Below are 129,927 nucleotides of genomic sequence, written 5' to 3'. Positions count from 1 at the left end.
ATTTTACTCACCCACTTACCTCTCCTGTGTCCTCTTCTTTGTAAAGTTGTTGTTCCATTATTGTCTTTAACTAATTGCGCCATATTTCTTGTTCTATGGTTCAATACTTTATAGTCGGATTTTCCTACTCCTATTGAGTGCTGTTTTTTGTTTACGCTGTTCATTATATCGCGAATTTAATTACTCCTTCTCTAATGGCAAAATCCCCACTCTCCCATGTTTTTTTTAAATGCTTCCATTCCTAGCCTGGCTAGTTCCCGTCCTAGCCACAGCGTTACAAAGAAATTTACCCTTGCTCTTGCTTGACTAGCTTCCCACATTTCTGCTCCGTGTTGTACCCTGCTTCTGTTTACCCAGGATTGATAAATAATTTCTGTGGATATTAACCTAAAAATTTTCCTTTTTCTTTTCTGAACCCGGAGTAGGTGAATTCCTACCCCTTCTTCGTACGTGATGGGTGGTATACGGAAAAATTCCGCACATTTTTTCCGTAAAAATTTTGGCATTTTACATTCGAAAATCGCGTGTTTTATGGTTTCATCCCTTTTGCATATAGTACAGTATGTAACTGAACTTTTACCCCAATGGTAGAATTTTGATCTTACTGGTAGCACTTCATGTGCCACCTTCCATAGTAATGTCTTCCTTTTTCCATTTAAGAAGAAGCTGAGGATCCTTTCCCAGCATTCTGTTGTTACCGTAGAAACGTGGTTCTGTTCTGCTTTTGTTCTGATCAGATATATTTCAATAAGAGAGTTGGTGGATGGATCGGCATCTTTTATTTGCGCTCTGATTTGGATCAAGGGATTTTTTGCTTCTGAGTAAAAGGGTGGTGTTTTTTCAGATTTAGGACCGATTAAGCTTAGTTTATTTTTATTGAAAAGTCTGACATCTAGACCAATCCAAAAGGATGTCAGTTCGCTTCCTATTCCTTCTTTTTCCAGAGATTCATATGTCTCTTTCAAGGCATATGCTTTCCCTAAGGCGTCAAGCTCTGGAATGTCTAGACCACCTTTTCCTTTTTCTTGTATTAGTGTGTCTTGTGCCACCCATTGCGTCCTTTGTCCCCATATGAAGTTAAATATTATCCCTCTCAATGATTTAACAAAATTTCTAGGTGCTCTGTCACACTTGAGTAAGTAAGTTACCTTCGGAGTTACCAAACTTTTAATTACCTGAGCTCTACCAAGTAAGGAAATGTCATCCGCACTTGTTTGTTCTCTTATTTCTTTACATTTCCCGATACAGTCTTCCCAGTTTCTGGGTGAAACTCCCTCTTTGTTAAAATATATTCCGGTAATTTTGGTTTCTTTTTGAACTCTAATTCCTAAATCTTGTTTTGGTGTTAAATTACCGAGGTAGATTGCAGTACTTTTTTCTTTGTTTAAGCTTGATCCACTAATTTTGTCGTATCCCGTCACTGTATTAAGTACTTCAATTGCTGATTTTTCATCTGGCACTATTACCGTTAGATCATCAGCATAAGCGATTATTGGTTTGGCCGGGTTTTTGATTGGTAGGTGCACAGTTTTAATTCCTTGATTGCAGTTTATTCTATTAAGCAAGTGGTCAAACGCCAGGACATAGACCAGAGGAGACAGAGGGCATCCCTGCCTTACCCCCCTCCCTATCCTGAAAGTTTGAGTTAATCCCCCATTAATAATTAACGAGCTGGATGCTCCAGCGTAAATGGCTCTAATACCTTCAATGATGTCTAGTTTTGCTCCTGTATGATTTAATTGATCCATAAGGAATACGTGTTCCAGGCGATCAAACGCCTTCCTTTGGTCGAGGGCCAACATGACTCCCTTCACGTTCATGTCATTGGTCCATTGTACTATGTCTCTTATTATACCTATTTGGTTAGTGCTGTAGTGCTGTTTCTATTTTGAACTCCTCCTGCTTGAAAAATAGAAATGTTGTTTTCAACTGCTGTCCTTAAGTTTTTCTCTACTCTTTTTGTGGCTATTTTATAATCAATATTTAATAGTGTAATCGGACGCCAAGCATCGAGTAACTCCCTTTTTTCCTCATTTTTGCATATTCGTTTAACATGGCCTTTCAGAAAAGCTTCATCAAAAGTTCCTCTCTGGAAGGCTTTGTTTACTATATTTACCAGAGTAGGGCCTATTATGCCCCAGTATTTTTTGTAAAATTCACCCGGGATCCCGTCGGGTCCGGGCGCTTTTTTGTTTTTGAGGTTTCTGACCACGTGCGTCACTTCCCCTAGTTCCAGACGGAGTGGGCCATGGGCTGTTCTGGAAGTTGTAGTTTCTTCAGTTTTTTTTCGCTTTTCTATAGGTTTCTGTAGTATGCTGTGGCGATTTTTGCCATACCAAGCGCTGAGGCTGCCTTTTGGCCGTCTTCCGTGCGTAAGCACGTCATGGGGGATTCACCCCGGGCGGCTGCGTTCGCAAGGAGGCGCCGGGAGCACCATACCTCCCGCTCAAAGGTATCATGTTCATATAGATAATTTGCGGCCACCCACCTCTCATCCCATGTCTTTTGGAGGTGGGATTTGGTCGCCTCCATGCTCAAACCGGCTAGAGACCACCGCCCATTTTCGAGGTTCCTTAGGTGCGTTTGTAGCCTTTGTATTTCGTGACGTTTTTCCTGTGCCATTTTTTTGCCCCAGTCTCTCAGTCTGGTTTTAATTCTATTTTTAAAGACACCCCAGTCCTCCAGAGATTCACAATTAGACGCCGCTTCTCTTAATAGCTGTACGATTTCCTTATTTATTTCTGGGTGATTTAAAAGACTGACATTCATTCTCCAGGGTGTTTCACGCAACGTTGGCATTCCGATTTTTTTAAACTGTACTAAGACACCTTTATGATCAGTTAATCCTATTGTTTCAATTACTTTTGCCAATGTTCCGTTTTTGACTAGCGAGTTGCTCGCATAAATTCTATCTATTCTACTTGCACTAATTCCTTTGATTCAGGTATACCCCCTGTCTCCATTATTATTAAATTCCCAAACGTCTTTTAATTTTGTAGCGCAGGCAAGGCGGTCCAGCGACCACCGCCGATTTTTTCTGAAAAAATATATGTTGTAGCCTAGCGCCCGGCAGGAATGAAATGACAAATATTTTGGCTCTAAGTGTTTGCACTCGCGAGTAAAACATTCGGAAAGAAAATGACCCGGGAAAAGAGTTTTCAGATGAACCGTTTTTGGGACTTTATAACTCGCCAAAGGAAGCGTGCAAAGCATTGAATTTTTTTGTGCATTACGACAGGTGTGCGACCTCTCGGAAGGCGTAGACAAAACAACAAAATTTTTTTGAGATTTTTAGTCAAAAATGACCAAACTTGCTCTTTAAGGCAGAATTTACTCACATTCCTCGCACCACCGTGCCCATCCTATACAAGTTAGAGAGATATGCCGCATACCACTGCGTAGAACAAAGCTTGGGCTACAATTTGGTACCAAATTTGCAGCTCTGAACAAAGTTGCTCTTCCGTACGGGGCCGTCAAATAGGGGTCGCTCTAAAAAAAAAAGCGATATTTGGGCGCTTGCATCTCAAAAACCCCAGTCTCGATTTTCTTCAAACTTAGCACATGTCTAGAAGGATATATATTCTCCTCGTAAACGAGAAATGGAGGGTTTTTTCCTAGCACAACAAAAACTGCAACGCGTCAAACTTGGAGACCCGGACAGATAACGCCACTATCAGTTTACCATGGTATCATGTAATTCTCGGTGTGCCGCAAGCAGACTTAATGCCTGTTTGCGGTGTACGGATGCTGTGAAGGGTGAACGTGTGCTCTGTACGTTAGCGTACCCCTCATGTTTTCTAACACTGAGGCACAACGTATCTAAAAGACGGAAAAAGTACAGGCAAGAAAAAGTCAAGAAATGCATGCATTTGCCTGTTTTCTGCCCTCTTCTGTCAGTAATGTAACGGTGAGCAGTATAAAAACCGTAGAAGGACAAGAAAACGGTTGCTGCACTACCTCTCAGCACTACTCAAATGTGATAAAAGCGAGGATGCTATATGCTCGTGAGCCTTACGTGCGTGCCAGAGAAAACAGTCGCCAAGTCGAGCAATTTACGTGAGTCATTTACTGTATTTATTTACACTGACTGTGGCTTTGCTGATAAGGGCACCGTTGATTCTCCATGTCGCCGAAGGCGAAAAACGAAAAGCAGGCTATGGGAATTTCCCTTGTAGCTCGTACAGCACACAGTAGAGCCTCGTAATGCTTACAGTACAGTACAGGCTTAGTACAGTCTACAGGGTGTCCCACCGAAAAAGGGCCAGGGGCTAAAGAAAAAGCAGAGTGCTCTACACAAATGGAACCAACTGTACGTTCTTGGCAGTTGTGTGGTCTATCCAAAAATGTTTTTCATCGCCCCTTGTCAATTAAGTAGCAGTAATTAATTTTCTAATTTTTTAATGATCGGTTTTAGCTCTCAGATGTCAATGAAGAAGTTGTAGTACATGTCGAAAAAGACACAACTGAAATGGTTCGAGGTCGCTATGGCTCGTTTTTTCCCGAGTTTCTGATGCCGGGCGGACCGCAGATCGCTGCCGACAATGCGGCACCTGTGAGCGACGATTCCAGCGCCCTCTGGCGTACATTGACCTTGAGATTAGCGCTTTGAGACCATCCTTGGGCCACGTCACACAAGAGGAAGATATTTCACCTGTTTCACGGCACACCTATCAGAGTGCACCGCAATCGTCGCGCGCGGGCGCCGAATTATGGGGAGCGCTCTGTGGTGCGCGCGGCTTCTGAAACCAATTTTTTAACCCGGGAAAAACGAAACCACAAGCCATAGCAACCTCGAACCACTTCAGTTGCGTCTTTTTCGACATGTACTACAACTTCCTCATTGACATCTGAGAGCTAAAACCGATAATTAAAAAGTTAAAAAATTAATTACCGCTAATTAATTGACAAGGGGCGATGAAAAAATATTTTTTGGATAGACCACACAACTGCCAAGCACGTACAGTTGGTTCCATTTGCGTAGATCACTGCGTTTTTTCTTTAGCCCCTGGCCCTTTTTCGGTGGGAAACCCTGTATACTATCAAGCAGTTCTTGACATCTTTGAAACGGCTTGACCACTCGCGTTCACCTCCTTTGACCACAGGTGGGAAGATTGGATTCCAGGTACTGGTCGCAGTGTGGCCCACTCCTCCTTCTTCGCGGCAGGGAACACCTCTAGCTTCGAGCTGTCCAAGTGAAGAAGCTTCGTCTTTTCAATTCTAGTACTCAGTTTAGAGACTATTGTGGTCGCGGAATTTATGATGTCCGTTGAAGGCGATCGCAAGTTGTACACAGAGGCGAGGTGTCTCACGAGGCCGCCAATGCCATCGGCAACGCCCTTGCCGCAGCCAGTCCCAGAGACAAATATTGCTTCCGTGAGGACATGCACATTGTCATCAAGCCAGTCCTCGACCGAACCTAGCGCCGCAAGAGCGTGGGAGGAGTCGTGGCTCGTATCATCGCTGATTACAGCAAAGCTGTAGGTGTGCTTGAATGTAGTCACCACGCACGTGAAGACTGAAACTTGCTCATTGCGCCAGTGGTATCCCCGAATAGCACGTGGGATCACAACAAACTGTCGGGATTTCTCCTTCACTAGTGATGGTGGTTTCAGTGGAGAAATGTCTCCAAATGAAGAGCTGAGAGTTGCATTCAAGCCTTCTACAATCTCACCTTCGTCAGTGAAGCTTGTGTCCAGTGAGGAGCATGGAACATCCATGGCGGTGTCTGATGCCTTCTTGATGTGCAGGCAGCAGTTGTGACACAGGTAGTCCGTTCCGTGCACTTCACTAAATTGTTCCGCACTCAGAGCATTTCTGAGCAGCCCATCATCCAGCGACGACACACGGACGAAGTTCTTACGAAAGAGTACCCTCCGCTGGTGTCTTTTCATGTAGTCCGCACAATAAATGCTGTCCTTACTGTACTTCGCGCTCATGGCTCAGACACAGCATGAAGCAAAAACAACGCTGGGGATACGAAATTTGTAAACTCAGTGATTAATGATTGCAGAACCACTGTGACGTGTGTGTAAAGTGGGCAAGGGTGAAAGCAGACAAGTGTGAAACAGCGAAAGTAAACTAAAAGAGAGTCTCTGACGCCCAGGAACAAGACCTTGGGGGCATCCTACACCTAGCCTTGGTAGCAATCAGATGTACCAAGACCCAGCACACACTCACTTTTTCGTCTCAGCCTTTAGTTTGACCGTCCAAAGCCGGAAATGATGACAACGCTAATCTTGTTAGTGGCAGGCAATGGTCGTCGGCTCCGACCATGGGTGGTCGGTTCGCTGGGACAACAAAGTAGTTGCCGACGCATATTAACTTTCGCGTGAGAAAGTTGGAGGAAAGTTCTCAAAATAAGCCTCGCGGAACCAAGAGAATGTTGCAAAAAAATGAAGAGGAAGGAGAATAAAGGAAGAGGGTTTGCTGGGCAACGAAGGTCAGAAGCGCTGCGATAGTCTGCAAGGAAGATAGCTGTTCGGGTCTCCAACTTTGACGCGTTGTAGTTTTCGTTGTGCTAGGAAAAAACCCTTCATTTCTCGTTTACGAGAAGAATATATACCGTTCTAGAGATGTGTTAAGTTTGAAGAAAATCGAGACTGAGGTTTTTGAGATACAAGCGCCCAAATATCGCTTTTCTTGAGAGTGACCCCTATTTGACGGCCCCGTACAGAAGAGCAACTTTGTTCAGAGCTTCAAAATTTGGTACCAAATTGTACCCCAAGCTTTGTTCTACGCAGTGGCATGCGGCATATCTCTCTAACTTGTATAGGATGGGCACGGTGGAGCGAGGAAGGTGAGTAAATTCTGCCTTCAAGAGCAAGTTTGGCTATTTTTGACTAAAAATCTAAAAAATATTTTCTTGTTTTGTTTACGCCTTCCGAGAGGTCGCACACCTGTCGTAATCCACAAAAAAATTCAATGCTTTGCACGCTTCCTTTGGCGAGTTATAAAATCCCAAAAACGCTTCATCTGAAAACTCTTTTCCCGGGTCATTTTATTTCTGAATTTTTTACTCGCGAGTGCAAACACTTAGAGCCAAAATATTTGTCATTTCATTCCTGGCAGGTGCTGGGCTCCAACATATATTTTTTCAGAAAAAATCGGCGGTGGTCGCCGGACCGCCTTGCCTAAGTTGAAATGGAATCACCCAGTGGTTGTCGCTGGAAGCACGCTTGCAAGGCGCACCTTCAAGTGAACGCTTACAGCGAGCAGCCCCACAAATCCGATGCCTTATGCAAGCAGCACGAACAGCTGCTTTACGCTTCAGCATAATTTTTGCATACTTCCCAGGGCTGGTGTTGTACACTGCCTTATGTACAGCACGATGGTACTGCTTAGAGTTGAAAGACACGACAGCCCCTGAAGCCCGCATTCCGAATGATCCCCTCTGGGAAAAGTTTATTCTTTTCCCGCAAGAAAACTTTGCAACGAGAGTACTGAAATGATCTGCAGCATTATTGTTAACGTCAAGGATCAAGCTGCTACCATTGTTTGCCAAACGACTCATCGCTACAAGGCTTTCATTGAAAAGGCCGCATTTCCTGAGCTCTGGGACGTGATGGACTTCCCCTTCTTTTGGACCACTGCAAAAGTAACCCGCACATTTTGCGTGGTCGCCGAACACATGGAGTGGCCCATTAGGGATATCAGCCATCAGGTTCCGAATCTGATCTTGTTTGCTGAACTCAGCCTGCTCTTTGCGATAGTGAATAGCCCTAGCAACTCCAACTCTTAGTCGAACAGCATTATCCAAAAGTAGCTTCTTCAGCGATGGGGGAATTGGGGTTGTTCCCTTTGCCAAAGCAATATCTCGAAGACGACTTACATAGTTTCGAATAAGGTGGTTGCGACATTCTGTCTTCGGAACTACCTGATGCTGGTACGGTGCAGCTTCAAGAATTGACTTGTATGTGCTCGAATCACCGTCAGTGATCAACTGCAAGTACTTTACCCCGTGCAACTCAATGCTGCGCCTGAAGCCTTCAACGACGATATCCTTCTCCATACTGGTAGAGCTGCTGTCCCAGTTCTTGGAGCACAGATGCTTTTTTGGGCTCGACCCTGCCTTGCAACTTGCGCACAGTGTGCAAAATTTGTTCCGGACGCCTAGGAACAGTACTTTCTTTGTGCGGTACCCAACAATTACAGCCTGCAAAAACGAAAAAAAAAATGTCAGGATTGTATTCCACAAAACTCTACCCGCAATGAGAATGTTTCCAGGAATTATGCATCTCTATGCGTATCGTACAAAGTCATGCCACAGGATGTACACCACTCTAGTAAGTGTGTTTACCAAAAGACAGCAGTGCCACTAATAGAACCAGAGGGGTCAACTTTTTCCTCCAAATAAATGCTCATAGTGTTCCTTCCGCAAATGGTGGGCGCAGACTTCCTGTATATCCCGTCTGCCAAGCGGTGTGCAAGATAAATCCTTCTTTTTCGGGAACCTTTATTTAGTGTAGATAACAATATTTACTTACCAAGCCAGAAAGAGCGTCGTACTTGTTCTTGTATGAACGTTTGTACCAAGCACCATCGGCAACGACCGTAATTATAGGAAAACCGTCAGCATCGACGTCCCCAGCCTCCCTAGATAACCAAGCTTCCTCAATGCCTGCTTTTCTTATTTCTTCCCAAGCTGTTTTGTCCATTCCTATAGCAACAATATCCTGATACTTACTGCACGTGTTACTAGCCATGCCTGGTATGTCCAGAGCACCTAGGAGCTCGAGAAGGCATGAGAAACCAGAACCTATAGACACGATACCGTTCACTGCTGAGGAATTGACGTCCATGCGTTGTTGAACAAGTTGATCAACTGGTGCCTCCGTTGTGACTACATGTTTCCTCAGACACATCCTGCACTTCAAACTGAAAGAGCTACACAGACTTCGCCGATGTTCTGATACAATTTCCATGTCAGCCAGGCCGCAACCAAACGGACTATGTACCGACAAACTTTGCAAAGACGAGAAGAAGTGATCAATCTCCACAATACGCCGACCATTCACACTGCTTGTGCGCTGACTCTGTGTCTGGTGAACATTGCCAGTATGGAAAGGTGGAGACCGACTGGGTGTAACAGCGGCAGTGGTTGGAACGGGAGTTGCTCTGGAACCGGCAAGCTCGTCACAACCTGAACTGCAGGGGACTACATTATCTACCCCAGCTGAATCAGCAAATGACGAATTTGAAGGACGAATTTAGCTTGTGCTCGAAGCGAAACAAGCATTCGACCGGCGTCACTTACAGTTTGAGGAACAACACTACTGCCAAAGGTTGAGCCTACAAGGGTATCTGCGCGATGCGGAGTCGTCGAGGTGCAACGATCACTCGGAACAGCACGGCTGGAGCATCCTGCATTACCGAAATCTCTCAAATCCGCAGGTTCCGTCACATGCCAGCCTCTACCACGTAAACTCGCAAAGTCCTTCTTCTTACGTTTCCGTTGTCCGTAGACGTGACTTCAAGCCATAATGGGTAAATACAGTCGGCCCCCGTTTATCCGGACTTCATTTATCCAAAAGGCACGGGAACGGATTTTTCTCCATGTATTTTGTTCTCGTTTATCCGGACTTCAGCTTACGGACTCGGACAAGAACTCCAGGGAACGAAAGTCGAAAATTCTTCTAATCCAGCTTCAGTTATCCGGACTACCGTGTGTAAGAAGGAGACGCTGACCCCCCCCCCCCCCCTTCGTCACCCTTTTCGCTATGTTGGGGTTATTCCCGTCACACGTCTGGGACCTACATTCCTCCGTAGGGGAGACAGCCGTGCACGATGACCCCCTTTTCTATTTGTGTGCGTTGGGTCACGTTGACCAGTCGAGTCATTTGGAAATATCTCGAGCAACTGTCCGGTTCTATGAGGGAAAACTCCAACCCGAGGGCCTGCTGCTTACGGCCCATTGGCCGATTAAGACATTCCCCTAGCTGAGCTGCGATCCCTGATGCAGAGGCTCACTGCGACTGCCGTAGATGATGCTGCGGTTTCTGACTACGTTGACTTTGATAAGGATGATGACGCGTGTGCAGCTATGACTGATGACGGTGTGATTGCTGCTGTTGCCTCCGATGATGTGCAGCAAGACGGTGCCGATGACGCCAGTGAGAAACAAGGCTCCGACATTGACACTTTGCGTCCGCACTGACATTCTTCGAGCAGCGCAACAGCGTGGCTCAACTCTATGTAATTAGCAAAAGTTTGCAGGAATCGAGTGCCGGCACTACTATGTAACAGCTGTCATTGACGAGATTTCTGTGTTTTAGTTAAACCTGGCTCTGTAGGACGTTTCTATTCGGTCGTTTCATTTATCCGGATGCTCCGGTATCCGGACGATTTCGCCGGGAACGGCACCGTCCGGATAAACGGGGGTCGACTGTACTATGAACACGCAGAAAACACACAAGGGCAGAGAGCAAATGAACAGGACAAGAAAGTGAAAAAAAAGGCGTAACTTAGCCACGAATTGGTCCCTTCAGGACGAGCCGAAACCACGGACGCCGATCAGCTGCTGCGCAATACACGGAGGTTTACAAGCGGAGTACGTTCGGGCGCTGCGAGCGGACGGCGCCACTTTCTGGAATCAGTGGTAAACGCGCCTTGGATGCATGCCTGTACTCACTTTTAATCCTTTTTCGGAAAAGCAGAATGCTAAAAATACACAAAAGACGGGCCATTTGAATCCTGAAACATGTCCCTGTTAACCTCAGAAGCGGGTTGTTTTTATTTGCTTTTATTTATTTATTTGGATTCTTTGAAGCTGTAGCGACAAAATTCGTTTCTTTTTCTTTTTTAAAAAAATACAGCGCTAGAGCGATATTTCAGTTCTCAGAGTTAAGAGATCTTGACGTCACCTTTCCAATGAAAGTTTCCGCATTCCGATCTGTCTCATAGTTCGGCGACAAAACCAATGTGAAGTTCACATAGAAAACACAGGGGTTCCCACCTTCAGGGGTCCGTAAAAAAATTACAACGCTAGAGCAATATTTCAGTTCCCAGAGTTAAGAGATCTTGACGTCACCTTTCCAATGAAAGTTTCCGCATTCCGATCTGTCTCATAGTTCGGCGACAAAACCTATGCGAAGTTCACATAGAAAACAGGGGGTGGTATGTCCTCTTAACAAAGCACATCCGGCCATCAAGTTCACCCATTCTTATTCCCCTTTAACTGTTAACTTTCTCGATGTCCAAGTAAAGTTAACCAACGGGGTCTTGTACACAAACCTGTTCCGTAAACCTACGGACTCTCAACAGTATCTAGCATCTAACAGTTGTCACTCGCGTCATACTAAACTTGCCATCCCTTACAGCCAAGCACTTCGATACAGGCGCATCTGTTCCAGTGACGATGTCTCATCGGTCGTTTTCCACCTAGCTTAGTTGACGACGCTCTTAACAAAGCCCGCAAAGCAGATCGCAAAGCCCTGTTCGAAAACCACAAACGCGTGTTAGATAATGGTTCCGTAAACCTCATCTTAACATTTAGCAGCAATATTCCAAGCGTTAACAATATACTAAACCGTAACCATAGTATCCTTCTCCAATCGGAGCGCATGGGTAAAATTTTCCCTCAGCCACCGGGGGTAGCCTACAGGCGCGCGCGCAACCTGCACGATAATCTAGTTAGCTCTAAGGTTAGCAAAGCAGCGCATCCAGGAAACGGCTGTCACCCGTGCGATGGTCGAAGGTGTGAAATATGCAAATTAATACAAAACACCCAAGTACTTAAAAGTACTAATTCCAATTTTCCCGTCAAAATTAATGGTGACTTCGACTGTAATTCATCCAACGTCATTTATGTCATTCAGTGCGGCATGTGCCAAGCACAATACGTAGGTCAGACTAAAACATTATTTCTGATCAGGTTCAACAACCACCGATCTGACGTTACAAAAAAAGCCAAACCTCCCGGTCTCTCACCATTTCAAACAACCAGGTCATTCACTAAAGAATGTGTCACATTTTATTCTCCAGTCAAATTTTAGCTCAGATCGGTGCAGGGAACAACGCGAATCTTATCTCATTTACAAATTCCAATCAACCATTAACGAAGATCTGGGAGCACTTTCAACGGTAAGAAATTTGGCCGCCTAGATGAGCTACACTTTCTTCCTTTTCGTTTCCTTTCTGTTTTTCTTTCTTTCTTTTTTTCAGCAAAGTTTGAAGCAGCGCTCACCCTGTCCGGAATTTTCCCCAAATCGGACAGTGACCTACGGCGAATGACATCACCACCCGGACTTGACCTTCTGGAATATTCCCGAATCTGACTCAATGACAAACGCCTGTGGCGTGCCCGTACCGATTATGACGTCATGTAGCAAACCTATTTAAGAAACGTGTAATCAGCTACGCATCTTTTGTCCTGACGAAGACAGTGCCACTGTCGAAACGTTGACCCCTTGCCCATTTTACTTTTTAACGTATCCCCATGTAATAAACTAGTGTTTGTAACTTCCCTAAAATCTGTTCCGCGTCTTTTTTTCTTTTTTTTGAACTTCTGTAAAACATCGTGGCCGTTTGACAATATATATATATATATATATATATATATACAATAATTTTTGACAATATTTGACAATATATATATATATATATATATATATATCTTGAAAAGTTGGGGTTGGATCGGACGGCTATGTAATTATAGCTGAAATAAATGGGAGACAGAAGACGAAAGTAGAGGAAGTAACAAAAAGGGGTTTATTAAAACTTATCAATTATAAAAGTTAGGGAGGATATCTACGTTACGGCGGAATATATATATATATATATTTATATAGATACTAATGGAACGATGCGGCAGCACCAGAGGACACGTGTTTCGCCGTGTTTGCGGCTTGTCAGCCCTGGGTAGCTGCGCATCGTTCCGAATTGGCAAACCAGCGGTCACTCAGCGAGCGATATACACCTGGGAGGGTGACTGAGCACTCCTCAATGCCACAGTGCAAGCCAGTGAATTATAATGCAGAAAAAAAGCTATTAAAGGAACAAATAAATGATACTAGACGTGTTTGTAATTCAAACTTGCAGATTAACATGGCTTCTATGGCTGCACACAGAGAAACAGATACTAATGGAACGATGCGGCAGCACCAGAGGACACGTGTTTCGCCGTGTTTGCGGCTCGTCAGCCCTGGGTAGCTGCGCATCGTTCCGAATTGGCAAACCAGGGGTCACTCAGCGAGCGATATACACCTGGGAGTGTATATCTGTAAGTTTGAATTACAAACGCGTCTAGTATCATTTATTTGTTCCTTTAATGGCTTTTTTCCAGCATTATAATTCACTGGCTTGCACTGTGGCATTGAGGAGTGCTCAGTCACCCTCCCAGGTGTATATCGCTCGCTGAGTGACCCCTGGTTTGCCAATTCCGAACGATGCGCAGCTACCCAGGGCTGACGACCCGCAATTTGTAACCTATATATATATATATGTGTATATATGTTTACAATTTGATCGTGCACTCCCAGCCAAGGACAGCTGTTTCGCTCTACTTGGAGCTCGTCAGCGTGTTGTAGGGAAGTGACACGATCTTGGGTCGGCACAACAGTGCGTCTCGGCGAGACGTCAATGTTCCACGGTGACGACGCCACCTGTGGAGGCCGCAGTGCCAGCCAGCAAGTACATATAAAAAATATCAAAAAAATATAAAAAAATAGCCGAAGCTCTGCAGCTGCTCAACGTGCAGCTACAGAGCTTCGTCCATTCTTTATATTATATATATATATATATATATATATATATATATATATGTTCACAATTCAAGCGTGCCACAATGCACTGCGGCCTCCAGAGGTGTTGCTAACACCCTGGAACATTGATGTCTTGCAGAGACACAGTGTTTGTGCCGACCCAAGAGCGTGTCACATCCCTACGCTGTGCCGATGAGAACCAAGAAGCTCGAAACGGCCGTCCACAGCTGGAATTGTAACCATATGCCTCACGTGCAGCCATGGAGCATTTGCTCAATTCTATATTTGTATCTGTACTTACTGGCTTTGCAATGCGGCCTCCAGAGGTGTTGCTAACACCCTGGAACATTGATGTCTTGCAGAGACACAGTGTTTGTGCCGACCCAAGAGCGTGTCACATCCCTACGCTGTGCCGATGAGAACCAAGAAGCTCGAAACGGCCGTCCACAGCTGGGATTGTGGCACGCTTGAATTGTAAACATATGCCTCACGTGCAGCCATGAAGCATTTGCTCAATTCTATATTTGTATCTGTACTTACTGGCTTTGCAATGCGGCCTCCAGAGGTGTTGCTAACACCCTGGAACATTGATGTCTTGCAGAGACACAGTGTTTGTGCCGACCCAAGAGCGTGTCACATCCCTACGCTGTGCCGATGAGAGCCAAGAAGCTCGCAACGGCCGTCCACAGCTGGGATTGTGGCACGCTTGAATTGTAACCATATGCCTCACGTGCAGCCATGGAGCATTTGCTCAATTTTATATTTGTATATATATATATATGTGTGTGTGTGTGTGTGTGTGTAAAGAGAAAACAGCCGAAGCTCTATGACTGCACGTTGAGCACATGTTTATAAGTGAACTGTGCACTCCCAGCAGAAGAGACCTGTTTCGTTCTACATGGAACTCGTCAGCCCGGCGTAGGAAAGTCTCTGTACGATCAATCAACTTATCAACATATACATATCATTTTATTTTCTACACATTGTACCGCAACCAGGGACAAAAGGCTCAAGCAAGCTTGACGAAGGCCCCTAGTACCTGCAGTACGGACCAGCGTAACCCACATCTCCACTTTCCATCTTCATAATCAAAGACATAACAGCATTTTAACTCACCATTTAAACTTGTTTCAATTCATTCTCTGGTTCTCTCACAACATATCTCTCATATCATACCTGCACTCTAGACATCAACCAAGCAACATTTTAAAATTATTGTTTGAGGAGGCACACATATCTTAAAAAAGGCCAAATTCGTTTAGTGGTGACATCTAATAATTTATAGTTTGTGTGCTAATTGAATCTGGTTCTTTGTACAATAAGGCTTCGTCTCTAATGTGAGGTTAGCATTAGATAAACTTTGTATGTTTGTTTTTGATTGCATTAGTTTATACGTGCAGCCATTTGTATCTGTAGAAATCAACTACTTTAACGATTCGATAGTTCTGGAAATATGCTTGAGTTGACTGGCACCGTTTCAAGTTTTCAATAGTGCGTAGTGCACAGACATGTCATTACACACCGAGATGCCCCACACCGAATTGTATTGCACCGAAATATCCGTCGCCTGTTTTAATTGCAGAACATATTCTAAACCAATACAAAAGAATAAAATTACAGCTTTTATTATATCAAGTCTGAGATTCTTATGCGTAACTACCATCATAGCACTGACAATCTTCCACAGCCAACACTATCATACAGTGGGGGCGCAACTATTAATTTAAAAAGAGTTTCTTATTAAGTTACATTACCAGTGCTAGTAGATCTAAGGGATTCATCGAAATTCGAGTACAATATAAAAGACACGTCTAGATGCACATGCTTTGTTCAGACTCCCCAGGAAACAACTTTTAATTAAGTAATTTCAATATATGAGCTTCCTGTCTGTGACCCGCCCAGACGTAAGGAAATAATTGTTTCTATGCTAGCATTATTCAATTCTGATGAATAGAACAAGAAGCAATCTATCAAAACGAACGAAAGCCAGCACACCAGACAAGCAAACACCAGATACATGTAGGGAAATAATCAATCAACTGAAGCACCATAACATTAATTAAAATCACTCTAAAAAACAAACACTACAAAGCTTACTGTGTTTTATGAATCCATTGGAGCCGTCCACTGTAGCACATAGAAAATATACACGATATTAGGGAAAACCAAGGCGAGCTATTTCTCAAAACAATACAAACAATACTCAACCATTTTATTTCGTTTCAACAGGTTTCAACAGGTTTCAGGTTTCAGGTTTTATTTACTCTTTCTGAGTTTCAATGAATTACAAATGGGACTGTGAGGGCGTGCCCTGTGTAACAGTCCCAGCAGTAGATACACAGACGTACATGAATATATAACAAGCCTTGTGAGAAAGAAATAAGAAAAAAAAAAGACATTGACAAACAATTGACAAAAATGCATTGACAAGGAAAGTGAAACATTATGGTGCAACCTATAGTAAGCAAAGAGCATTACCGCATTTTCATTTTTGCTCCAGCAACAAATATAAATAAAGAAGCAGGGTACAGGATACGGGGAAAAAAGCTACGTTACGTAGCTTGACCTGTCCCAGTCCTGTACATCAGACAGCGCTGCAGTGAAGAAAAAATAAACAAGAAACACAAAAACAAAAATAAACGCATGAGAAGAAAAAAAAGAATAGAAAAAGACATAATATACAGGGCGTCCCAGAAAACATGTCATTGAATTATAATAAAAAACAGCACCACCTAGAGGCATGCGGTGAACGGCATTTGTTCTGAATGGGCTTTTGCCACCTCCTGATGTGAATGTCGTGTAACGCAAGTTTGGTTATGTAAATTGTTGCGAGCTTAAGCCGGAAATTTGCAAATTAAAGGTCACTTTTCGCTCCATGAATGTGAAGAGCGTGCCTAATTTACTCAAATTATACGAAAAAAATAGCCGAAATGGTCTACGGAGCTCCCACTGGATAGCGCACGATGATGTTTTCAGCGCAATCTTTGTCAGTCCCACGAAAAGAGAATGGAAACCCAGTCCACCCCGGCATCGCAGAAAGAGATAACACAGGCATGGCCTATAGCGTCCGTCTTTCGCTGGGATAATACTTTCCGTCTCCCAATTTTGGGAGCTGCTACTTTTTCTACTACCACTCTGTGGGCTGGCTTTCGATCCTTCTTTCGTCGGATTGAAAGCGACTGCGCTCAAAAAGTAACCGAGCGTCATGGTCCGGTGCTCCGAAAAGTATGATGTTCGGCTATTTTTTCCGATTGGAGAGCTCATGAATATCGCTGTCAGTTATCATGAATTCGGGTGAATTCGGGCACGCTCTTCATATTGGCGGGGTAAAAAAGTAACTTTCGCTTGCAAATTTCCGAGTTCAGTTCGCGAATATTAAGATAATAACTTACGATACATGACATTCACATCAGGATGTGGCAGAAACCTAATAAGAAGAAATGCCGTTAACCGCATGATTCTAGGTGGCGTAGTTTTCTTATTATAATCCAATGACATGTTTTCTGGGACACCATGTATAGTGTACACTTCACATCCCAAACCAAAATTGCATGTATACAGACGCATACCAGCACAACCTGAGTTGAATTTCCATGCTGGTCTCATTCATACGTATTCGTGGAGAGATTAGAATCATCTATCAGGCGCAAAGAATAAGGTCCTGACATTTCCCCCTCGTGTGGCTTGTCAACGTTAACTCCTTTCTTCCCAGCTTTGCGCTCAGTCTACGAGCCGTCAAAAAAGAGGCGGAGCTATGGGTCCATTTCCACGGATTTTTGGCGAATTTATTTCGGCACTTGCCCTTGCATTACAAGTGGGGCTATGTGCTATACTGAGTAAAATGACCTCGGGGAACGCATTTCCGCAAAGAAAACGTCAGGTTGCCTTGGGAAATTAACTTCCCGTCAATTGATGTGAAATACAAATGTTACCAATATGTGGCGAAAGTTAGTGGCAGAAAGAAATCCCTTGACCGCATGTCTCTCCGGGGCCTACGTTTTTTTACTATGAATTTCTATCATGGGTGGTGGACCACCCTGTATATATACTTCTACTGTTCTTGGGCACAGTAATAACGACATTGTTATTATTATCATCGTTTTTATATTCAACGAGAATTTCAGAAGAGTAAAGTGGCATAAGGAAGGGAGTAAAGCACACGATCACTGTAATAATATGGTTTATTTGTATGTTTATTTTAATGAGATACAATTTTTAAATAGATTCAATCTACTGCTTGCGACACACACTTGCCTGAAATCTTCTAGAGGTGCAGCAGCTTGTATGGGCTCAGCCGACCCTGAAGCAGATGTATATGCCATTCTTGTGTTTGAGGGCGGGCAATATTCCGTACGAATATGCCGTAGGATGAAACGATCTTCCAACACCTGGAACAATTTCAGACAGGGTAAACCGCGACCTATAGGTTTTAAACAAGTATGTCGCAAGCGGTACTTTTTCCTGCCCGTTCTTTTTTTATGTGTGGAATTGTGTTTATTTGGCGTTGTTAAGGTGTGTGGGTTCATCACATCCTATGTGTCTGTGCGTCTGTGTGTGACACTCCTGTTTGCCTTGGGCAGCTCAGCCACCACCCTCTCCCTCATGTTCGTGCATAAACTGCCCTGCAACCATCAGGATACCGATGAGTGATTGTGAAAGCGCTTACCCCTTCTGGTACGTACTTTCATTACCCAGTAAATAAGTCTTCCGTGGAATTTGATTAATGTGCGCAGCGAGCCCTTTCACTGTATACCCTCTCAAAATCCAAGTTCTAATGAGGAAGCCTTTCCGACCTAACAGGCTTTCAATTGATCTACACTTCACTCCGCCTTCATTATCTAAGTATGTGTTTCGCTTCATCTTTCTGTTGTAATTTTTTCTAGGAATATCAAGTCGACCCGTGGTCAGGCTGACCTTTCAGCAATAAACGTATCCGCCCCTTTCCGGTCACATGATGGATTGATGGATATCGATGAACCACTACCGCTACATCAAGCATACACTATACGGCACCCAAGATGGACTGCAAGTTTGCTGTTGTCGTTTTCTGCCCTTTCATTGTCGGCGATGCTGGCGAGCCCGATGTGCGTGAGTGCTTCGAAAATGTATGGAATGTAAGTATCATCGAAACTGCCACACTTTCACTTCTCACAGTGCGACTCTCCCTGAACCATCGTAGACGTTTGCGCTTTATCAAATATCACGATAATGTGCCTCCAAATTCCAGTGTGACGCTTTTGTACTGAAGTTTCAGGAAACTATTCCCTAGGGCTGTACTGCAAGTGCTGCGCACGCTCGTGGTCTTCTAATATGTGGCAAAGCAACCGCAGGGGATATACGTATTGACATCTTGTCGCACGCCTCAATTCGGCCAACAGCTTAAGCGAGCTTTGGTCCGGTGCTAAACTGAGGTACTCCTACCTGTGATAACTTATGCGTATGTGTGCCGCATCGAGTGTTCGTCACGAACTGCGTACCAAACCTAGCTTCTTTAAGTTTACATTCGTTTGTCCATGCTGGATGTTCATTAACCTAGAGGCATGTCCTTGGAATGATAGGCAATCAGAGATGAGTTGGGTTCTATCCCTACCACAACCACTGGTAATTTAGGCGTGTGGGTGCCACATCGAGTATTCGTCACGAACAGCGTACAAAACTTTGTTCCTTTAAGAGGACATATCACATAGGTCTCAACTAAAAAATGAACTTTTTCTGCGATAGATAGCGCCACACGCGCGGCCTTCTCACTCCTCAGGCTTTGTGAGAAGTCCATCGCGTCTCTGATTGGAGGACACGACAAGCCCACGTGACAGGCGGAGACCTATGAGCTGGGTTGTGTTTCCTTTATTTTTAGATTTCCTCCTTTCCCCGATTTGCTTTTGCGCGGTGGATTTGGTTGTCTCGCGTTTGCTGTTTGGTGTGTACGTTCTACTGGCATTTCTCGAACATGCCGTGTGACTGTCGCGTACCGCCGTTACCACCTCGCTTTCTCGTGGATGAAGATTGCTCTGATCGGTGTATTGTCATCAAGCAGGAGAGCTGATCGGTAGCAGCGGGCTAAAGCTTTTCACCCGATCAGCAGAGACTGTATGTGGAGGTGTCTATTCGTGATATGGTGATCGTTGTTCAGTTTTCGTGGTGTCACAGGATCACGTGACCCTGAGAGTATCGGGGGACTCCAGTTGAGCTGAATAGCGATTTTTGTCAGAGGCAACGGTATCCAGAAAGGACGCGGGGTCGTCGACGGTCACATGACAGTGCAACATCCCGTTGCAAAACATCCCTGCTTTTCTTGCCAGTGACGTTTACGCTGTTGAACCATGACGTTCGTTGCTGTCGATTGGTGTCGTGAAAGCGCTCCCTCAATCGGCTCGCATTATTTCATAGTAGAACTCAAGGTCGCACAGGACTGCTAGCAAATTTCGATAGGGTTTCGCACTCCCCTTTAGAGCATTGAACGGGCCTTGTCCGGCCGGGCTTTACGTTTTTCGCACGTGCCCGTGCCAGGTTTGGACTCGACAACACATACCATGGTGCGACATGTACGTCAACGGACTTCATGAGACTCGACAGCTGAATTTTTGTGTCCATTTTCATGCCTATTTCGTGCAACGGGTCTCGGTTCTTCTTCTTCGTAGGGGTTAGGAGATGTCAGCCAGATGGCTACGGCTTGCTACTCCGAATTCCACACACATGCACTCACACACGTTGGGGCCCACAGGCGTGGTGGGCGCGTTTGGACAGCAGAAGGAGCGTCCTTCAACAAAGCCTGAGAGGAGCAACCGCGTACACACGACACCGCTCTCTCCGTGAAGCAGAGTGAGACGCTGATCAAGAGGAAAGCCGAAGTGCGGAGTTTTCAGGCGTAGGGCAGGGTTCTGTACGACCTGCTCTATCCTGGGGTGCAGATCCGGTTTGGAATTTCCCGCGGGTAGCGGGTCGGTTGCGGGTGATATTATTGACACCCGCGCGGGTTGCGAGACTGTTGCGGGCAGCGTTTTTGGCACAAGCACTGCTGGCGGGTCGGCCACGAACAAGCAACGGCTACAGCAACAACAACGAAGAGAAAAGATCATACCAAATAATAAGTAAACAAAGGCGCCGCAGCCTGCTGGTCGGGTCCGGTTGGGTGCAGATTTCCTTTTCTGGTAGAGCGCGGGTCTTGTCAGAGGAGGTAGGGGTCGGGTATGGATTTCACCCTCAAATAATAGGTTGCACGTCATACGGTCCAAGTGCCCATTTTGTCCAACTACCAAGTGTCCGGCTGGCTTACGCGAACATTTGGGAAAACAAAATGCGTGATAGCGCTTTTCTATAGAAACCGCTGTCTTGTCCCCCGTCCCGAGTTTCTTCAGCTATCAAACAAACCAAAGAGTGCACGTATACACAGGTCATGCGTATTTTGGCACTGTAGTCGCCTCTTGAGAAGGGGTAGAGCACTGCATGGGCCGGATTTTCAGGCCCGTGCCCTGCCCATACACCAATATTTCCATACTGAGGCCCTATCCAAATCCACCTCTGCTCTAAGTGTTCCCCAGGCTCGCAGCGGGCCCGATGGCCAGTCCCATTTGTTCATTCCAATTTTCCTTCTGTGTTCTCGGGAAGGATAGCTCCATAACATACCCGAAAATCGTGCCAAAATTTTGGCGGCGATTTTGAGTAAGTGGCCGCCGGATTTGGCCAATTTCGTGATACAGTGTGCGTGCAGACGGCAGGTGTCAATTTGTTACTTCCTTCACTGTATTATTGTTACTTTTTTATGGAGTTTAATGCTAGCCGGGCCTTCCTCAACCACGATAAAAATTTCATAATTCCAAGATAAAGCAACCTGTCTTCCAGTCTGTTCAGGCTGACGTGTTGAATTGTTTGTCTGAATATTCGATATTTCGGACGCGACTGTTTATCATAGTGTAGTTTGCATCAATTCCGGACTATCCGATTCAAAAATAAAAGAAAGTGTTTATTTCCGCGGCAATCGAACTACGATTTCATTTTCACCGTCAGAGATTGCAGGCGAATTTCCATCCTTTCCACGGTGCATATACAGTTCATAAAAGGAGGCTTTTGACCACTCGATAAATAATTTGTCGTTTTTAGTGTTTAAACATATGATCGTCCCACTACAGCGAAGGATTCTTAGGAATACATGCAGAATGCTCATGACAAATAAATCCGGGTTTGGGTAGTGTGCCGCAAAATCTTGTGGCAAACGTCCCCACCCTCACGGTCATCGCAATATGTTTGGTTTGGCTGGTCCATAAGGCCCTAAACCAATGTGCAAAACACCACAAACGCATTTGATTTTATTTATATTTTTGCATGCGGTGGGTTTGTTGTGTGGGCCCCGTCACAGAACATCCGCGTCTGCACGAGCGGGCTGCCAAAGGCTTGGTCGTCGCGTCGACCTCGGCGAGCAGACTACTAGATAGCCGTGGAGAAGAGGACTGCGCAACGGCGCCAACTGCGTCTCGCACACGGCACAGACGCACGCATGGTTCTCCCTTGCAGCTTCTTCGGAGATTTACTTGTTTAGCGTTCGGCTGATTTTGCAGTTCGCCGCATCACGCATTGTGATCCCAGAGAAACGTAAACGATGAAAGGCGCGTTGGTTGGCAGTAGCCAGCTGAAGTTTATGACGCCCGACAGGTTGTTCGTGGATGCTGACGTGGAAATCGTCACTTTTAGCTATCCCGGAGCTACAGCGGCCCGTCTGAGAGAAAAAATCCGTTGACTGCACCCAGGCAGTAGACTGGATCGTCATGTATATGGGTGGCAACGATATCCAGGATGGGAAGAGTGCCGCAGCTGTTTTGCGGGAAGTCTCAGTAAGAACAGATTGCAACGATTTCAATCTCTGTGCTGCTAAAACCTATTTCCTCTGACACGCCAGGGAAGATTCATTTCCATGAATTGTCTTCTTTCACAGGATACCGTTCAGGTGGCGAAAGGCTACGCGGAGCATATATTCCTGTATAAGCTGATGCCACAGACAAGGCGTCCTGAACTTTCTGGCACAATTCAGATATATAACGCGATGCTGCGCACGATTTCAGCTGTCCGTGCCGGTGACGCTACGGTGTTGAGCATTGACGTGAGTAGTCGCTTCTCGAACGCTAACTCTGGAACTTCCCAGTGGTCATGGCAGGTATTTTATACAGTATGCTCGTCAGTTTTGGAAAAAACAGTGCGACAAAAAGTAACTGGGGCTACCTTTGTGGTGCTTGAATTACAAACAGGTGCTGGTCTTGATGCGGTACCTGTTTGTAATCCAAGTAGCACAAAGCTAGTTCCCAGTTGCTTTTTATCGCGCAATTTTTCCGAAAATAAAATGCGTACGAAGTACTGGCACATGCCTACCAGGAATTTCCGTTTATTTGTATTGCTGTCTTTGTGAAGTGCTGTTTGCAAAAACATTCCGTATATACGTATGTTCAAATATCTTTTCCAGCACGAGGTCTTTACCAAGAACAAGGAGGTGAAAGAGGGGATGCTTTCACGGGATGGCTTTCACATTTCGAGGGGACGGGGGTTATCGTGCCTAGCAGGCATCCTCCGCACAGCCCTCGTGAAACGCTATGGACCATGACTGAAAGCACCGGGTCCACGTCGTGGCATCGTACTCATGCCAATGGAGTCATGTGAAAAATGTCGTGCTTAGGGGACACCCCACGAGTACATGCAGGCCTGTGCGCTCACCTTGGTGAACGCTCACCATTTTAGCCGCCATGTTATGACGACACAGAACGATGTTACCACCATTACCTGCTGTATTATAACAACCATGTCATCTGATCCCCAATCCTATGCTCACTTCTGTCAGCAGCAGCAACGTAGCCAAAGCTTTTTGTAACCTGTTACTTCTGCCATCGCATACTTTGCCCCATGATTAGTGTACAAATGGCCCACATCTTACGCAGGACCTGCCCGATAAAATTTTGTGAACAACTATCATCATTCCAATGGCGATTTTGTAATGGCTCCATGCCGTCTGCCAGCTTCCGGCTGGGTTGTCTGCTCGTTACCCTAGGCACCCTGAGACCAGTAGTTTCCTTAGAAGTTGGTCCAGGGCACATATGCCCCCCTCCCCGTGATATTTCCTGGAGCAGAAACTCTAAACACAGCGAGGTGGTGCATGATAATGCGTGTGAAATTTGAAATTGAAAGACTACTGCGTTGCTTGCCACTATGAGTGCGAGTCACTGATGCACACTGTAGCCTGAATGAGATGGCTGGGTATTTTCCTACGGGTGCAACTCGTGCGATGTGTTTTGGTTAATAAAATATATTATGCTTCATAGCAAGGTTTTCAAGGGAAAAAATTTATTTCTCCTCAAATTCGTATTGTGGTCCGTACAGATATGTTTGCAGTGTTCCCCCGGACTCAAGTTTTTCTTCAGATGAAATCTGGTCAAGGTGACCAATAGCCATTGTTAGTAACCATTGGTTCACAGATTCCTGCAAGCAGAAAATCCTAGACAGCCAGCACCCGAAAGTTAAAAAGAAATCAGTAGCATGTGTTCACTATTGGTAGAGTAGAGATATTTTATTGAAGAACGCAGCATGGTATACATCGTCACGTTTTCTGCATTACTTATGCGTATCAGCTCATGCTTGTAGCCTCAGAATGTTCATTCGTGGATACAGTATCCAACAGAGCACATTTCATCATTGACGATGTGGCATAAACACATAATGAAGTGCCATACAGTCCGCTGCATGTAGGCGCACTTGTACATGAAGGTCTCGCACATACGGCATCAACATATAGCATCTTGGTGGACAGAGCCAGATTCATAATATGGGAATAGTAAAAACTTAGAACGTGTTACTCAGCAACGGGTTTCCTTTTTGAGCAATGAAGTAGCAACTGGTAGTTACTTTTGCCATGCTTGTCAGTTGGCAACTAAGGCCTCAGAGTGTGTGTTTATGAAAAAAAAAGCCCAACAGGGCACCATTCATCATTGGCCACATAATGCTGAACCAGGTACAACACTGGCAAGGGCAGGTGCTTCATAATCAGGGAGAGAGTGGGAAATTTTCAAATGACAGATAAAGACAGTAACACTTACGAAGTTTGACCTTTGGGCGTCTGGCCATCATATCTGCAGTAGTACTGGAAACCTGAATCTGGCAATTTTCATATGTTGAAATGACACCCAAGTAAAGGCAAGATGGCAAGAGGACGTAACGCAGAGCGACATGTTGGGATGTTGCTCGTGCTCAACAATGCGGGGAACTGGCGACAGTTGGGAGACAGCTCTGCACAATTATGATACTTACCGGCCTTGTCAAAATATCAAAATGGATTCATACTCAGGATGTCGACATCTGAACAGGCTGGTGGAGCTTCAAAAGTGCTAGGAACACCATTCATGTTTCTTTCCACAATTTTCATACACTCAAGCCAAGGTAGAATACCATGATGGCCTCACACATATAGCATCAACGTGTGGACATGTTTGAACAATGCCTGGGAAGAACGACGGTTTGGGGACAGCTTTGCTATATTTTCATACACTCAAGCCAAGGTAGAATACCATGATGGCCTCACACATATAGCATCAACGTGTGGACGTGTTTCAACAATGCCTGGGAAGAACGACGGTTTGGGGACAGCTTTGCAATATTTTCATACACTCAAGCCAAAGTAGAATACCATGATGGCCTCACACATATAGCATCAACGTGTGGACGTGTTTCAACAATGCCTGGGAAGAACGACGGTTTGGGGACAGCTTTGCAATATTTTCATACACTCAAGCCAAAGTAGAATACCATGATGGCCTCACACATATAGCATCAACGTGTGGACGTGTTTCAACGATGCCTGGGAAGAACGACGGTTTGGGGACAGCTTTGCTATATTTTCATACACTGAAGCCAAGGTAGAATACCATGATGGCCTCACACATATAGCACCAACGTGTGGATGTGTTTCAACAATGCCGGGGAAGACGGTTCTACGGTTGGGAGATTGTGCACCATTCTCATACTTAGATCCTCACGTACTGATGGCTGGATTCAGATTTCACACTCTTACGCCATGTTTAAAATATGACAAGCATCCCACGACTAGTCTGTGAATTTATACATAGAAATATATTAATATATGAATATAAATATTTAGGAAAATTGAAAAATATGCACAGATATGTACAGTAAAAATGGAAAAAGGATATGCAGCCTGAGCAAAAGTCGAAGATATGTATATGGAAAAACATTCAGTAAATTATGAAGCAAAATGGATGAATATACATTAAAACACTTGACAAAGGTGGAGCCGCACAAACTAAATGACACGTAAATCCACAGTCTAGCCATAATTACATAACAGCGGCAGGTTAGTTACCTTTACGAGTCTTCCGTCTCTTTCTGGATGAATCGCCCTGATTGGAAGTTGTTTTGGCGGCATCACAGAGCGAGGCAACCTGATGGTCACTCTTCTTGTTATCTCTGAGCTGCAGCCCACGGGACTGACGAGGGTCAACCAATTCCGGTAGAAGGCTATGCGTGTAGAACAGTTGAAGGTGGCCAATCATTTTGCTCCAGAACCCATCATTTCTCTCGATCTTCTGGACAAAAATTTCCTCACCTGAATATATCACAAAAAGACAAAACTGACGTCGAGTGATGTGGAGCTGTCCCTGCACCTGATAGTGGTAGTCATGGTTTTCCTTCAACGAAATATTACCAGAGTTATCAATAGTGCAAAAGGTGATTTTTTTTTGCCCGCACTCCCTCCACAGGGGTAAGGGACCGAGCCGAATAAGAGCACTTCACTTCCACGACAGTGTCGTCACCGACAACCCCATCAGGTGTTGCAGCAAGGTATGCAAACTCCCGATCAACAACAAGGCCGCATGGTGAAACAGTCACCCCTAACTCATCCTGCAGCTTAGCAATTGCAATGGGCTCAGTATCGCGACCATATCGGAGAGCCTCAGTGTCAAAACGACCATACAGCAAGTAACGAACAGTACTTGCACTGCTCGTTGCATCTCGCATCTTGCATACCTTGCCAAAATTAGAAGCGGTGAGTCGCTTTCGCCTCTCCTGCATCTACAAAGTTCTCCCTTCTTGACCTCGAGTATCAGCCTCGAGCTGCCATGCATCTGGTTGGGAGAGCACAAGGGAATCCGCCGCAGCAGCTTCAACATAGTCATCGTGGTTCATGTCTGGAGCATCCACTGTGGAACCATAGTGGTTGTCGCTTGAAGCACGCTTGCAAGGCGCACCTTCAAGTGAACGCTTACAGCGAGCAGCCCCAGAACGCCGATGCCTCATGCAAGCAGCATGAACAGCTGCTTTACGCTTCAGCATAATTTTTGCATACTTCCCAGGGCTGGTGTTGTACACTGCCTTATGTACAGCACGATGGTACTGCTTAGAGTTGAAAGACACGACAGCCCCTGAAGCCCGCATTCCGAATGATCCCCTCTGGGAAAAGTTTATTCTTTTTCCGCCAGAAAATTTTGCAACGAGAGAATTGAAGTGTTCTGCAGCATTATTGTTAACGTCAAGGATCAAGCTGCTACCATTGTTTGCCAAACGACTCATCGCTACAAGGCTTTCATTGAAAAGGCCGCATTTCCTGAGCTCTGGGACGTGATGGACTTCCCCTTCTTTTGGACCACTGCAAAAGTAACCCGCACATTTTGCGTGGTCGCCGAACACATGGAGTGGCCCATTAGGGATATCAGCCACCAGGTTCCGAATCTGATCTTGTTTGCTGAACTCAGCCTGCTCTTTGCGATAGTGAATAGCCCTAGCAACTCCAACTCTTAGTCGAACAGCATTATCCAGAAGTAGCTTCTTCAGCGATGGGGGAATGGGGGTTGTTCTCTTTGCCAAAGCGATATCTCGAAGACGACTTACACAGTTCCGAAGAAGGTGGTTGCGACATTCTATCTTCTGAACTATCTGATGCTGGTACGGTGCAGCTTCAAGAATTGACTTGTATGTGCTCGAATCACCGTCAGCGATCAACTGCAAGTGCTTTACGCCGTGCAACTCAATGCTGCACCTGAAGCCTTCAACGACGATATCCTTCTCCATACTGGTAGAGCTGCTGTCCCAGTTCTTGCAGCACAGATGCTTTTCTGGGCTCGACCCTGCCTTGCAACTTGCGCACAGTGTACAAAATTTGTTCCGGACGCCTAGGAACAGTACTTTCTTTGTGCGGTACCCAACAATTACAGCCTGCAAAAACGAAAAAATATCAGGATTGTATTCCACAAAACTCTACCTGCAATGACAATGTTTCCAGGAATTATGCATCTGTATGCGTATCGTAAAAACTCATGCCACAGGATGTATACCACTCTAGTAAGTGTGGTGGTGGTGGTGGTTGTGATAGGGCTTGCCGTTGTCGGCCTCACGTATGTGGGCAACGTCACGACTGACGCTCTGGGGGAATGTGCGTCCTGGGCCGACTTCTAAGGGAACTGTGCCGACATATGTCTGAAAGCGTCTGAGGTAAGTGTGTTTACCAAAAGACAGCAGTGCCACTAATAGCACCAGAGGGGTCAACTTTTTCCTCCAAATAAATGCTCATAGTGTTCTTTCCGCAAATGGTGGGCACAGAGTTCCTGTATATCCCGTCCGCCGAGCGGTGTGCAAGATAAATCCTTCTTTTTCGGGCACCTTTATTTAGTGTAGAGAACAATATTTACTTACCAAGCCAGAAAGAGCGTCGTACTTGTTCTTGTATGAACGTTTGCACCAAGCACCATCGGCAACGACCGTAATTATAGGAAAACCGTCAGCATCGACGTCCCCAGCCTCCCTAGCTAGCCAAGCTTCCTCAATGCCTGCTTTTCTTATTTCTTCCAACGCTGTTTTGTCGATTCCTTTAGCAACAATATCCTGATACTTACTGTACGTGTTACTAGCCATGCCGGGTATGTCCAGAGCACCTAGGAGCTCGAGAAGGCCTGAGAAACCAGAACCTATAGACACGATACCGTTCACTGCTGAGGAATTGACGTCCATGCGTTGTTGAACAAGTTGATCAACTGGTGCCTCCGTTGTGACTACATCTTTCCTCAGACGCATCCTGCATTTCAAACTGAAAGAGCTACACAGACCTCGCCGATGTTCTGATACAATTTCCATGTCAGCCAGGCCGCAACCAAACGGACTATGTACCGACAAACTTTGCAAAGACGAGAAGAAGTGATCAATCTCCACAATACGCCGACCATTCACACTGCTTGTGCGCTGACTCTGTGTCTGGTGAACATCGCCAGTATCGAAAGATGGAGATCGACTCATGGGTGTAACAGCGGCAGTGGTTGGAACGGGAGTTGCTCTGGAACCGGCAAGCTCGTCACAACCTGAACTGCAGGGGACTACATTATCTACCCCAGCTGAATCAGCAAATGACGAATTTGAAGGACGAATTTCGCTTGTGCTCGAAGCGAAACACGCATTCCGGCCGGCATCACTTACAGTTTGAGGAACAACACTACTACCAAAGGTTGTGCCTACAAGGGTATCTGCGCGATGTGGAGTCGTCGAAGTGCAACGATCACTCGGAACAGCACGGCTGGAGCATCCTGCATTACCAAAATCTCTCAAATCCGCAGGTTCCGTCACATGCCTGCCTCTACCACATAAATTCGCATAGTCCTTCTTCTTACGTTTCCGTTGTCCGTAGACGTGACTTCGAGCCGTAATGGGTAGATACTATGAACACGCAGAAAACACACAAGGACAGAGAGCAAATGAACAGGACAAGAAAACCCATACACGGCTAAAACAACGGCTGTGATTCTACAGAACGATCTCTTTCTGCCATGCGAGTATATCTTTTCTTGGACCGTTCTCTATGGAACAATTTTTGTCCAGAACGCAGCTCGGGATATTACATACATGGTTGTTGTTAACCTCACATCGTTTCTTGTTGAAATATTGGCTGGGAAACGTGCTGTAGTACAATCCCCAGCGCTGCACTGCAGTGACTGTCTAGTTTCGGAATGCAAAACATAACGTAAATAACAATCGAACTGCAGGACACCTGTGAAACACTGTTAGGGTACATCAGTATACTGGCACCTTATGAAATTGTGTGATGACAAACAACGATCAAAGCCTGCAGCGCAATAAATACCCGCAATCTCCGTTGCCTCCCATTGTTTTTTATGGGCGCACGCTGCGCTTTAGGGCCTCCCAACATGGCGGCCCGAATGCACACCTCTCCCCCTCCACAGTCCCTCTCCCATGGGAGATCCAGCCTTTCTAGATAGAGATCAGTGATTGGAAAGCAGCCCAAATCTCGCCAAGTCCGCTATTCAGTCGGCTACCGCCTAGTGCGCGTCGATGCAGTGTAGTTATATGCCTGACAACAACACTAGTGGAAACACTAGTACCTGCTGCGCTTGCGCCGTACGCATTTCTTGCGTGAGCAACGAGATGGCGCCACAGGCGCCTTGGCTAGGCAATCCTGTTCGAATAGTGACAAGCAAAGGGTTCTACTCAGCTGCCTAGTCAGACGGCTTCGCTGGCGCGAGGTGTTGGAACGCAGCCTAAATTGGACTGGGTACACCCCAGCACACCTACGTAGAGCAAAAAGTAAAACAAAAAGAAAATGGGAATGGTAAAAAAAACAGTCAAGCAAAAAGCCACAATCAAAAGCCACAGTCAAGCCGAGAGTCAAGCACCGTGTAAGTCACAACATAGTGTCACGGATGTCGATCACATTCCCGCAAAAGACCGTCGAGAGATCATGCTGCTAGACATGGCTACGTTCTTGGGGATTAAATACCGACTGCGTGTTGATATAATTGAAGATGGATTCGTGATCTGTCTTGATTACGTTGTTGTTCGATCGTTGTGTTGAATAAAAACTCGGCTGATATTGAGGATACTCTGGAGGGCGTTTATTGTGCTCCCTAATATGAACTTGAAAGAACGTAGCAGCTCGTTATGTAGTTGCTGTCTCCGTTCGCATCACATTTTTCTTTAAATCGACCTGTACAGTCGGGCCCATGCACAACGCTTGCCCCCTCTGGCGGCGCCCACACTTCGCATTCTGAAAACGCAAAATACATGTTACTTTATATCTTCCATCCATGTCAACTGAGAACAAGGAGCGTTAGAAGTACCTGAGGCAGTAATGCCTGTACCTTCATCTTCAGTCACACTCCCAGTAAACCACAGACATCCCATTAACATCCTTGTGATATCCTGACTCGGAGGTTTGAACGTCTCAGGGAGCATGCCACAAATCCCATAGACATCACCTGTACGTCCAGGGGACAAAAAAATTTCCCCGTGTTGCACATTCCATGAACATCCCACAAACGTACAGTAGACGTCCGGATGCTGACAGGTTTGAGATCGAGACGCCGCATGGATGTTTATTGGGAGCTTGAAGTTGCTTTTATCATCTTCAAAGCTATAGCTAGGTTCAGAGCCTTACGCAAAAGTAAACTTAAGCAGTTTTATTTCCCACTGCGACTGGTTTCGGCTCCATTAACGGACCCGTAACTACAGAGAGTGGCCACCACATAACTATTTCGTTCCCTGTTTCCCCTCTGTACCCGTTTTTGGTATTTCCCATAACGGACACAGAGCGCTGCGGTTTAAATAAAGCAAACAGAGATGCGAAAAAGCTCACAGTCCAAAAAGCTTCGAAAGGCACTAGCATTTTCTTTCCAAGCGAAAACAAATACTATATATTGCTTGTCGCGCGAACTTCCGCGGTTACTGCTCGCGTGCGAAACAAAATAGAGGGTGAGCTGTCTAAGTATAATTCGATTATGCACAAAAACAACAGTCAAATGAGGGGTTCCGTGATGCATTAACTCTGAAACAAGGTAACGCCCGTGTTTCTTACTGCTCTTGGTCTGAGACACTCAGTAGGTTCATCGAAAGTCAAATTTGAGAATGCCACAGAATTCCGCATCTCTGCCACTGACAATAAGTGCTCAATGTAACACAGACGGTCAGTTTTGGAAGGAGCAAAATCTTGCGCAGGACCGCCCTTTGTTTCTGAGAAACGTCATTGAGCCCCTGTTTGCACGTACTTTTTGGTTCGTGATGCGATCACCTCAGAATATCCAAATCTCGATGTACCCAAGATATTACAATATCCCCTACAAGGGATATCCAGAATTGGATATTCCCAACAACAAAAATATTTTGAGGAGACAGACTGGACGTCCATGTGACGTCCATGGAACATAGCTACAGTTGTGACATCTGCGACATAGTTTGGATCCAATCACAAATATCCATGGGACATAGATAGGATGTCTCGCCGTCTTGGACGTCTGCGACACATTTTGGACGTCTCCAGGATATTCGTGGTTTACTGGGCTGTTTCTACTATCAAACTTTGCTTCGTGTTTTACTCCAGAGCAGTACACGCAGAACCAAATCCACGTTCCATTATACAGGGTGTCCCAGAAAACGTGTCATTGAATTATAATAAAAAAACTACACCACCTAGAGTCATGCGGCCAATGGCATTTGTTCTTACTGGATTTTTGCCACCTCCTCATGTGAATGTCGTGTAACGTAAGTTTATTTATGTAAATTCTTGCGAGCTTAAGTCGGAAATTTGCCTAGTAAAGGTCACTTTTTTACCCCACCAATGTGAAAAGCGTGTCTAATTTTGTCAAATCAATGATAATTGACAGGGATATTCAGTAGCTGTCCTATCGAAAAAAATAGCCGAACATCAGGCTCTACGGAGGTCGCACAAAGTAGCGCACAATGAATTTTTCAGCGCAATCTTTGTCAGTCCAACGAAAGGAGGTTGGAAACCCAGCCCTCCCCGACATCGCAGAAAGAGATAAAACAGGCACGGCTTATCACGTCCGACTTTCGCTGGAATAATGCTTTCCCTCTCCCAATTTTAGGAACTGTTTCTTTTTCTACAACGCTCTGTGGGCTGGCTTCGGAACCTCCTTTCGTCGCACTGAGAGCGATTTCGCTCAAAAAGTTATCGCCCGAAAAACACGATATTCGGCTATTTTTTCCCATGGGATAGCTCGTGAATATCACTGTGAATTATCGTGAATTTGAGTGAATTCGGCACGCTCTCCACATTGGTGGGGTAAAAAAGTGACCTTTACTTGGCATATTTCCGAGTATTCAGTTCGCAAATATTTACATAATTAAATTTGGAGTACATGACATTCATATTAGGAGGTGGCAAAAAGCTAATAAGAACAAATGCTGTTGACCGCATGATTTTAGGTGGCGTAGTTTTTTTATTATAATTCAATGACACGTTTTGTGGGACACCCTGTATAAGCACGCAACCATTGACTGCCGCGCATCCTGGCACTATATCTAAAAATGGGTCACAAGGCAGAAATTCTCAAACTAGATGCTGAAGTATGGGCACAAAATGATGAACTACTACTAGTAGTTGTACTACTCAAGGCGCTAAAACAACACAGACGACGACATACACAAATAGTCCTATCTGAAACCTGCGTGTTCTTTTAACACTTTTCGTGGCATGCAGTACCAACAACCCCAGCCAAACACTTTAAGCCGTCCTGCCCTCCACAAAAAGTAGGTAAGAACATTTATCGTATTTCAACAGTGACAGAACTCATATTTCAAATGATTCTAGAGATGTAACGTTCGGCGATTGTCGAGGGAACTCGATGCGTCGACAAGAGTAAGGGGAAAGCGTTTATTGGTCTCCACTGACAATAGACCCTATTTAGCATCGTTCATCACATCATCATCAGGACACATCTCATCCTGCCCCATTGTGCCTTGGGGTAGTGGGCCGCACCTTACGTGGCGAATTTTCTCATTCATTATAATTAATTTATTCGTTGTTGTTGTTGGTCTGCAGGGAGCACCGGAGTCCGCGCTGTCAAATAGTCGAATCCCGGTGCTGGCTTTGCTGTCTGGGGTTTTTCCTCGTTTTTCCTCAGACAGTATCAGACACATGTCGGTACAGTTCCCTTAGAAGTCGGCCCAGGACGCACATTCCTCAGGGCGCCAGTCGTGACGTTGCCCAACTCGGAGTGGCAGACAACGGCGAGCCCTTTCGCCATCACCACCACCACCACCACCGCCAACACTCGCGCGTCACTTGCTTTTAATGACACATCAAGTGATCTCGACAATCAGCGAGCATAGCCGACTTCCCTGCCAGGGCAGAAAGGAATGAGGAAAACTCGATATGAGATGCACGTTGAGGGAATCACAAGCTACGCGGCTAAGCGAAAGCAAGACAGTGGCCGTGTTAGAAGCAACAGCCTATCGTACAACTTGTTCCGCAGTAAAACTTCATTCAATGCTGGGCCATCTGTTATTTGTCCGGACAGCAAGATCTATTCATCATCTGCTGATTACGTTAAAAAGGAGTGCTTGCTATTTCACAAAAAATAATAGAAATAAACATTGAGAAAGAAATGAAAGCAAAGATAATAATTAAAAAAAAAGGGAAATGAAAGTTAAGTGAAAATGAACAGTTAGTGCAGCACAGGCACGACATGGCTAAAAAGGAGTCCACGCTTCTGCTACCTACTAAAGCTCGTTGTGATGTTCCGCGCGAGGGGCACTGTCGAAACTGATGCTTTTCTGCAAAGCCAGTCCCGTGAAGGCTTTCTCTAAGTTAATAACGATAATAGCACTAGTAATGATAGTCCTTATTTACGTGCACAAGAACAGCACCCATGTTGCCCACTCCAAAACACACAATGGCTTATCAATCAATATATTTTAATACCAAATTGAACCTCAGTTTTCAGCCCTTGGAACGGTTTGCTTTCGTAATGACCTGCCTCCAGACGGAACACGCCAATTTTTCGAACACAAGATTGTTCCGACTTATCTGAGCGCCAACTGTCATCTGATAGCTTGGCCTTCCCCCTCTATGGGTTATATATTTTGGTGTATTCTTCAGAAAAGAGTATGAGCTTCCCGATGTTGTCAATGTTTATAATCAAACCTTAAGATCACCAACCGAAATTAGTGGCAGAAGGTTTACCCACACCTCGGCACCAAAGCAGACTGGTGGCACTCAGCTTTTGGCCATCAAAATCAGGCCATGTGTCTTATAAAAGCCTCAAGAGAACGATTGTTCACTAGTATAAGTACTCACTGCCGTCATCACGGTTTTGGAAAATGTTGCACGCATAACCGTCTGAGAACACCAGCGTGTACGTCCGTACTGTCTCTGTAAAGAACACAATTTGCACGTGCGTGTATACACATTGTGGCGCAAAACAAAAATAGAAAGCAGTTCACACAATAACACGTCATTCGGTTAAGGCTTCGTCGAGACCTGCTCAGTTTGCTGGACGCTTTTTCGGTTCTGAATAGGAGGCAATTTTTCAGAATGCTGACACGTTTAAAAGACAACCTAGCTCTGCAAGGGTCATTGTTGGAGCGTATGTATTAGGAAATCATATGTTACACAAGCACTTCAAATTTCAAGCTACTTGGTCTGCACAAGGAAAGCCATTACAAAAGAGCAGTTTGCCTCTGTATCCTTCTATTAATTAGTATCCATGGATCTACAGTTTCTACGAGCAATATACTTGTCACACGTATCAATTCTTGTGAATCTTGTAGAAGAGTGTTCAGTTGCTGTTGGCACGATCGTGCAACACGACATGCGATCTTCGCGATATTCCGCATTACTTAAAAGGCAGTGCACTCTTTTTATTACTGACTACGGGATCTGACTAATCTGGATGCAAGTGTACTTACCGCCATCCTTTTTAATGGTCATCTCCGTGTCATTTACTGTTACATTGTAATCGGTTGGTAGTCCGCTGTGGATATGATATTGTTGAGTTACATTATTGCACAATCATCAATTAATCAATCCTAAGTTCACTTACTCTGTTCTACCCACGTTAAGATGTGTCATTGCCATTTTCAATTCTAACCTGGCACGGTCCTTAGACTTTCGCATCATGTAGTCACACCTTTCATAGACACCGAACCATCTCTTGAACAAGACAAACATACCCCCAGTTTCCGACGCGAGTATCTGAAACAATAAAAACAAAACAGCACAGAAATTGTCTTTACATTTCATTTTTGCAGTACTCTACGTTTTCTGTTAAAGGTAGGCTTCGGTATCATCGTACCTATTGACAGGACACGAAAATGCAGTACTGGTAAATCACGTGGCGTTGACAGGACAAGTGAGTGTTAGAGGTCACATTTTCCTATTGAGCACGCACATTTGAAGCGAGGTCAAACTACGTCTTGGAGTTCGCGACATCCCCTCAACACAACGTTAACATTACTGCCATCGGTCTGTGTGATCCGCAGGGCTGAAAAAAAAGAAAGAACGTGGCGTTGACAGGACAAGTGAGTGTTAGAGGTCACATTTTCCTATTGAGCACGCACATTTGAAGCGAGGTCAAACTACGTCTTGGAGTTCGCGACATCCCCTCAACACAACGTTAACATTACTGCCATCGGTCTGTGTGATCCGCAGGGCTGAAAAAAAAGAAAGAAAAGGACATCGAGATGTTTATTTTTTTTTTAAATCAAATCAATCGAATTTATTTCGTTTAAATCTGATTGATTTGATTTAATCAACTCCTTTAGGTCTCCATCATAACTGACTATTTTCTTCATAATAGTGAAGTACGAGGGCGTCGTAAGCATTCGTGGGTACATATGATTAAATGTACACCGCGTGACACGTAAGGTTTCCTTGGATTAGGTATACTATCAACTCAAAATATCAAAACAAACAAAGACCAAGCTTCGCGAATATGAAATAATCCTCAGTGTTTTTTACACAACACGAAAATTGTTCGCATCTTGTGCGCTAACAAACTTAATGTACGGCGCAAAATATTAGGACTTCATTATTAAGGTTTTAAGGTAACTCGTTGGAAAATAATGAGTTAATAAATGCATCAATGGATGCATGGGAAATAATGCATCGGAACTTGGCCGATGCAACGATGACCTATTGGCCTGAGTGTTGTTGTCTGACATATCTTGGCAGAAAAAATAGGCGATGTCAAGTTGCCGGTGGTGAGTAAATCAAAGAGTGATATTAAACGGTAGGAACAACTTATTTATTTACACATGGTAAACAAGACTTTCGTGCACGTGTCTGCACTTCTTCAGGTTACAAAAATATAAACATGGTACAGGCACATATATACAGTTGAAGGGGGAGTTCTGGCATGAGAGGGTAACAGGTTGATGGAAAGGATGCAAACACAGATAAAGATCAAAAGAACAAATAATTTATAATTAATAATAATTAATAATTAATTAATTAATATAATAATAATTTAATAATTAATTAATTAATATAATAATAATTTAATAATTAATATTTAATAATTAATATAATTAATTAATTAATTAATAATAATAAACAAATAAACAAAGAAATAAAATAAAATAATTTTTCCTGCTCCCCCCAATATCACATTCCGTCGATCACGTAACATTCGTAACTTACTAGTTTCATCCCGTCTATCCCGACCAAATCCTGGGTGTTCCCCTTGTGGTAACAAACGCTGCCAAACATGTCATTTCATTAGCCCATGTACATTTATCTCGAGCACCTCAAACTCTTTTATTTTCGAAATCCGACAGGGATTGCACTGCAACTCTTTTAACGTATGTTACCTCATTATGTGCACTAAATGTTGTATTCAATATATTGGAGAAACCTCGAACACCATGAGGGAAAGGTTTTACGGCCATAAATCAGATATTGTTAATAACCATACTACACCCGTTTCTACACATTTTAACCTTCCTGGACACGCTTTAGGTACAGACCTCAAAATCGTTATCCTTGAATCGGGTTATAACAGTGACATGAAGCGCAAAAATCGCGAATCCTTTTTAATTGCAAAATTCCAGTCTCTGAAGCCTCATGGTTTGAACATCCACGCAGGCCCACTACAATTATTGAACCCGTAAATATAATTTTTCAAATAAAAAAAGATAATGATAAACACACACACACACAACTCTCCAATTTCCACATTTTCTTCGTTTGTCTCTCTCCTGAGACCACCTCCGTCTTCACTTTCTCACGGTTCACTGGTCACCTTTGTACTCCGCACCTGTGTCCTCATTCCGTCGCCATAACGCCCCCTTTTTATCCTTAATTCCTCGAACGTCACCAACAAGTGTTCTCGTTTCCTGTGTATAAGCCCTTGGGCTCGCGTTATGTTTCGCTTCTGATACCCCTGCTTTTGTATTTATGTTCTTTTGATTTTTATCTGTGTTTGCATCCTTTCCATCAACCTGTTACCCTCTCATGCCAGAACTCCCCCTTCAACTGTATATATGTGCCTGTACCATGTTTATATTTTTGTAACCTGAAGAAGTGCAGACTCGTGCACGAAAGTCTTGTTTACCATGTGTAAATAAATAAGTTGTTCCTACCGTTTAATATCACTCTTTGACATATCTTGCGTGAAAATCTACTCCAATTACTGTTTTGGAATGACGGTGAGGAATAAAACCTGATATTTTACGCTCTATATTGTGGAGCCCTATTAAGCCTGACGGAGTAATTTCCTTTACAGGAAAAAATATGTGGCAAAAAATCGCAATTAACGGCTATCGACGAATAACCAGCGAGTGGTTGTGGCAGGGATACACATCTCTGATTGCCTATCATTCCAAGGACATGCCTCTAGGTTAATGAACATCCAGCATGGACAAACGAATGTAATCTTAAAGAAGCTATGTTTGGTACGCAGTTCGTAACGAACACTCGATGCGACACACATACGCATAAGTTATCACAGGTAGGAGTACCTCAGTTTTGCACCGGACCAAACTCGCTTAAACTGTTGACGTGCGACAAGATGTCAATACGAATATCCGCCGCGGTTAGTTCAGGACATATTAGAAGATGAAGAGCGTGCGTGGTATTTCCAATACAGCCCCAGGGAGCAGTTTCCTGTAGCGTCAGTACAAAGGCGTGATACGGGCATTTAGAGGCATATTACCGTGACATCCGATAAAGCGCCCACGTCTAGGATGGTTCAGGGAGAGTCACACTATGAGGAGTGAAAGTGTGGCACTTTCGATTATACTTACATCCCATACATTGTAGGAGCGAGGTTCAGGTTCGCAATAGGCGACAACGAAAAAATAAAAAACCACAACAGCAAACTTGCGGTTCATCTTGAGTGCTATATAGCGAATGCTGGTGTAGCGTTGACGGTTCACCGATATGCTGGGCATTTATACCCAGTACAAGTCATCATGTGACCGGAAAGGGGGGATATGTTTATTGCTGAAAGGTCAGCCTGACCACAGGTCGGCTTGTTATTTCTTCGAAAAATATAACAGAAAGAGAAAGCAAAACAAATATTTAGATAATGAGGGTTGCGCGAAGTGTAGATGAATTGAAAGGCTGTTGGATCGGAAAGGCTTCGTCATAAACACATGGGTTTTGACAGGGTACAGTGAAAGAGCTCGCTCCGAAGATTCCTCAAATTCCACGGAACACTTTTTTACTGGGTAATGATCCTACGTACCAGAAAGTGTAAACGCATTCACAATCACTTGTCGGCATCCTGTTGGCTGCAGTGCAGGTTATGCGCGCACAGAGCTCACATGAGGGAGGTGGTGGGCCAAGCAGCACAATGTACTGAAAGTCGAGTGCAAGAGAGGTGGGCGGGTAGATGGAAGGCCTTGAACAGACTTGTGAAACTAAAGAACATTGATAAGACACATACCGTGCACCCCTATGTCACTCGACTTTCAGTACATTGTGCTGCTTGGGGTTTGAGCTACACGAGGCGAACAGGAGAGCTACACACACAAACACACAGGAAGGCATCGTCGTGATTAACCATGTGCCAGAAACCTTAACAACGCCAAATAAAGACCATTCCACACATCAAAAAGAACGGGGGGTGGGAGGAAGGTACCGCTTGCAACATACTTGTTTAAAACCGACAGCAAGCGGTTTATAATGTCTGAAGTCGTTCCAGGTGTTAGAAGATCGTTTCTTCCGACTAATAGACTTGAACAGCATTTGGTCCACCCTCAAACACAAGAATGGTATATAATATACATCTGCTTAAGGGGCGGCCAAGCCTGTACGAGCCGCTGCACCTTTGGTAGATTTCAGGTAAATGTGTCGCAACTCGCAAGCGGTACATTGAAAGTGAACGCGAACGATTGCTTTCTTTCGAGGTTTTCTCGTTACCTATAACTTATAGTGATCGTGTGGTTCGCTCCCCTTTAATTGTCATTTTACTCTTCGAAAATTCTCGTTGCATAACAAGAAGTGATACGATGAGGGCAGCCTTACGTAGTGTCTATGGGGGGGGGGGGACATTCCATTTTCGCTTTCCTTTGCTTTTCAGAAAAAATTGCTTAATTTGCCAAACGCTGCACGCGTATAACACACCTGCGATTACGCATCTATGTTGTTCGCGTAGTTTTCTTAAATAGAAACTGTATATGAAATAAAAATAGACATTTTGTACGCCAGTATTAACGTAATATAATGGGGTAGGCGTTGCGAGAAGCACAATAAACACCCAATATATCTCTTCTACAGCATATCCTTTACTCTCCATCATTCTGTGTTGACAGTTACACAACAATTACACAACTGCCACATTAATTAGGTTCACTCTAACTTCAGGGCATGTTCCCAGGCAGCACACCGATGTTGGGCTGACAGCGGCCCAGTGTTCGTTTGCCGACACCAATCATGTCGGCCCAACATCCGTTTTGAAACATCCCCCGAGGTCGGGCTGACATCACAGCTGTACACAGGGCCGATGTCAGTTGTGGATGAGCGACCGATGGCGGGCCGATACCTCTGTGATCCTGGCTCTCGGAGGATCCGCTGCCTTTTGCCGCAGTTTGGGACGACACGCGACTAACCAGTGGATAATCATATATGTGGACTCTGCGCTACGTATGATTTGTGAGATGTACCAGATGTGTGTGAGCTACCTGTGCTCATATTGTTTATCCCAAGCAGTACCCCGATGTGCTCCTGCCGACACCCCCGATATCAGCCCAGCATACACTTTGCAACACCGCCCAGAGTTGGGCAGATATCGGGTCAGGATATTGGTCCGATATCATTTGGACATGCTGCCGATGTCATTTCGACATGCTACCGATTTGTGACCGATGTTGTGCCAACATAATTTTGTACTTGTATTCGTGTGTTGGCGATCGTAACTAAACGTTAGACTGGTTATTTGCGACGAAACTATGTTTTATTTCTGCCATTCTTTCTTACTCGTTTCATTTTCCGATGGTTTCCTTTGTTCCTCGTATTTCCCGTGGTGGACAATGAGCGCGGCGTTACAGAAAGCAAGACGAAAAAAAGTTTAAAAGCTCCTAGGACCGTACGTAGTGCAAGAAGCTTTCAAAAGAAACCGGCATTCCTTTCGAAGCGAAAACAGATACTACATATTTCATGTCGTACGAGCTTCCGCAAATTTGAGATCCCTGCTCGTCTCGGAATCAAAATGCTGGAGGTGATGTGTCTCAGTTTAATTCGCTCAAGCACACAAACGAGGCTGAAGTGAGGAATTGCTTCGAATAGTAACTCGACATCAACGCAACGAATGTGTTTCCTGCTTGCTTTTGGCGCGGGACACCAAGTAAGTCGATGGAAAGCCAGTGTCAGCGTCATGACGTTGGCTTTGGTCAACATCGAGCCGACATTGCCAACTTCAGTTGGATGTTGGTCGCAAGTTGGCAATGTCGGCGTCTTGTCTCTGGTTTCTATAATCATCAAGCCGACATTGTCAATCTCCGTGGGATGTCAATCCCAAGTTGACATTGTCAGCGTCATCTCGCTGGTGTCGGTCAACACCAAGCCGACATTGCCAACTTCAAAGTGATATCTGTCGCAAGTTGGCATTGTCGGCTATATGTACGTCGCTTATTTGGGTCAGCACTGTGCCGACATTGCCAACTTCAGTGTGATATCGGCCGCAAGTTGGCAGTGTCGGCTAGATGTCGCGTTTTCCATCAACATCTAGCCGACATTGCCAACTTCAAAGTGATATCAGTCGCAAGTTGGCATTGTCGGCTACATGTTGCTTGTTTCGGTCAACACCGAGCCGACATTGCCAACTTCAGCGTGATATCGGTCACAAGTTGGCAGTGTCGGCTAGATGTCGCGTTTTTCCATCAACATTGAGCCGACATTGCCAACTTCTGTCGTACATCGGTCACAAGTTGGCACTGTCGGGGATATGTTGGGCCGACATGCCCAACTCGCTGCTGATATCGGCCCGATGTCGTGTGCTGCCTAGGTTAGCGCTACAGAAGGGAGTGGAAATAAAAGGATCAGTACTAGCATTGTGACAAGTGATGGTCACGCACTGCATTTTTTAAATTATTAGCATGAAGAGATGATCCAGTAGAACTGGCAAGACAATTTCATTCGATAAACATAGGTGGTATATGTAGGTATAGGTATAGATAGGTATAGGTATATGAACGCACTTTATCTTGACGATCGAGGCGCGACGATATATAGGATCCTGTGCGTGTGTGTGCCTTTCTATGTCGATGCCTCTCGGTCTTCTCTCTCTACCAGCTTGCTTACATCTTCTCTTCCCATTGGCTAGTGGTACATTTCGTCTGACACCGTGACACTGTCATTGTGGATTATGCTTCATTGGGGGGGGGGGGGATTTATTGGCAGAAAGAAAGGAGAAAAAGGGGAAGGTCAGCCACAGCATGCCGGCTTGCTATTTCAAAAAAAAAAAAAAAACTCGAGGCATGGCAGTAGTTCAAGATGCCCACTTGCATATGCCAACAGCGGCGATATTGGCATCCCCTTTTTACAAAAATGACATTTAGGAGTTTTCTAATTCTGGGCAATTCCGAGTCATATTTACTTCTCGAAGCTGCTCTCAAGCTGTTACAGTTAAGAGTTGAGTTGAGAGTTGAGAGTTGCAGTTGAGAGCTGTTGCAGTTTCAGAGAGGCGACTTTGCTGACCTGGATGACAGTAGTAGAGAGACGTATAGAGCCGTCGTCAGGTCCATTTGACGGCACCCCCCTACCCTGAGCCCTGCGCGTATTTTTCCCCGCGCGGCGCATGTGCGGAGGGTTGTCCACGCGCTTATCGGCGGGGGGGAGGGCTGCGCGTGCGCTCATCGTAGCGTATTTTTCAGCCTGGGCAGACTTCTTTGGCCGACTTCACATATTTTTCCGACTTCACATATTTTTTCCGATACAGCAGGTGAGCGGTTTACATGCAGAGACATGCAAAGAAGGGCCATACACAAAAAGTACAAGTCAAAATATATTTATTAATGTCATTCAAGTTGAGATATATTTATTAAAGCCAATAGTGCTGGGAATTGTGGTGCCAATCAGGTGAAGGAGAAAAACCCAGCCGAAAAAAACCTTCAACACCTGTAACAGGGCGGTGCTCAGGTGGAGGGCTGCTGTGGTGGGCGGAGCGTGACCGGAGGGCTGACTTCTTTCACCATTTTCCTACTTGGGCCGACTTCCTTCCCGCGACAGGTGGGCGGTGCTCGTGTGGCTGATGTGGTGGGCGGAGCGTGACCGGAGGGCTGCGCGCTTACCATTCACCCTGGGCTGACTTCTTTCACCATTTTCCCACTTGGGCCGACTTCCTTCCCGTGACAGGTGGGCGGAGCGTGACCGGAGGGCTGCGTGCGTGCTTACCATTGACCCTGGGCTGACTTCTTTCACAATTTTCCTACTTGGCGTCGAGTGGTCGGAGAGCTGCGTGTGCGTTTACCATTCAGCCTGGGCCGCCGACTTTCGTCATTTTTCAGCCTGAGTCGACTTGAATCGTAATTTTTCCAGCTACAACAGGTGTGCATAGCCATACACAAAGTATATGTGAAAATATATTTATTAAAGTCATTAGGAATTATGTTATGACTCTGCGTGAATGGGAAAAACTTAACCAAAAATCTGAAATAGAAGGAACACAATACATGTAACAATACTTATTACAGGTATGATACAATAGCATTGAATAGGTATCACAAATCAAACACAATATTTTTTATTAGGGGAAGTTTCAAATGAATCAGAAGTGATAGCGCATTTAAGATATTCTTAATCAATACGATTACAATCAAAATTTCAAGTGCTATTATAAAAAGTCTGAGATGTGAGAAGCTGATAGGTGTAAGTAATTTCGAGCACAATAGCTAAGTTTAATATTCCAATGTGACACAAATTTAATTTCTATTGAAGTGAATAGCACAGACATAAGACAATAATTCGAATCAATACATAGCATTAATATAGAACCTAACCGACATGTAGGGAAATAATAGCTACATCATATCAAAACGATCATCACATTCAATCAAAGAAGATATTCTTAATCAATATGATTATAAACAAAATTATAGCTTGTATTATAAAAAGTATAATATTCCTACACGTGAGAACCATCTTTGCAATAGCGGGAAGTTCTGATAGTTGTATGTAATTAACTGTGAACAGCAGAGACACTGGAAGACTATGGGACACGAACACAAGACGAAATAAAATCTATACCACTACAAAGAAGATATTCCACTTCACCACATAGCACGCTCCTAGCCAACAAACAGAACAAAGAACGACACGAACACAAGAGGAAAATCAGAAGAAAAAATCAAACTCATCAGAAAATAGACATGTTAAAAATGAACTTCACCACATAGCACACTCCTAGCCAACAAACAGAACAAAGAACGACACGAACACAAGAGGAAATAAGATCTATAGCAATACAAAGAAGATATTCCACTTCACCACATAGCACACTCCTAGCCAACAAACAGAATAAAGAACGACACGAACACAAGAGGAAATAAAATCTATACCAATACAAAGAAGATATTCCTAATCAAAACAACATAGTAATCTATCATTCAGTAAATCAGAAGAAAAATCAAACACATCAGAAAATAGACATTTTAAAAATGAACTTCACCACATAGCGCGCTCCTAGCCAACAACCAGATCTAATGATATCTGACCTGCATGATTTGTTGAAGACGGATGCCGATAGATGTATGGAAGACCACGGAACACGAGCGACAACAGGAAATAAAATCTATACCACTACAAAGAAGATATACTTAATCAATACGATTACAATCAAATTACAAATTGTATTATAAAAGTCTGAGACGTGAGAACCATCTTTGCAATAGCGTGAATATTTGTCATAACATTTCGAGCGCAATAGGGAATCTCAGTTTCATATTCCAACATTACTCAACTTTTAATTTCTTATTAAGTGAACAGCATAGACGTAAGGAAATAACGAGAAACAACACAATCATCAGCTACAATTAATAGAGAGCCAAACCTGCGCACCATCCAACACATAGAGAAATAATAGCTAATCAATCTATCAATGGCGAAATAGCACAGACTTAACGCTGAAGAACAGAGGAACACGCGGCGACACGTAAACATCAACAGAGGAAAATAATCTATCATTGAACCATCATAAAATCGATCAATATACAATTTTCATTCTAACAAACACTACGAACCTTGATGGAGGTAACCAAGACATAGGAAATATGCACGGTTTTCACTCTTTTCCTCCAAGCCGAGAGACTTTATGTCTATATCTATGTGACCATAGCACAGCGCATGCTTTATCACTCAAAGGGTTAGGGGCTATATTACTTTGTCCAGCAAACGGGGCGCTCTAGAGGTCAGATAAGAGAGTTCAAAGACGATATAGTTTATTGTGCAACGCAAGTAGATGTCGATATCACTCGCAGGGGTCACTATCTTTTCGCATCCTTTCGCTGAAACGGAAATCTTTCGCCAAAGTGGTTGACAAGTCGGCTAAGTTTATAGAGATGCGATATTGTTATTGAAGATATAGAGAAAGTCCAAATTATTAATTGGTAGCAATGATACTCAATCAAAAAGAGAAACAAAACTAATTACATCAATTTTTGTAATATCTTGCAACAAAAATTTCTAATGGACCACACAGAAATATCAAATGTGAAATGCAACTCAGAGTTATGAGGCATTCCAATCTTAGAGGTACATACATATGTCATGCGAGTGAACAATTGAAGCAAATGCAAGACAATAATTATTTCAGGCAGTAAGTTCACAACTCATAGAGTATCAGACGACTGAATACTTGAAACAAGATCAAAACAATAATCCTCATGACAGGTGGAGATTATAGCATTCTAAACCAGATAATAAAATTTTAATCAATAAAATAAACATAGATATGCTTTTAATTAAGTGTAGATGTGCACTTAAAAACAGAAGAGACAATTGCTCTACATTGAAAAGATGGACAGATTTTGTACTCGATACCATAAGTCATGGGAAGATGTGATAAAAAACTGCTTCGAAAAGGAGGAGCCACGAAACGATTTCATTATCGCTGCATTTCAATACGTCCTAGACATGGTCGTATTTGGAGATATGGTACAAACTACAGAACTGAAGGTGCAAGAATTTATATGTCGAATCTACAATACTTATAAAAATATCTGCACATCAACGTCGGAAGGGCCATTGGGATTGATGGCGGAGTTTTTGAGGTTTGCCAACGAAGAATTGAAATACACTAGACCAGATGTAATTGTAATCATTGCAATGGGCATTGCGTACATCAAGAAAGCAGTCGGATCAAATTATCATATACAATCGGTCTATATCGCAAGATTCATTACGGATTTGTTGAAATTACACATATCTGAGATGGAAAGTACATAAAATCTTATCACGTGATATATTCCACTACCACGGCAACGCAATTATTTTCTTCTACCAGTCTCTGCAACGATGTCGAATGAACAGAAGTTCAATATTGTCGTGCAAGGTCTGATGTATTATCACCTATTGAAACTCAACAAACATATCAATTGCGGTGGACCACCGGATGAATTTCATCTAATACTCTCTTGTACGCCATTCAAGAACCTTCATACAAAGACAGGAGACATCAATAAGAGACTGTGCAATTTCATCGCGACAAAGTGCAAGTTGTTGAAGCAATACAAACACGGCGACAAGATAGCGCCTGCGTTAATCAACGCTGGATTCAAGCGCCCAATAATCAGAATAAACTATTTAATGTCTTCGGAATTCATCAATGAAGACAACAAACGAAAACTTCAGAGTTTGAAATAGAACTGTAATTTATCGAAATAAACAAGTGTATAAGTGAAACAATCATTTTAATCTTTGTCATCATTATAATGAATTCTTCGCATCACAATGAAAAACACTTTACATTTAGCATGGCTAGACTGAGAACAATGATCGCTAAGGAAACAAATATTCCACAATTTGTGTAAGAATTCTCATATGGAATGAGACCTGACCACCAAATAGGTTTTACTCGACTACACTCTGTACAAGTTCAACACCCGAAGGATAGAATTGCCGGAGAAGGATCGGTCATTGAAATTTAGAGACATGATACATCAGTCTATGATTACAAAAAGGATCACTAATCTCATGTGAAAACTTATCATATTTTATTAATTAAATTCCACAGTGCATGTATATTTCTCAATCAGTTGCACTATCCCAGACTTAGTAAAAGAAGAAAAGGCCTCTTTGACAAGCAACCCGATTGGAGTGCGGAAGAAATAAATAAATATTTTTGTCAACACAGTTGTCCATTGTTTGAGTAGGAAAAAGGAGCCGTCTAAGGCTTGCAGTGGGGGCCAAGATATTGCAAAACGGGAAATAAGGCAAGATAACTGATTGCGGCGAGTCGTTCTCGACAACTTTTACAATCGCATTGGGGTTCACTGCCTAGGAGATAATACGAAGCCTTCGTGAAAAGCGAATCTATTATCAGATGCCACAATGCAAACGAAAGATTTTACGAGCACGACGTACAGGCCAAGTCTGCGTTTCTAATCACGTAGTCTTCGTAACACACGGCACACAAACGTATATGAAATAATTTTCAAGTGGCAATCAGATTTTGGGAGAAGCGGATCACACAACAGCCATCAGAAGTGTTTAACCAATGTACAATGAAGATGAGCGTTATGCATAAACACAATGGAAGATATGTTATATTAATTATAATAACCAGATCAGCGCAGGTCACACATAAACGTAGATCCAATTCACAAAATATACTCGAGATTTCCCGTAACCATACAGAAAACCTATCACATTATTTTAGTGTCATGACATCTGGGCACTACAAATTGAAAGGCCATACTTTAATTTTATAAGTCTTTAGCTCATAACGTTGTAGCACGCAAATTCCACACTAAAGATAATTTTCTTCTTTAAATTTTCAAAATCAAAACTGCACGCTATTTCTTGCGTTTTTCTAAAGATATAGATTAAAAAGTTGTGCATATACTCACACATACCATACAAGATATTTGATTGTGGATTAATTGCTGAAATTTATTGATCCACATTAATGAGAAGTGTTGACTACCACACAGCGGTAAGAGTTTAATCACAATTTGAACAAGTGTTGCGATTTATGATCAGTGTTGTAGAATGTGTAATCTCACAATACGCAAGCTTTAGGTCGCTCACTTTGACCAGCACTCTTTCATGATGTCAGGGAATTTAATCGAATGGATTGATATTTTCTGTATACACTATAACATAATGCGAATTCTTTATGTCGCGGATATTAAAAGTTGCGAATATTTCTCGAACGAAAATTTACTTAAGACTCGAAGAAAGGGTCACCCGGGTCGACGGTTCGGAGTTCTGTTTAGAGCTCTTCGAGGAGTCCAGTGGACTGCATGAAAGCAAAAAGGGAGCGAAGAGCCCGGCACTGATGCGCAGGGGAGCTCCATGGGCCAAGTACTTTGGACAAGCTGAATGGTCTATGGTCGAGGAGGAGTGTAAGTTGGCGTCGAAGTACCCGGCGTTCGCACGTGTACCGCTCACAGTCCTCGATGATATGGGGGATCGTAGCTGGGGTGCGGCAAGCTAGGCACAGCGCCGTGTTACTGTAACCCAGCTTAGCACGGAACACAGGGGTGAAGGCGACGTTGAGTCGTAGACGCCGCAGGAGTGTCGTAAAGCTGCGAGGGAAGCCACCTGGCATCCTAAATGATAATGACGGGTCCACTGCATGGAGGAGCGACCATTAAGTGATGTCATGCAGTCATTGCTGGCGGGCCAAGGGTGACACCAACGCAGACAAGTAGGAGCGCCTATCCCCGTTGGAGAGGATAATGGGCAGGGCTGTGGAGATACGGTGCGCCTCAGCAGCCGCCAAATCTGCCTCTTCGTTGCCCTGAATGCCGGTGTGGCCGGGGACCCACTGTAGGGTCACCCGGTGCCCCTGCTCGCCGAGAAACTTGAGCGCCGTCAGGATACTAACAACCACCGGGGCCAACGAGCCGCGGATGCCCATGGTTCCTACACATTGCAGGGCTGATTTTGAGTCAGTGTATATCACCCAGGAACCCAGGAGGGTATTTTGAGACAGACTTTAGAGATAACAAGATGACATACAGCTCCGCAGAGGTCGACGAAGTGCGATGTGACAGGCGGAACCCACATGATAGTGACTCCTCCGGTATGACAAAGGCAGCGGAGGAGAAATCCGACGTAGACGAACCATCTGTGAACACAGCCCTGCGGATCAGAGAATACTAGTAGACGGCAAAACCACTTTTTTTTATGTGTAGGGATCTGGAAAGCTACTGTAAGTTTATCGAACTTGATGACTGAAATCGTTTCCTAGACAGTTACTCTAGGGAGTTACTAACAATAATAATTGGGTGTTTACGTCGCGAGACAACTGAGATCATGAGCGACGCCACAGCGGTCGGTCTGTGGATTGCTTTTGCCCACCTGAGGGTTCTTTAACGTGCGATGAAAGCTCACCACACGGCACCCCGTATTTAACGTCCCTCGCGGAAGACGGCGTGTCTAAGCAACTTGTACCCTACCACCAAGTTGCTGGCGTCCTCGGCCGGGTTCGAACCCGCGACCTCGGGATCAAAAGTCGAACACGCTACCGACTGAACCACCGAGGCCACACCTAGGGAGTTACAAATTTTGGCCCAGGTATTCTACAAAATGTGTCCTTGACAAGGGTAAAGCAAGGAGAACACGCCAGTACTTCTGTTTTGAAGATACTTTACGCCGTTTCTGAGCGGTGTGGGAACAAACTTTCTCTATTGTCTTGCACAGAAGTGATTCGGCCTTCAGAATACGGCTATTTCTTTTGTTGTTCACGTCGTTGGTGATAGGGTGTCGTGCCGCTATCTACCTTCGTTCTCTTCTAGGTTGTGCCGCTTAAATGGAGCTGTAGGTACTGCTAATAAATAGATAGAATAAATGTATAGGTGACACCTTTATCCCGGCACAGTACGCAGCGGAACAAAAACGAAAAAAAGAGAGAAAAGAAAAACCGCGCGAAGACCTGTGACGGTAGAGTTCGTGTTGCGCGATAGAGAGATTATGCTGCTCGACGCGGCTACGCCCTTGCGGATTAAATGCCGCGGTCTGTTGATTGATTCTTGATGGATTCGAGATGGATTCGTGATTCGCCTTGATTTCTTTGTTCTTCTACCGTTGTGTTGAATCACAACTCGGCTGCCAGTGGGGATGCTCAGGAGGACGTTTATTGTGCCGCGTACTTGCAGTCTAAGGAATATTGCAGCTGTCGTTGTAGGGTGTGTCTACGTCGCTACCACATGCAGTTTGAATGGAACTGTACAGTCCTTTCCCAGTGCATGTTTTAATAGACTTTTTGGCGCCCACAGTTCGCACCCTGAAAACGCAAAATATGTGTTAGTTTACATGTTTCATTCATGTCAACTGAGAACAAGCAGCGTTAAAAGTACCCGAGGCAGTAATGTCTGTACCTTCCTCTCCAGTCACACTGTTGCTACTATGAAAATTTACTTCGTGTTTTACGTCAGAGCATTAAACGCAGAACCAAAACCACTTTCTATTATACACAAGCACAACGCAACCATTGGCGGCCGCGCATCCTGACACTATCTAAAAAGGGGTCCCAAAGCAGAGATTCTGAAACTGGACGATGAAGGTATGCAATAATGTAGTAATGAAACAAGAGAAGGAGTGCAGGCTTGCTGGTATAGATCCACGAAGAAGACCGAGAGACACGGACACAGAGGATGACACACGCAAACCTGAAAGTATGGGTACAAAATGATCAACTTAAACTTATACCACTAAAAGCGCTAAAAGAACAGACACGGCGACACACACAAACAGCACGATCTGCCACCTGTGTATTTTCCTAACGCTTTTCGTGTAACGCAGTACCAACAACCTCAGTCGAACATTTTAAGTAACAAAAGCTACACTTTTACTGTACAACTCTCCACGTTCTGCCCTCCACTAAAAGTAGTTTCAAAAAACGTTGAACCGATTTCAACAGTGAAAGAAGTCATGTTTCACATGATTCCGGGGATGTTATGTTCGGCGATTGTCGTTATAACTCGAAGCGTCGAGAAAAGTAAGCGAAAGGCGCTTATTGAACTCAATGTCAGCCGGAACTGTCGCCGCCACCTTCTTGGCTATGTGGCTATCGTGTTTTGGCGTACCCTCCCAGATCACAACTGACCGGGGGCGGCAGTTCGAAAGCCAGCCCTTCACTGCTTTCGCTACCCTCCTCGGCACCACCAGGCTGCGCACAACGTCCTATCATCCTGCTTCTAATGGCATGGTGGAACGTTCACATCGCCACCTCAAACCGCGCTCATCGCCCACGAAGACAGAGATCACTGGGACTGCCATCTCCCTCTCGTGCTCTTGGGTATTCGTGCCGCCCTTAAGCCAGACCTCGGATGCAGTTGTGCCGACCTCGTCTACGGCTGTTCACTCCGCCACCCCGCAGAGTTCTTTTGCCCGTCGAAATCCGACATGTCACCTTCGGCCCTGCTTCAGTGCCTTCATCGCTCTTTCAGCCTACGGCAACCCACGTATTCCTGCGGACAGACTCGGTGCGGAAGTCCCTCTCTCCGCCCTACTCCGAACCGCGTCCTGTCCTCGCCAGGAACGACAAAACATACTGCATTTTGGTAAACGGGAAAGAGGATACCGTCTCAGTCGACCGGCTGAAACCGGCGTATCTCGAAAACCCCGGCATTGTCGCCTCCTTTGCGCCCGGTTCCTACCGACTCCGAAACCCATAATGAGTTGTCGATCAATGTATTCTAATACCAAATTGGGCCTTAGTTTTCAGCTCTTAGAAGGTTTCCTTTCGTAAGGGCATGCCCCCAGTCCGAACCCGTCGATTCTCTTTCGAACAGCATTGATCCAACTTTGAACTTCGGATTTATCCTTGTGCCAAGTGTCGCCTGATAGCTGGTCATCCCTCTGTAGGTTATATAATATCGTGTATTGTTAAGGAAACAGTATGAGCTTCCCCACGTTAGTAGAAAAGGGGCTATAGAACAGAGCCGGGGGCGAATCCAGGACCCCCCCTACCCTGAGCCCTGCGCGTATTTTTCCCTGCGCGGCGCGTGTGGGGAGGGTTGTCCGCGCGCTTATCGGCGGGGGAGGGCTGCGCGTGCGCTCATCGTAGCGTATTTGTCAGCCTGGGCAGACTTATTTGGCCGACTTCACATATTTTCCCGATACAGCAGGTGAGCAGTTTACATGCAGAGACATGCAAAGAAGGGTCATACACAAAAAAGGACAAGTGAAAATATATTTATTAATGTCATTCAAGTTGAGATACATTTATTAAAGCCAATAGTGCTGGGAATTGTGATGTCAATCAGGTGAAGGAGAAAAACCCAGCCGAAAAAACCTTCACCACCTGTAACAGGGCGGTGCTCGAGTGGAGGGTTGCTGTGGTGGGCGGAGCGTGACCGGGGGGCTGCGTGCATGCTTACCATTCACACTGGGCTGACTTCTTTCACCATTTTCCTACTTGGGCCGATTTCCTTCCCGTGACAGGTGGGCGGAGCGTGACCGGAGGGCTGCGTGCATGCTTACCATTCACCCTGGGCTGACTTCTTTCACAATTTTCCTACTTGGGCGTCGCGTGGCCGAAGGGCTGCGTGTGCGTTTACCATTCAACCTGGGTCGCCGACTTTCGTCATTTTTCAGCTGGGGCCGCCGACTTTCGCCATTTTTCAGCCTGAGTCGACTTTATTCGTAATTTTTCTAGCTACAACAGCTGTGCAGTTTACATGCAAAGGATAGCCATACACAAATGTACAAGTGAAAATATATTTATTAAAGTCATTAGGAATTATGTTATGACTCTGCGTGAATGGGAAAAACTTAGCCAAAAATCTGAAATAGAAGGAACACAATACACGTAACAAAGAATATTACAGGTATGATACATTAGCATTGAATAGGTATCACAAATCAAACACAATATTTTTATTAGTGGAAGTTTTCAATGAATCAGAATTGATAGCGCATTTAAAATATTCTTAATCAATACTATTACAATCAAAATTACAAATTGTATTATAAAATGTCTAATATTCCTATACGTGAGAACCATCAGTGCAATAGCGGGAAGTTCTGATAGTTGTATGTAATTAACTGTGAACAGCAGAGACACTGGAAGACTATGGGACACGAACACAAGATGAAATAAAATCTATACTAATGCAAAGAAGATATTCCACTTCACCACATAGCACGCTTCTAGCCAACAATCAGAACAAAGAACGACACGAACACAAGAGGAAAATCAGAAGAAAAAATCAAACTCATCAGAAAATAGATATGTTAAAAATGAACTTCACCACATAGCACACTCCTAGCCAACAAACAGAACGACACGAACACAAGAGGAAATAAAATCTATACCACTACAAAGAAGATATTCCACTTCACCACATAGCACACTCCTAGCCAACAAAGAACGACACGAACACAAAAGAAAATAAAATCTATACCACTACAAAGAAGATATTCCACTTCACCACATAGCACACTCCTAGCCAACAAAGAACGACACGAACACAAGAGGAAAATCAGAAGAAAAAATCAAACTCATCAGAAAATAGACATGTTAAAAATGAACTTCACCACATAGCACGCTCCTAACCAACAACCAGATCTGATGATATCTGCCCCGATTTGTTGAAGACGGGTGCCGATAGATGTATGGAAGACCGCTGAACACGAACGACAAGAGGAAATAAAATCTATACCACTACAAAGAAGATATTCTTAATCAGTACGATTACAATCAAATTAAAAATTGTATTATAAAAGTCTGAGACATGAGAACCATCTTTGCAATAGCGTGAATATTTGTCATAACGTTTCGAGCGCAATAGGGAATCTCAATTTCATATTCCAACATTACTCAACTTTTAATTTCCTATTAAGTGAACAGCATAGACGTAAGGAAATAACGAGAAACAACACAATCATCAGCTACAATTAATAGAGAGCCAAACCTGCGCACCGTCCAACACATAGAGAAATAATAGCTAATCAATCTATCAATGGCGAAATAGCACAGACTTAACGCTGAAGAACAGAGGAATACGTGGCGACACGTAAACATCAACAGAGGAAAATAATCTATCATTGAACCATCATAAAATCGATCAATATACAATTTTCATTCTAACAAACACTACGAACCTTGATGGAGGTATCCAAGACATAGGAAATATGCATGGTTTTCACTCTTTCCTCAAAGCCAGGAGACTTTATGTCTATATCTATGTGACCATAGCACAGTGCATGCTTTATCACTCAAAGGGTTAGGGGCTATATTACTTTGTCCAGCAAACGGGGCGCTCTAGAGGTCAGATAAGAGAGTTCAAAGGCGATATAGTTTATTGTGCAGCGCAAATAGATGTGGATATCACTCGCTCGGGTCACTATCTTTTCGCATCCTTTCCCTGAAATGGAAATTTTTCGTCAAAGTGGTTGTCAAGTCGGTTAAGTTTGTAGAGATGCGATATTGTTATTGAAAATGTAGAGAAAGTCCAAATTATTAATTGGTAGCAACGATACTCAATCAAAAACGAGAAACAAATTTAATTACGTCAATTTTTGTAATATTTTGCAACAAAAATTTCTAATGGACCACACAGAAATATCAAATGTGAAATGCAACTCAGAGTTATGAGGCATTCCAATCTTAGAGGTACATACATATGTCATGCGAGTGAACAATTGAAGCAAATGCAAGACAATAATTATTTCAGGCAGTAAGTTCACAACTCATAGAGTATCAGACGAGTGAATACTTGAAACAAAATCAAAACAATCATCCTCATGACAGGTGGAGATTATAGCATTCTAAACCAGATAATAAAATTTTAATCAATAAAATAAACATAGATATGCTTTTAATTAAGTGTAGATGTGCACTTAAAAACAGAAGAGACAATTGCTCTACTTTGAAAAGATGGGCAGATTTTGTACTCGATACCATAAGTCATGGGAAGATGTGATAAAAAACTGCTTCGAAAAGGAGGAGCCGCGAAACGATTTCATTATCGCTGCATTTCAATACGTCCTAGACATGGTCGTATTCGGAGATATGGTACAAACTACAGAACTGAAGGTGCAAGAATTTATATGCCGAATCTACAATACTTATAAAAATATCTGCACATCAACGTCTGAAGGGCCATTGGGATTGATGGCGGAGTTTTTGAGGTTTGCCAACGAAGAATTGAAATACACTAGACCAGATGTAATTGTAATCATTGCAATGGGCATTGTGTACATCAAGAAAGCAGTCGGATCAAATTATCATATACAAGCGGTCTATATCGCACGATTCATTACGGATTTGTTGAAATTACACATATCTGAGATGGAAAGTACATAAAATCTTATCACGTGATATATTCCACTACCACGGCAACGCAATTATTTTCTTCTTCCAGTCTCTGCAACGATGTCGAATCAAGAGAAGTTCAATATTGTCGTGCAAGGTCTGATGTATTATCACCTGTTGAAACTCAACAAACATGTCAATTGCGGTGGACCACCGGACGATTTTCATCTAATACTGTCTTGTACGCCATTCAAGAACCTTCATACAAAGAAAGGAAGCATCAATAAGAGACTCTGCAAATTCATCGCGACAAAGTGTAAGCTGTTGAAGCAATACAAACACGGCGACAACATAGCGTCTGCATTAATCAACGCTGGATTCAAGCGCCCAATAATCAGAATAAACTATTTAATGTCTTCGGAATTCATCCATGAAGACAACAAACGAAAACTTCAGAGTTTGAAATAGAATTGTAATTTAGCGAAATAAACAAGTGTATAAATGAAACAATAATTGTAATCTTTGTCATCATTAAAATGAATTCTTCGCATCACAATGAAAAACACTTTACATTTAGCATGGCTAGACTGAGAACAATGATCGCTAAGGAAACGAAATAGTCCACAATTTGTGTAAGAATTCTCGTATGGAATGAGACCTGACCACCAAATAGGTTTTACTCGACTACACTCTGTACAAGTTCAACACCCGAAGGATAGAATTGCCGGAGAAGGATCGGTCATTGAAATTTAGAGACATAATACATCAGTCTATGATTACAAAAAGGATCACTAATCTCATGTGAAAACTTATCATATTTTATTAATTAAATTCCACAGTGCATGTATATTTCTCAATCAGTTGCACTAGCCCAGACATAGTAAAAGAAGAAGAAAAGGCGTCTTTGACAAGCAACCGATTGGAGCGCGGAACAAATAAATAAATATTTTTGTCAACACAGTTGTCCATTTGTATGAGTAGGAAAAAGGAGCCGTCCAAGGCTTGCAGTGGGGGCCAAGATATGGCAAAACGGGAAGTAAGGCAAGATAACTGATTGCAGCGCGCCGTTCGCGACAACTTTTACAATCGCATTGGGGTTCACTGCCTGGGAGATAATACGAAGCCCTCGCGAAAAGTGAATCTATTATCAGATGCCACAATGCAAACGAAAGATTTTACGAGCACGACGTGCAGGCCAAGTCTACATTTCTAATCATGTAGTCTTCGTAACACACGGCACACAAACGTATATGAAATAATTTCCAAGAGGCAATCAGATTTTGGGAGAAGCGGATCACACAACTGCCATCAGAAGTGCTTAACCAATATACAATGAAGATGAGCGTTATGCATAAACACAATGGAAGATATGTTATATTAATTATAATAACCAGATCAGCGCAGGTCACACATAAACGTAGATCCAATTCACAAAATATACTAGAGATTTCCCGTAACCATACAGAAAAAACTACCACATTATTTTAGTGTCATAGCATCTAGGCACTACAAATGGAAAGGCCATACTGTAATTTTATAAGTCTTTAGCTCATAACGTTGTAGCACGCAAATTCCACACTAAAGATAATTTTCTTCTTTAGATTTTCAAAATCAAAACTGCACGCTATTTCTTGCATTTTTCTAAAGATATAGATTAAAAAGTTGTGCATATACTCACACATACTTTACAAGATATTTGTTTGTGGATTAATTGCTAAAATTTATCGGTTCACATTCAGGAGAAGTGGTGACTACCACACATCAGTAAGAGTTTAATCACAATTTGAACAAGTGTTGCGATTTATGATCAGTGTTGTAGAACGTGTAATTTCACAATACACAAGCTTTAGGTCGCTCACTTTGACGAGCACTCTTTCACGATGTCAGAGAAGTTATCCGAATGGACTGATATTTTCTGTATACACTATAACATAATGCGAATTCTTTATGTCGTGGATATTAAAAGTTACGAATATTTTTCGAACGACAATTTACTTAAGACTCGAAGAAAGGGTCACCCGCGTCGTCGAAGACGTTTCCGGAAAAAGCAACACGCTCGCGTGCGGTACCGCGTTAACGCGTCGGGCGCAGAATCGCGTTCGGTTTCGGGTACGGCATTGGGGAAACGCGGCCCGGCGTGTTGCCGAAACGTCTTCGACGACGCGGGTGACCCTTTCTTCGAGTCTTAAGTAAATTTTCGTTCGAAAAATATTCGTAACTTTTAATATCCACGACATAAAGAATTCGCATTATGTTATAGTGTATACAGAAAATATCAGTCCATTCGGATAACTTCTCTGACATCGTGAAAGAGTGCTCGTCAAAGTGAGCGACCTAAAGCTTGTGTATTGTGAAATTACACGTTCTACAACACTGATCATAAATCGCAACACTTGTTCAAATTGTGATTAAACTCTTACTGATGTGTGGTAGTCACCACTTCTCCTGAATGTGAACCGATAAATTTTAGCAATTAATCCACAAACAAATATCTTGTAAAGTATGTGTGAGTATATGCACAACTTTTTAATCTATATCTTTAGAAAAATGCAAGAAATAGCGTGCAGTTTTGATTTTGAAAGTTTAAAGAAGAAAATGATCTTTAGTGAGGAATTTGCGTTTTACAATGTTATGAGCTAAAGAAAATTTCATTAAATTACAGTATGGCCTTTCCATTTGTAGTGCCTAGATGCTATGACACTAAAATAATGTGATAGTTTTTTCTGTATGGTTACGGGAAATCTCTAGTATATTTTGTGAATTGGATCTACGTTTATGTGTGACCTGCGCTGATCTGGTTATTATAATTAATATAACATATCTTCCATTGTGTTTATGCATAACGCTCATCTTCATTGTATATTGGTTAAGCACTTCTGATGGCAGTTGTGTGATCCGCTTCTCCCAAAATCTGATTGCCACTTGGAAATTATTTCATATACGTTTGTGTGCCGTGTGTTACGAAGACTACATGATTAGAAATGTAGACTTGGCCTGCACGTCGTGCTCGTAAAATCTTTCGTTTGCATTGTGGCATCTGATAATAGATTCGCTTTTCGCGAAGGCTTCGTATTATCTCCCTGGCAGTGAACCCCAATGCGATTGTAAAAGTTGTCGCGAACGGCCAGCCGCAATCAGTTATCTTGCCTTACTTCCCGTTTTGCCATATCTTGGCCCCCACTGCAAGCCTTGGACGGCTCCTTTTTCCTACTCAAACAATGGACAACTGTGTTGACAAAAATATTTATTTATTTGTTCCGCGCTCCAATCGGTTGCTTGTCAAAGACGCCTTTTCTTCTTCTTTTACTATGTCTGGGCTAGTGCAACTGATTGAGAAATATACATGCACTGTGGAATTTAATTCGTGAAATATGATAAGTTTTCACATGAGATTAGTGATCCTTTTTTGTAATCATAGACCGATGTATCATATCTCTAAATTTCAATGACCGATCCTTCTCCGGCAATTCTGTCCTTCGGGTGATGAATTTGTACAGAGTGTAGTCGAGTAAAACCTATTTGGTGGTCAGGTCTCATTCCATACGAGAATTCTTACACAAATTGTGGAATATTTCGTTTCCTTAGCGATCATTGTTCTCAGTCTAGCCATGCTAAATGTAAAGTGTTTTTCATTGTGATGCGAAGAATTCATTTTAATGATGACAAAGATTACAATTATTGTTTCACTTATACACTTGTTTATTTCGATAAATTACAATTCTATTTCAAACTCTGAAGTTTTCGTTTGTTGTCTTCATTGATGAATTCCGAAGACATTAAATAGTTTATTCTGATTATTGGGCGCTTGAATCCAGCGTTGATTAATGCAGGCGCTATGTTGTCGCCGTGTTTGTATTGCTTCAACAGCTTGCACTTTGTCGCGATGAATTTGCAGAGTCTCTTATTGATGCTTCCTTTCTTTGTATGAAGGTTCTTGAATGGCGTACAAGATAGTATTAGACGAAAATCGTCCGGTGGTCCACCGCAATTGATATGTTTGTTGAGTTTCAACAGGTGATAATACATCAGACCTTGCACGACAATATTGAACTTCTCTTGATTCGACATCGTTGCAGAGACTGGTAGAAGAAAATAATTGCGTTGCCATGGTAGTGGAATATATCACGTGATAAGATTTTATGTACTTTTCATCTCAGATATGTGTAATTTCAACAAATCCGTAATGAATCGTGCGATATAGACCGCTTGTATATGATAATTTGATCCGACTGCTTTCTTGGTGTACGCAATGCCCATTGCAATGATTACAATTACATCTGGTCTAGTGTATTTCAATTCTTCGTTGGCAAACCTCAAAAACTCCGCCATCAATCCCAATGGCCCTTCAGACGTTGATGTGCAGATATTTTTATAAGTATTGTAGATTCGGCATATAAATTCTTGCACCTTCAGTTCTGTAGTTTGTACCATATCTCCGAATACGACCATGTCTAGGACGTATTGAAATGCAGCGGTAATGAAATCGTTTCGCGGCTCCTCCTTTTCGAAGCAGTTTTTTATCACATCTTCCCATGACTTATGGTATCGAGTACAAAATCTGTCCATCTTTTCAAAGTAGAGCAATTGTCTCTTCTGTTTTCAAGTGCACGTCTACACTTAATTAAAAGCATATCTATGTTTATTTTATTCATTAAAATTTTATTATCTGATTTAGAATGCTATAATCTCCACCTGTCGTGAGAATTATTGTTTTGATTTTGTTTCAAGTATTCACTCGACTGATATTCTATGAGTTGTGAACTTACCGCTCGAGATAATTATTGTCTTGTATTTGTTTCAATTGTTCACTCGATTGACATAAGTAAGTACCTCTAAGATGGGAACGCCTCATAACTCTGAGTTGCATTTCACATTTGATATTTCTGTGTGGTTCATTAGAAATTTCTGTTGCAAAATATTACAAAAATTGACGTAATTAAATTTGTTTCTCGTTTTTGATTGAGTATCGTTGCTACCAATTAATAATTTGGACTTTCTCTACATTTTCAATAACAATATCACATCTCTACAAACTGAACCGACTTGACAACCACTTTGACGAAAGATTTCCATTTCAGGGAAAGGATGCGAAAAGATAGTGACCCCAGCGAGTGATATCCACATCTATTTGCGCTGCACACTAAACTATATCGACTTTGAACTCTCTTATCTGACCTCTAGAGCGCCCCGTTTGCTGGACAAAGTAATATAGCCCCTAACCCTTTGAGTGATAAAGCATGCACTGTGCTATGGTCACATAGATATAGACATAAAGTCTCCTGGCTTTGAGGAAAAGAGTGAAAACCGTGCACATTTCCTACGTCTTGGATACCTCCATCAAGGTTCGTAGTGTTTGTTAGAATGAAAATTGTATATTGATCGATTTTATGATGGTTCAATGATAGATTATTTTCCTCTGTTGATGTTTACGTGTCGCCGCGTATTCCTCTGTTCTTCAGCGTTAAGTCTGTGCTATTTCGCCATTGATAGATTGATTAGCTATTATTTCTCTATGTGTTGGACGGTACGCAGGTTTGGCTCTCTATTAATTGTAGCTGATGATTGTGTTGTTTCTCGTTATTTCCTTACGTCTATGCTGTTCACTTAATAGGAAATTAAAAGTTGAGTAATGTTGGAATATGAAATTGAGATTCCCTATTGCGCTCGAAACGTTATGACAAATATTCACGCTATTGCAAAGATGGTTCTCATGTCTCAGACTTTTATAATACAATTTTTAATTTGATTGTAATCGTACTGATTAAGAATATCTTCTTTGTAGTGGTATAGATTTTATTTCCTCTTGTCGTTCGTGTTCAGCGGTCTTCCATACATCTATCGGCACCCGTCTTCAACAAATCGGGGCAGATATCATCAGATCTGGTTGTTGGTTAGGAGCGTGCTATGTGGTGAAGTTCATTTTTAACATGTCTATTTTCTGATGAGTTTGATTTTTTCTTCTGATTTTCCTCTTGTGTTCGTGTCGTTCTTTGTTGGCTAGTAGTGTGCTATGTGGTGAAGTGGAATATCTTCTTTGTAGTGGTATAGATTTTATTTTCTCTTGTGTTCGTGTCGTTCTTTGTTGGCTAGGAGTGTGCTATGTGGTGAAGTGGAATATCTTCTTTGTAGTGGTATAGATTTTATTTCCTCTTGTGTTCGGTGTCGTTCTGTTTGTTGGCTAGGGGTGTGCTATGTGGTGAAGTTCATTTTTAACATGTCTATTTTCTGATGAGTTTGATTTTTTCTTCTGATTTTCCTCTTGTGTTCGTGTCGTTCTTTGTTGGCTAGGAGTGTGCTATGTGGTGAAGTTCATTTTTAACATGTCTATTTTCTGATGAGTTTGAGTTTTTCTTATGATTTTCCTCTTGTGTTCGTGTCGTTCTTTGTTGGCTAGGAGTGTGCTATGTGGTGAAGTGGAATATCTTCTTTGTAGTGGTATAGATTTTATTTCGTCTTGTGTTCGTGTCGTTCTGTTTGTTGGCTAGGAGTGTGCTATGTGGTGAAGTTAATTTTTAACATATCTATTTTCTGATGAGTTTGATTTTTTCTTCTGATTTTCCTCTTGTGTTCGTGTCGTTCTTTGTTCTGATTGTTGGCTAGAAGCGTGCTATGTGGTGAAGTGGAATATCTTCTTTGTATTAGTATAGATTTTATTTCATCTTGTGTTCGTGTCCTATAGTCTTCCAGTGTCTCTGCTGTTCACAGTTAATTACATACAACTATCAGAACTTCCCGCTATTGCACTGATGGTTCTCACGTATAGGAATATTAGACATTTTATAATACAATTTGTAATTTTGATTGTAATAGTATTGATTAAGAATATTTTAAATGCGCTATCAATTCTGATTCATTGAAAACTTACTAAAAACCACTAATAAAAATATTGTGTTTGATTTGTGATACCTATTCAATGCTAATGTATCATACCTGTAATATTCTTTGTTACGTGTATTGTGTTCCTTCTATTTCAGATTTTTGGCTAAGTTTTTCCCATTCACGCAGAGTCATAACATAATTCCTAATGACTTTAATAAATATATTTTCACTTGTACATTTGTGTATGGCTATCGTTTGCATGTAAACTGCACAACTGTTGTAGCTGGAAAAATTACGAATAAAGTCGACTCAGGCTGAAAAATGGCGAAAGTCGGCGACCCAGGTTGAATGGTAAACGCACACGCAGCCCTTCGGCCACGCGACGCCCAAGTAGGAAAATTGTGAAAGAAGTCAGCCCAGGGTGAATGGTAAGCATGCACGCAGCCCTCCGGTCACGCTCCGCCCACCTGTCACGGGAAGGAAATCGGCCCAAGTAGGAAAATGGTGAAAGAAGTCAGCCCAGTGTGAATGGTAAGCATGCACGCAGCCCCCCGGTCACGCTCCGCCCACCACAGCAACCCTCCACTCGAGCACCGCCCTGTTACAGGTGGTGAAGCTTTTTCGGCTGGGTTTTTCTCCTTCACCTGATTGACATCACAATTCCCAGCACTATTGGCTTTAATAAATATATCTCAACTTGAATGACATTAATAAATATATTTTCACTTGTCCTTTTTTGTGTATGACCCTTCTTTGCATGTCTCTGCATGTAAACTGCTCACCTGCTGTATCGGGAAAATATGTGAAGTCGGCCAAAGAAGTCTGCCCAGGCTGACAAATACGCTACGATGAGCGCACGCGCAGCCCTCCCCCGCCGATAAGCGCGCGGACAACCCTCCCCACACGCGCCGCGCAGGGAAAAATACGCGTAGGGACGCGCCGCGCAGGGCTCAGGGTAGGGGGGTCCTGGATTCGCCCCCGGCTCTGTTCTATACGCCCCTTTACTACTCACGTTGCCCGTGCCTAGAATCAAACCTTAATATCAGCAATCAAAATTAGTCGCGGAAGGTTAACCCACACCTCGGCCTCAAAGCGGACTGCCGGCACTCAGTTTTTGGGAAAAAAAATCATGCCATGTGTCATATAGAAGCTTCATGAGGGAGATTGCTCACTAATATAAGTACTCACTCGGATTCCCTATTCCTTCGAAAACGTTGCAGCCAATATCATCTGCGAACACCAGCGTGAAATTCAGGCTTTCCGCTGTAAAGAAGACAATTCGCACGTGTGTGTATGTACACTGTTGGCCATCATCACTTTCCCATCCCTTCCACAAGCACGATGGGGCAGTGTACCGCCATAACGGCGGTGAATGGCCCATCACATCATTATCCCATATGTTTATTTATTTATTTATGATCATACCTTAAGGGCCCAATGGGCGCTACATGAGGGAGGGAACACTATGTATATACAAGTGAAAGATAAATGAAAGATAAATGTCGGCGAATTGAAACAGTGTGAAGTAACAGTAACAGAGCAACACATGCGCGATAATAATAATAAGATCAACAAAGGAAAAGGTAAAAAAGAAAAACAATGTTATAAACACAAGTAATTGGCGAGTGCGTTCTTGGACTGTTCATAGTTAGTAATAGTGACGATCGCATGGGGAAGCGAGTTCAATTCGACAATGGTGCATGGAAAGAACGATTGTAAGTATCGCTGTGATGAACATGGGAGACGATTAACTTTCAAAGTATGGTCAAGTACTGGCGAGATGTATGTGGCTGGGCATAAGAAATGGGATCGTATCTGTTCTAAAATGAATGTGTGTGTGTGCTGTTGCGCAAAACAACAATAGAAAGCAGTTCACGCAATAACACATCGTTTGGTTAGGGGGTAACGCTGAAAGAGCAAAAAAGAGGAGAAAAGCTAGGCACGATGTAGGCTTGCTATTCCCTAAACAAACACAAACAAGACTTTCTCGAGAATTGACCAGTTTGTTGGAAGCTTTTTCGGTACTGAATAGGAAGCAATTTTGGAGAATGATGACACATTTAAAACACAACCTAGCTCTGCAAAGCTCATTGCTTGACAGTATATATTAGCAAATCATATGTTTTGACAACAACTTCCAATTTCGAGGTACTAGGTCTTCACAGGGAAATTTATTACAAAAGAGCAGTTTGCCTCTATATCTTCCTATTAATGAGTATCGATGGATCTATACTTTCAATCCTCCTGAGATATCTGGTACAAAATTTTGTACCAGCAGGTTTAGGTGAGGTACGCGTGTGATACGCGTTTTCGATGGAAGTCCCCTCTGTGCAATAAAAAGTACACTCCAGTGGCTTCATCTACGCCACCCTTTTCAAACTTCCGCTAAGGAATGCCTATGCCTTGCACATGCCAGTTGAAATATGGCGACCATCCCGATGTCGTGTTTGTACCAGACACGTCAGAGTAAGTTGCTTTACTATTCATAGCTGTTGAATACATGGCCATTTTGTGCGTTGTTGCAGTACATTAAAGGATTGTTGAATAGCCAACATATCACACATTTAAAAAGAGTTTCTTATTAAGTGACATTTCGTAGACGTAAGGGATTAATCGAATTTCGAACACAATAGAAAACACACATCTAAACTGCACATGCTTTGTTCAGATACCCCAGGAAACAACTTTTAATTGAGTAGTTTCAGTCTATGAGCTTCCTGTATGTGACCAGCCTAGACGTAAGGAAATAATTATTTCTATGCTAGCATTATTCAATTCTGATGAATAGAACAAGAAGCAATCTCTCAAAACGAGCAATAGCCAGCACACCAGACAAGCAAACAACAGATGCATGTGGGGAAATAATCTATCAACTGAAGCACCACATCATTAATTAAAAGCGTTCCAAAAAACATACACTACAAGGCTTGTTTTATAAATCAATTGCAGGCATTCACTGTAGCACATAGAAGACATACACGATAGAAGGGAAAACCAAGTCGAGCTATTTCCCGCTTTTCCTTGTTTCATGGCATGGAGGGCATATAGATAGATATAGAACGCACGGAGAATCAACAATTATGCTAACATCAAGAAGGTTCAATGTCAGCGAAACAATTCTCACCCATTTCATTTCATTTTACTCCAGAAAAAAAATACAAATAAAACAACACGCTACAGGATACTGGGAAAAGTGCTACGTTACGTAGCTTGATCTGTCCCGGTCCGCGGCAGTGGAGAAGCGCGGCAGTGAAGAAAAACATAAACAGAAACACGAAAACAAAAATAAAACACAGCAAAAGAGAAAAAGAATAGGAAAGGACATAATATGTAGTTACACTTCATATCAGAAACAAAAATTTACAGACGCATACAAGCACAAGCGGAGTTGAATTTCATGCTGGCATCATTCATACGTATTGGTGGAGAGATTAGAATCCTCTGTCAGAGGCAAAGAAAAATAACGATAACTATATTTACGATAAATAAATAAACGGGGGAAAGTAACGTTGTCACCATTCGAGCGACAGGAAAAGGCGCAAACGCGTCGTCATGCATGCAAGAAACAGGACACAAAGCAAGATTCAGGGTTATTTCTACTCGCAGTGCGCTAGCCCGCCGTGACAAACATGTGGTGGTCCTGAAAATGACCGTTTTGTGTTCTTCCTCGCGGTGTCCGGTAGTTTTAGGCCTTCTTCTCCGTCTTCTTGGGCAGGAGGACGGCCTGGATGTTGGGCAACACGCCACCCTGCGCGATGGTGACGCCCCACAGCAGCTTGTTCAACTCCTCGTCGTTGCGGATGGCCAGCTGGAGGTGACGGGGGATGATCCTCGTCTTCTTGTTCTCGCGAGCGGCGTTGCCCGCCAACTCGAGCACTTCAGCAGCGAGGTATTCGAGCACGGCGGCCAGGTAAACGGGGGCGCCTGCTCCCACACGCTCGGCGTAGTTGCCCTTGCGCAGGAGACGATGAATACGACCGACGGGAAACTGGAGCCCTGCCCTGCTGGACCGGGTCTTGCTCTTTCCTTTGGCTTTGCCACCTTTTCCACGACCTGACCTCATATCAGGTAATAGGGCGACTAAGCCACTAGGAGCTCATAGTGCCCGTTCGCATCATTTGTGGGTCTCCCGGAGGAAAGGGCGTCCGGATTTTTTTTACTTTTCTTGTACTTTTGTTGTACTTTCTTGTTATGACAACCTTCCTTCAAGCAAGGGGAAATTAAAATCACATTTACACTTGTCATTGGTGACTTGTGGGCAGCTACGCCACGACGGGGGTCCCCAAATCATCCATTCATTCATTTTGGGAACAGCGTTACGGTAGCCGCGTGGTCCAAATTAAGAAGAAATAAAGAAAAAGCTAATGTATTTGCAGAGGATAAGCTCGCGCCAGTGATACTGACTCAATTGCTGCCTTGAGGGCATTACTGCCACATCAGAGGGCCAAATCCTAAAGAAAAGGTCATTTGCCGGTGTAGGGGTCTCCAGACCACGCCAGAGGCCCAACATACATACAAGGACCCTTGGCTGCCAATTGTTGCTATGCCGTTATTTACCATTTTATTTGCAGCTTTTCTGAGACGTCCTCTCGACTGCACCTTGAGTAACTCACTTACGGGCGCAGGACCACGCCAGTGGTTTCACATTCATCCCACTTAAACACATCGCTCATGTCCCCAAAGGAAAGAATTTGGTCATTATTCTTTTTTTTCTTCTCATTTTGTAGTATATGGATGATTATGCAATGGATGGGTGATAAGGTAGAGGTGAAATACAGTTATATGAAGGGACAAACACAGTATAACGAAGTATATAGCAAGAAGAACATAAAGAAAGTTAGAAACCCATCTGTAGTTTATCCTCAGCGTCAACTTTAAAGATAATCGGTGGGGAGGCCCACTTTCTAGTGAAATCATTTCCCGATAGCCTTTTCTTTTCTTTCCTCAGAAGCCATAAACCCAAGCAGCACAATGTACTGAAAGTCGAGTGCAATAGGGGTGGACGGTATGTGTATTATCAATGTTCTTTAGTTTCAGGAGTCTGTTCAAGGCCTTCCGCCTACCCGTCCACCCCTATTACACTCGACTTTCAGTACATTTTGCTGCTTGGGAAACTTCATTACTACAACGAGCGATAAAGGAACGGGAAGTTTGTGGTTTTTAACCGTGCGCGATATCGCACCTAATACCTCTGTCAGACGGGCACATATACGGCCCTTAAAGTTACGGCATTAAGGAATGGCCGTAAGTTACATACGGCCCTAAGCTCTGGGAAGCTGCCAGACGGTATCCGCGAAGGCATTTTGTCGATGATGTCCAAGTCGATAAACAAGTCTGTGAATGTTGAATGTAATGTAGCGAAATCACGCTTTTTCTTACTGAAAGTACACGAAAACAACGTTTTGTTGGTATTTTCAAAATACAACAGCAAACTATATTTGCTTTTAAGTGCTTTGGATATTTTTTTGAGTGGCGTCGGACTTTTTGGATGCACACGACACGGTGCGATGCCGTGTGCAGTGGTTCGAGGGTGTAAGTACAAACGTAGCACTTGTACAGGTGGGATAAAAAGTGAAGCATATTGCAAAAACGCCAGAAAAAGACGAAAAAAAAAAGATGACAACATTACGTCGGGTAAAAAGCATTTTATTTCGAATTGAATTAAATGTGCTAAATCCTGTTTATGGTATGCTTGGTGACGAGGCTTGGGCAGTTTCGATGGAACGCCGTGAACGGTCTTGCGGGAACGCCGTTGCCCTTCTACCTCAGTTTTGTCGCAAAGACCTTATTGCTGACCGTCTGGCAGGAAGTTAATGACAGTATGCATTTACGGCCGTGACCGTTAAGGCCGTATATGTGCCCGTCTGACAGAGGTATAAGTCTCCAGAGTTGATAACTGACTTCGCTGATAACAGCGATAAACTGTCGCCGACGTGGCTTTCCCTGTGGAGCGGGGTTGAAAAATCGAACAGAGGAGTAGTGTAGCTGGTCTAATTGAAAACGTTCTCTAATATTTTCCTGCATTGGGGTTAAAAAGAGACAGTCTGAAAAAAAAAATGTTGAAGGGATTCGTTGCCACCGCATAAATCATACGTGTTGCGGATGTGGCCTATATTTCTATGGTGTTTCAGTATGGGCAGTAGCCCATGCGCGAACCGCCACATAAAACTTTTCCTCGCAACATGTAAAAAGTTTGCATTGATACTTCGCCAGTCAGGTTCGACACCATTAATCGGTTTCCGTACTACGTATTCCCTGTTTGTTCGAAGCAGTTCAACAATGTCACTTCCTTTCATTGTTATGATCTCAACCTCTTTATTTTTGGATTTCAATAATCTGTAATCGTTTATTACACTCTGATAGAATTTTCTTACGTTTGTAGGGCAAGGTTTACTGTTGTCTACTTTACCGTCTATAAATCGTATGCCAAGGCCAATCGAATATCTAACCATTGTTGAAACTATATTGATGTCTGAAGATAATGCCCTGAGTGTCCAGATAACGTGGTTCGCTCTCGATACCAAAACCAAATCGATGATGTTATGTCCACCCCTGTACGGTGGTTCCTTCATCCAGTTACGTTGGATAGCTTCGACACCGCTACCCCAAAATAAACGGAAACACTATTGTACCAATTTTTCTTATCATTTTCTTATCGATATCCATTGTATGAGTTATGTACTGTACCTTTGAATATATGTGTGACTTCGCTATTTGAATCCTTGAAAACATGTTTGATTTTACGTTTTTTAGCGTCTCTACATTACTATTAATTTGTTTCAACCTCCGTGTCCAAGTAGCCTTAGAAGGACCAGCTCTATCAAAGAGGATGCCTAAGATTTTGATCTCAGATCTCACTGGTATGCCGTACAGGGTGCCAATATTGGAGTACGTATTTCCCAAGCACAGAATTTCACTTTTCCCAGTATTTACTTTCGCATGGCTAATGGTCTCATATTTTTTACAAGCTTCGAGGGCATATTTCATGTGTCCACCTTTTTGCACCATTACATTCACATCATCAACAAAAGCGAAGACTGGTACTGTTTTGCCTATTATTGGTAAAAAGAGAGGTGGTATACTATTTTTTAGAGTTTGTAAGAACGGTTCCAAGGTATGATGAAAAGGGCCGCTGTCAGGGGGCAACCCTGTCTCACGCCCCTCTCGACCCTAAATTCACTTGTTAGGTGACCGTTTACTATCACTCGTGATACACTGTGTCTATAAAGGAGCATGATCATATCAACTAGTTGTTCGTTTAACTTGATTTTCCTCAGACAGTGCTCTAGGTAGGCATGGTTAACGCGATCAAAGGCTTTTTCAAAATCAATAGCCAATAACATGCCAGCCAACATGCACACGCCTCTCCAGCGACTTTCAGGGTGCGTCATCTCTCTCGGGTTCTCTTTTGTTCAACAGGTGCCGCTTGCGTCGAATTCCGTCGTAAGAATGTGTGTATGAGTGAGCAAAAAATGTAAGAGTGAAAGGAGGGTGAGTGAGAGTGAGTGGCTGGTTTGTCGTCCCTTTAGATGACGCACCCAGAAAGTCGCTGGAGAGGCGTGTTAGCTAGCTCAATTGGTAGAGCCCTGGACCGGTAATCCAGAAGATGTGGGTTCGATCCCTACAGCTGGCTAACCTTTTCAGTGACTTTCATCTTTCATCACCTAATATGTCATGAATTCGATTTGCTATCATCTTGCTTACCAGTTTATAGTCTAAGTTAAGTAGTGTTATTGGCCGCCAGGCTTTAATATTATAAATTTTATTTACATCTTTACAAATCAGCACGATCCTACCGTCGTAGAAGGAAACTGGCAGAGATATATCTTGGAAAGCTTCATTTATCATTTTCAGCAGTGGTGTAGCAAGGAGTGACCAAAAATGCTTATAGAAAGCCGGTCTCAGGCCGTCAGTCCCCGGAGCCTTCCTTCCATTCAGCTGTTTCAAGGCTGTTTGCAATTCATTCATCGAGAACTCACTGCCTATTGTACTTGGGCGGAATTAGGGAAGAGGAGGTCACACTCTGTGAAGGTCACATCCTCCCTCCTGTACAGTTCCGTATAGGATTCAGATACATATTTACTGATTTCTGTTTGGTTTTGCATTTCCTCGCTGGTGTATTCATCAATTAGACTTTTGATTTCATGTTTACAACCTCCCAAAGCGTTATTAAGCAAATGCTTCGACGCCCAGTTTTCTGCCTCTCATTCTTCAGTTTTAAATTTTAATTTTACTACCTCCCATTTTTTTGCAAGAAATTTATTATATATTTTCTTTAATCGCTCTCGTGCTTCTTCTAACCCAGGACCGAAATTATCTGGTTTCTTTAACAAAGCAAGGGCGGCTCCTACTTTTGATAGCTCGGCCCGATCTTCATTGGCGATCTTTTTACCCCATGTTATCAATAGTTCTTTAACTTCATTCCTCAACTCGTCCCACTGATTTGGTGTTAAGTCTTTATCTACTCTTTTCTGCAGAAGTTCTTTTATGTCCCGATATACGCGTTGATCACCCAATAGATAGGGATTCATTTTCCACAGCCCTTTCCCTCTAATGTGGATGTTTGCTTTCACTCGACATGTTAGCAGGCTGTGATCAGATATGGAGGTTTCTTTCACTGATGCGTCTTGTAGATCAGATAACATGTTATCTGTTATATGCACTCTATCTACTCTCGCTCTGGCTGTTGCGCCTTTCCATGTCATGCCCAGTTGATTGAGACAAACGTGTAACCAATCATCTTTTAAATTACACCGTTTTCTTAGTTCTATCCATGACTTTGCACCATACGTAAGCGGTCTATCGCGTGGGGGCATTCTATCTCTAATCTCATTTTCAACACAATTAAAGTCGCCTAATAGTACAATCTTCGTTGCGCCGTGTAGATAACAATCAACGCTGTTATAAAATTCCGTTTGGCCGCTACTTCTTACGGGAGCGTAAATGTTCACTATTTTAAGACCTCCTTTGAGATCAATGGTTAACACCCTGCTCTCAAAGTCCCTTTCCTTTTTGAACATCATGTCTTTGCATCTCCCAAACAGAATAAAGGCGACGCCTCCACTACGCCAATTGGCGAAGCTCCATAAACTCTTTACAGTAAAAATTCTATCAAAATTATTTATATATCTAATATTATTAATATGAGTTTCTTATATGGCCAAAATATCTAACTTTTCTGCACGGGCTGCTTCAATGATACTATTCTGTTTTATTCTGTTACGCATGCCGTTCACATTCCATGACCCTATAATTAGGGAAGTAGACATTAAGTATAAAAAGGTGTAACTAACCATAGTCATTCTTTTTCGGTAAGTTCTTTGTTTAGTGATCTTTGTTCGCTTGTGTGGGTGTTTTATCTAATGAGTAAAATGATGAGCAGCTTTGGAATTTAGATACACTACTATCTGAATCGTTAAGAAAGTCATGTGGATTTTCCACATGAAGTCGTTTTTCATCAGGATCCAGTTTTTCCATAGAGTCATTAAAATTATCAGAACTGTACGAGCTTGCGTTAGACAGTTCAAAGGTGGCATATCTATTGCTAAGTGGGATGGGGCCATCATCGGATGTTGCTGAGGTTGCACGTTTCTGTTGCTTTTTCCTTGATTTTTTTTCTCTTCCTTTTGTATTGCCACTTTCGACGTTACTGTGCATAACGGTGCTACTGCTCTTAAGTGAGCTATCCGATGGGGCGTCGTCAATTTCGTGAACCTGTTTTTTTCTTTTTTTGTCACTTCTTTCGTTGAACTAGCTGACGCCTACAGTCGGATCCATATTTTCATATTTGACAGTTTTCAATTAAAGAGTCACCTTCTCAGTTTGTTTAGCCACTCTGGGTTCCTTTAGGGTGTTCACACTACATGGTTCATGTGGAATTATAGCAGTATTCTTCTTGTTTACTCGCTATTTCGGTCTCCGAGATTTTTCATCTATCAGCTCGTTATAGGGGTAATGGTTCCTGTTACCCCGCTCTTGTTAATCTGATTACCTGCCTGAGATTTTTCCGAGTTTATTTCATCGTTTGTCAGTACACTGTAACTATTTTCTTTGGGGGCCGACGCAGCCCAGTCATCTATTTGTGTGGCACTATCTGTATCTTTCTCAATCTGTTTATCATTTTCAGCATCGCTCCGACTTTCCCTCTGTGGCACTTGTACCACGTCTTCACTTGCGGGTATCGCTGAGTTATCGATCAGAGCCTGGTTTTCACTAACGTGTATATCTGATACGTCCGGAACTACGTCTAACGCTGGTACCAGCCCACGCGAGTAACCAAGCGCGGCCGCAAACGTTTTTGTTCTGCACTCGGCGACTGGGTGATCTCCCATGCACCTTGGACAGGGGTCATTGCATTCTTGGTGGCCAAATCTGCCACACCTGTCGCACTTTGGAGTGATACAAGACGAATTTAAGTGACCTTCGCACCCGCATTTCCTGCACACTCGTGTTACGCCCTGGGGGGGGGGGGATATAGGTTTATTGCAAAACAAAACAAAAAACACGAAAGAGGGGAAAGGTTAGCCTGGCTCCAGCAGCCGACTTGCTATTCCCGCTTACAAAAAGGAAAAGGGAGAAAAGGAAAAATAAAGAGAAAGAAGAAAACAGAAAGACAAATCGGAAACAGCGAAAGAAGAGGCGCAGTCACAGGCTCAGCGCGAGCCCTGTGTCGGTAAGGAAGCGTACGAGTTCCCTTCCGACGCGCCACTGAATGGGGCGTTGCAGAGGGCCCAGTAGCGCTGCCAGCGTGACCTCCCTGAGCCCTAGGGCAGCTAGCCGCTCCATCAGAGTGGCACACCCTGGTACTCACACTGTACAATCCAGGAGCGATTTCGTCCATTAACTTTTAGAAAGTTGGGGATGGTTTTCCTGATTTCCATATTTACCTGCCAGACTCCACTACCCCAAGTGTTCCACTTCTTATATTTAGATTCTTCAATGTTTTCAATTTCACCAAACTGCTGCAAGGTGTCATAAAAATAGCTTATTTCTTCATCAACTGGATAGAAGAAGACCGGCACTCTTGTCTTGTTACTTCCCAAGTACCACAAACGATACTCCTGTTCTTTAATCTTGATAACTGGGTTCTGCGCTAGTTCATTAGCTATTTTTTCAGTCGTTGTCTTTATTTCATATCGCCTAAATCTATAGTGTGCTACTCGTTCAAAATCAGTGTTAGGCCTTTTTTCGACCAAGGCTTCTGCAAGGTCGTCAAAGGTCGTACAGGTTGGGACAAAACTTTACGGAACACGCGAGCGGCGTACTTTTTCTTCGGTGCGACACCCTAGCGGCTGCAGGAAGCGGGTGAGTTCACTGTTTCGGAGGGGTGGAAGGGTACGCTGCTAGCGACACACAGCGGTAGCTTCCACTTCCCAAACACAACCAGGCGATACCGGAACTACCGCTGTGTCTCTGGCATCGCACGCTTGCACCCCCCCCCCCCCGAAGCAGGGAACTCACCCGCTTCCGCCAGCCGCTAGGGTGTCGTACCGACGAAAAAATACGCCGCTCGCGTGTTCCGTAAACTTTTGTCCCAACCTGTATCTCTAGGCAGAGATACAGTGAACACTTTAGGTCGCACTGCTTTTATTTGGTTCATTATTTTGTTAGCCTAACAACAACTACGAACAACTTTCACCATCACCACCACCACCTAGGATTACTGTTCGAACAAAGGAAACGTGGCACGGGCACTTACCCACGCGAAGCGATGTGCGGTTACTTGGTAATTGTAGTTAATCCAAAGGCACAACACACACAAGGGTCTTTTCCCTTAGAATTGGTGAACACAAAGACGGCGAAAGCACAGGGAAAACAACGAGGCAGACAGACGATAAGGACACTGGCGGCTGTCGCTTAACGCGAACAGCCGCCGGAATCACCAAGGCTGCGCTTTATCTTATCCAGCAGCCGCCTCCACCGCGATGTTGACGCTACAGTGGGTAACGACAGACTGGCCGAAGCGACGAGGAGGAGGAGGGAGGAGTAGCGTAGAGAGAAAACGGGGAGGTCTGTTTCACCCGCTGGGAAAGGGGTGGGAGAGGAGGGAGGGACAGAGAAAGAGAGAGAAGAGAAGGAATCAGTCAGGGGTGGTCGGGGTGGCTAAGTCCAAGGTTGCTGGGGTTGTCTTGGAGGACTGGGTGAGTCAGGCAGGCTCTCGGGTTCGTGGCAGGTCCAGCTGGCTCGTCGCATCCGCGGCGAACGTGCTTAGACGGCCCGCTTCGATACAGCAGCAACAACAACAAACAAACAAACGCCCCTCTTCAGTGAGACCCAATTGCTTACTGCAAAGGCTTTGCACTGCGTTGAAACCCAAACGCGAGCTGTTGGGTGCGCATAAGAGCAAGTAAGTTTTGCTGGGGGCACATTTCTTGGGCTGGCGTGAGCACGGGGCCTTTATTGTCGTGCGTGGCGCGCGCTCTTCGTAGTGCTCTCGTTGTCCCAAACGCCCAAAGGGTTTGCCCCCAGCGAAACGGGAAGCGAACGTTTCCCATGATACTCATAAGCGACAGCGCTAATAAACAAAAGGAAAGGAGCCTTTTCTTTTTTTTTAACGCGCGCCAAAGCGGTATGTTTTGTTCCATCTCTTTTTTTTAATTTAAAGCGGCCCTCTGAGCTGCATAGGTGATTCAATAACTAACTAACTAAATAAATGCATAAAACGAGTGAACGGGAAGCGCGGCATTCGACCGACCCCTCCGGAATTCTGAGAGCCGCCAGCCATGGCGCAGTTCTGTCTGTATGTTGACGCGCTTTTGCAAAAAGAGGACGGCAAGAAAATCATGTTACCCTTAACAAGACAGTCGACGACTAATATTAACGATAAATAAATAAACGGGGGAAGTAACGTGGTCACCATTCGAGTGACAGGAAAAGGCGCAAACGCGCCGTCATGCATGCAAGAAACAGGACTCAAAGCAGATTCAGGGTTTTTTGTACTCGCAGTGCGCTAGCCCGCCGTGACAAACATGTGGTGGCCCTGAAAAGGACCGTTTTATGTTCTTCGCGGTGTCCGGTAGGCTTAGGCCTTCTTCTCCGTCTTCCTGGGCAGGAGGACGGCCTGGATGTTGGGCAACACGCCACCCTGCGCGATGGTGACGCCCGACAGCAGCTTGTTCAACTCCTCGTCGTTGCGGATGGCCAGCTGGAGGTGACGGGGCATGATCCTCGTCTTCTTGTTGTCACGAGCGGCGTTGCCCGCCAACTCGAGCACTTCAGCAGCGAGGTATTCGAGCACGGCGACCAGCTAAACGGGAGCGCCTGCTCCCACACGCTCGGCGTAGTTGCCCTTGCGCAGGAGACGATGAATACGACCGACGGGAAACTGGAGCTCTGCCCTGCTGGACCGGGTCTTGTTCTTTACCCTGGCTTTGCCACCTTTTCCACGACCTGACATGATGTTGACGCTAGAAAGGTTAACAACAGACTGGCCGAAGCGACGAGGAGGAGGAGGAGGAGGAGGTGTGGCGTAGAGAGAAAACGGGGAGGTCTGCCTATGGTGAGCTAGCCATAGCTCACCATAGTCTGCCTGTCAAAACAGACGACAAGTTTCACCCGCTGGGAAAGGGGTGGGAGAGGAGGTAGGGAAAGAGACAGAAGCAAGGAATCAGTCAGGGATGGTCGGGATGGCAAAGCTCCAAGTTGCCGGGGTGGTCTTGGGGGTCTGGGTGAGTTAGGCAGGCTCTCGGGGCTCGGGCAGGTCCTTGGGGGTGGTGCGATGCCGTGGATGACGTAAGGCGGTGGAGGGTGGCGGCGGCAGCTGGAGAAGTGGTCCTGGGGTCATGTCAGGGGTGGCTTTTGGTGTCCTGGCAGGTTCATGGGGGTCGTGCGATGCCGTGGATGACGTAAGGGGATGGAGGGTGGCTGCGGCAGCTGGAGAAGTGGTCCTGGGGTCATGCCAGGGGTGGCTGTGGTATCCTGGCAAGTCCATGCGGGTCGTGCGATGCCGTGGGTGACGTAAGGCGGGTCAGGAAGGCGGCGGCAGCTGGAGAAGTGGTCCTGGGGTCAGGTCAGGGGTGGCTTTTGGTGTCCTGGCAGGTCCTGCGGTCCTACGCTGCCCTAGGCAGCGTCAGGCGGTGGAAGTCCGGAGGGTGGCAGCTACAGGCGGGTGTCCAGGCTGGTAGTCCTCAGGAACTGCAGCAGCTCCCTCTGGATACGTCGGCGATGGTGTCGTGGGCCTATGGGGTATACTAGGTTAACCAGGCTGTGGTCGGTGATGCCGGCGCTGGACAGGTTCTGAAAAAGAAGATCTCTCGTAGCGTAAAAGCAACACTCTCGTGGACAGCGCAGGTTCCGCAGCGTGGGTCGTCGACCAGGCCGATCGTAAAGCCGTACGCCCGGGTGAAGGCGCATGACGCACGGAGCCTGAGCAGCAGCGATGCCTCGTCCCTGGTTAGGCCGGCTGTGATGCAGGGTCGGGGTGCTGTTCCATCGGCCGTGGGCTTGTCCGGGTGGAAGCTGCGCACGTGGAGGGCGATGCTCTTCTTAGCCTGGCTGGTAGTAGATGGTGCCTGGCAGACCAGGGTCTTGGTGGTGGCCTGCGTGCTCAGGGAGTCTGCCATCTCGTTGCCGGGGATGCCTATGTGGGATGGGATCCACTGCAGCGCGATGCGATGACCGGATGCCAGGAGGAGCTGCAGCTTCTGATGTGCTCTGAAAGAGAGAGGGCAGTGTTCAAATACGGTTGTTTAGCCTCGACAGAGCCCCGCGGGAGTCCGTGAGGATAACGGCTTTGGTGGCGCTCGTCTTGGCGATGATGTCCAGGGCTTCCGTGATCGCCAGGAGTTCAGCATCCGTGGAAGAGAGGGATCCGGACAATCCTTCGGCCCAGGAGAACTGTGTTGCTGGGATGTGGCAGGCCAGGGCGCAGGCGCGTCGTCCAGGGTCGACTGAGGCGTCCGTGTACACGTGCAGGTAGTCCTCGTAGCTCTCATGAAGGCGCTCGGCGGCCAGGAACTGTGCCACCGCATCCGGAACGTCCCTTTTCCGCGGCAGGCCTGGCAGTGTTGTATGGACGGCGGTCCCGAGGTGCCACCATGGAGCATCTGGGCTGGGGACTGGTGGAATGGGCTGGAACAGCTGGTCCTGCGTGAAAAGTGTACACGAAAAGCGGCTTCGTTGCCGGTCCCTTAGACGCTGCAGTAGCGCCCTTCCGGTTGTAGTCCTGTTCAGTCTGGTGAGCTGGTTCAGCAGGTGTTGGGTGGCTCGAAGTTGGAGAGGGAGGGCGGCAGCCTCGGCGTACACGGTGACGTTCCGCGCCCCAGGTGAGAGTCCGAGAGCCAGCTTCAGTCCGCGACGGTAGACAAGTTACAGCGATTCCAGCGCTGTTCTGCTGGGCTTGGCGTAGTGGAGTCCGAACAACATCCGTGCGGCTGTGGTGGCGTTGTGGATGGTCAGGAGGGTCATCTGGGGGCAGCCGGAGTGCCGTCCGCTGAGTCGCTTGGTCACGTTCAGGGTTGTCTTGCATCTGGTCTGGAGGTCCTTGACGAGTGGCGCCCAGGAAGACCTGGAATCCAAGGTTACTCCGAGAAAACGGTGGACACGTACCTGTTCCAGTGGTGTGTTTTCCATCAGGATCGGCTCGGGCAGCGTACACCAGTTTGCCGTGGAACCAAGCAGCATGACCCTGGTCTTTTCGGCTGACGGGGTGAGTCCGAGGCCACGGATGTACTCGGTCGTAGCGTCCACGCTCTTCTGGATGGTCTTCATCACTTTCCAGGGGTCCTTGCCGTTGGTTCACAGGCAGATGTCGTCCGCGTAGATGGAGAGTTGCAGGGGAGGTGTTGTTGCTGGTAGGGCCTTGGGGAGTCCAGCCATGACGAGGTTGAAGAGGAAGAGCGTCGATCCCAGTCGGACCCTGAAGAGCGGTCCGAAAGAAGAGCGTGAATGAAAGCGGCTGCCTTGCCTCCGATTCCAGGGTCGACGAGGGAGTCAATGACGGAGTTGATGGGGACGCTGTCGAAGGCGGCCCTGATGACGAAGAACACCGCTGCCGTTCGGCACTTGCGTTGGGCGGCGGCGTCCACGTCCGAGACCAGGTCCAGCACAGAGTCCTGGCAGCAAAGGTTGCGTCGAAAACCTGTCGTGTAGGGGGGAAAAGGACTTGGAATTAAGTAGCCACGTAATGCGGCGGTGTAGCAACCGCTCTGTCAACTTAGCCAAGCATGATGTGAGCGATATCGGCCGATAGGAGCTCAGTTCGCCCAGGGGCTTCCCTTCCTTCAATATCGGCACGATGACGCTCTCTTTCCAGGATGGTGGTGGCATGCTGTGGTCCCAGCACTGGTTGATGGAATCCAGGAGCCGTGTAGTTGTCTTGTCCGGTAGGTTCCGCAGGCACTGGTAGGTGAGTCCGTCCATCCCAGGGGCTGACTTGGCTTTCAGGTGGTCCACGGCGAAACGCAGTTCTCCGGCCGTGAAGGGGTGGTCCAGGTCCGTGGGGGATGCTGGAGGCGCCGCCGTGGAGGGGACGTCCCTCCCTGCGCCGAACAGGTCGGCGAAGTCCTCAGCGAGCTCCTCCAGGGAGATCCCTTTGGCTAGAGCCATGGAGCTGAAGGGGTTCGCTGAAGGGCGTTGACGACAGATCAGAGTTTCCCGGCCGATATGCTGCTGGTCTGGGAGGCTGAGAACTGCTTCCATTGGGAGCGCTGCAGCGTGACGGCATATCTGCGCAGGGCGGTGGAAACTCGTCGGTAAGCCGTCAGACGCCTGGGGGAGTGGTTCCGACGCAGGGACCTCTGTGCGCGGCGCCTCGCAGCACACAGACGGAAGTACTTCAGGTCAGGTTTCAGGCCGGTTGCTGGCGCTGTCCCGGACTTGGTTGCGGCGGCCAGGGCTGTCCTGATGTCCTCGCAGATGTCCTGGGAGGCTGGGGTTCCGTCCAGGCAGGCTCGGAAGGAGTCCCACACGACGATGGTGGTCCGACGCTTCGCGGCCCGGTGTTTGTAGGCCACGGTCACGTCGATCGGGAAGTGGTCGCTGCCCTAGCTGTCCATTGCAACTTCCCAGTGTGCAGGAACGTCCGGGGTGACGTCGATAGCACTGGATACTGGTGGCCTGTAAAAGGTTATCTCACCTGTGTTAGCGACGAGCAGGCTGCAGTCCTCCAGGGACTGCACTAGGCGTCGGCCACGGCGGTCGGCGTCGCAGACACCCCAGAGTGGATGGTGCGCGTTGAGGTCTCCACAGAGAAGCAGAGGGCCTAGCAGGGAGGACTGCACTTGCTGCAGGAAGTCGTCAGGTATCTGGTCCACCGTGACCGTTGAGCTGGGACGGATGTAAACAGAGGCGACAGTGGGTTCGTTCTTTCCAAAACTTACCTTCGCAGCTCTAACCTCGACCACGGGCGACGACAGCTGGTCTGTGGGCAGCTGAGTTTGTGCCAGGTGCCTTGCGACGAAGACTGCCGTGCAGCCGTGGCTGAAGTGTGGTATGCTGGGAGAGGTGTACATAATGAAGCCTGGTAGCCCCATCGTGTCCGAGATGTTGCATTCCTGGAGGCAGATGACGCTATAGCTGGTCTTGTTGAGGCGTTGCTTGAGCTCGGCCAGCCTGGGTCGTAGTCCGGCGCAGTTCCATTGCAGTATGCGTGGGAAGGCGGGTGCGGTGGGTTGTTGACTTCCGTGGGGCTTACTGTCTATAACTGAAAGCAGAAAGAAGACTGGCAAGCATTGGTTCCATTACCTTGAAGGCCTGGACTTCTGGGATGTTGCTGGCAGCAGGGATTGCAGCCATCATGGCACGGAAGGCTGTGATGAGCAGGGGGACCAACATCAGCACCAGCTGGGCGCCCTGGGAAGGTGCGGGTTCTGGCTTGGCAGCAGCTTCCTGTACAGCAGGCTTGGGAGGGGCCGGCGTCCTCCTCGGGGCTCTGTCGGCGGCGGCTGTCTCTGCGTCGGGGCAGGGTCCCTGGGCAGATCCCAAACTCTGGAGGTAGCATTAGTATCAGAGTTCTTACCTGAGGCCGGTTTGGCTGCTGCGAGCTTCTTGGCAGGGGTCGTTGGCTTCTGCAGTGCTGGGAAGGCGTCGGCGCTGCGGACGGGTGCTGGGCGCGTTGGCTTCACGACGGCGGGGTTGATGCGGCCGCTCCTGGACGGGCGGACCTCGCAGGCTTCCGTCTTCACTGCAGCGATGGCGGCCTTCCTCTTGGGGCAGCCTCCGAAGCTGGGTGGGTGGGGACCCCAAGAACACAATGACATCCTGTGTACGTCCGAGGAAAGTCATCAGCGGACAGGGATAACATCCCCTGGACTTCCCTACCAGGTCCTCAATTTGTTAGAAATGTGACAAAGTGAGACTCCCTGTCATATCCTCAGGACCTCCTATGGGAGCTTCCAAATGACGCGGCTAGTACAATTCTGGGAGCAAGCAGATACCTTAGTGAATTATTTACTTTGGGAAGTGAGGCCACATTTGCAGCACCCAGTCAGCGTGTGTGTTTTATATATTTTCAGCCTGGGTCACCAGCTACCATTCGTGGTTTCTCATCTGTATTTGTTCAGCGTATTTCTCATCACAAACAATGAGTGTCACAGTTTAAAAAGCAAAAAAGAAATATGTATAAAAGGCCCGTAGGCCACTAAGACCAGCGAAACCACTTAGAAAGGCATATATATGTATTGGCATCATCGTGGCATGTGATGCAGCAGCATTTCCTTTCCAAGATACAACAGATACAACTTATTTCTTGTCTTCCGAACTTCAGCAGATTCGGGAGACCTCTTCGTATCTCAGTCAAAACAAAGGGTGAGGCATCTAAGTGTAACTTGATTTCGCACATAACCAACAATGAAGTGAGAAATTCCTTGGAGTATTAAATCGCTATCAAGGCAGTGTCCGTGTTTCTTACTGATTCGGTTTGAGGCATGCATCGTAAGTGAAGCTTGGGCAGTGAAACGCTATTATTTTTTCTCTCTTCGGAAATAAAATGCAACCTGTGCAACCTCCTGCCAGGGATCCCTAGCGGACACTCATGCAATAAGACCGCTGTGAAAGGTCTAGGAAACTATTTTTTTCTGCGCGTCAAACGCAGCACATGGACAGATTCCTTTCAAACCCGACGATCAGTATTTGCACCCCTATATCAGTTTTTATTTTGTATTTTCGTTCGTATTTTTTATTTATGCATGAGCACTCCTTCTTTGATTGTATTGGGTATTGAGAAATAAATCGGGAACTTGATTACTGCTAGCAGGTATTAAAATGCAGAACACAGTATTAAAATAATTTGCTTCTCCTGTGCTTGTCATCCGGTTGACGATCGCAGGATGTACGCAAATGACAACCACAGGAAGCTCCTATAATGACAGCCTGTGGACCTCCTCCGTTCATTTCATCACGGACGAGGACATGATGACACTTTGAGGACATCCTGAGGACCCTGCGTGTTCTTGGGGGACCCTCGCAGTTGGCGCACCGTTGCTCCTTCCGCGTCGTGCAGTCCTTGAAGGCATGGCTCCCGGCGCAGGCGTGGCAGCGCTCCGACCGACGTCAGTACTTGGCGACGTGTCCGAAGCCCTGGCAACGATAACACTGGGTGGGTGAGAAGTACTCACTTACCGTGTACTTGTTGAACCCCAGCGGCACTTCCTCGGGCATGGCGACGTCGCTCTAGAAGGTGACGACGACGCTGCTCGTTGTCTGGGTCCTGGTTGTGCCGTCCGGGTTCGGGCGGTAGCGTACTTGGCGGCGGGCGTCGATGGCTCCGAAGGGTTGCATGTATTCCAGCAGCTGGGCGTCCGTGTACCTGGAGTTCACGCCGACGATCTTTCCCACATTCCTGGCGTAGGACTCCGGGATCCGGGTGGTGACGGCGGTGTTGCCGAGGCACGTGACGCCGAGCAGGGCCTTGGCTGTTTGGAGCGAGGCGACCGTCACAGTCAGGCTTCCGTTCCGCGAGAAACGGTGATTCCTCACTCGTTCCTGGGTGGATTTGAGTACCTGGGCAGCAATAAGATTTGGGTCAGTGTTGAGGAGACTTACCTGGGGGTCAACGGGCGTGAACACCACTGGAATGCCGGCCTTTCTTGTTTTCTTGTACACGACTGTGACGAAGCCGTCGTCGTCGTCTTGCAGGTGGCTGGTAGCGCTGGTGCTGCGGGATCTGGAACGAAATGAAACGTCGTCAGGAGAGACTCGCCTTGGACGTTTTGCTGGCGTGGACGGGGGGCCCTTCGTGAACGGGGCCCTTCGTGGCGTGGACGGGGGGCCACGTGGTCCCGCGACGGGGTCGCCGGCGGTTGCAGCATGACGGGATCCGGTTCCAGGTTCATTCCTGTAAAAGCAAAAGAAAAACACAAAAGGGTGAACGAGGCACTTAGCCCTCAAAAGGGCTGTTAAGGCAGGGAGGCGCTAACTCGAGGTTAGGAGATTCACGTCCTCACTCACTCAAAACACGTCCTCACTCGACAAGAGCCGAGAGCGAACTGGCAGACAGACAGACAGAACAGTAAAGCGAGTACACGCCGCAGACGACACGGGCATTCCGTCGACGCCCGCTGGCGCAGCATTTTGCGGGACGCGCGAGCTGCCTCCCCATTGGCCAGAGAGGCGCCTGCGTCGTGCGAGCGCCGTATGCACCCACAGGGGTGACACAAACCCGCCATTGTTGTAACTACCCTCAAGCGGGTGCTTTTGGCAAAACTGCCATCTTGACCTGGTCGCACGTCATAGAAAACGTCATGTTGAGATCATGTGACTTTGTTTACATGTCGGTTTGCCGCTTACCGACATATTTTCACCGTCATAACACCAAGAGATTACCGTATTTTGCCAGCGTAAACTATGCGGTGCTTTTTCCGCAACATGGTAGCCCATTTCACCTTAGTTTAGGTACATCACGTCGGCTCGGTAAGTCTTAACGAGCGGTCGTCATCACATCTTTGGAAGTTGTCAACAATACGAGGCTTTATGTGTAAAACTGCGCGTTTTACTGCGAGATTAGTGGATAAAAATAATTACCGTGATCGAAAAACATCCAAAACGTCGTCCAGAAACAACAACCGCATTGTTTACAAACGGTTTGGCCCCCAATCACGGGCACCGCCACCTTTAAGGTCACGTGCGCCTTGACGTTTGCTGTGACGTGCGACCAGGACCTGTCCAGGATGCATTGCGTTCCCCCAGCACGCTTTCGTCTACGGAGCAATGCGTTGGATGCCACCCCTGTGTATGCACCAGCCGCAGGCTCTAAAGCGAAACGCACCGCCTCGAAAATATTGTCGCCACCGGCGCGCGAGCTCGGAAGATCTCTGATTGGCTGCGTATTATATGTATAAATATTTGCATGCTCATTGGTCTACAAGAACTGGCGTCAGTTGCCCTCGCGCTGATTGGGCGAGAGTTATTTGATTGAGGCGCGCGTATCCAAACGGTCGGTCGAACGGAGGAGAAAGGAAAACGACAGAGGAGACATCCCGTCTGTCCGGCCACGCGTGTTCTCTCGGACTGCAACCGTTGTGCACGCAGACGCTAGGTGTAGTTTGAGGGTTTTGAATGCTTTAGATTTAGATTTTGGCGAACTGCTAATGTGAGAACGGAGAAATCGCCAGAGAGGAAATCTACACTCTTTCCGACGTACTGCAGGTGAACGGTAAGACCTCTTTGATTACTTTTTTGTGACCGAAGGAAGTAATGCAGGCTTATCACGTTTAGTGTATTACGTACAACATTTACGAGTCACTCGGTACGTTAGCGGCGTTTCATTGTGCAGTGCATTGCCGTAACTTGTACGTTTCTGATATGCCGCTAATCAAATTATGTGTGGTTATGCTAGTTGCCCCTCATGCACGTCGCAGCCGTTCATTCACTGTGATCTATGAGCATTTGTGACAACTGCGCTTTGGTGTTCAAAGACGAAATCAAGATCGACTGCCTATCATAGCAGTGATTTTCGTGCAGTGTTACGGATCATCAATAGATTTTTTTTGTTTCAGTTATCCCGCAGCCATGGGCAACAACGACGCGTCGGCTTCTGAACTGCCCTTCGTTGTCGAAGCACCTAAAGCTCCAGTGAATCCTGTTACAAGACGTAAAAATATATGTACTGTAGCTTTTTCGAGGCAGTTCCCGAGGACAAATAAACTTGATTTGTCATACACCATCGCTTTTTGATTGTCTGCTTTGGGACAGCATGATCGTTGCTCTACAGCTAGCGCCGAAGACAAACCAAACGAACGAGGCTGGGGGTAGGGGGGACAGAGGAGAGACGAAAAACCCGAGGAGAGAAGGGGCAGGAGGTTGAGAAAGGAGATTGGTCTGCGCACTGGGCGCGAGCTATTTTCCCGCGCTGCACCTCGGAGACGCTGTGAGTGGCTCCTGGGGATCACGTGGTTTGGGCGCCCGCCATTTTCCCTGGACCATTGCGTAAACGGCAGCTTCCGGCGGATGTATGCCCATTCCTTCGCTGTCCTCCGAAGCGAGCGTACGTCTCTTTGCTCTCTCCGTAGCGGCGGCGCTTCATTCGCTCTCCAGATGCCGTCGAGAGGCGGACGCATTGTCTCCTTGCTCCTGCGGCCCGCGCTTCTCCGAAACGTCGCACCAGCTCTTCTCAAGGCTTCTCTCCCCTCACTCTGTCCGAGATCATCGAATTGGTTTCTACCAGGATGGCAGACATTCAAGCGCTTCTGGCTCAAGCTGGCTCAACTCTCTCAAGCAAGGATAATCCTCGATACACACAACGCGGATCTCCCTCCTGAAACGGTCCAGTCGGAAGACATGGACCAATCGGATATGGACGCTATCTCAGACGCCTCTTCGGCGGCATCCGAAGACAGCCTAACTACAGACTACACGGACAGGTCCTGGGCGGACGACGAGGACGGCTTTGCGCTCTCCTCACGGGAAAGAAAGTGTCGCCGTCAGGCTCAACGGCGTTCTAGTGCATCCAGCGGTAACACCGTGATGTCGGTGCCTCCCCGCCCTCGCAATATGGGCCTAACCGTTCTTTTCCGCCCCACGGGTAAACAACGCAGTGTGTCAAGTCTCCAACTCCTCAAGCTTGAGGATTTCATCGCCTCAGAGGCTCCCAACGAGCTCTCGGAAATCCGTATCAACAAGGCAAAAAAACATCGTTGCCGTCGATGTGAAAAGTGCGGGTGGTGTCCACAAGCTCATGGGGCTTCCCCGTCTGTGCTCCACTCCAGTCAGTGCTTTTCTTCTTGCCTCTAAACAGGCAGCTGTTGGTGTTATCAGTGTCTCTGACAAGACTGTCACCGATTCTGTGCTAGCTCGGTGTCTTCGCTTGGGTGTCTCCGTCACAAGTGTGAAACGCCTTGGTGTCACTGATTCTGTGAAGTTGGTCTTTGCTGTCGGCCCTGCGCTGAAGTTTGTGCATATCGGTTCAACGAAATTCCCTGTTCACCCCTTCCGGCCCCGGCCGCTCCAGTGTAACAAGTGTGGGAGATTCGGCCACGTTGGTGCTACATGTGCGCGTCTTAGGAAGTGCCTCACCTGTGCGGGCGATCATGATGTAGGTGACTGTTATACTAAACCGCAGCTTAAGTCTGCTAACTGCGGGAACCCTCACTCAGTCCTAGATAAAGAGTGCCCTGTGAAGCTGCTCGAAACGGCTGCTCATCGTCTAAGCCTCAAGACGGAAATTCCCACTAGCCAGGCTAGGAAGCTCCTTCAAAAACGGAAAAAGAACACCTCCGCGACCTCCTCCCCCGGCGCTCAGCACTCCAACCCACCAGCAAAGAACACTGGCACCCAAAGCAAACCGGAAGACAGAAGCAACAAAAGGCTCTCTCCTCCCCACGCGCCACGCATAAAGAAGCCTTCTCCTCCTACAGAGGCATCGTCCAGGGTCGTAAACAGGTGACTCACCAGCCCCCTCACACCGCCACAACGACCGCCACAAAGACCGCCACAACGCCTGCTTCAACCAAGCACCAAAAAGAACCCTATCAGTCTGCTCCACACTCCCAACAGGTCCCCACTGAGCCCACCACCACCTCGTCAACGCAACCAACGCTCGTGAACCACATTGGACTCGCCTTCACACTAATCAAGACCCTTACTGAGTGTCCCAGGCTCCCAGCGGCGCTCAGGACAATCCTCTCCCTCGTCATCCCCAACCAAGATGCTATCACCAGCTACTTCTCGGCCTAGGCTCTCCATAGCCTGGCTACAGAACCCCGCGCTCTCCCGGCGCATTGAGCCCTCAGACACCATCATGAATAGTTCACACCAAGGGAAGCAGCCCTCCCCTCCTGCAGTTATCCAATGGAACTGCAGAGGCCTAAGAACAAAGTTACAGAAAATCCACCTCTTCACAAAAAAGTGCCCTGCACCTGTCCTCGCCTTCAGTGAATGCGGACTCAAAGATGGCAGCACCATCCAGGGTTACAGGAAATATGTCAACCCCACCATCCCCTTCTTCCCCACTGGTTGTGCCGCCCTCTTCGTCAGGAACAATATCCCAGAAACACGCATCGATCTTTCCTCCATTTGCTGTGACGCCGCTGAGTTCGTCGCGCAAAAGTCTCCCTCAACAACACATTTCTTTCAGTTGTCTCAGTATATGTCCACCGTCGCCTCCCTCAGGGGCTGCTTGCAGAATGCATCCAGTTTATCTGTGCCACCTGCCCAGACAACCTCATCATCTGTGGTGATGTAAACGCACAGGGGCAGTTCAACGTGCTCTCTCAGAGGAGTCGAGATTGTGCAGGCGATGGACGACTCTGATTTGGCCCTGACTAACTCAGGAGCACCCACTTCCTTCAGGCCTCCCAGCACATACACCGCAATCGACATCACCCTACACTCACCAGGACTACCAGTCATCTGGGAAACTGGAAAAAACACTACGGGCAGCGATCACTTCCCCGCCTTCATCTCCCTCCCTGGCATCTCCCAGAAGACATCTGGGCCAAACAAATCAAGCCATATGCTAGTCCACTGGGATCACTTCTGTACCCTCCTCGTCAAAGGAGCCACCCCAGACCTCACTCCCGACATCAATTCTGCGCTCAAGGGAGCCTTCAAGTCAATAGCCACCCGGGCCTCCGACCCGGTGCCAGACCTGAAGTACCTCAACCTCTCTGCCGCCAGAAGACGGGCACAAAGGAGATTGCGGAGGCACCCTACCGCAGAGAACCGCATCCAATACAACCGCATCACAGCGGTACTCAGACGATACACGGTGGCACTCAGGCGCTTCCAGTGGAGAACTTTCTCCTCAGCTCTCTCCCCTCACACCCCTGGCTCCAAGTTCTGGAGTGTAGTCAACAAACTCTCAGGCAGAGCAAAGGGAAAGCACCCATTCCAGGGCTACGCCTTGGCATACTCCATTTCCCTCAGCGACGCAGCTGAGCTCTTCGCTGATTCCTTCACCACCTGCGCACCACAGCAACATTTCGATCTTCCATAGGACAACACAGCCCACCCCATGGACGCTCCTTTTACTCAACATAGCTCCTCACCGCCCTCCACAGCTGCACCCGCCGCTCAAGACCAGACAAAGACGGCATCTCCTACCAGGCTCTAAAGAACCTTCCCCCATTGGCCCAAGAACGCCTCCCTGTACAACGCACTCACTGTCTCCAGGCTCCTTTATGGACTCCCATACACCTTACCGAGCAACTCCAGAATGGAGCAACTCGAGCGTATTCATCGAGCGGGAATCAAAACCGCCCTTGGAGTTCCACAGGCCACACCCAACAACCAGTCCTACGTTGAAGCAAGAACCCTCAATCTCAGATTGGCCTCCACTCAGAAGCTACTCTGTCAGTTTGACCGACTCCGAAAGTCTCCCGCCGGCTCCAGCATCCTCAAGCGACTTCAGCACCATTCTGGCTCCCGCTTTGTCAGACTCCTCCACATTCAATCGACCCACCTTCGGGTCTTCACAGACGGCTCAGTCAGCCACCAGTATGGTACCTCTTCGGCCGCATACTGTATTCGTTCTCTGGGAATTGAATGGAGCTGCAAAATTGCAAGCAAGGTCTCTTCTACCACTGCGGAGCAAATAGCACTCCTTCAGGCAACCAAGGGACTAGCCGGCCTCCACCCACAGCCGACAGTCATTCTCTCGAATTCTCGCGCCGCATTAACGCGTCTCCTCCACCCCAGGCAAGACGACTCCCTTACCTGGGACATCAGAAACGCCATAGAGCAGCTCGAAGGCATCGGCTTCTCAATCAGCCTGCAATGGCTACCTTCCCACGTTGGCATCTTGGGAAACGAACACGCTGACCACCTGGCGGTGGAGGCACAGCGGAAAGACACAGGCATACTGGCACCACCACATCCCAAGGATACCTGAAACGACATCGCCGTCTACCTGAACGAAGTGTTTCATCGGGCCTTAAGAATCCCTGAACTCGGCAAACCTCCTTGCCTAACCCAGAGACTCGAAAGGAAAAAAGCCACACTCATTCATCGTATCCGCACGGGCAGCGCACGCACCCCTTCCTTCATGCACAAGATCGAATCAGTGACTCCCCACTTTGCCCAAGCTGTCGGGTTCCAGCCCACGTCGACCACCTTCTCCTGTGCTTCCCCACCTACGACAAAGAGCGCACATCTCTTCTCCAAAGCCTACCGGCCCAATCGGCTCCTTCTGCCCGCTTGAGCATCACCTACCCCGACGGAAACGCGGCCACCAGAAGGCGAATTCGTGACGCCCTCCTGCAGTTCCTCGAGGTCACTGCCATGCAGGACATCCTTCAACCCCACACCCTACCCCTCCTTCACTTTTCTGCCCTGTCCCTTCCCCCAAGAAGCGAACCTTGCCGCCATCCTTGAGCAGGCAAACCTCGTTTCTTTTCCCCTCAACGTCACCACCACCACCAGCGCCGTATGCAAGCATCAGTCAGTCGCTCCCTCGCATTCCAGCAGAGGTAGCAGCTATGTCAGGCGGAGGAAAAGGTGGCAAGGGTCTCGGCAAATAAGTCGAGCGCTGTCCTCTCCTAGTATCTGACTGTTCCACTGGTTTGGTCATCAGTCAAGAGTCCTTCTCAGGGATAACCCCTTCTACCAGCTCTTTTCAGAGCTACTGAGTGTGTGTGCGCGCGCTCATGCAACACATGCAGTGCTGTGTGCGTGGTGAAGCGTGTGCAGTGAAAGTGCTTTCCTTGTGAGCCATTGGATTACACCCTTGGATATCCAGCTATGCAAGGAAGCACAGAACAGATGGAGAACGACCGTCCGGGAACGCCGACGAACAACGGGAAACCCCCCGGTACGCCACTTGCCACCCCTCGTAAGCGGCCTAGGCGCAATAGCGGTAACACTTCCAATAACGCGAAGTCAACGCAAGGTGATAACGATGAACAGGAGTTTCTTATTCATGATGAGGACCCCACCCCTTTCACTACTGTGATATATAAAAAGACGAGGATGGCGGGCATTCCCGTAATTCTCACGCCAGTTGACCCACGAGAGTCATTCCTCCTTGTAAACCCTAACCTGATTGCACAAGAGGTACTTCAGGCAACCCAGGAGAGAAACCGCAATCACCGTATGTCCAACGAAGGGACTCTCACGATTACTGTTGGATCTCTTCCTGCCGCAAAAGCCCTCCTTGCTCTCACGTGCCTCGCAAACACTGCGGTCACCACGCGCATCCCGGAGTCGTATGCCCGCAATGTAGGCAAAATCACTGGCCTCAGGACACCCTACAGTGATGAGCAGCTGTTGGAGTTCCTTCGTCCTCTTGGCGCCACAGAAGCCCGGCGTCAACGTTCCTACTACACTGACGAGAACGGAGACAGCGTGTCCCGTCCTACTAGCAGCGTCATCATCACGTTTAAATCTGACATGCTAATACCCACTGAAGTCCCCCTGGGTTTTCGCAAATATCCAGCTCAGGAGTTCTTTTCGCCAACGCAGTGCTTTCGGTGCCAGAGGTTCGGCCACTTCGCTAAGAATTGCCGCGGTCCGCTTCGCTGCAAAGCTTGCTCAGGTCCACACAATTACAAGGACTGCACCACCAAAAGGCAAAGGAAGTGTGCCAACTGTAGAGGCCCACACTCATCCAATTATGGTGGATGCCCCCGTCGCCAGGCTGCCGTAGATGCAGTAACGAAAGTAACATGTGACGTTAAGCGATCACACGTGGGTCCCATGAAGCCTGAGATAGTCCAACCACTACCTCCCAAAACTCCACCCCCTGTGCCAGAACGACCGAAAAAGGCGTTCCCTCCTCTCAATGCACCTCTGCTTCCCACGCCAAAGCCACAGAGGCAGCCAAAAGAACACACAAGGGATAAAAATCCTAAACCCCAACCCAGTGAAAACCAATGGCACAAAGGACCACCACAAACTCAGGCCCCAAAGCTGCCACCAAGGAAGCCCGCTCATCCTGTCCCACCCACCCCTGGTCCACTTGATGGTGCACACCTTGTGCTACAAATCATTCCGTTCCTCATAACGGCCCTCAAGGCCTTAATTGCAGCCATTCCGAACTCCCAGAATGTTCCAGAGGTTAAACAAGTACTAGCCTTGGAGCCTCAGCTTCTCAGCCTTCTATCCCAACACCGCTATGGACGGTAATCTACAAAGAAAGACGCAATCACCCAAAGTATCATACAGGGACACCACTATTTTTCAGTGGAATTGTCATTGGATGAAAGGAAAAGTCGGGGATTTCATGCAGTTTCGTTCCATCAGAAGGCAGATTTCCCCAGCACACTCAGGATTCTACAGTATAACATATGTGAGTTAGACAGACAGGGTATGCCCAGCAGGGCTGCACTGCTCGTGAGAACTGATATTCCACACGTTCCACTCCAAATATCAGGAACCATCTTATCTTAACTCTGCGCCAGCCGTGTTCGCCTCGGAAATTCGGATATCACTATAGTCAGTGTATATCTACAACCGTCTTGCAACATTGATATTGGTGAACTCATCCGAGCAGTGTAGTCTCTGCCCCCACTATACATAATGTGTGGTGACTTTAACGCACACAACACAGCATGGGGCTCACACAAGACTGACAAAAGGGGCTCAGATCTCATCGATTTCATTGAATCCACAGATCTTGCTATAACAAATGACGGGCAGCCAACGTTCCCTCGCAGTGACGCGATATTGGACCTCGCATTTGTATCACACACACTCCGAAATAACATCCAATGTGTCACTGACATAGAATCTCACGGTAGCGATCACATTCCACTGCACATCAGCTACACAGGTCACAAAAAATACAGCGTCAAACACTCAGTCCCCAAGGTCAACTGCCGAAGGTTCCGTACTGAAAGAGACAAACACATTGAAAGCGCTCAGCACATACAGGAGCTCACGATACACATTCAACATCAGTTAAAATCAAACACAAGCAACTTCGTTGTATCAGTCCATGTAGACGTTGTGAATGGTGACTATGAACGCCTTCGTGCCATCAGAAGACGTGCCGAACGGCGGGCTAAAAGAACCAAACTCCCAGCAGACATACAAACAGCAAAAAAGATCAAAGCCAAAGTCCGACTGCAACTACAGAAACTCACCCAAGACACATGGCGTCGACTGTGCGACAGTGTAAAAAGTAACGGCAGGCTACGCGATATGTACAAATACATCGATCACCAAGCGGAACACAGCAAAAACACCCCTTGACTGCCCTAGCTGTTGCAAAGAATGTACCAATCATTGACATAGCAGACGAATACTGTCAAACCATCATTGCAGCTCCTCCCACAAACACAGTGCAAACTTGTGATCCAGTCCCCAGTATTCCTTGTCCACTAGACAGCGACTTCACACTACAGGAACTCAGACAGGCAAATGAAAGTTGCCCCACTCATTCCGCACCTGGCCCTGCAAATTAACTTATCAGACAATAAAAAACATTGGGGACAAAGCCCTCAGACACATTCTAACCATCTACAATGATGTATGGCGGACCGGGAGTGTCCCATCCGAATGGAAAATCTCGCAAATCAGGCCGCTCCTAAAGCCTGGGAAAGAACAAACCAGCTTCCAATCCTTTCGACCTATCGCTCTCTCAAGTTGCCTTGGAAAAGTACTGGAAAAGATGGTACATTCCCGCCTCGAATGTTACTTAGAAATGAACAACTTGTATCCTGAGTGCATGACAGGGTTTAGAAAAAACATAGGTACAATAGACTCTGTTATGGATCTGGTCACCACAATACAACATGAAAAAACAATAGGCAACATAACAGCAGCCGTCTTTCTTGATATAAAGAAGGCATTCGATACAGTCACACATAATGCAATATTAAATGCAGCAACAGCGATAAATATCACGGGAAAAATGTACAACTACCTCAAAAGTTATCTTTCTGGAAGGAAAATCTTCATAGCTACCCCAGACGAAAACAGCAGCACCCACGACGTACATCGAGGGGTACCACAAGGTGGCATCCTGAGCCCCACCCTGTTCAATTTAGTCATGATACGCATACCATCACTCTTGGCAAAACACGTACGTATATCCATGTTCGCCGACGACATATGCATATGGAGTACGCATAAGACCCCAGCTGTCATAGGGGGCCGTCTACAAACGGCTGTGCGCACGACTGATCAATATCTGAGGCAACAGGGCATGGATGTTTGCACAGAAAAAACTGTCATGATCCCTTTTACAAAGAAACCATTTGACAAACACACGATACACATAGGAAATCACCCTATCAACCTTGTCACAAGTCATAAGTTCCTTGGGGTGACCCTCGACAGCCTCCTGACATGGTCAAAAGAAATTGAAAATATTCAAAAGAAAACTATGGGCTACACAAACATCCTGCGCACCATAGCAGGACCCAAGTGGGGACCGCGCACGAGAATACTGGAGCTGCTATACGAGTCGCTCGTTGTCTCCAACATCCGGTACAGTCTCCCACTTCTCAAGGGAACTGGAAAGAAGAATCAAATCAAATTAAACCGCATATACACTGTCGGATTGCACACAATTCTGGGAGTACCACAGAGCACATCACAAACAGGGGTAATTGAGGAATCAGGCTATGCAACTATCTCAGCCCTCCAAACAGAAGAGATAATGAAACTTCACCTCCGACACAAAGCAAGGAGCAACAACCACGCACTCTCTCGTATAAACACAAACCGCCCCGGCTCTCACATAGGACGGGCAGTGCACCTGCTCAGAGAATCAATCCCAAAAGATTTTGAGAAGGCTCAAACAGAAGCCACACCACCTTGGCTACTTCGAATCCCGCGAACTGGCACCACTATCCCAGGTATAGCATGCAAGGCAAATACACCAGGCTGTGTCATTAAACAGCACACACTCGAACTCCTTCACACTCTCGGGAAAACCTCCACACTCGTATACACGGATGGCTCTACAACAAGAACGAGCTCATCATCTGCAGCATACTTCTTTGAGGATCGGCTAACCGTTCAACATAAACTCAGCCACAAAACGTCATCTACTGTAGCCGAACTCCATGCCATACTCACTGCAATAGAAGTAATCCAGGACAGCCCTCCAGCTAGCTGGACCATCTAAATAGATTCCAAAGCAGCAATACAATCAATATAGAATCCCTCGAAACACAACACACTTGTCCACAAAATACTGTGTGTCTACACAACGTTACACAACACTGGGCACACTATCCAGTGGATACCTGGCCAGTGCAACATAGGCGGCAACGAAAAAGCGGACAGAGCAGCATCAGCGGCCCATTCACGGCCCCTTAGAACACCAATTCCGTTAACAAAACAGGACGCATCAGCAATTGCAAGAAGCGCACGCATTGCAGAAATGCAAAAAAAACATTCCAACACACAAACTGGAGAAACAAAAGACTCGAAGCACTGGACCACGCCATACAAGTACACGGGACACAGACACATGACTAGGAAAGACGCCACGCTTCTCCACAGACTCCGCCTTGGCGTTCCGTCTACAAAGGCAAGAAAACATAAGATGAAAATCATAAAGAGCCCCCTCTGCACAGTCTGCAACCAAGTAGAAGACATCGCACACATCTTTCTCCATTGCAAACTTCACAGACAACAAAGGCACACATTGGAAACACAGCTAAAACCGCTTGATAAAGGGCGCCTTACACTAAGAAAAATCCTCGGATCCTGGCCTACGCAACAGCAATCTGCAACAGCCGCAAGGGCAGCAGTGAAATTTCTCACTGAGTGCAAACATGATAATCTATAATCATTAAACAAACATAAAACTCTCATCATCCAAAGCACACAAGAAGGCCTAGGAATAACACATTGCTAATCAAAAGCACAATTCGCCTGAGCGAAACCTGGAGTCCCAAAGCACCCTAACATGACACAATCACTCACTCCCCTAAATCCTATCCCTCTCCATTCCCTCCCCGCCCTATAATTTCCTCCCCACACATCCCCTCCTCGTTTTTTTAGAGTAGCAAGCCAGGGTCTCCTAGGCTGACCACTCTCATCCCATACCAAACAAACAAACAACAAAGGAGGAGCCAAGCGTCATCGCAAGGTTCTTCGGGACAACATCCAGGGCATCACCAAGCCTGCTATCCGCCGTCTAGCTCGCCGCGGTGGCGAGAAGCGCATCTCTGGACTCATCTACGAGGAGACCCGCGAAGTGCTCAAGGTATTCCTGGAGAACGTCATCCACGACGCTGTGACTTACACCGAGCACGCCAAGCGCAAGACGGTGACTGCGATGGACGTCGTGTACGCCCTCAAGCGCCAGGGCCGCACCCTCTACGGCTTCAGTGGCTAAGCGACTCGCTCCGCGCATATCCAGACCAGCGTCCACGAAAACAGCAGACACAAAAAACGGCCCTCTTCAGGGCCACCCAAAAGCCTGAGCGTGAGGCTCGCCTATGCGTTAGCATGGAAAAAAACCAACAAGAGGTTAGTGTTGCAGTGTTAGTGTTGCGTTCGCTCGCTACATTTTGCTTCCCTGTGCCGACGCGCACAGTGCAAAATAAAGCGCCTGGCCGGCTGCAGCAAAGGTACGAGCACAGCAGCACCATTAGGGGGCCGTTTTGGGCAGCGGACGCCACCAGCTCTCCACAACTCCCGATAGAGCCCATAGTATAGCTAAATTCACACAACACTGGGCACATGACCAATGAGAGTGCAGCGATTGCTTCCTCAATCCTTCAATCAGAAGTTTTTCCGTCCGGCTCGCAGCCCGACCGGTTCTGGCTGTTGCTGACTTCTGCTTTCCATACTGTCCTGTACCGGCTACCCCTCACCTCTAAGTCTACTAGCTTTCATGCACGTCGTAAAGTTATTATGTGATTCCCAAACAACTGTGAAAAGTGTCGTAATGAACAAATTTATTTATGCTGACACAATCGGCAGGTTGACACATATACATGCACTGAGCGTACTGAGTCCATTGCGTAGCGCTTCCTAGCACACTGGAACAAAGTTCAAACTTGTAAAATACGCATATCGACACAGCTTATTCCCAGCAACGAACAACTGTCACATACTTGCGCACAATCGCTTGATCATCATGCCCTTGCCTGCTACACGTCAAACATAAAATGCTGCTTCATGAATCGTATTTTCTTGTCACCACTATGCAGATCTGACGGCGCTCGAACATGTTCATCGAGCCAAAATTCGCGACAACACTTCAGTTTGAAATCCGATTGGCTCTTCGTAGACCGATGCTTGTGGCGAGAAACAGTACAACACGATCAAAGGCACCATAATACACGGATAAAACGGCGATCGGCGAACCCACTTGCCTCCCAACGAAAGACACCGCCAACGCGGCGCCCACCGTTCAGATTTCAAATGAAACCGCCGAAGGAGAATGCAGCACGCAGGCGAGGAAGCGCGAAGTGCCGTTTTCAAATTCTGGCAACCAATCCGGACACGCTTGTGGCGTCCGACCAATAGAGAGGCACGGATTGCTTCGTGCGCAGTAACACGCATTTTGATACAGATTTTGCGAGAGCTGTGGGGGGCTGACGCCACGAGCAGTCTCGACGCGTCAGAAATGCATGCTTGCTTTCTTTCTTTCGTTCGTTCGCTCATTCACTCACGTTCGTTAGCGTCGGCACTGTTGTGGCCGTTGCTCACAAGGGACCAGAGTGCTGCATTCGAAAAAAGAAAGAAAAAACAAAAAAATTCGCCTGAAAGCGTGGCAAAAAGAAGGGCTATGCATCAATAGATAAATGAAGGAAGGACAGGCAGACGCACACGGTGACAGATTACGCAAATTGAAACCATGAGAGAGAAGTAATTTAAAAGGGGCAGCGATCGTCGCGGGAGCAGCCGGCATTCTGGCGACCTGGAGCTGCTCCCCGATTGGTCGGCGCGGCGAGCAATCGCGCCGTGGACGTGGGAGCCCGTCAGTTGAAGTCGTCCCAGCCAGGCCTCTACAGCTCCCCGCATTTGCGGCAGTAGAAAAATAAAATCACGTCACAGTCACGTGGTATTACATCGTCAGGCATCATGACGGATGCCCATTGGCCAAATGATCATGACGGATGCGCGCTCCGGGATTGGTTGATAAAGTTTCGAAATATCTGACAGCTCACTTTTCGCGGGCAGTCTGGGCAGTCGGCCAGGCGGGCAGCTCCAAGCAAAGTCGCTGCGTCTCCGCGGCTCGCCGATGTCGGTTGACCACAACGACCAAAGAGGAAGTGTACGCGCGGGTTTGTTCGTGAGCTATAGTGACTCTGGCCATGTACCGATCTCCGATAAAGTGTCAACCTACGGACATTCTTGCTGGGTCGGAACTGGAATGCTTGGTGAGCTGACGCCTGAGGAACACTTTCGAGCGCTGTCGCATTTTCAAATACAGTGACTAAGAAGTGAGTGTTCGTAACGACAAAAGTATTTCCCGTGACTGCGTGACCTACGGTGCATCGCCAGATTGAGAAGAAGATGCTCATCTGTGAAACACACGCACTCGTGGACTTCGCTCGCCTCCAGAACTGGACTGTATGTGTGCTTTGCAAGTTCGAACTTTGTTTGGTTGCTGTCTATTCAAGGAACGAAACGTCCTGTACGCACGGTGAATATATGAGTCAAGCATTTGAGTTTATACGTTGCATCAATAAATATGTATTTCGCCTATCAAAAATGTCTTAGTTATTTTGGAATAGCGGGCGCCATGTATGAAAACCAGTAGAAGTCAATGGCAGCCAGGGCCGGCCGAAAGCCGAGCCAAACTGAGAGGTTGCTGATTGGTTGGCTGCTAGGCATCACGACGCATTTTCATTGGTCGTATGTCCAGTGTTGCCTGAATTATCTCAAACTATGGGCTCTATGAGGAGCTGTGGGCGCCTGGTCCCAGCGTCGCGGCACACCGTTTCGTTGAGTCCCGGCTACAGCACAGGCTAGAATGGCACGTACCAAGCAGACTGCTCGTAAGAGTACGGATTAATTCCAGTGTGGAAATTCTGTGCGGCTTTGGTCCTTGTGCGTGTGGCTCTTGTGAATCGGTGTTTCTCCTCATCGAGGGAGTGCCGGTAAGGGCTAGAATAGATAGAGGCATAATAAACATTGATTAGCATTAGGATTGATTGCTTTCCTAAGGATAAATAATCAGTGGCAATTTGCCGAGGCGGACGATCGAGAGAGTTTTTCTCATCGGTACGCCCGGTGAGAGAGCGGAAGTCAGCCATCCAGTTTACATTTACCCTTAGTTAAGTTCCCGCTAATATACATTCTTCTTCTTTTTTCTTGCGAGAAAGCCCGCTCATTATATGTAATCATCAGTGTATTCAGTTATCTCCCACCAGTCTAAAAATGTAGCTTTTCTTTTGTTTACCTCGCTCACGGTTGGTACATCGCGGAGTGACCGTTGGGCATTTCGGCGACCGTGTGTTTGTGATTGGCTGCGTAGACTTTGGCTCTCACACAAGGCTGGGAGGGTCTGTTTGTGTACAGAATAAGAACTGTGAATTTCCCAAAACAGTAGAGTGTAATCAAAGGAATGGCAGAGGTCTTTGACAGCCCTCTTGCCTTTATGGTTCGGGCGCCCATCGGGTGCTTTCTGAAAGACGTACACACTGCGGCTAAAGCAGTAGCGCCAGGTCTCGTACGCGGAGGCCAAAGCAGAGGAAAGGGGTTGTATGAGGTAATAGCCCAAAACCTAGAATTAGCGCGTCTGCTCCGTGAGAGCGGGAAACTTACCATCGGCGGTAAGGAATGTGATCTCTTGGCCCTAGATAATAGGGTCAAGAGAATCACGGTGTACAGGTACCCCATTGACTTTCCAGACACAGAGCTGGAAAAGGTTCTTGGGGGTTACGGAAAGGTGGTAAAAACCACAAGAGAAATGTTCGGCGGCATCCACGCCGATTGCGAAACCGGAACACGCATTGTTCTAATGGAACTCACAGGCGTGCTTCCGAATTTCGTCACGGTGAAAGGCATGCGAGTTGAATGCTACTACATGGGAGTCGAAAAGAGATGTGCGAGGTGCGAGGCCGCCTGTCACTTGCTGAGAGACTGCCAAGCGGAAAAGTGCAAGGCATGTGGCAAAATGGTGAATGGAGATTGTGAGCAATGTGGGATTGAAGTAGAAAGTAGGAGATGGGTTGCGAGAAAAGGACAGGTAGCGTGGGGCAGAGATGTCACACAGAAGGAAAATGACCGAGATGTGATGAAAGATCACTGGCTGGATGCAAACGGATTTCCAAAGCTTAGAAACCCCCGTCAGCTGACAAAGGCATCCGAAGAGGTAGAGGCTAGGGACAAGGAGGATGGAAACGAGACGGAAAACGGGAATGAAAAACAAATGGAAAATGAGAAAGAAGTTATCAGTGGAAAGGAGTTTAAGAACGGTGATGGGGGCTGCGGGGCTGGAGTCCCAGACAGGGAACCAGCGAATGTGACTGCGGGTGCGGAACCTGTGCAGTCAGGGGTTAGTGTAGTGCCAGAAACCGTTGAGTCGCTTGAGGTGGAGGCGGAGGAGTCATCTGAAGCGGATGAGGACTCATCCTCCACCACAGTAGAGACAACTCCGGAGTCTGCCATCAGTTGGTCCGAATCGGATGCGGACTCAACTCTGGTGAATGCTGAGGAGACGGAGGGTGAATCAGATACGGAACACACGCACAAAGAAAAAGGTGACGACTTTCTAGTGACTCCCAGGAGAAGCGCTAGGAAGAGTGCTAAAGCACAAAAAGGGAAATCCAATAAGAAGTAAATTTCTGCCATTCCAGTAACAAATAACGGGGAGGGGAACATTCATAAACATACAAATTTTAAATAACTGGCACGTAATAGACTTCTAGATTAATTTTTAACTTACTAAATTATGGACATCAATTTCCTCTCACTTAATGCACGCGGATTTAGAGAATTAGTGAAGCAAAACGAAATTTTAGATTTAGCAAGATATCTACATGTTACAATTTTACTTTTACAAGAAACGCACATTTTTAAAAGGAGGAGGTTATAGCTATTGAAAGAAATCACAATGTACAATCTTTCTTGAGCTTTGGAACTCATAACTCTAGAGGTGTAGGAATTATAATTTTAAATCGTGCAAACATCAAAGTAATAAAATGGCAAAGGGATACCGAAGGAAGAATAATTGAATTAACGTTAAAAATAAACGGGGACGAAATTGCGCTTTTGAGTGTCTATGGGCCAAATAATTCAGCAGAAGCCTATGTTTTTTATAAAGATGAGCTTCGAAAATTCGTGATAGGAAATATGAACACAGTAATAGCGGGTGGTTTTAATTGCATAATAGAAAAGTATAAAGACTCATCGATTGGTAAATATAGAGATTCTAAAGCGGCCAAAGAATTAGAATACCTCATCAATTGTAAAAATATGATCGATTTATGGGAGCATACACCAAACGCAGACAGAGGATACACCCTTTGGAAGGCAAAATCAGCAGTCAGGCTAGATAGGTTCTATTGTACCAAGAATTTCAGTAAAAAGAAGCTCAAGACTGCAGTCATAGATACGATTGAACTAACGGATCATAAAGGGGTAATAGCCGCATTTGGCGGGGTGGGGCGCCCGGGTTTTCGGGTGTCCCCTTGGAAAACCAACGTGTCACTATTGGAACACCCAAATAGATGCAGAAGTTCGTGACATTCTCCAGCGTCTGCCTCAGAAAGGGCAAGGGTGGATCCCCTGTTGGGAACACACTAAGAGAGCCGTCAAAGAATGCCTCCAGAAATGGGGCAGACTAAAAGCGAGCCAGCGACGACAAGAGATAGAAAGCCTCCAAAAGCATCTGAGAGCACTTGAAAGAGGCGGCTCCACCCTTATGGGTGTCACCAAAGAGCATGCAGGAGGCCACCTGAACATCCTCTGGGAGGACCGGTGGGAGGCCGTACGTTACCGCCTAGCGCGGGAAGCATTTGAGAGGGAGGCGTGGTGCTCGCGGGCGTTGCTCCCTAACGAATCGGAAAATGGCCGTGAGCCAATGGATGCGTTGATATCCGCAGAGGGTGTCAGGCTTGAAACAGCCGACGAAATGGCCAGAGAGGCCAAACGTCATTTTCAACGTCGGTACAGTAACACTGCTGGCTCGAAAGACGCCAAAGAAAGACGCCAATTGCTCGTCCCTACCTTCAGACTAACCTGAAGGAAATAGTCGTCGTCATAAAGGGACTCAGGGGGAACAAAGCCCCTGGGACTGATGGGCTGAGCTACGCTTTCTACAAGAAGTACGCCAAAAGTTTGGGGCCGGTTCTGCAGAATGTCTTCAATGAGGGCCTTAAAAAAGGGGACTTCGGATCGAATTTTTTAAAGGGGCACATCTTTTTGATCTGCAAAGATGAAAGTAAAAAAGAGCACCTGGAGGCCTATTACTCTGTTAAATGGGGACCTAAAAATTCTCGCTAAAGTTTTAGCCAATAGTTTAGAAATAGAAATGCATAATATTATTTCATAATTTCAAGGAGCTGGGGTAGTTGGCAGAAATATTAATAGAAAACTATCAGAAATTAGAGACGTTATTACTTGGACAGCGGACCGTAAAATTAAAGGAGTACTACTTACAGTGGACCAGGAGAAGGCTTTTGATAAGATAAGTCAGGATTTTATCTTTGAGGAACTGGAAAAAAAGAACATTGAAAGTGACCTTGTGGGGGCAATAAAAACTATCTATAGAGCTCCCACAAGCGCCGTCATTATTAACGGCGTCACAAGCGCATTTTTCGGCATACAGTCGGAGGTCAGACAGGGATGCCCACTGTCCCCTTTGCTGTATGTAATAGCTTTTGACTCTCTGCTGAACAGAATTAATCAAGACGGGAGAGTTCAGTCTATCCCTTTGCCTGTCAAAAGTAAAAACAAAGCGATCATCGCTTATGCAGATGACCTGACCGGCGTTGTAAAAGATGAAAATTCGGCCCCGGAAACATTTAATGTAATAGAAGAGTGGGGCAAGCTCAGCGGTGCAGCCATCAATAGGAAAAAAATGTGCTTGCCTATATTTGGGTGGTTTGCACCCCAATAGAGATCTGGGTGTCAAAGTCACTGATGAGGTAAAGGTACTGGGCATCAAATTCAAAAAACAGGCTTTGCAGATAGTAAATGGTGCGTCAAATTAAGTGAGAGCAGTGACATTATGATTAAGTTCGGAAGAACAGATAATGCTTTGCATACCCGCGCTAGAATAGCAAATACTTTAATTGTACCTAAATGGATTTATCTATTTGGCATAGAGGGCTGCAAAGGCGAGGTTATTAAAAAAATTAGAAAGCAAATTTTTCAATTTATCTGGAATGGCAGAACTCAATGGTTGAAACAAGAAAATATGATGCTCAGCAAAGAAAACGGGGGTATTGGCATACCAGATTTAGACAAATTGGCTAAAGCAGAAGCGCTCTGGGGGGTATATAACGCACTAGCGGGAGACGGTTTAAGTGCAGAACTTGCCAAATTTTGGCTCGGATGCAGTATTAGGATCTTCAAACCAGGCAGAGTAGATCTCACAGGCTATATAAAGACCCAACTTCAAAAGGCATAGGAAACAGGAGGAAGCCGATCATAGCATATGCGGACGACCTTACAATAATAGTACCAGATGAGATCTCTGCCAAAGAGACACTACACAGTGTTATGGAATATGGTACGATTAGTGGTGCCGAATTGAACAGGGAAAAGAGCGTGGCTATCTACCTGGGCCACTGCTCCCCAAAAGGAAATCTGGGTATTAACGTAAAGAGTGAAACAAAAATCTTAGGTGTGTATTTCAACAAAAATGGTATGACAGAAAGAAACTGGCTAAATTGCCTACAAAACTCCAGAGAGATCATGAAAGAAAACGAAGATATCTCGCTCCTTGGAAGAGCTAAACTAGTTAAAACAATAATCATTCCTAAGATCACCTACTTATTAGCATGCGGAAAAGCACCAAAATACTTCCAAATACAGCTCAGAAAGATAATCTTCAACTACATATGGGCAGGGCAGAGAACACAATGGATTGCACAGGAGAAGCATATGCTAAAACAGGAACAAGGTGGACTGAGAATACCAGATCTAGATACACTGGGTAAAGCCTACGCTTTAAACATGGTGTACGATAGATTGGAAAATGAAGGAATGGGAAAAGACCTGACGGCTTTCTGGCTAGGAGTACAGGTTAGACTCTTCACTCATGAAAGAATCTCCCTAACAACCCCAAAATCAGAAAAAATCCCAGAATTTTATGAGGAAGCAAAAAAAGCGCGTTTAAAAATTAAAGCAGTATCACCAAACCTAGAACCTGCATCATTTAACGTTATGGAAATTTACGACGCACTTAGATTAGAAATAGACATGAAAACAACCTCAGCATTAACGCCACAGGCCTGGGAAAGGGTTTTCAGTCATTTTTTAGAAGGAAAAAGACGAACACTCCTCTGGAAAATAGCGCACGATGTGCTACCTGTTAAAGCAAAATTCTATCACTGGGGAAAAAAATCGGCATCCCATTGCGCCATATGTAAGAAAGAGGAAACAATTAGACATGCAGTATATGACTGCAAAATGCCGAGGCTCCTCTGGAAGAGATGCACCGAATTTTTCAAAAGTACAGGCATCGCTTACGAAGAAGCAACAGGAGCCCACTTGCCACGTGTAGATAAGAGAAAGAAAAAGCTCTTCACTCTAATCAGTGCAGAGATTATCTATCAATCCTGGGTCAATCGATGTAGAGTGCAACATGGGGCAAAATTATGGGAACCGGCGCACGCGAGGCAAAGAGTTAATTTCTTCGTTAAATTATGGCTAGGAAGAGAACTGATTCGTTTGGGAGAACAAAAATTTAGGGGAACATGGGATAACGGAGACTTCTCAATAAAAAACGGGCTTATAAAATTCGGATTATAAGAGACACAAAACATCCCTTCAATTTAAAGGGACAGTAAAAGAGAAGCATCCTCACTGGGGGGCCTCTAATTTAGGACTCAGGCGAACCAAACGGAAACGAAGAGGATACAGCACGGGTGAGTTGGCAAGTATGAAAAATAGCATACATAGAATAAGTATAAGCAGACAAGCACAAGAGGCATGGCAGGACGTATTGAGAAAAGGCGTACTGTCGGACTCCAGCGCAAAAGCAATGAGCCGTCCTCTAGTGGGACCGATCAGTTGTGGACTGTTAGAAAAATGAGAGAGGGATTTAAATTAGTATAAAACTAGGATAGACTAGGAAGATGGGCACCTCCCATAGGTGTTCCATCCTAACAGTTTGCAATACAAGAGTACGGAATAAAACACGGGTAGAAGCCCTTTTGCAGTGTGCACGCGATTGTGTATCGCGGTCTTTTGTGGTGCGTATGTGATCGGCTACCACGGTACCGTCTCTCCTCTACGAGGGAGTACCAGTAGGCGGTAGAGCAGTCTATCTACAAAGAGCTAGATCAGTGATAACTAGTGAGAGGAAGTAAAGTATATAAACATAGTGCATTGTTTGTTTTTCGCTGTAATAAAGCATAGTGTCCATAAGAAAGGTACTCCCGGTGTGCGGCATTTAGAGAGCCTCTCTTTGGCAATGTGCCATAGAGTGCTTCTCATCGGCACGGCGAGTGTGAACGCACTGATTGGTCAATTGTTTTTCTTGTTAATATCCCACTGAATACCGTCTCTCCTCTACGAGGGAGTACCGGTAAGCGGTAGAGTACTCTATCTACAAGAGATAGATCTTTAATAACTAGTTAGAGGAAGTAAAGTATATATAAACATAGTAGATAGTTTGTTTCTCGCTGTAATAAAGCATAGTAACCCAAAGAAAGGGACTCTCCAGTGTGCGGCATTTAGAGAGCCTCTCTCTGACAAGTTGCCATAGAGTGCTTCTCATCGGCACGCCGGCTGTGAACGCGCTCATTGGTCTGTAGATATCCAACTGTATGCTGTGGAAAATGTAAACACCATTTATGTGTGCGAATTGAGTTAATTCATAATAGAATTTTTGCTGGGATTGCCAGTACTTGACATAAAGAAAGAAAGAAAGAGAGAGAGAAAGACGAAGTAATGGACGAGGAGGCCGTAGATCGGCCCCTCGCCTTCAAAGTGCGAGCCCCGATCGGCTCATTCCTAAAGGATGTTCTGTCCGCGGCCAAAGTGGTGGCTCCAGGGCTCATTCGCGGCGGACAGGTGCTAGGAAAGGGTTATTACCAGGTTGTAACCCAGAACTTAGAGGGTGCGCGTCTCCTCAAAGAAAGAGGAAAGCTCATTATAGGAGACAAAGAAGTAGAACTTTGGGCTGTGGACAGGAGAGTTAAGAGGGTAACGGTTTACCGTTACCCAATTGATTTTCCAGACACTGACCTTGAAGCTGCCGTCGGGCAGTATGGAAAAGTACTAAAGACTAACAGGGAGATGTGCACGGGTGATCACTCTGACTGTGAGAGTGGCACTCGCATCATACTCATGGAAATGGGGTAATTGAAGAAAAATAGCATAGGCTCTTTGGCTGCACGTTGAACATATGTTTATAAGTCCCAAACGTCGCCACACCAGCATTGGACAGCTGTTTCGGCCTTATTGGGCCTTCATCAGCAATGCGTAGGTGGGCGACGTTTGAGCGAGTGGCGTCGGAAGGTCACGTGGAACGTGATGTCCTCCCGTCAGGGTGAGTGACTCACCTCTGAAAGCCCAGTGCGAAGCCAGTAAAGTATTAATTGAAGAAAAATAGCATAGGCTCTTTGGCTGCACGTTGAACATATGTTTATAAGTCCCAAACGTCGCCACACCAGCATTGGAGAGCTGTTTCGGCCTTATTGGGCCTTCATCAGCAATGCGTAGGTGGGCGACGTTTGAGCGAGTGGCGTCGGAAGGTCACGTGGAACGTGATGTCCTCCCGTCAGGGTGAGTGACTCACCTCTGAAAGCCCAGTGCGAAGCCAGTAAAGTATTAATTGAAGAAAAATAGCATAGGCTCTTTGGCTGCACGTTGAACATATGTTTATAAGTCCCAAACGTCGCCACACCAGCATTGGACAGCTGTTTCGGCCTAATTGGGCCTTCATCAGCAATGCGTAGGTGGGCGACGTTTGAGCGAGTGGCGTCGGAAGGCCACGTGGAACGTGATGTCCTCCCGTCAGGGTGAGTGACTCACCTCTGAAAGCCCAGTGCGAAGCCAGTAAAGTATTAATTGAAGAAAAATAGCATAGGCTCTTTGGCTGCACGTTGAACATATGTTTATAAGTCCCAAACGTCGCCACACCAGCATTGGACAGCTGTTTCGGCCTTATTGGGCCTTCATCAGCAATGCGTAGGTGGGCGACGTTTGAGCGAGTGGCGTCGGAAGGTCACGTGGAACGAGATGTCCTCCCGTCAGGGTGAGTGACTCACCTCTGAAAGCCCAGTGCGAAGCCAGTAAAGTATTAATTGAAGAAAAATAGCATAGGCTCTTTGGCTGCACGTTGAACATATGTTTATAAGTCCCAAACGTCGCCACACCAGCATTGGACAGCTGTTTCGGCCTTATTGGGCCTTCATCAGCAATGCGTAGGTGGGCGACGTTTGAGCGAGTGGCGTCGGAAGGTCACGTGGAACGTGATGTCCTCCCGTCAGGGTGAGTGACTCACCTCTGAAAGCCCAGTGCGAAGCCAGTAAAGTATTAATTGAAGAAAAATAGCATAGGCTCTTTGGCTGCACGTTGAACATATGTTTATAAGTCCCAAACGTCGCCACACCAGCATTGGACAGCTGTTTCGGCCTTATTGGGCCTTCATCAGCAATGCGTAGGTGGGCGACGTTTGAGCGAGTGGCGTCGGAAGGTCACGTGGAACGTGATGTCCTCCCGTCAGGGTGAGTGACTCACCTCTGAAAGCCCAGTGCGAAGCCAGTAAAGCATTAATTGAAGAAAAATAGCATAGGCTCTTTGGCTGCACGTTGACCATATGTTTGAGTTTTGCCAAACTTCCTCGTAGTTAAAGGAGTGAGAATAGAGTGCTTCTACGCTGGAGTCGTGAGACGATGTGTCAAGTGTGAGTCAACTGGCCATGTAGCTAAAGACTGTCAAGCGGTGAAATGTAGGGCATGTGGGAAAATGGTGGAAGGAACTTGTCACTGCGGGAAGCAGCAAGAACGTGAAATTGTTCCAAAAAGAAAGGGACAATCAGCCTGGGGTGCACAACAGGTTAAAGAAGGAGAAGAAGACCGCATGAACAGCTTTTGGCTAGACAAAAACGGTTTTCCCAAACTAGCACACGGAATGGGAAGCGCTGAGACGGTTGGAAAAAGAGCGAGAGCTGTGACAACGCAGAACAAGGGAAAGAAATAGGGAGCGCTCATAGCAGCGTAAATGCAGAGACAAACGAACAAGATGTAGTGGAAAAAGGGGTTGAAGAAGGAATTGAGAAGGAACATGTGCAAAACATAATACTGCGACTCACCTGCAAAGACGAGCGAACGAAACGCGGAAGCGAATCCTGTCCCGGAAGCGGTACAGACGGTAGAAGATGGCGAGGAAGACATAGAAAGTGAGGGCGCTAGCAGCTCTTTTACTGTGCTTACCACGCCTGACTCTGCCATCAGCTGGTCGGACACGGACTCGCAAGGTGAAAAAACAATTGTGAACGATGGAGAGAGAGAAGGGGAATCTAGAGAGGAGGAAGAACCTCTTGAAACCCCGAGGAGATCAAAGAGAAAGAAGGCGGTGAAAAGCCGCAAGTAGGAATAAATTATCCATAACTCATAACTGCTCTAGCACTAGTAATTGGCACATCTAAAAAACTTACATTAGGCAAAAATAAATTTAAAACAAACAACCATTATGAACTTAAAAATTCTATAATTAAATATAAGAGGCTTCCGCGAAAAAAGTAAACAATTTGAAACAATATCCCTTGCAAAATTTCCGGGTGCAAACATAATTTTTCTACAAGAAACACATATCTTTCGCAGAGCTGAGGTGCTAGATTTTGAGAGGCAGTTTGGAGTCACCTCATTGTGGAGCTTCGGCTCACACAATTCAAGAGGAACAGGCATCATCCTTTTAAAACAGGGAAACGTCAGAGTAAGGAAATATGAAAGAGATATAGAGGGGAGAGTAATATCAGTCGACATCATCGCAAATGGCATGCCAATTAGACTAATCAATGTATATGGCCCCAACACAGCACGAGATTCAGAGATTTGTTTTAGAGAAGAAGTCCCAAAATGTTTCTTAGGTGCTACTAATTTTATTGTAACAGGTGATTTTAATTGTGTCATCAATGCAGAACAGGACACCACTTCAAAGAGACATCAAAACGCTTTTGGTGCCAACGCCCTCAACGCCATTTTAAATGCTACAGGATTAAAAGTCGTTTGGGAATTTACTAATAATGGAGACAGGGGGTATACCTGTATCAAAGGAATTAGTGCAAGTAGACTAGATAGAATTTATGCGAGCAACTCGCTAGTGAAAAACGGAACATTGGCAAAAGTAATTGAAACAATAGGATTAACTTATCATAAAGGTGTCTTAGTACACTTTAAAAAAATCGGAATGCCAACATTGCGAGAAACACCCTGGAGAATGAATGTCAGTCTTTTAAATCACCCTGATATAAATCAGGAAATCGTACAGCTATTAAGAGAGGCGGCGTCTAATTGTGAATCTCTGGAGGACTGGGGTATCTTTAAACATAGAATTAAAACCAGACTGAGAGACTGGGGCAAAAAAATGGCACAAGAAACACGTCACGAAATACAAAGGCTACAAACGCGCCTAAGGGACCTCGAAAATGGGCGGTGGTCTCTAGCCGGTTTGAGCATGCAGGCGACCAAATCCCACCTCCAAAAGACATGGGATGAGAGGTGGGAGGCCGCAAATTATCTATATGAACATGAGGCCTTTCAGCGGGAGGTATGGTACTCCCGGCGCCTCCTTGCGAATGCAGCCGCCCGGGGTGAATCCCCCATGACGTGCTTACGCACGGAAGACGGCCAAAAGGCAGTCTCAGCACTTGGTATGGCAAAAATTGCCACAGCATACTACAGAAACCTATATAAAAGCGAAAGAACTGAAGAAACTACAACTACCAGAACAGCCCATGGGCCACTCAGTCTGGAACTAGGGGAAGTGACGCAAGTAGTCAGAAACCTCAAAAACAAAAAGGCGCCTGGACCCGACGGGATCCCGGGTGAATTTTACAAAAAATACTTGGGCATAATAGGCCCTACTCTGGTAAATCTAGTAAACAAAGCCTTCCAGAGAGGAACTTTTGATGAAGCTTTTCTAAGAGGCCATGTTAAATTAATATGCGAAAAGGATAAAAAAGGGAGTTATTCGATGCTTGGCGCTTATTACACTATTAAATATTGATTATAAAATAGTCACAAAAACTTAAGGACAGCAGTTGAAAACAACATTTCTATTTTTCAAGCAGGAGGAGTTAAAAACAGAAACAGCACTCACCAAATAGGTATAATAAGAGACATAGTACAATGGACCAATGACAGGAACGTGAAGGGAGTTATGTTGGCCCTCGACCAAGGTAGGCGTTCGATCGCCTGGAGCACGTTTTCCTTATGGATCAATTAAATCACAAAGGAGCAAAACCAGACATCATTGAAGGTATTAGAGCCCTTTACACTGGAGCATCCAGCTCGTCAATTATTAATGGGGGATTAACTCAGACTTCCAGGATAGGGAGGGGGTAAGGCAGGGATGCACTGTGTCTCCTCTGCTCTATGTCCTGGCGTTTGGCCACTTGCTTAACAGAATAAACTGCAATCAAGGAATTAAAACTATTAAAACACCTACCAATCAAAAACGCCGCCCAACCAATAATCGCTTATGCTGATGATCTAATGGTAATAGTGCCAGATGAAAAATCAGCAATTGAAGTATTGAATACAGTAAAGGAATACGACAAAATTAGTGGATCAAGCTTAAACAAAGAAAAAAGTACGGCAATCTACCTCGGTAGCTTAACGCCAAAACAAGATTTAGGAATTAGAGTTCAAAAAGAAACCAAAATTCTCGGAATATATTTGAACAAAGAGGGAGTTTCACCCAGAAACTGGGAAGACTGTATCGGGAAATGTAAAAAATGTAAATAATAGAACAAACAAGTGCGGATGACCTCAGGTAATAAAAGTTTGGTAACTCCGAAGGTAACTTACTTACCCAAGTGCGACAGAGCACCTAGCAATTTTGTCAAATCATTGAGAGGGATAATATGTAAGTTTATATGGGGACAAAGGACGCAATGGGTGGCACAAGACACACTAATACAACAAAAAGGAAAAGGTGGTCTTGACATTCCAGAGCTTGACGCCTTAGGGAAAGCGTATGCCTCGTAAGAAACATATGACTCTCTGGAAAAAGAAGGAATAGGAAGCGAACTGACATCCTTCTGCCTTGGTCTAGATGTCAGACTTTTCAATAAAAATAAACTAAGCTTAATCGGTCCTAAATCTGAAAAAACACTACCCTTTTACACAGAAGCAAAAAATGCCTTAATCCAAATCAGAGCGCAAATAAAAGATGCCGATCCATCCACTAATTCCGTTATGTAAATATATCATCTGATCAGAAGAAAAGCAGAACAGAACCACGTCTTTGCAATAACAACAGAAGGCTGGGACAGGATCTTCAACTTCTTCTTAAATGGGAAAAGGAAGACATTACTATGGAAGGTTGCACATGAAGTTCTACCAGTAAGATCAAAATTCTACCATTGGGGTAAAAGCTCAGTTACATACTATATATATGCATACATACATACATACATACATATACATATGCAAAAGGGATGAAACCATAAAACACGCGATTTTCGAATGTAAAATGCCAAAATTTTTATGGAAAAAATGTGCCGAATTCTACCGTATACCACCCATCACGTACGAAAAAGGGGTAGGAATTCACCTACCCCGGGTTCAAAAAAGAAAAAGGAAATTTTTTAGGTTAATATCAGCAGAAATTATTTATCAATCCTGGGTAAACAGATGCAGGGTACAACACGGAGCAGAAATGCGGGAAGCTAGTCGAGCAAGAGCAAGGGTAAATTTCTTTGTAAAACTGTGGCTAGGAAGGGAACTAGCCAGGCTAGGAATGGAAGAATTTAAAAAAAAAACGTGGGAGAGTGGGGATTTTGCCATTAGAGAAGGACTAATTAAATTCGCGATATAATGAACAGCGCAAACAAAGAACAGCACTCAATAGGAATAGGAAAATCCGGCTGTAAAGTATTGAACTATAGAACAAGAAATCTGGCGCAATTAGTAAAATACAATTGTGGAACAACAACTTTACAAAGAACACCGGAGAGGTAAGTGGGTGAGTAAAATAGTAAAGACAGATGTATTCAAAATGGGTAGACCAGCACAAGAGGAATGGCAGTACGTTGCAAATGAAAACGCTCTGTCGGACTCAAGTGCAAAAACAATGAGATATCCTTTTAGAGGGATTGATCAGTTGCAGATAGCTAGAAAGAAATAACAAGTAGGATTAGGGACATAATGGGGACAAATTGTTGGGAGATGGACACCTCAAATAGGTGTTCATCCTAGCAGTTTGCAATACAAGAGTACCGGTGGCAAGGCACCCAGGAAGCAGCTGGCCACCAAGGCTGCGAGGAACAGCGCGCCGGCCACCGGATGCGTCAAGAAACCTCACAGGTACCGGCCAGGCACGGTCGCCCTGCGTGAAATCCGCCGTTACCAGAAGTCCACGGAGCTGCTCATCCGCAAGCTGCCCTTCCAGCGCCTGGTCCGCGAAATCGCCCAGGATTTCAAGACCGACCTGCGCTTCCAGAGCTCCGCCGTGATGGCACTGCAGGATGCCAGCGAAGCTTACCTTGTCGGCCTGTTCGAGGACACCAACCTGTGCGCCATCCACGCCAAGCGCGTCACCATCATGCCAAAGGACATCCGCGGCGAACGTGCTTAGACGGCCCGCTTCGACACAGCAGCAGCAACAACAACAAACAAACGGCCCTCTTCAGGGCCACCCAATTGCTTACTGCAAAGACTTTGCACTGCGTTGAAACCCAAACGCGAGCTGTTGGATGCACATAAGAGCAAGTAAGTTTTGCTGGGGGCACATATCTTGGGCTGGCGTGAGCACTGGGCCTTTATTGTTGTGCGTGGCGCGCGCTCTTCGCAGTGCTCTCGTTGGCCCGAACGCCCAAAGGGTTTGCCCCCAGCGAAACGGGAAGCGCTAATAAACAGCAGGAAAGGCGCCTTTTCTCTTTTTTAACACGCCCCAAAGCGGCGTGTTTTGTTCCATCTTGTTTTTAAATTTAAAGCGACCCCCCTGAGCTGCATAAGTGATTCAGTAACTAGCTAAAATAAATAAATAAAACGAGTGAAGGGCAAGCGCGGCATTCGACCGACCGCTCCGGAATTCCGAGAGCCGCCCGCCATGGCCCGGTTCCGTGTGTATGTTGACGCGCTTTCGCAAAAGGGGACGGCAAGAAAAACCATGTTACGCTTAACAAGACAGGCGACGACTAAGATTAACGATTACAAAAATAAATAAACGGGGAAGTAACGCTGTCACCATTCGGGCAACAGGAAAAGGCGCAAACGCGCCGTCATGCATGCAAGGAACAGGACACAACGCAGATTCAGGGTTTTTTTTCTACTCGCAGTGCGCTAGCCCGCCGTGACAAACATGTGGTGGTCCTGAAAAGGACCGTTTTGTGTTCTTCCTCGCAGTGTCCGGTAGGCTGAGGCCTTCTCCTCCGTCTTCTTGGGCAGGAGGACGGCCTGGATGTTGGGCAACACGCCACCCTGCGCGATGGTGACGCCCGACAGCAGCTTGTTCAACTCCTCGTCGTTGCGGATGGCCAGCTGGGGGTGACGTGGGATGATCCTCGTCTTCTTGTTGTCGCGAGCGGCATTGCCCGCCAACTCGAGCACTTCAGCAGCGAGGTATTCGAGCACGGCGGCCAGGTAAACGGGGGCGCCTGCTCCCACGCGCTCGGCGTAGTTGCCCTTGCGCAGGAAACGATGAATACGACCGACGGGAAACTGGAGCCCTGCCCTGCTGGACCGGGTCTTGCTCTTCTTCTTCTTCTTCATATGGGTTGAGTGAGGTTAGCCAAAGTCGATTTCCCTTGGCCTTGCCACTTTTTCCACGACCTGACATGATGTTGACGCTAGAGAGGTTAACGACAGACTGGCCGAAGCGACGTGGAAGAAGCGCAGAGGAAGACGGGACAGGTCTGCCTGTCAACACCGACGGCAAGTTTCTCGGCTGGGAAAGGGTTGGGAGATGGGGGAGAGAAAGAGAAAGAGAGAGAAGGAATCAGCCAGGGGTGGTCGGGGTGGCAAAGGTTCATGGTTGCTGGGGGGTCTTGGAGGTATGGGTGAGTCAGGCAGGCTCTCGGGGTCGGGGCAGGTCCTTGGGGGTCGTGCGGTGCCGTGGGTGACGTAAGGCGGTGGAGGGTGGCAGCGGCGGCTGGAGAAGTGGTCCTGGGGTCGGGTCAGGGCGGCTCTTGGTGTCCTGGCAGGTCCATGGGGGTCGTGCGATGCCGTGGGTGATGTAGGCGGTGGGGATTGCAGCGGAGGCTGGAGGAGTGGTCCTGGGGTCAGGTCAGGGCGGCTCTTGGTGTCCAGGCAGGTCCTGGGGGGTCGTACGACGCCGAGGGTGACGTAAGGCGGAGCATCATGGCGGCGACGTCTGGTGAAGTGGTCCTGGAGTCAGGTCAGGGGTGGCTTTTGGTGTCCTGGCAGGTCCATGGGGATCGTGCGATGCCGTGGGTGACGTAAGGCGGTGGGGGTGAGAGCCAAGCGAACGGAGGAGGAGGAGGAGTGGCGTAGAGAGAAAACGGGGAGGTCTGCCTGTCATAACCGACGGCAAGTTTCCCCCGCTGGGAGGGGGTGGGAGAGGAGGGAGGGAAAGAGAGAGAAGAGAAGGAATCAGTCAATGGTGGTCGGGGTGGCAAGGTTCAAGTTTGCTGGGGGGGTCTTGGGGGTCTGGGTGAGACAGGCAGGCTCTCGGGGTCCGGGCAGGTCCTTGGGTGTCGTGCGATGCCGTGGGTGACGTAAGGCGGTGGAGGGTGGCGGCGGCAGCTGGAGAAGCGGTCCTGGGGTCATGTCAGGGGTGGCTTTGGTGTCCTGGCAGGTCCATGGGAGTCGTGCGACGCCGTGGGTGACGTGGGACGGTGCAGGAAGGCGGCGGACGCTGGAGAAGTGGTCCTGGCGTCAGGTCAGGGGTGGCTTTAGTGTCCTGCAGGTCCGGGGGTACTACGCTGCCCTAGGCATGTCAGGCAGTGGATGTCCAGGCCGGTAGACCTCAGGAACTGCAGCAGCTCCCTCTGGATACGTCGGCGATGGTGTCGTGGGCCCATGGGGTATACCAGGTTAACCAGGCTGTGGTCTGTGATGCCGGTGCTGGACAGGTTCTGAAAAAGATCTCTCTGAGAAGCAGTATCTCTGCAGCGGGTGAATAGGTGAGCAACACTCTCCTGGACACAGCAGGTTCCACAGCGTGGGTCGTCGACCAGGCCGATCGTGAAGCCGTACGCCCGGGTGAAGGCGCACGACGCACGGAGCCTGATCAGCACCGATGCCTCGTCCCTGGTTAGGCCGGCTGTGATGCAGGGTGGCGGTGCTGTCCCATCCGCCGTGGGCTTGTCCGGGTGGAAGCCGCGCACGTGGAGGGCGATGCTCTTCTTAGCCTGGCTGGTGGTAGATGGTGCCTGGCGGACCAGGGTCTAGGTGGTGGCCTGCTTGCTCAGGGAGTCCGCCATCTCGTTGCCGGGGATGTCTTTGTGGGATGGGATCTGCAGCGAGAGGGCAGTGTTCATAACGGCTGTTTAGCCTCGACAGAGCCCCGCGGGAGTTCGTGAGGATAACCGCTTTGGTGGCGCTCGTCTTGGCGATGATGTCCAGGGCTTCCGTGATCGCCAGGAGTTCTGCTTCCGTGGAGGAGAGGGATCCGAACAATCCTTCGGCCCAGGAGAACTGTGTTGCTGGGATGTGGCAGGCCAGGGCGCAGGCGCGTCGTCCAGGGTCGACTGAGGCGTCCGTGTACACGTGCAGGTAGTCCTGGTAGCTCTCATGAAGGCGCTCGGCGGCCAGGAACTGTGCCACCGCATCCGGAACGTCCTTTTTCCGTGGCAGGCCTGGCAGTGTCGTGTGGATGGCGGTCCCGAGGTGCCTCCATTTAGCATCTGGACTGGGGACTGGTGGGATGGGCTGGAACAGCTGGTCCTGCGTGGAAAGTGTACATGTAAAACGGATCCGTTGTCGGTTCCTTAGACGCTGCAGTAGCGCCCTTCCGGTTGTTGTCCTGTTCAGTCTGGTGAGCTGGTTCAGCAGGTGTTGGGTGGCTCGAAATTGGAGAGGGAGAGCGGCAGCCTCGGCGTACACGGCGACGTTCCGCGCCCCAGGTGGGTGCCCGAGAACTAGCTTCAGTCCGCGACGGCGGAGCAGTTCCAGGGATTCCAGCGCTGACCTGCTGGGCTTGGCTTAGGGGAGTCCGAACAGCATCCGTGCGGCTCTGGTGGCGTTGTGGAGGAGGATGCTCTGGGGGCAGCCGGAGTGCCGTCCGCTGAGTCGCTTGGTCACGTTAAGGGGTGTCTTGCATATGGTCTGGAGGTCCTTGACGAGTGGCGCCCACGAGGACCTGGAATCCAAGGTTACTCCGAGAAAACGGTGGACACGTACCTGTTCCAGTGGTGTGTTTTCCATCAGGATCGGTTCGGGCAGGGTACACCAGTTTGCTGTGGAACCAAGCAGCATGACCCTGGTCTTTTCGGCTGACGGGGTGAGTCCGAGGCCACGGATGTACTCGGTCGTCGCATCCACGCCCTTCTGCATGGTCTTCCCCACCACATGGTCACCACAGAGAAGCAGAGGGCCTGGCAGGGAGGATTGCACTTGCTGCAGGAAGTCCTCCGGTATCTGGTCCACCGTACCGGCTGAGCTCGGACGGATGTAAACAGAGGCGACAGTGAGTGCGTCCTTTCCAAAACTTACCTTTGCAGCCGTGACTTCAACAACGGCCGTCGACAGCTGGTCTGTGGGCAGCTGGACACAAACGTTAACGAATTCAAGTAGTGACGCATTGGATACACAATACATTGGATACATTGGATACATACAATGGATTCACTCCATATAGGACTAATATGGGCTGCCCATATTGGCAAGCCCATTTTGCCCATATTGCGCCAATATTTCCGTGATAACGCCAACGGTGAGTCCGCGTAATAATAAAGCATTTTCCGGTATAATATCTACCACTGATATTACTTCTGTCTTTTTCTTTTTTAAATCTTATTGATCCACGTTGCATCGCGTTGCAAAAACAACACTGCATCGCCCTAAAAACGAAGAATAGGTGCTGGGCCCGTCTTCCTGAACGACCCAGGTAGTCGCATTGCCTCTGTTGGATTGGACAAGCAAAAGCTTGCCCATATCACATTTCAAAAATAGTGCTGCCTTCGCCCTAAAAACGAAGAGCAGGATCAACTAGTGCTAGGCAGGCAGTCCTTCGGAACTGCCAAAGCCAAACATCCCTCAGAAGCCTTCATTTGGTTCAGTCCCACAGAACTGACATTTCAAGAGAAAATGTTCCCGGAAACAGCACCGCAAGCGATACTGCCCCGACGACCTTTTAATCGGCCGCGCATTCAAAGAAACGGCCCACAGTCGGACCGCGTTATCCAGGGGCCCTTCTCCAAAATCTGAAGGACCAGCTCCCTTTCGCCTCCCTCCACCGCGTACGCGGAGTTGAAGGGACTTGACCTGCCGCTTCCGTTGTCATTATAGAGAAGCCAGCGACATTTTAGCCCGAACGAGACGTCCGATCGGAGTGTCACGCATGCGCATTAGACGCGTGATTTTACTCAAACGACCACGCTCTCAGTCGGTTTGACCGATTGGCATCGCGAAACAAGATGGCGGCTGTTTGCAGCGAGTGGAAAGTTGAGTTGGAGTGCATGTTACAGCGGGATTTACAGATGTGTTGACTGTTTCAAACAATGCGTATCATCTGCGGGAAGTTTCTGGATGTAACGACGTATTGAGTTGGGCATTTCACACGCTTCAACGTTCAATCTTGCCGTGCTGCTTGGGCATACCAACACGGGTACGTACCATTTTATGCATTTTCAGTCAATATGGGGTGTACACGGGCAATACAGGGCTCCGACACTTCCCAATTTGCCGACATTTGCAATGCCGACATTTCCCAATTTTGGTTGAAACTTGGCAATATGGGACACATATTGCCAAGTTTTAGCCAATATGGGGTCAATCCCTGCGAAAAGGTCCCATATTGGACCCGTATCGCCAATGTCCAGCCAATATGAGTCCAATATTGTGTGCTGCTTGGGGAGCTGGTACAGCTTGGGACAAAAGTTATTTAGTTATTTATTTTTCTTTGCGGAATAGCAAGCCGACGTCCCGTTTGGCTGACCTATCCCCTCGTTTTTTTCCTTTGGTCTATAAATGTATCCCCCCCACCGTGCAGATTCGTCATGTCATATTCAAGTGTTGTTGACCAGCGATGTCGTTCATCCTACAGTGATACCGGCACATTTGTTGCAGTGTCTTTCAGGTGTGCATTGACAGTTGTCAGGGCACGTAACACCCAGAACACAAGCTCAGAGGATAATGTCACGACTTGCGAAGAGACACGAAGGAGTCGCCACAATGATGCCACGGTAACGTGGTGCTAACAATTCCAAAATTCGTTACGTTCAAGCTTGTGCCCTTCCGGTGCAGCTTCACTCACGACAAAGGCATCTTAAATAGAAAGGTAAGTATTGAGTATCTCATGCTCTGGACTCCATAATGTAAAAGCCTGCATCTGGGCACACAGACAAGACGGTACACAACACACGACTCAAAATACTCTACTCTGGATTCACTCTACTACATCGTCGATTAAACCGTGTGAGCCACCCGTAAAGGGTTTATTATATTTTATCAGGACAGCAGTTTTGAGTCTATTGGTCTTGCAACGCGTGCTTTTCCTTTCCATAGCTTGTTACTTGTCCTGGACACCTGTTTACGTCAAAATATAATGCTTCTGACGCGTTACCGACGGCAGTATGTCTCAGAAGGTGACAGAGAAACCCTTCGCGAAGGAAACCTTATAACCGGCTCAGTAGGGGGTTTTAGTACATCGTACGCTACCGCCTTTGCGTACGCAAGGAATAGTGTTGATGGTTCTGTGCACGCCCATAACAGAAAGAGAGCCTTGCGCAGCGCGCACAACCACCACGCTATCGCTTACGTACCTAAAGGCGATAGTGTACGATGCACTAAAACTCACTAATTGTTCACCAATCCTAAACAGACCTTAATCGTTCGCATAGGACGTGTACCTGAACACTGTCTGTTTTTATACTAGACATAGGACATCGTCTTATACGGCTTACTACAAGAGATGTCCGTTGGAAATGACGGCGCCCCCGAATGTGGAGCTTTTAGTTTGATCAGATATTCACACAATTTCCTATTATTTCCTACTATTGTTATCGAAGTGGAGGGCGAAGACAACTGCGAAGCATAGAGGCTTCATAGTGTCCACAGAGAGATATTCCGACGTTGAAACTCTCGTGTTAAGAGAAACAAGAGTTCATTTGTCAGAAGTCATCAGAAACAGTTTTAGTTTAAAGCCTCATTTCCTCAGTTTGCTAAGGCTCCTGAAACACGGGCAACCTGAGGGCCTTTCCAGGAAAGGACACCCTTCCGAACGGCGTTTGCTTTCCATAACACACGATAAAGGAGATACTCCTTTTCGCAAACGAGCCTTTGCGGAAGAGGAGATTGCTTATCTCCTTTACGTGCGAAAAGGCGTAGTCTGGAACACAGAGCCAGTCGACGACTGTTATTCCACGGCAATTGAAATTAAGAATGCACGACTTGAAGATTTTAATTATACAACGAATGAAGCTAGAAAGTCATTTTGCAACTAATTTAATAATTGCAGTTTATAAACACCTCGCGAAGGCTCTCGACCCACATCTCAGATGGCGCTACTGCGCGAAAGCAAGACCGGCGCTGTCGTGTGTCACCGGCGCGAACTCCTTTTAGAAAGGTGTCCTTCAAAGCAGTAATGGACTCCCACCACAAAGGAGTTCTAGTTAGCCCGTGTGTCAGAGGTACTAAACACTCTAGTCAAGGGTTCTAGCAAGCCGCTCATAAGTCATAACGTGGCTTGCGTCGAGCCGTATCAACCGGAACCAATCGGTTGATACGATTCTGAATCACGCGACTGCGATTGGTTCCTATAGGTACGATAACCTTACCAACGGGTTGCTAAAACTACCCTATATTTCCGCAAATTACATGAAGCCGGATAGCGGCTCTCACACCTCATGTGTTATTAATGCGTTAGCGTTAGAGTCCTCGCTACGAAAGAATCGCGGCGTGGTCTGTCTGTAGCCACGGAAGTAGAGATTGAGGAGAGGGCGCATGGAGAGCGCGACGCGGCACGCCGGTATTGTGGTACTGTAGGTGTGGAAGTCGAAGCTGTGGAAGCTGTGCCGAGGAGTGGTGGCGAAGGAAGGCTGAGGCTGCGAGACGGCGCTGCTAAGCTGAATCGGAGGAAGCTCGAAAGGCTCGTTTGGCTGCGGATGCCACTGCAATGTTACGAAAGCGAAGTACAGAGAGGACTCCAAAAGAGTCTACGTCTCCAAAGGTCTCTACGGAACGCAATACATGCATAGACTCAGCGTTCCGTAACGGACACTTAGTTGAATCAGTGAAATACTTAACGTGCTACTTCACCGACCATAAAGCCGTGATGTTAGCTTTGCATAAAGAGATCCCCGCCGACCCGAAGGTCGATGGAGTTTGGACCTCTACAATGAACGAAACCACCGAATAAAGATGTCAAACAAAGCCCTTATTGAGTCCTCATGTGTCCAGCGAAAGTCTTCCAATGGGGGAAGATATGTGTGTGCCAAAACAAACAAACAGAGGGCCAGGTCATGGCCTCATGTGTACAACCAAAAACAAACAACAAAAAACGCGGTTTCAGATCGGCGACACCTTATTGGCGTTCATAAAGGTGTTAGCTTGACCTCAGACAAAGCTGAAGGGTAGGAAAAACGGAGATTTGTTGAGGTATCATCCCAGTTCCGGAACACATGAGCACATGTACAGCCCCTTTTGTAGAGCGCATGGTGGAACCAACGACATTGTTCGAAATTAAGTAATATGGGCTTTGAAAAACTTGTCTGGGAGTTATGAGAGTAGGTGTCTCGGTAACGTCACAGGGTCGCGCTACCATATCTTTGTATCGGGAATACTTGTTCACCCCACCAACTTAAAATGGTAGCGTTATTGCTGCTTCTCTACCGGAAAAGGTATCGACTACAGCAAAATACAGTTACATTAAATTGTATTTAGCCATCATGAACCTGTTTTCAAAGTAGTCGACATGCCTCTTCTATGAGAAGTTGCGGTGCAGAATAGCTCAAGAACCTGTGGTACTTCACCAATTTTAATATACTATCACGGAGCTGACACAAAGCATGTCTGCGAGTCGAGGAAAGTACCACGCTTTTTTTCAGCCGAAAACCGATGGCATTGTCCAAATGGAAATCCCTGATAGCGTCTAATGAACCTTGTAGTCGACTTAGAATTGCTGGTAAGGATTGCCAACAGTCCAGATACATACATGATCTCCATGTATCGACAGGCTGGCCTGCGATTCCCCTAGAAATTCCACCGACTTGTAACGTAAACCATGTAACGCTGTACAGTACAGAACGTTTGCACCTCACCGTTGCCCACCTCATCATATCATCCAATGTATGTGTGTGTATGTTGCACAATAAAAGCACGTGCATTACAAAAAAAAGAAAAAAAAACAAGAATAACAACGTCGTCTTTCCCGCTGCACAATGACGAGACGCAGAGCGCGCCAGCAACGTGCCCTATCATGACCATGAACTCTTCGTCGTCAAGGCTGCGCTGGGTGATAAGACCAGCATGCAACACGACGACAGATAAAGTGTGGTAAGAAGCATGAAAGAAGTTATTCGCCACGAAATCATCATGAAAGCGTGCCATCATGCGTAGACCAAGGTGAGATGCGCTGCTTCGACCGGCGTTGCGAGTCAAGGGTCGTAGAAGGAATCCTTCAACTATCCAAGTTTGCGCGGGCTTCCATGAACTTAATGAAGGCTCGGTTTTTGCCTTTTCGGCCAGCCCCCTACGCGAATGCCACACCTTTCTTCAGGAACAGTCGGAAACTACCTGGCCGTCTCGCTCTCCTCGTTTATAGGTAGGTAATTGAGGATTATCTTTTTGGGCCTGAGGGATTGATCGCTTATATGTCAACGATTTAAAGTGGGGCAGGGCACTAGTCAAGAAGGACACGTGATACAACACGAGAACGGCGCCCTTCGCGTGATACGTCAAGGGGTATCATACGTCACGTACAATGTCTTGAAGGAAGGAACAGAAAAGTGAAAAATAACACCCCCCATTTCCTTGCAAACCATCGTGCCCGACATTGTTGTTTGATAACACACACATAGCGTCACTTCTCAATTCGGCGTGTTTTTTACGCGCAAATATTTTCAATATCGTCGGAACCGGGACGGTGCTGCCAAAAAACGGCTAAAAAGAGCAATTTGTCCAGGTCCACTGTACAAGTATGGTGGGCTAGAAGGACTGGTGTGCTTACCGCCATAGTAAATACATGGAATGTGCGATGCCCCTGATTTGAAGTCAAGCTCCTGAGATCCGGTGCTAGGCGTTTGCTGCGAACCATGCGGGTTCTCGTTGAACTAGTCCAACATGTCCCGTGTGTGACGGTGTATGCATGCTTGACTATTGTTATAGTGAACACTTTTTTACCAGCAATATGTTGGTTTGTGTTCTGACAGTTTACTAGCATCCGCAATTCTTTGTAACTAAGCACGTGTCATTTGCTGCGTCACGTCTGCTTAGCAGCCCATCCCTGCAAGCGAAAGATATCGAAGCGTTGCGAAGCACGCGTGGCTGCGTCTCTTATCTTCGGTGGGTAATGACTCATAATTAACTTGGGAGAAGCAAAATTGAGTTTTGTGATTACTGCTTCCAAAAGCATGCCTCCTTGGTTTCTTTCTATTCACTCTTTGTTTTCAACCTGGATTACCAAGTTGCTGTGTACAGGAAGCTCGGAACATGATGTCACGGAATATAGGCCGATGGTAGATTGTTCAACTAAAGTGTCACTTAACTAAACTATGGCGCTATCTGTACAGTGTACTTCGCCGTACATCTTATTTGTTATGCAATTCTTTTGCTCCTTATGTAGCTCGTGTAGTTAACCGCTTATAAAGGAACACGGTATCAGATATGAAACATAAAATTTCATTGTACACTAGTGTTGTAGCGGCATCCGCGTGTACAGGGCATGCGTGGACCCTCAAGTGTCTTCCCTCTGCCAGTAGCGCCGCAGTAGTATTATCTCTGCATGCACTCTTTTACTGCGGATTAACACAATAACAAGACCATATACTTGTATAAAAGAAGAAAAAAGTGTCACTCTTGTGTTACTAGCCGAAAATGCTTGAATGGAATTGATGCGATATTAAGGTTCCTGTAACATCACGTTAAGTTCATATTATCCACCGTTTGAGCGGCCTAAGAGCGCTCGTAAAGTGACATTATACTGTTTCAAGTTGTAAAGTTTAGTATACACCCTACGCCCAGTAACGCCTACGTACCGCCATGAACATGAGCACATTTTTATTCTTTTTTTTAATGTACCGCATGATTCAAGAGGTACGGCGAACCTGATAAAATATGAGGTACGGCGCACCGTTTCGTGCATGAGGCACACATGCGATACGGTGCGCCTTTGCCACGTAATGGAGGAAGTATTTGCACGAACGAGCGAAATCAGACAACCGTCAAACACTGTCAGACCTTGAGACATTTGTCCTACATTTTGCACGTTAACCCGTTCACCATATGTGCATCTGCTTGCATTTTCGCCGCCTGCAGCAGGCGTCCTCGGGTATACCCAGTCCGACTCTGTCGCGGCTCACATCCCCATGTTTTTCTTTTATCTCATCACAACAACCAGCTAATAAGAGTATAACATAGTTACAAATTGAACCTATTGACATTGAATCAGTGTTGTGCGTAGAGGCGCTACTTGTAGTCGCTACTTTTTTCAGTAGCGGAGGTGTAATTCTGCTGCATTTGTTATTTGTAGCGGGAAAGTAATTTCCGTTACAATTTTGAGTAGCGGAACCGCCTCCGCTACCGCGACTTTTGAGTGGAAAATAAAATAAATTAGACGCTAGACTCTAGCGTCTAAAGGTGATTTTACCACATGGTCCGTATCGTATTCAACTGCGAAACTGGTAACGATACATGGTATTCACTTTAGGTTCGACCGATTCATGTCAGACCAGAGCCTTCAAATCGCTGCTGTCTTAGTTCCGAGGTTCAAGCTATCATGGCTCACGGATGAAAACCAACGAAAGGAAGTAACCAGCTTGACCGTAAACGAAATGTTAAGGTGTTCGGCCGCCTCAAGTGAGCGCGCCGAGGAATCCACGAGCGAGCTCCATGCAGATGATTTCTTTTCTTTTGGGGAGTCCTTCTGCAGCAGATCCAACTGATCGTGAGCTTACTCAGTACCTTTTTATGCCAGATAAATTTAATTTGACATCGCTAAAGCAGGGTTATCCAAGAGTGCACGGGGCGTTCCTCAAGCTGAATACCGCCGTTCCATCAAGAGCGTCTGTCGAACGACTTTTCAGTGTTTGCGCCGATACGTTCACCAAGAAACGTGTTAGGCTTAGTGACGGGAACTTTGAGCGGCAACTGCTCTTGAAGTTGAATGCAAGTGTGTAATGTCTTTTTCAGAAAGTACTGATCGCAAGAAATAAAGTATCAGCAAGAGCACATATCTTTGAATGTATCGAATCACACATTCATAGGCCTTCGGCGAGAAAGTAGCGGAAGGGTAATTGCGCTACATTGTTTTCGTAGCGGTAGCGGTATCGTGCTACATTTGTAAATTTGTAGCGCCGCAAGTATCGCGATACTTTTAAATAGGGTATCGGGTAGCGGTATTTCGCTACCTAAATTGAGTAGCGGGCACAACACTGCATTGAGTACGGTTAAGGGTACAATGCCACGATTGCTGAATATATAGTCCCGCCTAGCGATAGTCCTGACTGTTGCCTTCCTAAGCGTGGCCGGCTACGGCAAGTTATATGCCTTCTTTCTTGAGTTATATGGTTACATGATTTACAACAGGAACACATCATCAAAAAGTTATCCTTGCGGGTATAAATCACCCGCACCCAAGTTACCGAACATACAAACCTGCCGAACGCCAACTATATAGGAAACCTTAGCCGGAGTTGGAGACTTCATGAATGGAAACGCAATACTGGATATTGCCTTTTGCTATGACCTATCCCCAGTCGTCAAAAGGTACACTAAAATTCAAGAAACTTGTGCATCAGAATAGAATAGAATAGAATAGAAACAGAAAGAAAAAAATGGAAACTTAGGTCGCACTGGTGTGACCAGCTGTTCCAGGACGCTTGACGTGTGGAAGCACTGAATGAATTAAAAGATTATAACAGCACGTATGTCCTTGTGGTAGGTCGTGAGCGCACACAGCGCAGGTTGCTGGTGCTGCCTTGGCCAGCTCACCAATACCCTCTCAACACTAAATGATCGGTTGTCAAGTTTCGCGAGGGCGTTCTTCAGTATTCGCCGACTAGAGTCGAAGCGTCGGCAGGTGACCAGCACGTGCTCAGTGTTCTCCACGGTTCCGCATGTTGAACAGTTCGGCGATCCCACGGCACCTATCTTATGGAGGAATGCTGCTCCGAACAGGACGTTGAGTCGCAGGCGATAGATGACGGACTCTAACGGCCTTGGCATCGGAGGCAGTAGGTGCAGTTGGGGTCGATTCGCGCGAGGAACGGGTGATTCATGTCGTCGCCTGTCCACATGGTTTTAGAGAGGCGATCTCGTAAGGAGGCCAGCAATACTTGATATGTTCCTAGTGTCTAATAATTTTGTCTGGAAATGGGACTGCCAAGCACTTGGTGGCCTTTCACATCACATGGTGGTCCTTTTGAGATGCACCATATAAAGTTCCGTAAGCATACAAGACCTAAATCCAGACATTCTACTCGCACGATTTTTCTGGGGCAGATCCTTCTATCATTTTAACCAGATCTGTTGCACCACGAGAAATGTTAATATAGTCTGAAAAATTTTCAAGGCCACTGTAAGCATGTGCGTAACGCCCAAGAAGGCTCGCAAGGTTTACACTGGGAGACCATGGATAACACACGACATTTTGCATCTTAAGCGTCGCATAACTAAAATTAGACGGCGAAGTAATCTAACCTTGGTTCCAGGTTCGACGAAAGTCCTAAAAGAGGAAATTAAGTGAAGCTAAAAAGAAATATTTTAGCCGCGTCCTAGATCATACATCAAGAAGTATTCTTCGGGTTTGTTGGTAAAAAGAAATGTGGAGATATTAGTCCCAAAAGACTCGGGACTGGCTACTCCAGGACGCGTTATAGAAGTCTTCTGGGCAAGACAATATTGCGAATTATTTTCTTAGAAGGTACCGAGCAGGTTGCCCATGTCCTCAAAATTATTTTCCAAATGTTGCTGTACGAAGGGAATGCCTCGAACGAATGCAAATGCGCTTGTGTAAAACCGATACGTAAGGCATGAGACTCTTCCTTGGTTTCGAATTATCTCTTCAGTTATTCAGTCTTATGTCTTCAGCTGTTGTGAATTGCTCGAGCTCATGTTTTCCAGACAAGTAACGTTGTGATCAAGTAACATCATCCATAGAAGAAAATGGATTATTATCTCCCTTGTAGCATCGATTTCGTGGGGATTACTTCGCTGTCACGGCCCGCTGTGATTTCATTCACGACTCGGCATTAGCTTTAGATAATTAATAACCTACAAATTGACATTTTGTTTTTGCGTTTCTGGAAGGCATTTAACCGTGCACGTACTCTACAGAAAACTGACACCTAATACCAAGATCATGGCTTGGCTCCGTGTGGTCGAACCCAGTTTGTGGAATATAAATGAACATAAGCAACCCTACAAAGACTGGGTACCACATCTGGTTTATACCACAGGAGTCAGTCTTGAGACCTTTCTGTTTCTTTTGATATAAATGACATGTTAAGTAACATTAACTGTAAACTGCATGTTTATTTTTATTATTTATTTATTTAACTGCATGTTTATTCGCTGATGAGTGTATAATATATGGCGCGATATATTCCGAAAAAACATAGGGATATCTAAACTTGCGTCCTCCCTATGTTGTGTGTGTGTATTTTCGGTGTGCTTTGCTTATGGCTCACTATGCCGATCGGCCTTGCTGATCGGCATAGTGAGGACACATCTTTACAAAGCAGTTTAGAACACATCAACGAGTGGTGTGACAAATTGCAAATGATGTTGAACGTCGACAAAACTGTATGTATGCTGGTTACGTGTAGGAGGAAGGCTTTGTCAATATCATACTACTTGCAAGGTAGCTTTGTAAAGAAGACGCACCGCTACATATATCTTCAGATCACCAACGCGTCCGATTTCTAATGGAATTTCACATGCGCTCAACAGGGCACTACAATCAAGAGAAATCTCTCCTGAAGAACACTGCACTATGCACTATTCTACTGCTTAGGTGGGACTACCGACATATAGAACACTCGTGCTACCGATCGTCGCGCATGCAAATGTAACTTCGGGCCCCTTTACCGCGACTCTAGCGAGTCTCTTTCGAATTGTTGCCAGTATATATGTGTATTATGTGTACATATTGCCATTGATATACTGTTCCCACTCCTTCCAAGGTCCCTTCTGGAACCAGCATTATTCTGAATTACGTCAATAAATGACTATTGTTCCTTGCTTTGGGGTATTGTGTGTTTCTGTGCGTGAACAATCCCAAAATTCGCGGTCACCCCCCCCCCCCCCGCCGGCGCACTCCGTCACGATACTCAACCGCTATGCGGCAAGCGGCCTTACAGGATGTGAATTCAATGGGAGACAGCGTTTAGGCCAATTAGCAGCAAAACTGAATAAAATTTTTAAGATGTCATCGTCTAATAGAGAAGAACACCATGTAAAGAACCCTTGAGACATGAAAGGCGCCAGCAGAATATAAGCCTAGTGCACCCTGGCCGAATGAATTTTAATGCATTGCGCCTATGGGGATTCCGTCGATTTTTGCACATCGCTCATGTCTAGACTACTATTTTTAGACAAAGGCAGTCAAATTCTGGAAATGTCATCGCCTATTTTCGTTCAGTACGTCCTCCAGGCCACATACCAACCACGGCACGATGTGTGAGTGTTAATCCTAATGCACCCAGGGCCTTCAAAGTTGCGACTCAGACAGGGTTCCCCTCCTAGGGGCTCGACGGACTAAGTCCCAGTATTATCGTAATACGCATGCGCTGAGACTGTACGGCCGATCTGAAGGAGTTCGAAACGAGAACGGTCATTTTTTCCAGAACTCGAAGGGGCTGACAGAACAGACAACTTTATTTTGAGTGAGTAATATACGAATGATACCGTTTTGTATTTTATATCGCTTTTATATTAAACTATACAACTTGATAAAACTGTCCATTTCGAGGGCCGTTTTTGAAGTGATTTTGTCAAACGCGACCTTTCAGGGTGCGACAGGAGAACAAGATACGGGGTTCAAACCCCGTGATCTTACTTTCACATACACATATTACATAATCAGCTTAGGATATCTTTATTATCATCGTTATATCAAATGATATTAAGCCCCGAAGTTGACGAAATTGGCCATTTGGCCATTTCGAGTGCCGGTTTGGAAGCGATCTTGTCAAACGCGACCTCTCAGGGTGCAACAGGGGAACTAGATACGGGGTTCAAGCCCCGTGATCTTACTTTCACATATACATATTACAAAATTAGTTTAGGACATCTTTAATATTACTTTTATATCAAATGATATTAAGCCCCGAAGTTGACGAAATTGGCCATTTGGCCATTTCGAGTGCCGGTTTAGAAGCCATTTTGTCAAACCCGACCTCTCAGGGTACAACAGGGGAACAAGATACGGGGTTCAAACCCTGTGATCTCACTTTCACATATACATACTACAAAATCAGCTTAGGACATCTTTAATATTATTTTGATATCAAATGATATTAAGCCCCGAAGTTGACGAAATTCGCCACTTGGCCATTTCGAATGCTGTTCTGGAAGCGATTTTGTCAAACGCGACGTCTCAGGGTGCAACAGGGGAACAAGATACGGGATTCAAACCCCGTGATCTTACTTTCGCATATACATACTACAAAATTAACTTAGTACATCTTTAATGTTATTTTTATATCAAATGATATTAAGCCCCGAAGTTGACAAAATTGGTAATATGGCCATTTCGAGTGCCGGTTTGGAAGCGATTTTGTCAAACGCGACCTCTCAGGGTGCAATAGGGGAACAAGATACGAGACTCAAACCCCGTGATCTTACTTTCACATATACATACTACAAAATCAGCTCAGGACATCTTTAATATTATTTTTATATCAAATGATATTAAGCCCCGAAGTTGACGAAATTCGCCACTTGGCCATTTCGAATGCCGGTTTGGACGCCATTTTGTCAAACGCGACCTCTCAGGGTGCAACAGGGGAACAAGATAAGGGGTTCAAACCCCGTGATCCTAGTTTCACATATACATACTGCAAAATCAGCTTAGGACGCTTTTTGCTTAGCGAGTGTCGTTTTGGAAGCAGTTTCTTCAAACGCGACCTCTTTATGTACGCCCTGGCACCAGGATTAAAGGGGCTTCGCACGTGTTAAAGGGTTCGATCTGCTGCCGAACGTTGCGGTAGCCTCTGTTACAATCCCAGTACAAGCCGTTCATAGCATTTGGCACCATGATACATATCATTTGGGTCATTGTAAAGGGCCCTGCTGCCGCCCTTTTCCAAATTTTGCTGTGGTTTTCGATGCAATCACAGGAGAGGGGCATAACATAAGCCGCCGCGTCTTTATATGTGTGAAAAATGTCTGCCACCATGATTAAAGGGGTTTTTGTCCGTTTTAAAGGGCTCTGCTTTAGCCTTTTATGGAGTTTGCGGCCGCATCCGTTAGAATTCCAGTAGAATGGCTATAGCATAAGCAGTTGAGTATACTTATATGACTTTGGAACTATGATACAAGGGGTATCGACCGTTTTAAAGGGCTCTGCTGAAGTATTTTGCGGTAGGCTCTGTTACAATCCCGGTAGAAGGGCATAGCACAAGCCATTGGTGACATGTCATCGGCAGCATGATACAAGGGGTCTCGCCAGTTCTGAAGGGCTATGCTGCATCCTTTTCCGATATTTGCGGTCGCCTGTGTTATGATCTCGGTAGAATGGCATAGTATAAGCTGTTGATAATATGTCTTTGGCAGCATAACACAAGGGGTTTTGCTCGTTTAAGAGGGCTCTGCTGCCATATGGTAGCGGCTCCCTCATGCTGAATTCAAACGGAAGGTATCAGCTTTTAGTCCGTTGCACAACTCGTATCAGCAGCGAAGAGGAACGACAATTTCTTCTTTGTCATTGTTGTTGCGGCTGGCACTATCATCAATGCGCATAGAAGCCAAGATGCGGTACCGGACGTGATAAGATATCTGCGTGATTTCGAGTGGAGCGAACCGTAGGGTGGTAGATCTATATGGATACATATCTATGGGTATCAAGCTGTTATCGGGAAATCTCATGAATTGCAGGGGAGTGGTTGGAGAAATTCAGGGGGAGTGTACACCTCTCTGGAGGTGGGGGTAATGACCCTGGAAAGGACCGCAATTATAGCAAAGTACCTTAGCGTAAACAGCTGAGCGTAAACAGCTGAGCGGTATCGTTATTAGGCATTCGCATATACAATTCGTCAATGAAAAACTTCACTTGACACATCAACAGAAACAAATGAGCTTGAAAGGCGTTGCAAGTTCTTCGTACATAGTTCCTCACGAACGATTATCCCAACGTTCAGGAGCACTGAAATTGTCGGTTTACACACTGTATTGTTGATTTTGCTTGCATTTTCAACATGAAACAGAAAAAATCAGGAAAAGAGAAATAATTAAAAAATTTCACACAATGACCCTCGTGCATAACTACTCCATCTGTATTTATTTTCTTTTTTTTCTCTGCGCCTCTTTGTGCTCCGTATATAGTTTTTCGCGCATGATATCCGGAGAGGCTGCTGCTATGCTGGAAGCCCATAAACTTAGTGTAATCATTAAGATGATGTCATTCTTTGCACTTGTCTCCACTATTACTTCTCAGTTACCATATTACTTACAGTGTAGTTTATCAAAATGCACGTTCAGACCAGATCGCTATAACTACTTGTTGAGGTTCATGAGTCAAAAGAACTGCTTGAATGTGAATTTACTTCCTAACGTCGACAGGAGCAGCACTACATCGAGCAAGGGTAAAAACAATGCCTGAAAACCTGGTTTCATTCCAAATTCTTCATT

General features: G+C 46.1%; 3 protein-coding genes, 1 long non-coding RNA gene and 1 pseudogene across 6 annotated transcripts; 1 reads left to right on the top strand and 4 right to left on the bottom strand.

The window, feature by feature from the left end:
* Positions 1-47,107: 47,107 nt before the first annotated feature.
* On the bottom strand, positions 47,108-74,091 carry LOC135378771 (uncharacterized). Of its 3 annotated transcripts, none has more exons than XR_010418572.1 (4): positions 73,863-74,091; positions 63,353-63,427; positions 49,102-50,753; positions 47,108-49,020 (listed from the first exon to the last, which is right to left on the bottom strand). It is a non-coding gene; the product is annotated as an uncharacterized LOC135378771 (long non-coding RNA). The 3 variants fall into 3 exon arrangements; XR_010418571.1 differs by having other exon boundaries at positions 47,108-49,005; XR_010418570.1 differs by having other exon boundaries at positions 47,108-50,753.
* Positions 65,850-66,227, bottom strand: LOC135378770 (histone H2A-like). Its single transcript, XM_064611860.1, has one exon. It carries the CDS (start codon positions 66,225-66,227, stop codon positions 65,850-65,852), a length of 378 nt encoding a protein of 125 aa, XP_064467930.1.
* Positions 74,092-75,185: 1,094 nt separating the features above from the next.
* Positions 75,186-75,560, bottom strand: LOC135389524 (histone H2A-like). The gene is made up of 2 exons (XM_064619564.1): positions 75,528-75,560; positions 75,186-75,410 (listed from the first exon to the last, which is right to left on the bottom strand). Exons 1-2 carry the CDS (start codon positions 75,558-75,560, stop codon positions 75,186-75,188), a joined length of 258 nt encoding a protein of 85 aa, XP_064475634.1.
* Positions 75,561-89,013: 13,453 nt separating this feature from the next.
* Positions 89,014-111,373, top strand: LOC135378769 (histone H3-like; annotated as a pseudogene).
* A 707-nt stretch (positions 111,374-112,080) lies between these two features.
* LOC135389517 (histone H2A-like) lies at positions 112,081-112,576 on the bottom strand. Its single transcript, XM_064619558.1, has 2 exons — positions 112,542-112,576; positions 112,081-112,507 (listed from the first exon to the last, which is right to left on the bottom strand). The coding sequence occupies exons 1-2, from the start codon at positions 112,574-112,576 to the stop codon at positions 112,081-112,083; spliced, it is 462 nt and encodes a 153-aa protein (XP_064475628.1).
* Positions 112,577-129,927: the final 17,351 nt, after the last annotated feature.

Source organism: Ornithodoros turicata, chromosome 1 (genome assembly GCF_037126465.1).
Source record: "Ornithodoros turicata isolate Travis chromosome 1, ASM3712646v1, whole genome shotgun sequence".
Classification (NCBI taxonomy): Eukaryota; Metazoa; Arthropoda; class Arachnida; order Ixodida; family Argasidae; genus Ornithodoros; species Ornithodoros turicata.
This window is presented reverse-complemented; position numbering and strand designations above follow the sequence as displayed.

Excerpts from the sequence above, each read along its gene's own strand:
- LOC135378770 (XM_064611860.1), bottom strand. The coding sequence starts at position 66,227 with ATGAGGTCAGGTCGTGGAAAAGGTGGCAAAGCCAAAGGAAAGAGCAAG.
- LOC135389524 (XM_064619564.1), bottom strand. The coding sequence starts at position 75,560 with ATGTCAGGTCGTGGAAAAGGTGGCAAAGCCAGG. Across the intron at positions 75,411-75,527 it reads GAAAAGGTGGCAAAGCCAGG|CTGGTCGCCGTGCTCGAATA; the intron begins GTAAAGAACAAG and ends GCTCCCGTTTAG.
- LOC135389517 (XM_064619558.1), bottom strand. The coding sequence starts at position 112,576 with ATGTCAGGTCGTGGAAAAAGTGGCAAGGCCAAGGG. Across the intron at positions 112,508-112,541 it reads AAAAGTGGCAAGGCCAAGGG|GAAGAAGAAGAAGAAGAGCA; the intron begins AAATCGACTTTG and ends CTCAACCCATAT.